At 27.9% G+C, this 140000-nt stretch overlaps 5 protein-coding genes across 6 annotated transcripts in view; 3 read left to right on the forward strand and 2 right to left on the reverse strand.

Moving 5' to 3' along the window:
- Nucleotides 1-13121, reverse strand: part of LOC100202899 (E3 ubiquitin-protein ligase arih1) — a 52034-nt gene extending 38913 nt beyond the window's left edge. Inside the window, exon 1 of the mRNA XM_065816198.1 lies at nucleotides 12580-13121. Coding sequence (XP_065672270.1) covers nucleotides 12580-12804 — 225 coding nt within the window. The 5' untranslated portion in view covers nucleotides 12805-13121. The remainder of the gene's footprint in view (nucleotides 1-12579) is intronic.
- Nucleotides 13122-24560: 11439 nt separating this feature from the next.
- On the forward strand, nucleotides 24561-65218 carry LOC100199313 (cilia- and flagella-associated protein 161). 2 transcript variants are annotated; one of them, XM_065816200.1, is made up of 9 exons: nucleotides 24561-24639; nucleotides 24799-24887; nucleotides 30478-30567; nucleotides 30637-30830; nucleotides 31487-31580; nucleotides 37449-37549; nucleotides 38272-38329; nucleotides 43397-43470; nucleotides 64985-65218. In XM_065816200.1, exons 2-9 carry the CDS (start codon nucleotides 24819-24821, stop codon nucleotides 65097-65099), a joined length of 795 nt encoding a protein of 264 aa, XP_065672272.1. In that variant the 5' UTR covers nucleotides 24561-24639; nucleotides 24799-24818; the 3' UTR covers nucleotides 65100-65218. The 2 variants fall into 2 exon arrangements, with proteins under 2 accessions (XP_065672272.1, XP_065672271.1); XM_065816199.1 differs by having other exon boundaries at nucleotides 24575-24717.
- Nucleotides 65219-66108: 890 nt separating this feature from the next.
- Nucleotides 66109-69569, reverse strand: LOC105847721 (opsin-3). The gene is made up of 2 exons (XM_065815412.1): nucleotides 68345-69569; nucleotides 66109-67564 (listed from the first exon to the last, which is right to left on the reverse strand). The coding sequence occupies exon 2, from the start codon at nucleotides 67553-67555 to the stop codon at nucleotides 66629-66631; it is 927 nt and encodes a 308-aa protein (XP_065671484.1). The 5' UTR covers nucleotides 67556-67564; nucleotides 68345-69569; the 3' UTR covers nucleotides 66109-66628.
- A 7809-nt stretch (nucleotides 69570-77378) lies between these two features.
- On the forward strand, nucleotides 77379-120170 carry LOC100213665 (opsin-3). Its single transcript, XM_065815249.1, has 2 exons — nucleotides 77379-77533; nucleotides 118940-120170. The coding sequence occupies exon 2, from the start codon at nucleotides 118950-118952 to the stop codon at nucleotides 119862-119864; it is 915 nt and encodes a 304-aa protein (XP_065671321.1). The 5' UTR covers nucleotides 77379-77533; nucleotides 118940-118949; the 3' UTR covers nucleotides 119865-120170.
- Nucleotides 120171-136169: 15999 nt separating this feature from the next.
- LOC124815466 (opsin-3) overlaps nucleotides 136170-140000 on the forward strand; it is a 19729-nt gene continuing 15898 nt past the window's right edge. Inside the window, exon 1 of the mRNA XM_065815257.1 lies at nucleotides 136170-136363. The gene's annotated coding sequence lies outside the window, so the exon portion shown is untranslated. The remainder of the gene's footprint in view (nucleotides 136364-140000) is intronic.

The following is a 140000-nucleotide window of genomic DNA, read 5'->3' on the forward strand; positions in this document are numbered from 1 at the left end:
TCAAATTGAACTGTTTTATGTTTTTAACTTTAGATTTGATATTGCAAAAGGTATATCAGGTAATATATTATAAATTGAAATATATCAGGTAATATATTATAAATTGAAATTTTTTAACTTTATTATTCATTTTTTTAACTTAATTGTATTTTGTTTATTAAATATTAATTCTACTTTTTGACCTTAGGCAAATGCTTCCTGTTGTGAAAAGAGGACAACCACCTGTCATTTTGTAGAAGCATGCATAAAATGTTCTTTACATTGACAATGAATTTTTGCATTAAACTGAAAATATGAGAGTAAAATATAAAATATACCAGTAGAGATCAAAACTTACTTAAGTGCTGCTTAAATAAAGTTAACCAATGAAGTTAACGGAAGAAAATTTTTTTCTGTTTTTGAACAGCTTTTTGAACAGCTTTTTGAACAGCCTAATTACTTGTATATCTCCTCATTGTTTAAAACTAAAAATTAGGTATGTAATTATGTTACTTAGAAATTTAGATATCAAAACTGGGTTATGCAATGGTACATGAAAGATTGTGCTTTTCAAAATAATTATGTTGATGCAGATTTTCTTTTATTTATCATTTATACTTTTTATTTATTTGAACATTACTTTATTGTATTATTATTATTGCACCAAATTATTAGGAAACTCATAAATTGCATAATTTTTATAAAAACTAATATTGTTCCGAAAATTCAATATAAAACTTCAAAAGTTGAATTAACAAAATAACATAACTTTGGATTTTATAAAATCATTCAAAATAATAAAATTTGCTCAAAACTCAAATTCATTTTTTCATCTTTAGTGTTGGTTATAATTTTGCTATTTGAATGATATTTATAGTTTTATAATTTATAGTACTTTTTATTAAAGAAATTTCAAAATTGATGCAAAAATGATATTATAGTTATTTTTTTCTTAAAAAACCTATTTTTGTTTTTATTTTTGATGTTTTCATTTTTAATTTTTTATTATTTTGCCATGACTATGTAATCATGTAATTATATTAATACATTTTTAATCATTGTCTCCATCCATAATAAACATTTTAAGTTATTATAATATACATAAGTTTTACATATTATAAGTTATTATAATATGGTTTTATATATTTTTTATATTTTATATATTATAAGTTATTATAGTATGATTTTTTGTAATATAAGCTATGCTTGGTTTCCCTGTCCTGTAGATGCTGGCTGTTATATTAGATTTTAAAAAATACCTTCATAATAGAAGTTGTGTTGTCTTTAACATTAATTGTTTATTAAGAAAATTGAAAAATGTTGTGTTTTATTTTTTACAAAAAACATATATTTTATTTTACTACATATTTAACTTTATATCATTTATATATTTTAAATAAATTTGATTTAAAGATATATAAATTTAGGACTTTCTTTTTTCATGGATTTGTTAAAACGTTTTCTGTAAATACAAGTATAAATATATATTTTTTGAGATATATCTGTTTTTTAATTTTTTTAGTCATATATAAAAATTGAAGAAAGTTTTACATAAAATAAATAGCTCAACGCAAAATTTGGAGGAATGCAAAGCAAAATTTATTCTGGGTATTATTTGCCAAATATTTTCCATATTTTCCAAATATGACACGAATGAATGCTGAAATAAATAGTTAATTGGCAGATGTTAACATAACTCTTAAGTATTATTTCTTACAGTATTTATTCTTTTTGTTATTAAATTTTGCCGCAATATCAAATTAAACAAAGATGGCGTAAGTAATAGAACAGAATGAACTTTTAAAGCTTAAAGTTAAAAAACGCAAAAAATAGACAAGATAGCTAAAGCTTGGATGTTATAGGAGTCAAAATATTTAATTAAGTAATAATTCAATTAATCAAGCAATGCAAAAGGAAACAGTTAATAAAGATATCTAAAAAAATAAATAAAATAAATAAATAAAGAATAAGTGGGAGGTATGTATCAGACCTACTATGAACCATATTACAGTTTCAGACTTTCTAGAGTCTTATAAATAAGATATTATGTTTAAACTTATAGTATTTTATATTATATCATGTAAACAAGCTGACAACATGTCAGGGAACTGCTGCAACGTCAACTAAGGATTTGGGTTATAGCAGTGATAAGTTTTTTTCATTATTCTTAGTTGTTTTTTTTTTTGCACAAAAAAAATTAAAAAAAAAACCATATGGATTAAGGTCAGGAAAATTCGATAAATGTATATACTAGAAATATACACATACACAAATAGTCTTGCAATAAAATTCATTAATATCACACTGAAATAGATATCTGCAGGAGCTTCAATATATACATTGACTGAGGGTTTGGATTGCCTTCATTATATATTTTTCTTCAAAAAAAGAGCTGCCATTTTAAAACTTAAAGTGTGCGAAATATTATTAGGGGAGTGCCAACCTAAATCTGTTAAAGTGTATATGCATACATTTTACATTTTTATTTCAAAGTGTATATGCATACACAGACAAATACCATAAACATATGGTTATTGTTTTAAAAAACAAAAACAAAATTGCAAAAAAAAATGACAGCAAAAAAAACTTTTAGAACTTTTTGGAAGTTTTTGGGAATATATTAAAATTTTGGTAATTTATCTCTAAAACTATATTTAACACATAAGATACTGATTAAATCATTCAAATTATAGTAGCATGTGCACTGTAATATATATATATATATATATATATATATATATATATATATATATATATATATATATATATATATATATATATATATATATATACACTGAGGCATATTCGTTTAGACGCATCAATTTTTATCTCTTTATCTTAATTTTTTTCTATGTATTGTCAACTGATATGCATGCAAGTTATTATCAAAATAATTGTTGTGTTGTGGTCTAATAAAAACCACAAAAAAATTTTTTCTATGTGTCTTTATTAACATGAGAGTATGTTTGATTTACAAAAGCACATTTTTTAACTGGAATATATCTATAGACGCAATTAGGTTAATAACGGTAATTATTGATTTTTAATCACTTTTACACAAATAAATTGATAAACTTTAGTGTAATTTGATCTTTTGCTCTGCCAGTATCATTTTTATTGCATTTTACGAAATGCGTAAAAGAAAGTATTTGACAGATGCTGAAAAAATACAAATTAATTTATATCGTGGCTCAGAAATCTCACCAGCACCTTCTATACGAGAAATAGCAAGAAAAATTGGAAGATCTAACCATGTTTACGAAACTACATTTCAAAAGGTGACAATTACGGTGTAAAAAAAGCAACAAACGGCAACAAAGTATTAACAAATCGGCAAATTAATCGAATTCGCTTCGAAGCAACCAAAAATAAATTGAGTGCAACACAAATAAAGGATAAATTATTATTGCCTGTCACCAATAAACATGTTGCACATATTCTACGAACAACACCAAACTTAAAGTCGAAGAAACCACACCAAAAACCAATGTTAAAAAAACACCATAAAATTGCTAGATTACAGTTTGCTAAAAACCATATGCATTGGACTCATGAGTGGAAAACGTAATATTTTCAGATAAAAAAAAGTTCAATTTAGATGGTCTGGACTCTTACAGTTGTTATTGGCATGATCTAAGAGGAATAAATGACCCACAAATAAAACGAAACTATGGATGAGGAAGTTTAATGGTTTGGGGTGGATTTTCTTATTCAGGAAAATTAACTCTGTGTTGTGGTTTATCTAAAATGAACTCGATAAAGTATACAGAAAAGTTGGATGATGTTCTCATAACTTATATGGATGAAAACATGGACGATAATGCCATATTTCAGCAAGATAATGCTGCAATTCACACATCTAGGCATTCTATGAAATGGTTTAAAGACCACAACATCCCGGTTCTCGAATGGCCAGCTTGTAGCCCAGACTTAAATCCAATTGAGAACGTGTGGGGAATGCTATCTAGAAAAGTTTATGATGCTAAAGCAGCCGGACACCAAAATTAAAACTGTTACTGAGTTAAAGAGTAAAATCCTTGAAGCATGGTCCGAGTTGGATCAAACTACACTTCTACGACTAGTGGAGTCAATGAAAGGCAGAATTTTTGAGGTGATCCAGTGTAATGGAGGACATACGCATTACTAATTTCCATCTTTTAATGTCAAAAATATGACTGCGTCTATAGATATATTCCAATTAAAAAATGTACTTTTGTATATCAAACATACTCTCATGTTAATAAAGACACATAGTAAAATTTTTTTTTGTGATTTTGATTAACCCACAACACACAATTATTTTGATAATAACTTGCATGCATATCAGTTGACAATACATAGAAAAAAATTAAGATAAAGAGAAAAAAATTGATGCGCCTAAACAAATATGCCTCAGTGTATATATATATATATATATATATATATATATATATATATATATATATATATATATATATATATATATATATATATATATATATATATATATATATATATATATATATATATATATATATATATATATATATATATATATACAGTATGCAAAAAAAATAATCGTATACTTAAAAAAAAAATCATGTTTAAGATCGCATCAAAAAAATAAGTTGTCCATTAAAATATTTAAAAGTTTTTTTTAGATATCTTTTCAAGTATTGTTTTAGGAATTTATTTGTGTATTAATGAATTAATTGTTTTTCAAACCTATTGAATTTTATAAAATTGATCAAATGATGCATAAAATTGACTGATAAAAAAAATAATCGTACAGCAAATTTTTCTGTCCAATAAATACCACCAATTTTCTATTGGATTCAAGTCCGGACTTTGAGATGGCCATTCCAAAACACTGATGTTATTTGTGTCAAAGCATAACTTCATTTTCTCAATTTTTAAGAAGCATAATCTGATTGGAACCGTTGCTAGTGTGGCTAGTAGAGGACAAAAACGCAAGACCACTAGTGCAATTGATCAAATGTCATTAATGTCATCATTATTGTAAAGAAAAATAGATTTGTTTCGGCAGCTAAATTAGCTTTAAAAATTCAACAAGATTATAACATCACAGTGACTCCTCAAACAATCAGAAATTGTATAAGAGAACAAGGATATAGAGGTAGAGTGATTCAATATAAACCTTTTTTAACTTTTAAACAAATGAAACGCCGATTGGAATTTGCATTGAAGTACTTAAAAATGCTGATATGATATTGGAAAAAAATTTTGTGGTCAGATGAGTCAAAATTCAATCTTGTCTCATCGGATGGAGTCCAAAAAGAAAAAAAGGAAACTTATAAATTGAGTTGTTTGAGAGGTAGTGTAATGCATGGAGGAGGAAATGTGATGGTTTTGGGTATTTTACATTTATTCATGACAAAATGGATGCTTCAATATATTGTGAAATTCTCAAAGCTAACTTGCATCCATATACTTAAAAACTGAGAATGTGAAGCGATTTCATACTCCAGCAGGATAACAATACAAAACATACCGCTAAGAAAACAAAGGTATACTTTGACATAAACAATATCAATTTTGGAATGGCCATCTCAAAGTCTGGACTTAAATCCAATAGAAAATTTGTGGTATATTTTGGATAGAAAAATTGGCGACCGAGCATTTAGACGCAAAGACAACTTGAAAGAAGCTATAATGAGGGCATGAGATAATATAACAACAGAAGAAACCCAAAATTTGATCAACTCAATGCCAAATCATCTAGATGAAGCCATCAAGGCTAACAGAGAACCAACTTGATACTAATTTCCATGGAATTTGATCAATTTGACATTAGTTTTGAACTGTACAATTATTTTTTTTGCAGTCAATTTAATGAATCATTAGATAATTGTGTAAAATTCAATAGGTTTGAAAAGCAATTAATTCACCAATACACAAATAAATTCATAAAACAATATTTGATACAATATCTAAAAAAAACTTTTAAATATTTTAACGGACAACTCATTTTTTTGATGCAATCTTTAACATAATGATTTTTTTTAAGTATACGATTATTTTTTTTGCATACTGTATATACACACAAGTAAAAATTGTGAAAGACCTCTAGTGCTAATTATCATTTATTTATAAGTATATACATATGTATATATAAGCTAAGGAACAGTAACTAACTCCTCAAGATGAGTTTTAGGATCTTCCTCTTTGTAAAACATTTCTGAAGTGTGGGATCTTTAACTTCATCTTTCCATTTAAGGTATTGTTGTGGTAGTATTTATCCAATGATCTAAGAGTTCTCTTCTTGCAAGGCTCTAGAGTGCAGAATCCCTTACAATATAAACAACTGTACTTTCCAACATGACTACTAATTCTGAACACTGAATTTGTGAATTTAAGATCAAATGGAACATTATACTTTACATCTTGCAATTTTAGAGGCTCGATAAGCTTACCGTTAGCTTTAGTCTATTCATATTATGTAATCTTAAGACACTTAAATGTGCAGTTAAGCATGACATACATCGACTTATATTGTATATGTATATTGTATACTGTATATCTATATTATGCAACTACAATACATGCAAGGCTCGAATTAAGTGATAGCGAATTGCAATGTCTGAAAATTCCGATGTTTAAATTTTTAGCTTCTTAAAAATCGTAAACTCTGTTTATTACTAAACTCAATAGCTAATAACATTCAATAAAAAATATTCATATTAATCGTAAATTATGATACAAAATATCATTATAAAACTATATTATTACTATTATTTTTATTGTTATAAAAAATTATGATTTAAACTTTAACATTTTAATTTATTTTACAAATCATCAGATAAAACTAAAAAGATGAAGCAGACAGTAAAATGTAATAATAAAAAACAATTACAACAATCTAAAGGAATTTGGATCAAATATTTTAAATAAAATATTTTAATTTTTTTTAGTTATTCCCCTGCAATTGAGAAAAACTACAAAAAAAAGATAAACTACCTGACTACTGATAATCATAGCAGACATTGTAAGTAAGACAAACAATATTTTATTCTCCTGAAAGGCAACCAGGAGAGAACCCGAGGTTACACCACTGTATATTTACATCATCCAAGAGGTTATACTCCTGAATACTTATGTCATCTGTTATGATTATCAGTAGTCCGGTATTTTATCTTTTTTTTAATTTTTCTCAACTACAGAAAATAACTAAAAACACTAAAATACTGGCTTCAGTACATATATCAACTGATAAAAGGCAATATGCAAGAAAGCATGCTGCCCTTGAAATGCTCTTAAATGAACTGAGGGTTTGGGCTGGGGCAGCAATAACTTTTTTTTTTAATTCTTTGTTTTTTCTTTTATTTACAAAAAAAAAAACCTTATGGAATTAGGTTGGGGAAAAAGTTGGTAAATGTATACCTATATTTAGTATAAATAATAAAGTTAAGTTTTAAAATGCTGACTTGAATCTAGATAGGTCTTTTAGAAAAATAAAAAAATAAAAACAATGAATAAATCTAAAAAAATTTTTTAGCAATAATTAAATCCTTCATATCTAGATAATACCACCCCAAATCCTGAAAAATTTTGAAACAATATAATCTTTTTTCAGGCACTATTTTCAAAAAAAAAATAATGAAAAATTATTTTTTAATAAATCTCCTTTAAACTCCATGTACTGATCGGAACACTTTGAGCCATAATAGCTTAATATAATTAATAGCTTTAGATTTAGTGTTAGCATAAGATTAATAAAAAAGGATACTGAGTGAAAATTAAATTTTACATTAAAGAAGTGGAAAACAAGATTATTTTGTATAACTTATATGATTATAACTGTTTAAGTATAGATTTTCTAATTTATGCCAACTCCCATGCTGACTAATACATACATCTTATTTATAGATAAAACAGAGAAAATACTGAAGAATATGTTTTGAAAAACAAAAATACGCTAAATACAACAATAAAAAATATATATAAGTTAAAAGATCAAAAAGGTAGCTAACTGTCGAAAATATTTAGCATCATTAGATTCAGTGTCAAGTTTTTGTTCATTTAAAAGAAAAACAAATTTTTTTTCATTATGCTATGTGGTTGTAAAAACCTTTCTAAATTATATAAACTCATGCAAATTTATTTCGAAAATCCAGCTGATCTGGAAAAGGACCCCAGTATGATTAATATGTACAAAAACAATCATATAACATCAAAAAGCAGCGTAAGTTAGAAGTTATCAGGCCTAACAAAAATTCTAAACTATTAAAATTATATTTTTGTTGTTTCACATCTAGTGATCAAGATTATATCCGGTTAGTTCTAATTCATATTAATAAATTGTTTTATTTAATTCTATATAATATATAAGATACCTTGATTGAAACTTTGAACAAAATTGAAATTCTTACTTAATAGAATTATTTTTTTGATGTCATATTGTTATAAAAATAATACTTAAATGCTTTTAATAGATTCTACTCTACCATGATGAGTTGCTTGTTTATCTAAATTATTATTAACCCAATCATATTTATATTATTGCTTTGCTACTATTGCTCCGTTATTATGATGTTGTCTACTCGTATTATACTCAATTTAAACTTATAGTCAACCATTTTTTGATATTCGATATTAAATAGCTCGAAAGTTTTATCATTTTTATTGTTTGTTTTTATTATTTTGTTATTATTTTATTTTTTGTTATTATTTTTATTGTTTGTTTTTATTATTTTGTTATTATTTTATTATTTTGTTATTATTATTTTTTATTATTTTATTATTTTTATTATTTGTTCATTTTTATTGTTTGATTTTATTATTTTGTGTTTATTCATTGTGTTTGTTCAGTATTTTTTTTTTCTTTCTTTATTTTCTATTTTCTTTTATTTATTTTATTTAATTCTTGATTTGTTTCAAATATTAGCTAATATTATTTCTCTTAAGTTAACAACCTTAAAACACAGCAAGAAAATTTAATTGTTTTACCTGACAGTTAATAATTATCACATTTTTATATATACACACATAAATATAACAATATTCATATCTTTTTTCTTATTATTGGTGTGCAATTTACAAGTTTACAGTTTCTGAAAATAATAAAGCTATATCTATAGTTTCAAAAAATCATAAACCTTAGCTCTGTTAATAATTATGGGGTTGACAGCAGTAAAAACAATAATATACAAATTCTTAGCAACTATACTGGTATTGATAATCTTAATTATATTACAAATAACAAATTGTCATTTAAGATCCTTTATCTCAACATTACTTCTCTCACAAAAAACTTTGATCTTTTTTGAAAATTTACTATTATCTACAAAAATTGAATTTGACATATTTGGAATATCCGAATCTAGACTATTTAAAAATCAAACACTTGCTACCAACATCTTTCATAATGGGTTTTGCTATGAACAAACGCCAACTGAATCTTATGCTGGAGGTGCACTATTCTATATCAATAAAAAATTTTTATTGAAATAACCCGAAACCGAAAACCCAAAAAAATCTAATATTATCATTGGCTGTGTCAATGATGATATTGGAAATGTGTTAACGTCATCCAATGACATGGTTGAATACAGGTATTCAACCATGTCATTGGATGACGTTAACACATTCTATATCAATCCTTTATTAATGAAACTGTCTAAAGAAAACAAAACTATTTAATAAGAAAACAAAAATATTTATCATAGGAGACTTTAACATTGACTTACTAAAAAGTGACCTGGATCAACTTTCTGAAAATTTTCTAGACTCACTCACTTCAAACAATTTACTTCCACATATCTTTTATTCTACCCAAATAACCAGTTCATCAAAACACTAACTGATAACATATTCTCTAATCTCAAATCAAATTATTTTAGAGCAGGCAACCTTACTACCTCAATATCTGATCACCTTACCCAATTCTTAATAGCTAATACTATTTTTAAAACATTATCTAATACAAAGCCATTTACTCAGGAAAGAAACTGGAAAATACTTGATGAGGAGTCATTTAGAATAACATTAAGTTTTTTTAATAATATTAAGTTACAAAATACAAGTTCTAATGACTGCACTCTCGTGCTTAAAAATACAATAGATAATATTAAAATACTACTAGATAAACAGGCACCTTTTAGAAAAGTTATTAAAAAAGATACTAAATTTAAGGCTTAACCATGGATATCAGATGATCTCAAAAAATCTATACAACACAGAAATAAACTTTTAAAAAAATATGCCAGGTCTAAAAATGAAGAAAACAAAAGGTATTCTATATTGAATATAAAAATTTCCGTAACATACTCGAATCTAAACTTAAAGAATCTAAAAAATATTATTACAACAGATACTTCAATGATAATATCAAAAATATAAAAGTAACCTGGAAAGGCATCACAAATATAGTCAATATTAAACCTAGCTCAACCACAAGCCCAACCATAGTTACCCACAACAATTTAACAATAACTAAACACAACTAAAGTTGCAATGTTTTTAACAACTATCTTACTAACATTGGTACAGATCTACAAGCAAACACTCCTCAATTTAAGAATCATTATACAGACTATCTAAAAAATCCTTTCTCAAAATCTTTCTTTATTAAGCCCACTAATGAGTTTAAAATCTCTAAAATTATCAACTCACTTGACCCTTGTAAATTGCCAGGACCATACCAGTAAAAAATTTAAAACTACTTAAATTAGAAATCTCTAAAATTCTTACAATTTTAGCTGTTTTTAGATTTTCACACAAAATCTAAAAATGCGTGCAGCATCTTTATTGATCTCCAAAAGCCCTTTGATATTGTTGATGCTGTGATCTTACTCAAAAAATTATTTTACTATGGGAGCAGAGGGGTGTCAAATTCATGGTTTAAATCATTCCTTACCAGTAGGAAATAATTTGTGTCTGTGAATGGGGTTAACTATAACATAAATAATGTACAAGTAGTTCCTCAGGGATCTGTTCATGGCCCACTATTTTTTCTTATTGATATAAATGATCTATCTAAAGATCTATCTGATGACACAAATCCACTTTACCTTAGCAAATCTGTCAAAAAAATTAATAAATTTGTTAACACCAATCTTAAAAAACTCTGTAATTGGTTAAACGCCTACAAAACTTGATACAAAAAAAACTGGCCTGATATTATTTAAAAAAGTTAGACATGCAAATCAATTTTAAGTTAAATGGGAGTTTGTAAACTTTTTTTTTTTGTTTTGTTATTTCACCTCCCCAAGGCCCAGAAGGCCACTACAGATGAGGAGGCTATTTAATTGTGGTTATAACCCTCTCTCAACTCTATAAATCCGAAACACGAACCTTGACGAACAAGGCCGCTGCGCGGAGAAACAAGTTGAGCACGGTACTACCAGGGACATGGTGGGGATCGAACTCGGAACCTCTCGCTTATGAAGCGAGCGCTCTACCACTACACCACTACTGCATATAGATATAGGAGTTATTTTTCATATTTAGGAGTAACACTAGATGAGAATTTAACCTGGATTAATCATTATAATAATATCTCAACTAAATTAAACAACAGTATTGCTATTTTATCTAAAATAAGATATTTTGTAGATACTCTATTTCATTCTCATCTAACATTCAGCCTGCGGCCTGGGGTCAAAAATCCATCAATTGTAAATCGTTGATGGATCCTTCAAAAGAAGGCTATAGAATAATTAACTTTTAGTTATATAATTCTAATACAGATACATACTTTAAACAACTCCAAATCTGTACTATTTATACTAAAAATTGAAAAGTGCCTTTTTATACACAGATGGCTAATAGAAAACTCCCACATATTTAATGATTGGTTTACTCTGCGTAAAGGAGTAAGCAGCCACTTTACGAGATGCTCAAATAGGAGTCACCTAAATATCCAAAGTTACAATAAAATTTCTTATGGAAAATGTTCCTTCATAAATTTGACAATTAAAGATTAGAATGATAACTCTAATCTTTAATTGCCGAATTTATCTGCAAAACCAGTTAAATGATGTCCATTTTTATCATCTACAAACACAAGTATTTAAAACCAAACTAAAAAACTATTTATCGAACCTTAAAAATTGCACATAAATATAAATATAAATATATATATATATATATATATATATATATATATATATATATATATATATATACATATATATATATATATATATATATATATATATATATATATATATATATATATATATATATATATATATATATATATATATATATATATATATATATATATATATATATATATATATATATATATAATTGATGCAAAAAACCTCAAGGTTTTAGCTTTATTATAAAAAAAGATATAAGAGAGTAAAGTTCATGGAAAGTTAAAGTTATGTGTTTGTTGGCAAAAATCAAATGTTTCTCTCTTCTCTCTCTCTCTCTCTCTCTCTCTCTCTCTCTCTCTCTCTCTCTCTCTCTCTCTCTCTCTCTCTCTCTCTCTCTCTCTCTCTCTCTCTCTCTCTCACTCACTCTCTTACACACTGTGTGCGTGTATATGTTTATATTATATAGGCTGTGTGTGTGCATGTGTGTGTGTGTTTACATAATTATGTATTGTATTCTAGTATATTTTTCTATTATAATTTCATTTGTTTTAAGTACCTCAAATACAGAGTTTACTTCATCAATATTTTTTTTCATTGAAACAACAATTGACTCTGGAGTTAAACAATCATAGGAGAAATCATCTTTATCTTTCATATAACGTTTTGCAGATGGCTCACCCGCTGCCTCTACATCACATGAAATATCAAATTCTTCTTGATCATCTTCTGGATCTGATAACTCATCCTCATCATAAATCATAGAATCATCATCAGAATCCATTTTAATTTATAAAAAAATATAAGGACGTTGGGTGCTCAAGGATCGAAGGGAACATCTTTTCGACACTTTAATATAAAGTATTTCTGCATGTTTTGATCTCAAAATAACTTTACTTCTAATACAGACACCGCTTGGGTTCTAATCTGACGTCAAAAAAAAAAGTACATCAAAAAAATTGTTTTAAAAGTTCATTGGTTGTTATTGAAAATACTTGGCTTCACTGACACAACTTAATAAGTAAACAAGTCAAAAATTTTAACTTAATTTTCTTAAGTTATTTAAAACTAAAATATTTTTCAAACTCATCAAATCATTTTAAGCAATAAGTTTAATTATAAACTATTTTTTGCTTATTTAGCCTTTCCTCCGTCAAACGGCACTTATTTCAATGGCATAGTAATAACTTTTTTTGTCGGAATATCCTCTTTTGATTCTTTAGAGCCAGAAAATTATATAAATTCATTTTTTTTCGCTTAATTTGATTTAATTTACTTTAAAGGCTAATAAAATAACTGGTATTTAACTTTTAAATACCAATTATTTTAATTTAACGTTCAAATTATTTCTAATTTATTCATTATCTTATTTGTTTTACAAAATTTATGTTGCCATCATATTTTTCAATTTAATAATTTTTTTTTTCTTTTTTTCTTTTTTTTTTTGTAGATAATTATGTGCTCTCGGAACGGTCTTATCACAGAGCACCGCGGGAGAGCATTAATTAGAAGTTTACACCTTCTTCCGTACCAATGTCGCTTTTTAAAAGTAGTTTATGTTGTTTCGATGAAAAGTAATTTAGTTTTTGAAAATAAATAAAAAAAGAGTAAATATATTTATTTTCGGCGCATTGAGGTTTTTTTAATTTTTGTATCTTTTCCCCTAGAGCATGACGTATTTTATGGAAGACCCCTAAGCAATGAAATACTACGTTACTTACATAAATATTCAATTCCTCAAAGATTTTTTTCTTTACTACCATAGTTAAATCTATTTTTAGATTTGAAAACAAAAATACCTAAAAATACATAACTTACTTGAAAACGCTAATTTCGCAGTTTTATTTTGTATTCCATGAAAACTAAAAGCATTTTGTTTATTATGACGTGATTAAATAGAAAGTTATATCTTTTGATTTATTAAAATGTATTAAAATATGTAATAAAACCGAAATAAGGTTGTTTTTTTTTTTTGAAATTTTAACATATTGAAAAAAAATTAAACATCTAAAAACCCACTGAAAATTATAAATGAAAAAAAAAACTCTTACCTAAGTAAAATATTTTTTAACACTAAACTTGTGAAATATAAAGTTTTTAAAATTTTACTGTTACTTATAAAAATTTGTTTGTTTAAAAAAACTGTATTATATTTTCGTGTTTATATTTGTTACGTTTTCAGTGTTTATTGACACATTTGATTTAATTTAACTCGTAATATCTCTTAATTTTAAATCTACTTCTTTTAATTTTTAAACAATCTATTTTTCAATTTTTAAACAATCTACATTTTTTAATTTCAAAACAATAAATTCCTTTTACTTTGGTCGTTAGAAAAGTTCGTAGAACTTCTTCTGTCAAGTTGTAATAATACCTTAAACTGTATTTAATTATTAACATTATTATTGTTAACAACAATTATTAACAACAAAAAAATATAAATAAATAAAAATAAATGTTGAACGTTTGCATGCCAGTATTGAAAAAAACACTCAAGCAACACATAATATAATTAAAGACTTGACATTGAATAATCGTTTACATTTAATGAAGTCATTCACAATGCTCTTAAAAAGAAAACTAGAATGGCGTTAGATACCCAACAAGTTAACTGGTCAAAATCACAATAATAGAGTTAAGACATGTAAGGAAAATTTAGCCCTATTCAAAAACGGCCCATGGAGACTATGTAGTTGTTGTTTTTTTTTAGTTATTTAGGTGCTCCAAAAAGTCAAAGGTCTTATCACAGAGCACCGTGAAATAGCATTTAACCAGGAGGTTTACGCCTCCTTCTTTATCAATGATGTATATACAGCCAGAACCGGTTCTGGCTCGAAAGCGGTCGTCCGTGAACTGAACAACCGGTTCTGAACCAGAACTGTAACCACTACATCACGGCTGTTCTTTTATTAAAAAGGATGTGTCGTGATTATATTTGAGAAAACTTGGGCACAAGTCGGCTAACACTGGTTGGGTTACTAAAAATGATAATCCAAGAAATATAGTAAGACGCAACAGGTTTAGACCGAAAATATGTTTTACCTCTACTAATACTAAGTAAGAACTTGTTTGAAACCTGTTGTTCGTAAAATAAATCAGCTAAGACCTGTAATAGGCACTTAAAATTTTAAGTTTGTCAATAATAACAATTGACCTTATCCAACTCAAACCGTCACAAATTATCTTAGCCTAGCCGGATTCACGGTAATTTGTCACCAGTTGTTCTCGCCTGACCTAGCTCCATCCGATTATTGGCTGTTCGACATAAAATCTTGATAACTACACTGACGTCAAAAGTCGAAATAAATACATAACCAAGCTATTTCAAAGTACCTAAAGAATAAGATAAAAAAACGTTTCACAAATGGCTTAAAAGGGTGCAACTTTGTATAGATAATGATGGACATTATTTTGAAGATTTGTTAAAATAAAATTTAAAAAATTCTTTTATTTTCATAGGGGATTCTACACTTTTCTGACGACCTACGTAATTTTAAAACATTGTTTTATTTATTTATTTCGGGCTAATTTAATGTTTCATTAATTATGCATATATATTATGGGCAACAGTGACGGTTCCAGAATTTTTTTGTGGGTGGAGGGGGAGGGGATGTTGATACCAAAAGTAAAAAAAAAAAGCTCTTTAAATTTCAGAGAAAAATTCATAGGCTACAAAAACATGCTTCCCGAATCAATTAAACATAAACGAGAACATGCAAACAGTCGGCAAATGTCAGCCAACGAGGAGTTTTTATTTATTTTTTTATTTTAGTCGGCAAAAAAAATTTATCTAGATCTTAGTCAGCAAATAAAGGCAATTCACCCCCCTCCCTCCTTCATCCTTTAAGATTTCTTTGGGACGGCCCTGCATGCAAAACCTCATAATAGATATGAAAATAATGTATTTGAAATAAATATCTATCAGCATCTAATTCTCATGTATAAATGCTTCAAAAAACTCTTGCCAGCCAACTTCAACAATAAGTTTGAAATTAATCTAAATGAAAAGTATAATATAAGATCAAATAGAAACAACTGCTGTAAATTGCCTCGGAAATATAATAAAATCTCAGAATTTTGTATACCTGTTCGAGGACCTAAATTATGGAATGACTGTCAAAAGGAATATAAGTTTACGGTGAAGTCCTTAAATTTATTTAAGTTTCAAACAAAACAAAACAAAAATTTAATTTAATCATAAGAAAAGTTTCTTTTTTCTTTTTTTAATTAATTTATTTGTGCTTTGACTATTTTAACGGTAACTTAGTTATTATTATTCTTTTTTTATACGAGGTTCTAAGGAACAAAGGGGTTCTATGAAAAGATTGCGATAATACAATGTTATCCTTATCTTCTTTGAGCGCCTATCTGCTTTAACTTTATTTTATTGTAAGTCCAGTTAAAAAGAAAAATCAAAAACAAACAAACACAAAAAAAAGTAAAAGAAATTGTCCTAAGAAATGCTTTCTGATTGGAAAAGGCTGACATTGGCAGTAAGGAGACCTTGGAATCAAAAAGAAGCCAGGAATTCAAAGGATTGAATCTACTTAACTAAAGTCAGTTGATGATCCTCTAGACCAAATTCTTGAAGAAGTTGCAACGATTTCATTATTTCTTTTGAATGTTTCAACAATGGCCTCACCATCCCTATGCGTGCACTCCGTCTTGTTTGAGGCGTTTGATAAAGAAACAGCCCAACTGCTCAGTTGTTCAAGAATTCCAGCTAATACAATTGCTCCACATGTCATTATGAACTTATTTTCTCAAAAATGCTCTTGCATTCTATCCTAGTTCCTTAATGGGTCGTTTCCCATTGCATGGTTTCCCAGTTGAATTGCCTCTTGATCCTAAACTTTGAGAATTGTGAGATGGTTTTACAGTGAAAAAAGAAAAGATTTTTTTTCTACTTTCTCGAAGTCACATTCTGTTAAATCAAGCGTTTCTAACTAACAAAAAAATTAAAGACTAAATAAAACTAAAAGAATGAAGTTAAAAAAACGAACGAAAAGAAGTGATTTAAAACATTGATTTTCATTGATATTTTTTTTTAATTTATTGTATTACTAATAAGCATAAAACAGCATGGGCCGACGACACCGTAGGGCCGGGAGAACGTACCTCCCCCCCCCCCCCCCCACACACTTTTTTCTAAAGGACTTTTTTCTTTTTTTTTTAAGAAAATTCTAGATACGGATTGGGTCAAGGTTATCACGTGATTGTAATGTTATCAACCCATTCGAAATAGTAGAAGCTGTGAATTGTTCTAAAATGTTTTAAGCATTGTTGAATGAATAATTTGTGATATCATTGAATGTTAATTCTGTATGTACGTTTATAAGAATGCCGAAATTTTGCAAAAATAAAAAATAAACGACATAATTTTCGTATAATAGTTATCTATACTTTATTATGAACAGTTTAACGGTTAATTTACGCAAAATAAATTGTGGGTAGATTAGGGTAATATGATCACCTTAAGCAGTATTCGGAATATTTTCAAAAATAGTTATTCTGGATCCAAAATTTTTGCAAATAAACAATTTTTAGGGATCCCTACTCGTGATTCACCTAGATATTTGGGCACCCGAAATTTTTTGTTAAAAACTCAGAGGTTTTAAAAAAGTAGCAAAAGTGCTCATTTTACCCAAACCACTTGGTAATATGAGCACTTTAAATAAGCTCGTAAATTAAGTAAAAAGATTAAGTAAAAAAAATAATTAAGTAAAAAAACTAATTAAGTAAAAAAATACCAACCTGACAATTAGAACTAATTTTTAGCATATAGTGATTCGTTATTACTAAAACTTATCATTAAATGATCAAGTCTTGAGCTACTTTTTGTTGAAACAAGACTACTATGTTTATTAACTTTAAAATTTATTAACTTATTAATTTAAATTCAAAAAATTCTAATTTTTTGAATTTAAATTACAGAAAAATATTTAGTATTGATAAATATGAAAAATTTTACTATGCTTTGTTTTTATTCAAAAAGTAATTAAACCCACTGCTATCTTAGGACTTTGAACTAGGTAATTTTAATGAAAAACACTGGGTAGTTGAGCATGCTCATTAGGGTTATGACTTTTTTTTTACGCCATGTTCCTGTACTGTAATTTGATGAACTTTTACCTAAAAAGCACTAAATGAACTTCACCCCGCCAATGAAAAACCGGTTTTGACATAAGTACGACTATGTATTCAAATGTATTTAGAATGTCATAGTCATGTAATATAATAAATTTTCAATCCCACAATGACTCAGACCATTGACCTTGCTCTTGCTCTTGCTTGTTGCATAGAAAGAATAGAAGGTGCAATTTGTCTTTATTTCTGCATGACGAATACATTTCCTTCATTATTTTGATTGCGCGCTCTGCGCATTGATTACTTCTGGGGATCTGCAGTATGGATGGCTCTCGCTTCAGTAATTTTTCAAAGAGCCTAAAGCCTTTTAGTATGGATTCAGCACTTCAGCCAAGTTATTTAAGTCGTTTTTGTTGTACATTTAGTCTGTAAACCGATGGTCTGCCCAACCATACGATACAAATCGACATTCTCTGCAGAACTGTCCTTGTTGAAGAAATTAAAATGAAGGCCAGGATCGCTAGTATAGCTCTGGCCTTCATTTTAATTTCTGATTTCCACCTCGCATTGCTGGTGTTGGGTAATTTCAGAAACCTGATCAATGGAAAATGTCCCTTTTAATCAAAAAATCGAACAATCGAGTGAAACGAAATTAAAATTTCAAATCATCTCTCCAGCCTGATGTTTTCCGTTATCAAACTGTGTTTTCAGTTGTTCGTACTCCAATAGTTGAGGTACAAATGGATATTCAATGTTCGGCGATTGTGTTTTACTTCCTTGTTCTTCATCCATCACAAAACGGAGGGTTCTATCTAATACATGGTATTGACAACTGATAAACTGAGGTTTGTTGATGCGTTTCTCTGCGAACATTTGTTGCAATACTACAGCAACACCATTTTTTTTCTCCCAGTGTTAACGCAAGTGGTATCTTCATAAATCATCTGTATTGAATTCCATAGGTGAAATTTATCGAGGACTTTAGAAATTCCTTGAGCAATAGTTTTTCTCCTGCCATCTATCAACCCAGGACATCCAATTTGACTTCTCTTCTTGCATTTTTAAGGACGACCATTTGATAATCGATTCCGTTGATGTGCTTGCCATCAAAGTGTAAGGACCAACTTTCCTTATGTAACATTTCAATCATTTCTTTTTTTCAGCTTGATTGCCTCTTTGATTGTTAACTTGTAAATAGCTGATTGACATGGAGTTGGGACGTCAATGCCTTCGCGAGCTAGTTGCTTGCATATGTTAGCAGCTTTGTTTGTTGATACTCTTGTGTAGGTCACCAAGTTGACTGCAATTTTGCTTTTATTTCTGCTTGGTGTAGGAGTAGTCTCATCTTCTTTATCGTTTTCATATTCACTGTCGTCAACCTGTCAGAATCACTAAAACCAGGATAGTAAGATGGAGAGTTGGACAACCTATTGAAATGTTTTTGCCTTTTAGAGGGATGGATTGTTTCTTTACAGGCCGCTTGGCCTGTAGAGTATCTCACTGTTCCTTTGCTGTCCACTTGGAGATAGTACAATAGCTTGTCCTCGGAAGATAACCATGTTCCATTCACTTTAGTTATATCAATAATTTTATCAAGGGGTTCGTAGCTTCCCCGCTTGACACATTCATCAAAACATTTCAGTATTTAACAAGCTTTGCTTGTATAACTTGATAGATACATGAGGAAAATTCAGTTTATTCTCCCACAATTTGGTGACTTCTTCGGAAATTTCCGCTATTTGCTCCTTTCTTCCTTTGATTTTTGGTCCAAGGAAATGGTAGCGTCCGATAATTTGTTTTTGGGGAGGCAATCTGCACTTTTCTTCCAGTGAATATTCTTCAAAAAGGACCATTCCTCTTCTTTTATGAGAGTCTTCAAATTTTATCAGATTATTGGTCCAGACAACCTTGTTCTTCTGAATGCTCCTATCGCTAGGCTTGTACGTCGCCATGTGTTGCTTCTGTAATAACTATAAAATTAGATAAGCAGCTATATATATATATATATATATATATATATATATATATATATATATATATATATATATATATATATATATATATATATATATATATATATATATATATATATATATATATATATATACACACAGTCTAAATTGTTCTAGAATACTCTTAATTGTTGCAGAATATTCTAAATTGTTCCAGGATGTTCTAAAGTCGTCTAAAATATTCTGGAATTTTCCAAAATATTCTAAGCACTTCTAATACAAGAAATAAATGATTTTCAGCAAAGCCCCACGTATTAAAAGTAACTGTAACAAAATTAAATAAATGACGATTCGCAATTTTAACTGCGGGTTGACCTTTTTTACAACCTACACCTTTTCAAGATGTAATTGAGAACTTGAAAGTTGTAATTAAGAAAAATAAGATGTAAATGAGAATACATGATTTGTAATTGCGAATTCACAATGTAAGCTTAAAGGTCATAATAAAAGGTCTTCTTTGACATGCATTTTAATAAGTTAATAATATCAAATTTAACATTTGTATGCACTAGCAATACGGTTATACAGTAATGGAATTGAAAGATCGTTGTGTTATTTGTCAATACACTATGAATAGAAAGTCTGTTATTAAATTGAATCCGTCCAAGCATTTATTTCACCAACTTGTAGACATGAAATACATACAACTTAACAAGTTGAAAGAAAGCATTATGTTTTATCTTCATCGAATGATAGAAGAAGAGTAATTGAATGCGCTGAGCGAAACGACAATTGGGTAACTCTGGCGCAAACTTTAGGTATCAAATATAAGACAGCATACAATTGGGTCCGCAGCGGAAATTTAAATTTTATTGGAAGAGGTGGTTTTAAACCAAAAAAATTAACCGATGATCAAATCGAATAAACACTTACATGGATTGAAAGTGAATGTCAGTTGACATTGGTGGCCATTAAAACAAGGGTATTAAGACAATTTAATATTAGCGTCAGCACAACCACAATTGCCAATTACCTCGAAGGCAGACAATTTTCATTTTAAAAAGTGCACAAGGAGCCTACTACAATAAATAGTAATGAAAACTAACAAAAAAGAGCTAAATATGTTAGTAACATTAACGAACACATCAAAAATGCTTATCAGATAGTTTGGTTGGATGAAACAAACTTTAATCTTTTTTGTAGAAAAACGCAAGCACCTGCCAAACAGGGGAAAGAGTAATAATGAAAATACTTTCTTCAAAAGGTGCAAACATACATTTGATTACAGCTATATCAACAACAAATGTCATCATAATGGAAACTCGTAGAGGATCATTTAAAGCAGATTCTTGTAACGAGTGGATATTGGGTTTGTTTAACCAGTGGTTTAGTCTGGGAATCGATTAGAGGATTTGGTTGTCGTAACAGACAATGGTCCATGTCACGCTCGTTTGGAAAGGGTGTTTGAAAATTCACCGGCTTAGTTGTTAAAGTCAAAAAAAGTAAAGAAGTGATTAAGATAAATCTTTACATTACTTTACACTATGTTGTTGTTTGAACAATTTTAAACACAACAGGTTTTTAACATTTTTATCATCAATTCTTAATAACACTCTTGGTTCTCTTATATCCACTTCTTCACGTGATCTCTTAACTATTTTATAACCACTTTTTCATATGGTATAATACTGAGTTTAAGCATATAAGCGTTATCTCGAGGCAGTTGCACGAATACAAAAGAATTTCTCGTAAATAATTAATAAGTCTTAGGGAAACTTCCTTTGTAACGCATCGCGTTTAAAACGTACGCGAGAAATCTGACTTCTTACCACCGCTTAAAAACGTACGCTACATGAACAATTAATGATTTAAAACTCATAATTTTGTTTTGAATGATTTACTTTAATATTTTTAAGGTTAACATCTCTCACTCCCAATGTCATCTTTAAATTTAAGGCAAACTTTGATGGAGAATTTCTAGTAAGTTTGCTTTGATCATTTATAGAGCAGATTTGTTGGAATTGTTCTTGGAATTATTTTTAAAATTGTTAATGGAAATACTTTTAACTTAAAATTAAGTCAAGAAAATTAAAGACTTGAAACACGCGCATGTTGAAAGTTTTTTCATGCTTAAATTTTATAAATTTGCCGTGGTAGCAAACTTGCCAGCGTTCTTACTAACACCGCCTGGAGATAAGGCGTGTATGCTTAAACTCACTTATCTTTCTTAATGCTTTAATAAACACTTCGTCACGTGAAACAATTTTTCTTAATTCTTTTATAAACACTTTTTTACGTGATACAATCTTTCTCTAGCTCTCATACAGCTAACCTTACCACTTTCTCGCATAACCTAACTGAACAACAGTCTATTGCAAATCAATTTTTAATTCCAAAAAAAAGGAAACTATGCTGTAATAATGCATGATGCAAATGTCATTACATATTTCTTCACTGGAATAAAATGTTATCACCTCATTCAACATGACTGCCGATGCGATTGTTTTCGTTTGACGTCAGAGCGACTTAATATATAGAGAACTTTTTTAAAAAATTGACGATGGTGCCCCTCCACCTGATGTTCAATATATACATAATGTACATATTGAACATCGAATTTTATTGAATAATAATGTACAGTACATTATTAATATAAATTTGGTTTATTGTCTGCATGGTCTCTTATAATAATTTTAACAAGTTTAATGATCTATCCAATATTATGTGACGAAAACATTATATGTACAATGTTGGTCATTAAATTAGGACATTGACAAAAAAGTCACATATTACATTTATTTTCATATATAAATGCACAAAAATGAAGTACTGATAATGAGATAGTTAGTGAGTGCATCCTAAATCACATAACAAACCAGTTTAAAAAAAAATTATATATTGTATGTCCTCCTCTGGCATCTATGAGCGCTTTAACACGTCTTGGCATTCCACGAATAAATTGATCTGCAAGTTTCTTGAGACGCTCATCATGATGCCAGACATAAACTAGCTTCTCAACTGTGCCCTATTAGTTGAAACTGTTTTATTTACTTCCCTCTTTAACTCTCTCCACAGTTCCTCAATGGGGTTACAATCTGGGCTGTTTCGTGGCCATTTTAATGCTGGGACATTCCTTTCGTGAAGAAGTTTAACGATGGATTTGGCCATGTAACAAGGTGCACCATCATGCATATATATGCAATTGCCATCTGGATACCATTCATCTAATTGTGTAAATAACTTTCTCTCTAATAAGTTTTTGTATTTTTGTTTGGTTCATTATACCATCTACAATGTGGAGTCGCCTTGTCCCATGAATAGATATCACGCTACAGACCATAATCTTCTGTGGGTGTTTAACAATTTCTTGAATACAGTCTGGATGATATGCTTCTGTTGATCTTCTCCTAACATACTGTGTCCTTTCTCCCAAAACTTCTAGCATCGTCTCATCTGAGAAGCAGACCTAAGCATAAACAATACAAAGTTTCTCTTAAAGGAACACCACAATTTCATAACAATCAATAAATTAATTATTATCAATACTAAACAGAATGTCGAGGTTGCTCACATTAATGCAATTATTACATTTAAAACAAAAAGCAAAATGTATAATATTTACTAAAACAAATATTAATATTCAATAAATACCTTTGTTCAATCATCTTCAGTCTAGTTCTGGTGATCCTTCGCCCAAGCTAGTCGCTTCTTGCACATTGCCGGTGTAAGCTTTGGTTTTTTCTGTGGCCTGTAGGCCTTGTATCTATGTTCCACTAGGCGTCTTCTCACAGTTCTACTACTGACTTCAACTCCAGCTTTCCTCCATTCACTGACTAAATCAGACAACTTTAATATGAACTTAATCACCTCGCGACTTCTTAACTGACATACAACGATAAAACTGACTTAAAATTCTTAGCATTAATTAATATTTTTCAAAACTTTTGTTTATTATTAAATTACCATGGTTCCAGAACACTAACGCGGCATTGGTTGTGTTATTTTTAACTCAAAATCAAGAAAAAGATAAATTTTTATGAATGTCCTAATTTAATGGCCAACACTGTATTTTATTCTAAACGCTTATGCATTATTTGGATCTCAGTGAAACTGAGTAAATGACACGAACTTAACTACAAAAAAGCTAGTAACTTCGCAAAATGAACGGTTGCCAGGTATTTCAAGTGTCATTATCAACCGAATAAAAAATCCATAGTACCACTGCATTTGTAATATAAAAAATATTCAATGTGGTAGTTATGGGAGTAATCAGATAAATATTTTAGAAGTTATTACTTTGGTCTAGTTAATATTTATTACAGTTAATAAAATATGTGATCGGTAACTAATTTAGGTATCCATAGCAACCCAAAATTAAATCATCACCATTAAAACCGTCACCGTTGAAATGGTCCGTAAATCTTTTTTATATGACGAGTTTAATCCAGTAATAGTAAATTCTGGCACTTTGCATAACTCCCCTCCTCATTCGGCTATGTTTGTAACGTAACCAACTATTACGGTTGTATCCAAGGAAATTGTATATAAATTGTCTAAAAACAAAAAAGTTAAAAATGGGTGTAATAAATATTGGAATCTATTAAATAAATAATGCTAATAATATTTTAAATTGATGCTATTTACCTAATAAATATTAAGTATTTTTAATTTTTTTTAACTAATATTGAAAAAATTATTTTTACTAGTATTTTTTGTATTATATATTTTTGATATTTAAGTAAAGTTGTCGGAACCAAGGATGAGTGTGGGAAAATACAATCCTTCTGTGAGAGTTGGAAACTGGAATGAAGATTTGTGTTTGGAAGAGGTGGCTTTTATTTAATCTTTTTTCGCTTTTGAAAACGGTTTTCTTTTAATTTTCTTTTTAATGATTGCATATATGAGTACCGCATGTGTTTACCACATAATTTACTCAAAAGCATCTCCTGTGATTATAATTTTCTTACAGAAAAGAATCTTTTAAAGAAAAAAAACAATAAAAAAAAAAAAAAAACTATAAAAAAAACTTGATCTTAATAAGTATTTTTCCCAGTTTTAGAAAACTAAGTAGTTCATCTGGGACAAGATTTCAAAGGTGATGTACTTTTAAAATCAAAATAAGTTAGCTAGTGTGGAGTTTTTTCTTTTTTTTAAATTATATTTTATAAACATCTATTTATAAAAAAAATGTTTTTTATTTTTTTTATTTAACCTAGAAAACCTGTTTATTTTGTTTTGTTTTTACTTTTTTCTTCTTACGAATTAAATATTGTAAAAATATACAATATTTATTTGTTGAATGTTGACTTTAAAGCAGAGCAAAACTTAATTTGCAGCTAGATCAAATTTTAATACCAAATATAATTTATTCAGGTTAGAAAATACAAGATTCGATTTTGCTATTTAAATTGTATTTTATGTTAAAATATATAGTAACTTGTTTTACATATTCCAAAATGTGTCATAGGTAATTTCATGCTTATTTATTGCATTAGTAAACTAGGAATCTTTATGGTTTGTGTTTAGGAATTAGGCATACATTAGGGTGACCATTGTCCAGGTTTTTATGCTGGAGAGTGCAGCGCCAAACTAGTTAAAATTAGTTTAGCGCTGTGCTCTCCTACGTAAAAATTAGGACAATGGTCACCCTAGCATACATTTGCAAGTTATTAGTGTAAAACCTGTGTTGTGAAATTTTTTTTTAACTAATTGCTACCTATTTTCTTTTGTTATTTCATTTCTTTTATGTTATTAAGTATCATGTGTCAAGTTGTCCAGTATTGATCTCTCAGTTTTTTGGTGCTTTATTTTAGGATCATCTAACAGAAAAACCAAAATAAGTTTTTTAATGAATAAAATGATTTTTTTGTATATCAAACTAGTTATCTATAAATTTACAACTTTTATTTAAAATTACTAATTTTTAAAAAAATTTTTATTTAAAACTTTGATAAGAATTTTAAACTTATCAAATAATAAGTAATCGTCATTTAATAAGTTCAAAATAACTTATCAAGTGATGGTTACCCGTCATTTGATAATCCTACCTGGGCAGTAACCAACAGGCAGGTATCTAGGCACCTGGGAACCCATCAGCAGCCTTAGCTATAGATTAGATACATGGAATGAGATGTCAGTTTGTAAAAGAAATTCCAATAAAGTGGAATTTGCAAATTAGAGGACGTAATAAGTTGACATATAGGAGCATCAATAAGGAAATATCAACATTTGATAATGATTAACAGTAATTAACTGAGTTTCATTTAGGTTAAGATTCACCAGAATTAATTTTTTGATTTTTATTTGAAATAAATTAAGTGCTATACTATCAGCGTTGCGGTGGGGATCAAACCCAAAACTTCTCACTTATGAAGTGAGCGCTCTACCACTACACAACCACCACATTGAAAATTTTGCAAGATTATGAATATATACAAGTTATATAAGAGTTTAAGTGTGAAAGAACTAATGAAAGAGTATAGTTATTTGATTTTCGAGATAAGTTTAAGGGAATTTTTTTTGTTATTAATTGTGTCTTGTTAATTATCCTTGGTGAGGATGTATATGAGTTTACAATTTGATTTGATGGTGAGGATGTATATGAGATACAATTTGAATATTAAACTAATCTTTCTTAATTGAAAAAGTTTTAATATCTGGAAAGTCTAACTTTTCTCTAATGTAAAAATATTTTGGTGAAAAAGATAAAAGAAGTAGTTAAAGTTGGACAGCAGACAAAAAAGCAGGAAAACATTCAGTTAAGTGAAATTTGATTTGAAACTGATGAGAAAGAATAAAATTTCTATACTTATGAGTTCGAATGATTACATAGTTTTTGATTAGAAAAAAGGAGAAACCAAAGGTGATGAAAAACCAAAAACAACAACATTGGCAGATAGATGAATTGATGGATATCAATTCACCTATTTGTCATGGATATCCATCCATCCAACTTCGATTAGTGAAGTTAAATGAACTTTGCCAGTGCTTAATGCTGAGAATATGCTATTTAAACTTTTAAAGTTACATAATCCAGTTACTTTAAGAATATTAATTTCTGTTGTGATGTTTTTTCAATTAAAATGATTTTCTAGAGCTCTTTTGTTTTCTACTTGTTTGATATATAATACAGTGTTTTACAGAAAGAGATGCGATTATATATATATATATATATATATATATATATATATATATATATATATATATATATATATATATATATATATATATATATATATATATATATATATATATGTATATATATATGTATATATATATATATATATATATATATATATATATATATATATATATATATATATATATATATATATATATATATATATATATATATATATATATAACATCTTCAGTTCCAACAAAGCTGTAAACAACCACTTTTAGAGTTGGAAGTTTGGAAGTTACTTGCATTATGTTACTGGAAGAGAAAAGATGAAGATTGTAGAGCAAGATAATGATTGACAGGCAACTTAAAAGATTGCAAATTGTTTAAATCAGGAAAGCAAGATGAAAGCAGCGAATTCCAAAGAACTGATGTTCGAGGAAAAAAACTAGAGAAATGAGTGTTATGGAGCACTTTGGAACAGTCACAGAAAAAGGATGATACTTAATTGAATTAAGACAACACGAGAATGAATTTTAGTAGATGGCACAAGAGATGCTAGCTCTTTAGAGTAGTTTTCATTATAGTATTTATAGAAAAGAGCAAGAGAAGCAACATCACAACGATGTGATAATGGTTGGAGGTTGGTTACAAAAGCAGGTCCAACTATGTTTACAATGCGTTTTTGCACCTTGTCATTAGAAGATCCGCCCCAAATATGGCAACAGTATTCCAATCAAGGCTGGATTTGAGATTTATAGAGATAAACAACCGAATCTGGAGTTAGAAAGTGTTGAGCTTGATAAAGAGATGCAACCTTAGCAGATGCTAATTTTGCAATGAATTTGATATAAGGTTTCCAAGAAAGATCGAAAGTAAGAGTTAATTCTAGAAGAAGAAGGGTAGATGACTCATAGAGTACATTACCATTCATAAATTTAGGAAAATCTGAAAAAAATTGAGTTTTATCTGAATTAAAGATCACTAGCCACTGTGAGCCCCATGCTGTAGCAGAAGTGAGATTCTTTTCAAACTCAAATGCCCCTTCCAAGCAATCAGAGAGTGTTGGCTTCTTATGATGACAAGAATAAATGGCACTATCATCAGCAAACAATGCCACCTTAGATGTGAGAATATCTATAAGATCGTTAATGTAAATTAAAAGGAGTATATGGCCAAGGATTGAACCTTGAGGAACTCCTAAAGTTTCAGGATATGAAGAAAAGTGCTGTCCATCAAGGACAACTTTTATACTACAATTGGAAAGGATTCAATAATCCTAAATATAACCAGATACACTGTAAGAAGAGAGCTTATATATGACCACGCAAAAAATATTTTATTTTGATGATTTGACCATGGCGCTTGACATGTTTTCAAAATTTAAAAATGAAAAAACTTAAACTTATAACCCAACTAAAACAAAACTCAATAAATTAAAATGCTTAGTTTATTTAAGTCATGTTTTTTATTACATTCAGAATAATTTTTTATCTTTATTAATGTTTAGAAGATTAATAAGTAAAGAACAATTTACATTTAATGATTTTTTTAAATATACTCACACTTGATTTAATTTATTGTGTTTTTTTTACTAATTTAAAAATATCAGTTTCTATTTAACTGTAAACAAGTAAATAATTACGCATTGAAAAACTATTTCACTCTTTGTTTTAACATTTGTACTTTGTTTTTTGTTATTCTTTTTAATTTGTTTGAAAAGATTAACATTTGTAATAAAAAATACATAATTATGTAAATAAAAAAAAACAACAGTTTAATAATACTTATTACAAAAATTCATTAGAAGTGTTTTGTTACTTCATGAGAACGTGTTTCGATAATATAAAAGCATTAATGATCAAACATATTTAATTGTAATGCTTTCTAAAATATTTGTCTTTTTTTTTCAACGAAATTTGTTTATCTTTTTAAATGTATTAACTTTAATTATTCTTATATTAAAACTTGTTAAAGAGACTTTCGTTGTTGTAGAAAGTCATCGTTAATAAAGACAAAAAAAATTTTTATTTTTTAATAACGTTTATTATAAAAAATGTATACTTAAACAATTTATATAATATAAATTAAAAAAATTATATGCAACTGTCAGTTATGCTTAAAAAAAAAATCATTTCAGAATGTTTTTTGAATGTTCAAAAGACGTTCAGAAGGTCTTTTGAACATTCAAAAGACGTTCAGAATGTCTTTTGAATGTTCAAAAGACGTCTTTTTTTGACCAAATGCCAGCTGGGGGTTGAGGTTTTAAAAAAACTCTACTTTCGCTATTACGACTCATTGAATATTCTAACATTTGAAGTATTACTAGGACCTTTGATCCATAGTCTGATAAAAGAAATTTTTGCCGCTGCTTTTAATGCTTGAGGATGAGGTAATTTTGAATTGATAATTGATTTGTGATTATAACTTATTTGAAACTCTATTTGATTTGATTTTGATATTCCATATTGACCAATCTTGAGTAAAATGATTTTCTGTTAAATAGTAAAAACTTATAAACTTTTTTCCTTTGTTTGATTTGTTATCTGATAAATCAATTTATAATGAATGTTTAGTTCTGACATGTTTGTCAATGTCTAGTTATATTCTCTACAACCTTTACTATTTACATCTTTCACTCTTATGTCACACCATTTGCTTCTTTCACTATTGTTGCACCATTTACACCTTCCATTCTTATGTTACATCATTTACACCTACTCTATGGATCACCCTTTACATCATACATTTTTGTATTATGTCTTGAACTCCTAGGTTACACTTTTTTCATCTTTTCCACTACTATGTTACACCATTTACATCTTCCTCATGTTACACCATTTGCATTTCTACTTTTATGTTACACCATTTAAATGCAATTATAATAAAAATTTCTAACAAGATGGTAAAGGTTTGTAGTAAGATACTAGCAAGTTGGTTGTTGGTGTTTTTATCAACTAAAAAAAATTCAAAATTCATTACCTAAAAATTATTTGTATTAAAAGGCTGATAATTTTTTTGTTTGAGTTTTTTCTTTTAAAAGATAAGACAATGTTTATTCATGTTTAAAAATTTAGGATTGGTAGTCAATCTTTATAAGAAACTCATTTATTTGCATAATATTGGAAAATATTAAGACCTTACTTTATCAAACCTGGTACTGTCACCGTCCGATGTTTTATAGCTTTATGATTTTATATATATATGTTATATAATTTATAGCTTCGGCCAGTTACTAGTACATAAATATACTATACCTTTTTTAAAATATTATTTTAGCATTTTATTTATTTAGGAAATGTTAAAAGATTTTTTGGGTAAAAGAGAAAATGGTGAACTACTTGCTTTCAAGAGAAAAAATTTGTTTTTAAAACTGTTGCAACATGTAAGTTTCTATTGTTTAAATTAGTTGTTATTTACTGTTAGGTTATAAATATATATTTTTGAACACTAGGTTGAACTTACTGAAAATGATGATGAAAAAGTCAGATTTGGTGATGTTATTTGTTTACACAATGTTTTTATTAAAGAAAATCTTTCAATTAGTATGTCTGAAAGTCAGCTTCAAGAATCTGATATATTTAACTGTAGTGTTTCTGTATCACCAATCTTGCAACCATGCTTTAGAAATGCTTTTGTTATAACAAGGTAATTTTCAATATTTTATCATTATAAATGTAATTTTTATTCAACTTGAATGTATGGTTTCAGTAAATATGATAACTTAGTCATATCAAATTAATAATTTTAGTTTAATAAAATGATAATAGTAAAATAATAAGTCAGAAAAAAAAATAATAATAATAATAATAAACCAAAATAAAAAAAAATAAAAAAAACGATAAAATAATAAGTCAAAATAAAAAAGAAATAAAAAATAAGTCAGAATAAAAAAAAAAAATAATGTCAGAATAGAAAGAAAAAAAAGTCAGAATCAAAAAAAAAATTAAAAATAAAAAAAAAAATAAAAAAAATAAAATAAAATATAAACTAGAATAAAATAAAATAAAATAATAAATCAGAATAAAAAAAAATCCAGAAAGGTAAAAAAGTTACTTAAGCTAAAAACAAAAATAAATCAACATTAACAAGCATAAAACATTTTAAAAATGTTTCATATATTGTATAGTTTGGGTATTTTATATGTGATTACATTGTAAATTGTTGCAGCTAAAAAAAGACTCAAACTACTTAAAAAAATTACTGTACTTATGTACGATCATACCGTACATAAGGTAAGATATTGAAAAGGCAGCTTTTATTTTTGATGGAACTAAATAAAGAATTAAGTTTAATTTTTTTAGCTATGATAGAGTCAATAAAACTGGAGATTTGTTATGTTATGGTCAGAACTTTGTTTTAAGTGCACTTCCAAATCAACTTCCAAATATTGAAAATGTAAGTATTTATCATATTACTTTATCAAACATAAAAAGATAATAGAATATGTCGCTCATATTGTATATATATATATATATATATATATATATATATATATATATATATATATATATATATATATATATATATATATATATATATATATATATATATACATACAGAGCCGGCTCGCGGGTATTTCTTAGTGTGTGCAAAAAAAAAATGCCGCCTTAATTCTTAATTAGCCTTTTAAAAATATCAGAGAACAACGATCGACTTAAATGAATGAAATTTTCATCTTCATAGTGTTGATCGGGCAAAAGTTGCCCTAACAGCAGTTTATAACCTTTATACTTTTATATTTAAAATATTATCTAAAATGGTCTATTTAAGTAAGGTGAGTAGAGTGTTATATTTATACAAACAAATAAAACAAACAAAACAAACAAACAAAAAAAACAACAGCAAAAATTAACAATAAAGTAAAAAAAATACAGTAAACTAAAAAAAAAAGTAAAAAAAACAGAATTCAATAAAATAAGGAGCAATAATAAAAAAGCTAATAGAATAATAGTCTTGCTTTTATAGATATTATTCATTCATTGGAACAATGAATGAATGAGATAATTATCTTATTCATTTATTATTTTTTATGTGTTTACATGAGAGATAATGAATAAATGAGATAACACAAAGTTTAATGAAACATGATCCAAAAGATGATAAAATAGAAAATAAAAAATAAAAATAAAGGATATATTTACATATTAAGATAGACAAAAAATATACACTTAAATAATAGTAACAAATATAAAAAGCAACAAAAATAAATATAATAAACAATAACACTACAAAAAAATAAAATACATGAGGAAACATAAAAATGTATAAACAATACACAGAAATGCAAGACAATATAAACAATATAAATTAAATTAAATACAAATAAATTAATAAAACCTAAAAAATTTTGTTTCAATAACTTTAACTTTTAGTGGTAGAAAATTTTTAAATATATTAGTTTTTAAATATAAGGTTTTTTTTTAATTATTGCTTTCCATTTTTGAATTTATTATGAAATCTTTTTCTTTAACTTTGTATTTATTTGCTTTTTTATGTTTGTTTTTTTCCTTAAAAGTTTTATTTATAATCTTTACCATTTTCGTTGGTTTTGCTTTATTGTTTTTTTTTCTTTTGTTCTAAATAATTTTTTTTATTTTTTCCTTTACTCATATATCTTTTTTTCTATTTTTTGTTGTTAAAAAAAACTTCCTCTATTTATGATATTATTGCAAAGTATGTTTAGAACTTTTTTTGAAATTTAATCAAATGACAGAATTTAATATTTTAAAAATGTTATGCATATAAGTTTAAAACTTAAAAAAAAACTTAAAAATTTAGATTATACCAAAGCTGTGAAGGAAATTTTTTTTGAATATGTACTCATTCAGACTCTTGAAAAAAAATTTTTTACTATGATAACTGTAACTGCTGATATTAACATTACAATAACTTATAATAACATTATGATAACTGTCACTGCGTTTTTATTTGAATTGTGTTTAGTTTTTTAGTTGTGGATTAGTAAATTATTTTTCTTCCAGATTTTACATCTGAATTCAAAACAAACAAAAACTACCAAGTTACCTTTCCCAATGTTTTCTATGAAAAGTGGAAGCTTAACAAAAACAAAAAAACAAAAAAAAGATAAGCGAATTACAAAGAACTGATGTTTGAGGAAAAAAACTAGATGAGTAAGAGCTTTTGGAGCATTTAGGAACAGTCACAGGAAAAGGATGAGACTTAATTGAATGAGGAGTAACGAGAGAATAAGTTTTAATAGATGGTATAAGAGACGCTAGCTCTTTAGAGCAGTGCTCATTACAGTACTTGTAGAAAGGAAAAAGAAAAGTAACATTACGACAATTTGATAATGGTTGGAAGTTGGCTGCAAGAGCAAGTCCAACTATGTTTACAATGCGTTTTTGCACCTTGTCTTAGAGAGAAAAGGCATCTTTAGAAGATCAGCCCCTGATATGTCAACAGTATTCCATACAAGGCTGGATTTCAGATTTATAGAGATAGAGAACAGAATCCCGAGTTAGAAAGTGTTGAGCTTGGTAAAGAGATGCAACCTTAGCAGATGCTAATTTTGCAACGGATTTGATATATGGTTTCCAAGAAAGATCAGAAGTAAGAGTTAATCCTAGAAGATGAAGGGTAGATGACTCATTGAGTACATTACCGTTTATAAATATTGGAAGATCTAAATTATTGCGATAATGATTGACTAAAAAAAATCAAGTTATATCTGAATTAAAGCTCACCAGCCACTGTGAGCCCCATGTTGTAGCAGAAATGAGATTCTTTTCAAGCTCAAATGCCCCCTCCAAGCAATCATTGAGTGTTAGCTTCTTATCATGACAAGAATAAATGGTAGTATCATCAGTGAACAATGCCACTATAGATGTGAAAATATCTCGAAGATTGTTAATATATATTAAAAAGAGTATAAGACTAAGGATTGAACCTTGAGGAACCCCTGAAGTTATAGAGCATGAAGAAGAGTGCTGTCCATTGAGGACAACTTTTATACTATGATTGGAAAGGAAGGATTAATCTTAAAGATGTTTCCATGATACACCGTAAGAAGAAAGCTTATGGAAAAGACCAGCATGCCAAACTTTATCAAAAGCTTTAGAAATGTCAAGAGCAATGGCCTCTCCATCTTTATCTAATGTACAATAAAACCTATTGGTTATTACTGTTAGCAAATCAGCTGTAGAAAGAAAAGATTGAAATCCATATTGATGATCAGAAAGTAAGTTATTAGATTCAAAATGAGAGATTAAGTGTTTGTTAATTAACAATACAAAAACCTTGCTTATGATAGGAAGAAGACTAATGGGATGGTAGTAAGATGAATCAGATCGCTCTCCAGAATTTTTGAAAATAATAGAATAACAGATGCTTTTTCCAACAGGCTGGAAAACAAGACTGGTAAGCACTTGTTTAGTAGTTTTGAAATTATAGACAATAGCTCCGGAGAACACTTCTGCAAGACTATAACAGGTATGTTGTCCGGTCCAGAAGCTGTTGAAGTAAAGCAGGAAATCACTTTTGATACAGAAGCTGGTGTGATACGAATGTCAAGCAATGGGTCAACTTGTTTGACAGCTAAATCAGGTAGAACCCAACTAGTTGAATCAAAAATTGATATTGATGAGAAGTTCTTAGCAAACAATTCAGCTTTGTTTTTAGGTGAAGTGACAAAATTTGAACCATTCAAGAGAGGTGGAATAACAGATTTGCCCTTATTATTGATACTGTTAAAGATTCTCCAGAAGTCTCGAGAGCCTAATTTTTGTGATGAAGTACGAGATATGGAAGTAACGGTTTCAATTGGAAATTGCAGCAGCACAATGTGAGGTAAACCATGGAGAAGAGTGAGGCTTGACTTGGAATCGTCGAGAGGGAATAAAAGGTTCCATGCCAGGCTGAATCTACGAAGATATGTAAGAAGCACATTTGTCAGCAGGAAGATGAAAGATTTCAAGTAGTTATAAGAGGTACGATAATAGAGGGATTCAGATGATGAAGAAGAGTGAGATAATAGTTTCAGAGAGATCAAACCGTGATCAGAAGCAGCTAAGGGTAAAAGTGGAGAAAGAAGACATAAGTCGAGTAGAGAAGGTAAACGATTTCGGTTATCTGGAAAGCAAGTTGGAAAGTTGACTATTTGAGTTAGGGATTGAGAAAGGCAAAAGTAGTGGACTTTAACGCCTGCAGAGTCACTGACTCTAGAGCCAAGCCATTCAGTGTGATGAGCATTAAAGTAACCACCAACAACAATATTGACTGATGGACAAACAGAGCAGGCTTGGTCAATTTGATCAGAAATAACATCAAAAGGAGTGCAGTTTTGAGATGAAGGAGAGTGATATAGAACAAAGAGAAAGGCAATAGAGTAAAGTGGTGCTAAACGAAAGCACATAAAAAAATAATCTGTGGATTTAAACCTAGTTTCCCAATAAATGGGTGAATTCTTATGAATTTAAATCCCCAGGCCAAGCATGTAACCATTGGAGTCTTTACAAATTAAAGGAAGATAACCATCAACACTAAGATCACAAAATGAGACAGCTGAACTCAAATTAGTCTCACAAAGAGCAAGTAGGTCTAGTGAACTTTGCAAGAGATAAGGCTCAACAGAAAAAAAGTTACTTTGAAGACCACGAATATTAGTGAATGATAGGTTTAGAGAACTTGGTGATGACGATTTTCGTGTTTTATAGTTTTTGGTACTTTATTCATTTTTAAATTAAATTGAAGAACTTGACTCAAAGCATAGACAGTACTCAGAACACTGTTTAATAGCTCAAGCAATTACCTCATTACTATTAATAAACTCTAAGCTGTAACAAAGGGCTCCAAATGTGGCTGGTCAACTGATAGAATCTGTTTATCCTTTAAGTCTTTGTCTAGGAGGCTACAAGACAGTTGCCGGATGCATTTAACACCTTCTACAAGAAGGTAGCTGGATGCATTTAACACCTTCCCAAGATGAATATTTTTATTGAGAGACTATCTCTAGTCTTTACTCAACCAAGAGACAGGGGATGTTTTAAGTTAGAGTTGGCTACTCCTAACATTTGCCTAAAAAAGTGTATCCTACAAAGCAGTAAGACATGAAGCAGATTGTACTGGGTTACATGTTACCAGTAGCAGGATAACCTTGATCCTGATCCTGATTTTTCCCTTCAACCTTGAACCTGATCTTTCCCTCCAACAATGGCAATGGAGGCCTGTAAACCTCTAGACTCTACATTGAATAAGGCTTAGAGTTGAAACAGAAATTATTTTTTTCATTATTCTTTGTTTCTTCTTTTTTTGAAAAATTTAAGTTCACATTTTAAGAATTAAAGCCCACAAAATATAGTAAGAAATTGCCTCCTTAGATACATATTCATTATATAGCATTTATCATTCTAAGCAAAGAAATGTGTGTGTATATTTTATGTTCACAGTAACATCACTCTATTTTAAGTAGCAAACAACGAGCTAAAACAAATTTCAATTTGGCTTAATCCCAAAAGTCTATATTTAAATACTTATAAAACTATGTTCTTATTTTTTTATAAAACAAAGATTTAATTTTTTTTTTTACAGTAAATCAAAAATTACAAGATTCCTACCATAGTTCCAAGTTTACTCATAATAAGGTTTTTTCTTCTTCAAGTTCTCCTGTTTTGTAATTATATACTTAAGTATATTTTTTATTTAGTATTTTAATATATTTTAACTTATTACAATTAAAATAAAACTATCCTATAAAAAAGCAGAAATATACAATTCTAAAGAGTTTATTAAGAAATTTTATTATAATGTCAACATTCTACAATTGTGTGAAATATTATAGTAAACACAGTTATTACATTTATTGTGTAGCGTGGACAGGTTTGCCACAATATCATTTTTTCATTTAAATAGGACATTACGGCAAAAAAGTTTAAGCAATTTTTTTTACAAGCTTTCTGGAACTAACCTGTTTTGTTAATCAGGTTTAAATATTTCTATTGTAATACTACCATGTGGTTGATTACCTAGGTCTATGAGCTTCTTTTACCTTTACCCCACAATTAAATGATCTAAAGTACCACAACCTTGTTATAGTTTTTAAGATAAATAATCTATTTACTTAATAAATAGAATATTGAAATTCCTTGTTGAATGATAAAACTTTTCAAGCTTCATAACTTAAATTAAATAATAATACGATTGTTCGTTATTTTGTTTGACAGTTTATTCTTGTTTCTTTTTTTGATAATCTTAATGTGAAATTTAAAACTATATTTATTTATGAGTTAAATCATATTTTACCTTTAGCTCAAGTTAACAAGTAATCCAGTGACATTTATGAAACACTCCAAAAAGTTTCCATATCAAGAGGTTTCCATGACATCAACTTCTACTTATCTTAACAATTGGTTTTTATTTATATTTTATTCAAAAAAGTTTTCAATTTTGTGTACAATTTTTATTGTACTTTTGTAAATATTATTTTAATGATTAAAATCAAAAACAAGAATCAACTTATTTTTGTTTTTATTGTAAATGATATTTATATTATCAACTTGAAATAAAGATACATATTTAATTTTTGGTATATTTATAAAACCAAATAATATATAAATTTTTTTGTAATAGAAAATAAACTAAGAAATATTTTAATATTAAAAATGGCTCCAACAATGATGACATTGTTGGAGCCATTTTTAAAATTGAACTGTAGAGACAACTGTAGTGTTTTTTATTTATTTTTGCGACTATTTAAAGTAGTTTTGCTTTATTTAATATTTGATATTTGCACTATTAGTTAATATTTGCACTATTAGTTAATATTTTTATTACATCCAGTAATTAGTTAATTTTTATAACATATATTATGATTAATTGGTTCACTTAACTTTATACTAAATACTGTACTAATTAGTAAAAAAAGTTTTAAATATCCTTCGAATAACAAAATTTGTGCATTTTACAAATCTTGTTAAAGTCCTTCTAGAAAAGCAACTTTGTTGAAAAACAAATGTAGCTTTTTAATAATCTTTTAGTGATAAATGTTTCTTATAATTATATATTTATATTTCCTAATATTCTTGGTTTTGTATCAAATATAATATGTGAATTGCATATAAATTATTTTTAGGCAAGTTTTGCATCATGATCCTCAAATGAGATTAGAAACAGAGGGGTTTCCCATAAAGGTAACATTTAAATGTTTGCTTAAAAAATATAAAAAATAGTAAATAAAATATCTTCCTTGGAAAATGTCTGAAAGATTGCTTAGACATGAAATGTTGTGTAGAATTACTTTTTCAAAATTTTATATAACATAATTGAGCTCTGTTTATATATATATATATATATATATATATATATATATATATATATATATATATATATATATATATATATATATATATATATATATATATATATATATATATATATATATATATATATATACATATATATATATATTAAGGGGTAAACAGATTCTATCTGTTGACCAGCCTCACACCCCTTCTTCATCTATTAGGCTGGCGCAGAGGTATTTTTAATACATTGTTTCCAGTTTAGGATGTTGAGTGCTGGATCTTCTTGACTCAATGCATGGGTTTTGCTTGTGTCTCTGTTTTTATGACTAGGCAACTCATTCTATTATCTCCTAATGAGGGTACAGCTCTAAAAATCAATTTTATGGTTCTGAGGCCGGCTGGTAGTCAGGTTTCCCGAACTCTGTGGTAGCTCTCAGAGAGGCTGATTCCATCAACAGCTGAAAAATATCAAAGTATTAACAGTGCCATGATGCGCATGGATGGTGTCACCTCGCGACTTCTTAACTGACATACAACGATAAAACTGACTTAAAATTCTTAGCATTAATTAATATTTTTCAAAACTTTTGTTTATTATTAAATTACCATGGTTCCAGAACACAAACGCGGCATTGGTTGTGTTATTTTTAACATGATGCGCATGGATGGTTTGTACTTTTGGTGTGCATTGCGGAGGCCACATTTGGAGCCCTTTGTTACGGCTTAGGGTTTATTAGTAGTAATGAGGCAATTGCTTGGGCTATTAAACAGTGTTCTGAGTACTATCTATGCTTTGAGTCAAGTTCTTCAATCTAATTTAAAAATGAATTAAGTACCAAAAACTATAAAACACAAAAAACCATCATCATCACCAAGTTCTCTAAACCTATCATTCACTAATATTTGTGGTCTTTGAAGTAACTTTTCTTCTGTTGAGTCTTATCTCTTGCAAAGTTCACCAGACCTACTTGCTCTTTTTGAGACTAATTTGAGTTCGGTTGTCTCATCTTGCGATCTTAATGTTGATGGTTATCTTCTTTTAATTCGTAAAGACTCCAATAGTCACATGCTTGGCCTGGGCATTTACATTTGTAAGAATTCACCCATTTGTCGTGAAACTAAGTTTGAATCCACAGACTATTCTTTCATGTGCTTTCGTTTAGCACCACTTTTCTCTATTGCCTTTCTCTTTGTTCTATATCGCTTTCCTTCATCTCAAGACTGCACTCTTTTTGATGTTATTTCTGATCATATTGACCAAGCCCTCTCTCTTTATCCATCAGCTAATATAGTTGTTGTTGGTGACTTTAATGCTCGCCACTCTGAATTGCTTGGCTCTAGTGTCAGTGATTCTGCAGGCATTAAAGCCCACAATTTTTGCCTTTCCCAATCCTTAACTCAAATAGTCAACTTTCCAACTCGCTTTCCTGGTAACCCGAATCATTTACCTTCACTACTCGACTTATGTCTTGTTTCTGATCCTAGTCAGTGCTCAGTTTCTCCACATTCACCCCTAAGTGCTTCTGATCACAGTTTGATCTCTCTAAAACTAATATCTCATTCTTCTTCATCACCTGAATTCCCCTATTATCGAACCTCTTACAACTACAGTAAAGCTGACTGGGATTCTTTCCGGGATTTTCTTTGTGATGGCCTTTGGGTAGAAATCTTTTGTCTTCCTGTCGACAAATGTGCTTCTTACATAACTTCGTGGATTCAGGCTGGCATGGAATCTTTTGTTCCCTCTTGACCATTTCAGTTCAATCCTCACTCTCCTCCATGGTTTTCCTCACACTGTGCTGCTGCAATTGCCAATCGAAACCGTTGCTTCCATATTTATCAGCAAAATAATTCTCCAGAAAACAGACATCTGTTTATAACTGCTAGAAACAATTGTAAAAAGGTTTTATCTAACGCCAAAACCCACTATTGTCAGGTCATGAAATCTCGTATCTTATCTCAAAAATTAGGCTCTCGTGACTTCTGGAGAATCTTTAATAATATCAATAATAAGAGCAAATCTTTAATTCCACCTCTCTTGTATGGTTCAGACTTTTTCACCTCACCTAAAGACAAAGCTGAATTGTTTGCTAAAAACCTTTCATCAATATCATCTCTTGATTCCACTAATTGCGTTCTACCTGATATTGCCAACAACCAGGTTGATCCATTGCTTGACATTCATATCACTCCAGCTTCTGTATCTAAAGTGATTTCTTGCCTAAACTCTTCTACAGCTTGTGGCCCAGACAACATACCTGTTATTGTCTTGCAGAAGTGTTCTCCGGAGCTGTCATCTATACTTTCAAAACTATTGAACAAGTGCTTATCAGAGTCTTGTTTTCCAGCCTGGTGGAAAGCGGCATCTGTTATCCCTATCTTCAAAAATTCTGGAGAGCGATCTGATTCGTCTAACTACCGTCCCATAAGTCTTCTTCCTATCATAAGCAAGGTTTTTGAATCTTTAATTAACAAACACTTAATTTCTCATCTTGAATCTAATAACTTACTTTCTGACCATCAATATGGATTTCGATCTTTTCATTCTACAGCTGATTTGCTAACAGTAATAACTGATAGGTTTTATTGTGCATTAGATAAAGGTGGAGAGGTTAAGGCCATCGCTCTTGACATTTCAAAAGCGTTTGATAAAGTTTGGCATGCTGGTCTTCTCCATAAGCTTTCATCTTATGGTGTATCCGGCAACATTTTTAAGATTATTGAATCCTTCCTTTCCAATCGTAGTATAAAAGTTGTCCTCGATGGACAGCACTCTTCTTCTTATTCTGTAACTTCAGGGATTCCTCAAGGTTCTATCCTTGGCCCTATACTCTTTCTAATTTACATTAACGATCTTCCAGACATTCTCACATCTAAGGTGGCATTGTTTGCTGATGATACTACCATTTATTCTTGTCGTGATAAGAAACCAACACCCTCTGATTGCTTGGAGGGGGCATTTGAGCTTGAAAAGGATCTCACTTCTGCTACAGCATAGGGCTCACAGTGGCTGGCGAACTTTAATTCAGATAAAACTCAATTTTTTTTCAGCCAATCGTTATCGCAATAATTTAGATCTTCCTATATTTATGAACGGTGATGTACTCGATGAGTCATCTACTCTTCATCTTCTAGGATTAACTCTTACTTCCAAGCTTTCTTGGAAACCATATATCAAATCAGTTGCAAAATTAGCATCTGCTAAGGTTGTATCTCTTTATCGAGTTTGTCACTTTCTTACATCGGATTCTATTCTCTATTTCTATAAATCTCAAATCTGGTCTTGTATAGAACACTGTTGCCATATCTGGGGCGGTTCTTCTGATGATGCCCTTTCTCTTTTAGACAAGGTGCAAAAAGGCATTGTAAACATAGTTGGACCTGCTCTTGCAGCCAACCTCCAACCATTATCACATCGTCGTAATGTTGTTTCTCTTTCTCTTTTCTACAAATACTATAATGGGCACTGCTCTAAAGAGCTAGCATCTCTTATGCCATCAACTAATATTCGTTCTTGTGTTACTCGTCATTTAATTAAGTGTCATCATTTTTCTGTGACTGTTCCTAAGTGCTCCAAAAACGCTTATTCGTTTAGTTTTTTTCCTCGAACATCAGCTCTTTTTTTTGAATTTGAGGACTTTGCTTCCTCCATCTTGCTTTCCTGATTCCTATAATTTGCAATCCTTTAAGTCGTCCGTCAATCGTTATCTTGCTCTACAATCTTCATCTTTTCTCTTTCAGTAACTTCCAACTTTAATTAGTGGCAGCCTTGTTAGAAGCGAAGATGTTTAAAATATATATATATATATATATATATATATATATATATATATATATATATATATATATATATATATATATATATATATATACACACATCTGTGTGTGTGACATTTTCATAGTTTCCTCAGTCTCAGTTTCCTTTATAAAAAATAGGTAAACTTTGGTTTGAAAATAAATAAAAAGGCAATGGTTTTATCTACTTTTGTTAAAGGTCACCTTTAATATGCCATGAATACTTTCTGGGTCCCATATATCACTCACTTTCTGGGTCCCATGTATCACTGAAATTTTTTTTCAGACTATGTTTTAGCAGATAGAGCAAGAGTTAGGTTGCAGTAATATTTGTAGAAAAAAGAAAAACATTGCTATGAGACAGAGGCTCAAAATTGGCAGTTAGAGTGGGTCCAATTACATTTACAATGTATTTTTTTTGGTCTTATCTAAAAAAGAAAGAGTATCATGAGAAGAATCACTTTAAATATAATAATAATATTCTATATAAGGACAATAAAAACTTGGTAAAGGTAGGAAATGAAATCAGGAATAAGAAAATGGCAAGCGCAATAAAAAGAGGCAACTTTAACAGATGCTTAGGTTGCCTGTCAATGCTTCGCGATCATTGTATTTAGGGTTTCCATGGGAAACCCATAATTCAATTGATTGAAAATCTATTTAACTAATAAAAAAGTTAGTAATAACTTTTATTAGTTAAGTAGATTTGTAAAAAGCAAATTTGAGAAGTTATAAAGCTCACTCAGTGAGAGTGTTGCATCTCATCAGAATATAGGAACATCAAAATTATTGTAGATCAAAAGAATATCAACATTGATGTGATAATGGTTGTAAACAACTGAGTTTTGTTTGGGTTACTGATAATTCCCTAACCACTACTAGTCACAGAAGAGAGGTTTCATTAATGATTAGCTGGCTTTTAAGTGATTGAAAATTGATTAGTTTTTATCAGCATTAGAGGCAAGCTTACAAACCAAGAATTAGGGAACATCTGCCTAGGAATTGAATTTTAACTTATATAGACTAATTTTTAGCTTCGGTTTTTTACTTTGTCTGTAATAATCAAATTGCTTTATTACATATTTATATATGTATGTATAAATTATGTTCATATAATATAAGATTTTCTTATCTTAACTCAGATATATATTTCTTTAGGTTAATGAAAAGATTGTTGTAAAGCACTGTTACACAAATAGAGCTTTGGCTGCAGTATCTGATTATACAATAAGGTATTGAAAGTATTTTAGAATTAAGTTATTTAACATATTATTTTAATCAACAAGTAATTAAAATCTACCTGATCAATAGAAGTTAGAAAGTTAATTTAAGTTTTATATATATTTAATAAAGATAAAGATGGCTAAAAAAAGATTTCAATAATAAAATGTTTTAAATAAAACATTGGGTTGTCAACTAACTTCCCACCATTTTTCTATTAACATTATTTAATTGTTTAATAAAGTGAAATAATTATTTAATCAATGGTTTAATAACAACTAAAAACTATTTAATCACTTAAACTTTTTCCATAGAGTGAAGATGCTTCTCTATTTAAAAGTATCTGATTTTGTCAGTGTTAGAGTATCTCATTTTCTATGTCAGTTCTCTCATTGCTTGATGTGTTTCTTTGAGTTCAGTTGGGCGGTCTGAATGAGGTTCATCTTTGAGGATGAAATTTTCATTTTTGAACTTAACAGCTTTTGTGGCCTTTGAACCTTGATTAAAAGCAAAAAGGTGAAGGTATCATTAACATTCCATTTCGATGATCTGAAAATGAATGTACAGACATAATTAACTCAAAAATTAAATATAGCTTAAAAACACAATAGATTTAAAAATTAAATATAGTTTAAAAACACAATAGATTTAAAAAATGGTGGGAACTTAGTTGCCAAACTGGTATATTATTTATTTTTAATAAACTGTTAAATAATTTCTATATTCAAATAAAAAAAGGAAGTGGAAACAAACATTAAAAACATTTAATTTGTTACAAAAAAATTTTTTATTTTTTATAATGATGATTAATGTAAACAGTGGAATTTCTGCCATGGGTTATTTGTTGTGATGTATGATAGACAATCAGCATTTTCAACAATAAAAAATGAATTATGATAAGAATAAAATTATAAAAAGGGTATTTTTCTAAAGTTCTTTTGTAAATTAAATAAATAATTTGGTCCAATTGGGAAATGCATTGATGTTTTATCAGAAACTTACAGTGTTTACTAGTTTTTAAAAGGATAACAATAGCTTACCATTTTCTATATTTCTGTTACAATGCTGTTGTATTTTATTTTAAAGAAAAAATTAAAAAAAGAATTTGATAGTTTATTTAGGAGAAAAAACAAATACAAAAATTATCTAATGGATAATTTTGTCATGAAATTCAATGAAAGTTTATTTAGGATTTGGATTTTAAAGATATTTGTTGAAGTCAGTATGCATTGGATAGGTGTTTTTTTTGTAACTTATCTGCAAATGAAATGATAAGTGACTTTCTGATATTTGTTTCGGATTGTTTATCATTTAGCTAATTAGCTTGCTATGAATTCTAGAACATTTGTTTAGAAAATTTTTAATGCTCATGAAGATTTTTTTTAAAACAAATTCTTTCCAATCGAGGCTGCAAGCAAACAATAATTAAGTAGGAAACAGAAAACAAAGAAGAGAGTTAAGTTATTCTTATCGTCATCAGAAAATATTTAAAAATTAATTAAAGTTACAAGTAAGTTTCTATAAAATGTATAGAATTTTTTTAACAGAATTTATTATTTTTAACAGTTTATTGTTTTTAGCAGAGTTTTATCAGTTTTTGTTTTATCAGATTATTGTTTTTATAAGTTGTTTTATCAGTTTATTGTTTTTATCAGAGGATGTTTAAGATTAATAATAAGTAATTGCCTTTCAACTTTTACATTTTACATTTAAAAAAAAAGATAATTATTGAAATAGTAAAATTTCCTAGAATATTGGATACTAACCTGCTCTTAGCAGTTAACTATAGGACTGGGTTTGGATTTAACCAAATAACAGTCCTAATCAGCTAGTTGCTTAATTCAAGTTAATAAACTATTAACTTGAATTAATAAATTGTTAGTGGCATTTAATTTGAATTGAGCAATTAATGGCATTAAATATAAACATTTCTAGCTAATTAAAAATTGATTTAGTATTTTTAAATAGCTAAGATCTAAATTCGAGTTACTAAATAATTAATGGGTGATTCATAAGTCTTTGCAAAACTTTAAATTTAAGATACTTTACAAGCTTTATTATAGTAAATATTACTTATTAAATAAAAATAAACTTCAGCCATTGTAAATTAAAAATATTTATTGTATAATGCTATAAGGGCCATTGTCAGCTATTTACAAAGTTTATATTTTACCTTATCCATATGACTTTGTAACTCATTCAAATCAATTTCTCTCAAAATTTTCTTTATATGTCTGATCAAATGGTGCTTTGTTTTTGCATATACTTTCAAACATACATTTAACCCAAAAGTTTTTAATTGAGGGCTTGAGGAACATTTTGAAGATAATCATGCTTAGGAACAAATTGGACGTTATTAGCTTTCATGAAGTTGATCACCTCATTTGCGTAATGAGCACTAGCTAAGTCTGGTTAAAGTACATGTTCGTGTTTGTTATACATTGATCTAATAAATTTTGTTATACATTGATCTAATATCTTCAGGAACTGAACTTTTAAATTCGGCATATTAACCATCATTACCTGCTATTCCACCGTTGCTTCAGGTAAAAACAGTCCTATTTTAATTACCATTACATGTTTAACAGTCATATTTTAATTACCATTAACAACATTTAAATAGTAACTTACTGTTCTTTTATTGTTTTAACTATGGAATAATTATGCTAGTCAAAAGGTAATTTAAATTAGTATTTTTTTTTATTTTTTAATAATAAAGAGGTTATAAAAACAATGCAACATAAATTTAGTGTTTATTTTATTAACCTAAATATAATTATTATAGTTATTTGATTATAACTTGTTAATTGATAATTTAAACAACAATTAAATGCGGCCGTGGCGCAGTGGTTAGAGCGCTTGCTTTATATGCAAGAGATCCAGGTTCAAAACGAGCCTTGGACATATTTTCGCGTCACGGTAAGGAAGGAGGCGTGAACTTTCTGGTTAAATGCACATCCGCGGTGCTCTGTGACAAGACCGTTAGGTCTTCTTGGGGCACCTAAATAACAATATAAGAAAAAAAATTTAAATTAGTATTTTTACACAACTTCATTTTTTCCTGATCTTAATCTTAACCATTTGGTTTTTCGTTCACAGTCCCATTTCCTTTGTGATTAAGATAAAAAAAAAAATTTTATGTAAGAAATAAGATCTAAAAAAAATTTTAAAAATTTAGTATAAATTGCAATTACTTCAAGATATAGACAAAGAAAATGTCTGCAAAAACTAATGAATCACCTGTTCATGTTTATCAATCAAATGGCATTAAATGTATTTTTGATTTTTTCAAATACTGCAACACTCTTTATTTAAATCCGTTAAACCAGTTTAAAAATTAGACAGAAATTATTGATGCCCTGTTGTAAAAAATAAAACAACCTTCTTGATTGTAATTGTTCCCTTGGCATTGAGGAAGTGAAAATAGTAAAAAAAAAAAAAAAAAGCACCACATTTGATTTGTTTCTTTTGTTTGGCTGTAGTGGCCCATTCAGCCTTATGAAATTAATAAAATTTTATTTCGTGAAAACAAAGTTTTTGCATCTTTCTAAGTGGTACAACAAAAAGCAAAAGATTTTATTTACAAAAAATATTTTGTATTTTTATTTTGAAGTTTTTGAATTAGTTTTAGTCAATTTTGATTAAATGGGTTTTGTAAGACATAACAAGTTTCCTCTTTTTCTTTTTTTTTTTAATAAAATATACTCCCAACAAAGCAAAAAAAACTGAGCTAATCTTTTTTTCATCTTCTATTAATAGGGATGGCAATCGCGGGATCCCAAAATCCCGCGATTGCCATCAATTTGTACAGATCCCGGGATTCTGTACAAATTGTTCGTCCCGAAATCCCAGGATTAGTCTTCGAAATTTCCCGGGATTTTAGGATTGTCTTAAAAAAAGTAAAAGTACAAGTTTCAGCTTAATTTGTAATTAAGAAATTTAGACATCATAAAATGTAAATATAGGCTTTGGAATAGCAGCTGTTTGGTTTTGTAGCTGTTTATCCTCTTTGCAATGTTTTTTTATTCTCCCTCTTTCTGTATTTTATCGAAAATGCAAACTAAAAAGATTATTGCTTATTTACAATATTATACTATATATAGATTTTTTATATGTTTAATTGTACATATTTTGTACCATTAAGCATATAAAAAATGTATATATAGTATAATATTAAAACTAATATATTATTAAAAATAAATAAAATTTTAGCCCTTGCTAATTGGAAGATCAAACATTTTTAATAAAAGAATTTTTTTTTTTGAATTTTCTAATTCATTCTAATTCCAATTCATTCTAATTCCAATCCACTCAATTTAATTACAAATATGTGCGTGATTTACAAAAGTTTAATTAATAAAGTTATTAAAATATGGAAGGTTTATTAAACTACAAAAGTTTACTTAATATCCATTCAACTGATGAAGTTATCAAAATACATAAGGTTTATTAAATAAACTTTAGTTATCGTTATTTTAAGTAGAAATTGTTTTTGAAGAGAAAGATTATATTCGAGATTCAAATGATTCATTTTTAATTAATGAAACATCTGAAGCTAAAATTAGGCACCAAACTATTGGTTATAACAAAAACGTCAGGAAAATAGTAAAAATATTTAAAAGAACAGAAATGAAAATTATTTACAAAAGTATGTAAAAAATGAGTTTAGAAAGATCATCCATTTAATCATCGATTGCAAAATCCAATATAGCAGCTTAAATGAGAACTTAAAAAAGAAAAAAATTATTGTGCTAAAAAGGTACTTCTAGATTTAGAATTGGATTCCAACATCAATTATTCAATTAAGATGAACGAGAAAGAATGTAGAATGATATCTTATTTAGTAGTATTTTTACTCCTGATAAAGCAACTGTGGTAGCACTTTGTCGACAAGACGCAACTTTAATTTCTTCTGACAATGCATAAAAGTTTATGTTGACAAAAATAAATGAACAACAATCTGAAATTGGAAAAAAATTGTATAATGCTTTAAGTCACCGAATTTATAACTGGAGAACACCGTTAAGGAGCTTAGTATATCTTCATGGCCTGGTTATTTTATAAAAAGTATTTACTGTGCATTATTTTTATCGGATCTTAGTTACTGTTGTCAAATTTGGGGTCAAAATTGCAAGTATCACATCAAAAAATTGTCTCAACGTCAATCCATAAGAATCATAAACTTCCAAACTTTTAAGTCAGAATCTTTCAAAAAACTAAAAATTCCAACCAAATTAAAATCTAAAAATTCTAATCTTTCCAGAGCTTGTAAAGTTTGCTAATCTTCTTTTTGTTTTTGATTCTCTTATAAAAATTTACCCTCTTCTATAACAGACTTTTTTACAGAAAGTAGAATAATACACACATACTCTACTAAAAACATATATAACGGAAAATTAGTGTACCATCATTTAAATTTCAGAAGTGTGGTAAACATTCTGTTGTCTATCAGTGCAAATGTGAATGGAACAAGAGTCTTGTATGCATAGTGCATGAGTTCAAAAACTACAACTTCAAACACCTTTATTGTCTTTTCTTAATCTTAAACAAAATCAATATAAAAAAATTCTGAGAACAATTTTATTCTAATTTATTGACACGATTTTCACTTAATATTTAAAATAAAGTCTTATTTTTTTAATTATGATTACTATAACTATTATTATTTACTTTCTTGTTTGTTTATTTTTTACTATTATCATCAAAGTATGATTTTTAAATGTTTACTTAGTTTATGTATATTCTATGTGTGTATGTTTATTATTAATCATATTATATTTAAAAACTGGTGTCACTCCTTTGATCAGAATTCTGTTAGAGTGACACCATCCTTATCAACCATTTAGTTATTATTATTAAATACTTATAATTAATTTACTCATTATTATATTATCTTATATTATTATTACTATTTATATATATATATATTTTTTTATTTTTTTATTAATCAATTATTTTTACTTACTACAATCAATAGAATTATGATTTTTTATTTTTTTTAGTTTTATTATTTTTATATCTATTATTATAATATTATTGTATGATTTAAAAAGAAGAATAAATATCTTGCTGTTGATGTAATAAAGCTGCAAGCAACCACTATTAAGTTAGAAAATACTGGAAAACAAAGAATAGAGTTAAAGAGCAAGGAAATGGTTAAAAGAAGACTTAAAAAGTTGTTGATTTTATAAGTCAGGAAAGTATGAAGATTGAAGAGAGTTTCAAAGAATTAAAGTATAGTGAAAATAACTAGACAAATGTTTTTAGAGCATGCAGGGATATAGTAAAAGAATGAGAGTTAAGATTTTGTCTAGAAAAGAACATCAATAGAAGAACCAGCCCAAATATGACAACGTTATTCCATTCAGGAATGAGTAAGAGATTTTCAGAAATGAAATTAGGTGTAAAAAAATGGCAAACACAATAAAGAAAGCAACCTTAGCAGGTAATAACTTTGCAATTAATTGTGTATATGGTTTACATAAGAGGTCAGTAGTGAATGATAGTTCAAGAAGATGTAAAACTTAGTGAGAGGGTTGCTATTCATTAATATAGGAATGTTGACAGTATTGCGATAGTTGCCATAAATAAATGAGTTTTGTCGGAGTTAAAATCAAGCAAGGCCAAATCTGTTACAGAAGTGAGATCAGATTTCAAGGCAGAAGTATAAAGTTGAGTCATCAGCAAATGTAGCCACTTTAGGTGTAAGGTTGTCAGAAAGATCATTAACGTATATAAGAAATAACATAGGACCAAGAATGAAACCTTGAGGTACTCCAAAAGTTACTGGAAACGAAGGCCTTTGAGGATGTCTTTAATAAAGCGGTTAGAAAAAAATGATTTGATGATCTCAAAAGCTTTCCCAGATACCATACAAAATAAGCTTATGGAGAAGACCAGCATGCCAAACTTTATTGATCGGGCTTTAGCATAGTAGTATTAGTCCAAAGAAGAAGCACGAAATAAAAGATTTATGAAGATCATTGCATGGTCAGAAGTAAAAGTAAAAGTGATTTAGGTAGTCTGGAAAACGAGTCACAAAGTTGACTATCCAAATAAAAGATTGAGAAATAAAGAAGTTAGAGACTTAAGTTTTTATTTTTGAATTTGTAAGTTGCATTTAAATATATACAAACCAAAAAAATTTAGGTTTTTAAGTGTTATTCAATTAAAAAAAGTTGTTCTACCCTTATATTTATGGAGAGTGAAATATGCAAGTCAATGGGTAATTAAAAGAATACTTAATTAAAATTTTTTAAAACAATAAAAAAAACAACCAATAATAAAAATTATAAAACCAACCAATTTGTACAAAAAAAAATTATTTTTGTGATTATGTTATATCATTAAGAGATTCTAGAGTTTGGGAGGCACTTTTTAGTGCAATATATCTCAGTGTTTTTTACATATTACTTTAGTATGCATGTTTGATTAAGCCTAAACTTATCTTTTGAATTTTTGCATTGATACCATTTACTATTTGTTTCAATAGTATTAGCAATTTGTAATTTTGACTGGTCCATTTTATAAACTCTTTTGATGTAACAGTCAACACCAGTTTCAAGTGACTGCAGAATGTGTGATGAATGTTTAGATTATGATGAATGTTTACATTACACTACAAATTTATTTGCATTAAAAACAAAATATTTTCAATGCAAATAAGTAAAACCTGATCGATAATATGTAAAAAGTGTCCGTCTACAACTAAAATATGAATATCTACAGTTTTGATAAATAACATTTATCAAGTGTCCATTTACAATTAAAATATGAATAGAGGATTAATTTTAAAAACTTTATCAAGAAGTGATAAAAAATTATTATGCATCACCGATGTATCAAAAAGTAAGCGTATGGGAAAAACTCATTAACCTATGTTACTTCAAATAGTCATCTTTTCTTCAAATAGACACATTTTGCAATGCCAAATAAGACACTTTAAATGCTTCAATTATTTGTGGACAGTTTGGATCAAGGTTGCATCCAAAACAGCCAGACATTACCTCATTAAATTTTTGAAAAGTATCAATGAATGGAATGGCTGCACAGCATTAGTGTTTGAAGAGCAATTGATTGAAGAGTATCAATATTATGTAGCAGCTTTCTGGACTCATTTTCTGCAAAATGTTCACCATAGTAAAGTTGTTGTTTAATGTGTTATACATCAGTCCAAAGAGTTGCTTGAGAAAAAACTTAAAGCAGCACAATAAAAAGATTATTAAAAACTCCAGTTAGGAGATTCAATTCCATGGAAAGAAGAAACTTTAAAACCAGGTTGTTTAAATATTGGAGAATGAACAAAATTTTTGTAGTCACAAGCTTTTCTGATATTGAAACATGTTGACCTGAATAGTGAGACAAACTTTTTTCCAGTGGTTCAAAAGTTCTCAATTTCGCTTGATTTACAAGTTCCTTTGATCTAGGTTCACACCAGGTGCAGCATTGATATTTAAGTTTGAAGTATAATTTCTATTTCACTTTCTATTCAATTCTTGTGGCGTTGATTTAATTTCTAATTTTAATTTTTATTAATTTCTGTTTTATTTACTTAATTTCTATTTTATCTAATTTTACTTAATTTCTATTTTATAAATTACTTTAATTTCTATTTCAGTTTTAAATCTCTTAAATTTAATTTCAGTTCTTATGATTTCAACAATTCTACTTCTTATTTCCTAATTCAGTTCATATTTCACTTCTATCAAGTTTTTTAGAATTTTTGAACAGGACATTAACTTATTAAGTATTATTATCAAAGTTTCAAGACAACAATAATAAAACAATTTCTCATTATAATATAATACAATACAAATAAGCAAACAATAATTGTAAAACAGTCATTTATCAATTCAACTGAATTGAGATGAGATTTTTTTTGAAACCGTAAGAAAATATATGCTTGAATTTCAATCACATATTCTTGTTAAGTTTCATAAAAACTCTTATCTCTAATGATGTTTTTTTTTCAATTATGGTGCCCAACAGTTAAAATTCCACAAAGTAAAAATATCCTTTCCACAAATGCCTGTGATGCAGGGGTGGACAAAAAATCTTCAGCCAACATTGCAATCTTACTATACTTGCTTTTGTTCTGTTTCCAAAAGAGCAAGCCGTTACCTGGCAGGGCGTCATTACACTTTATGTTGGTCAAGTATCTTAACAATTGACCTGAAACAGTGACATTGTCTTGGTTATTTATAATTCCTTTATTTGAAAGGATTTTATTCACAAAAACTTAAAGCGCTTCATGGCAACATATTCACATTCAGATCCATTTGACTCAGCAGCTGCTTGTAATTCTGGCTCATATCCACAAACACTTGTTATATACATCTTTGCTACATGGAGTAAGGTGCTTTTTTCTCACGCAAGTATGAAGACAGCAACAGTAGGATCTAAAAAACATGCAGCAGATGGAAGTGGATTAAAGTTAGCCTAGTCAGGCTGCAAAATTGATTTAAACCTTTAACATAAATCTCCAAAAAGGTTCGTTGACAAAGTCTTGTTTGTTGGATGTTCTTGCATAGTTTCAAGTTGAGTAAAGTTGGTAGAACCAGTGAAAGGGATTGAGCATCGGTTTGAAGTATATCTGTTTGTACTGCAAAGGGTTCTAAAAGTTGTTTTGAATGTGTTAATTCCTAAATTTAAGAAAATCATCTGAAATTAAAAATCACTAATAACAATTATAATAATTGATAATTATCATCGTTTTTCACATGTCCCTTTTCTCATGCTTTTGTGATATGACCTAAAAGACAGGATATAGCATGTGATAACTAAAAATCTGGACAAAGTTTGTGTAAATATAAAAATACAAAGGAAAAAATTGTATATAATTGCAATCACTTCTATTTAGTTGCAAATTTAATTCTTTAAATGTATTATTAAAAGATAGTTTATTTAGGAATAATTAAAAATGAAAAAAAAGCTTATAACAAAGGCTCCCTTAGAAAAATAGTGTACGCATTTTTGGATTTGCATCCGGAAGACAACAAAAACTTTATTGTAAATCATTTTCGAATGGAGATCATACCAAAATCTACTATTTATATACTTGTAATAAATACTTACTATAAATATACTTAAGAGAAAGGGGAACAATATAGGACCAAAAAGAAAAGTCAGAAGTGGTTGCAAAGCAATGAAGATGCCTGCAAAAGAGATAAAGCACCTTAAAAAAATGTTGATTGATCAAAAGGATGGTGTTTCACAGCGTGGTCTAACAAAACAATTTCATGTATCACAATCATTAGCATTCGTTATTGTAAAAAAACTAAAGCACCAAAAAGAACACCGGTCGCAGGTTGGTTTCAATTTTTCGGAAAAAAATTATTATTTTTTAACACTAATATTTCTGGAAATGCTGGATTTTACTCTTCTAACATAAATGCAGCATCAAATGATGTAAGGTTAAAAAGAAAAGTCAAATTTGAGTCAAAAGTACTTGTTTGGATTGCATTCTCTACAAAGGGAATCTCTCAGCAGTACATTGCTCTGTCAGGCCAAGCAATCAATGAAGATGTGTATATTTCAAAATGTCGTGTTAGATTGGAGAAATTTATTTAAAAACATCATAAAAATGACAATATTGTTTTTTGGCCTGATCTAGCTTCGTCGCATTATTCACGTAAAGTACACAGTTATCTTAAAGCAAAAAATATTAAATTTGTACCAAAAGAGCATAATCCTGCTAATGTGCCAGAATTATGTCCAATTGAAGATTTTTGGTCTGAACTTAAGAGATTAGTGTACAACAAAAACTGGCAAGCTGAAAACCTAGGCAAACTTAAAAAGCGGATAAAGTTTTTAATTAAAAGAATCGACATAGAACGTGTACATCAGCTTGCTGCCGCAACATTTACAAAAGTAGGCACTGTTCGTCGTCATGGCATGAAAAACTTTTAAAATTTGTTTATTTTTATTATTTAGATGTTTTTTGTTATTATACTTTTTAAATTGTTAAAAAAGATGACTCCGTTAAAAAGTTGTACCATTTCTAATTTTGTCCAGATTTTTAGTTATCACATGTTAGCCTTTACTATATATTCTGTTTTGTTTTTCAATGATAACGACTATTATATGTTATATATATGAACTTCTTTCAATTTATTGCTACTTTATGTTCTTAATTTAAATAAGACATTAATTTTATGAATTTTAAAATCCCGAAAATAGTTTGTATGCACTAATAACATATATAATATTATATACCTAGTTCTGTTAGAACTTCATTTACCGGTGACTTTATTTTCAACAGTCGGTTGATCATCTGATATGTACTGTTCTATTTTGTGGTACAGTGAGTGATCACAGATTTCCCACATTTGTTAATGAGTTTCTCAATTACCACACTTGGTTTTCTAATTTTTGATACAACTTGTTTTGTGTCTGAGTTGCACTATAATGTTCATAAATTGGTTTTTAATAGCTAAAGTGTGTGAGCCTTACAGGGCATTTGGCGATCTGAAATATGTTCTGGCAGGAATAAATCAGTTGACTCAAAATGAGAATGAATGTCTTCCTGATTTTGAATGATTTTCTCTAGTACCTCAATGGTTAAGACATTTTTTTGATCATTCTGTAAGCATCTCACCTGTGTGCGGATGTTAGAGCGCCGTCAAATTTAGTAAAACATGTCATGCTTGGTCAATGATGGTGTAATGGAAACACACAGATTCTACAAAACAATGCTGTGAAACCCTTCTTGTCCAACCCTCGAGACATATTGTGCTTTGCGTGCATAAATCAACAAGTTTTTCAGTCGTGCAGATTGTTGATAAAAGCGTTTGTTTATCTGATTGTTTAGTGTTGCAGACCCTGTAATATAAAAATTAAATTTAAAATTATGTCATTTAGTGTTGTAATTACTATAATCATGGGTAAATATGTGAATTAAAGTTAAAATAAACATGTAATTTCTGTAAAATTACAGTTAATGTAATGGTTTTTCTCCATAAACTCTGGTAATTTTACGTAAATTATGGTTAGCCTAAAATAATTTAAAATAACCGTGAAATAATAAATTCATGGTTATTTTGGGTTACAAATATTGGTTATTGGTAATAATGATTATTACATTTAGTTGTAAGTTATTTTGCATTATTTCTTTTATTTTGGGTTTCTAAGGTTGTTTTGACCTTTTGACGCACTAATAATAGTATACTTATTTTAGGCAATCCACTGCACTATATAAAATTTAAATTTGGCTTACCCTAAAATATCACAAGTTTGGCTACTGGAAATTTCTATACATCTTATACTCTAGTTTGTAACATTCAAAAATTGTTAAGCATTTTAGTTGTTAATTACCTGGCAATTTAAATTTTGGGTCAAACATTTTTATCATCTTTCCAAATGATAGCTAATCTAGCAATGCCAGTGGGTAGCTGGTATTGATGATCATTTTAATCACACTATCATGACGCAGTCGATGTTCACTCGATTCCGTTGGCCACTTGGTTATTCAGCATTGGAATCACTCTCCTATTGTCTTGATCTTTGTTTTTCCATCATTTCGGGAAGATGTAGAATTGTTTTTATCAATTTTACACTTTAAAAATTTTTTCCTTGGCATCATGTTTTTTCTTTTCTTTAATGTAAATTTTGTGTCTTTTTATGTATTCTCTGAGTATGCGTTACCAAGTTACTGGAATTTTTTTCTGGGAAGATTTTTCCAACTAGGGTCCTCATTATTCTAGTAATGTGCCATGTATCTGGATACCAGGGGACCTGGTAATTAGCTGTTTTCCGGGTACCCAGAATCGACCATCTCAAAATAAATTTTTAATAAAAATTCACCTTAAATGCTGTAACTATATGTTTAAGTGGTACTTTGAATTGTGTCAAAATATTATTAACAGGATTGCTTTTAGTTTTAACTTCAACCAAACATCTTCATATAAACCTAAGAATGTTATGGAGTCAATAACCACAAACTGTTTACTCAATATAGACATGTCTCACTTAAAATATTTTTTTTTCATTTTATTCACAATACAGTCGAGAAGGTCTAGTTTTTTTTCTTTTCTTTTGCAATTCTCTGTCTCTCTTAATCTTTTATTTTCTGTAACATAACTTTTGATTAATTGCTCATTTAAGTGATTATTTAACAATAAATTACAAAAAAATATAAATTTTATATAATACCACAATTATAAAACAAAAATTAGTCAGTCGGAACGGTATTTTTTGAAATTTATAGAGTTAATTTTAATTTTAAAGCTTTCTTGATGATTTTGGCATTAACGACGTAAGAAGGCAAGTTAGGAATAGCCCATAAAGTATGTACGCTCAGATGCAGGATGGGGGGTCTGCAAATAACATATATTAGATGGGTGGAAGGGGTCAATTAAAAAAGTAAGGATACACTAAATTAAAAAAAATCATAAAATGTTGGGTAGGTAAGTTAAAAGCATAGGTACTTTTAGGGAGGTGGAGGGTACTTGAAAAAGCATATATCAAAATGTGGAAGTCGAATGTTCTTTATGAACGACTCCTTATTCCAAATATAACAATCTATTAATTATTTTTTAATATTAAGAAACTTGATATATTTAGGCAAACTTAATTAGTGCAAATTAATCAGCGTTATTTTGTGAAAAAACAATTCAGCGCAAGAGATTTCTCAAACTTTTATTTCACCTTTTTATATAGTTTTTAATAAACCTTTTAATATGGAATCAGTGCCGGGTACCTAGACTTGGACCTGGTTTTTTCTTCTGGGTACCCGGAATCGAAACTCTGCATAAACTGGTTCCGGCACAGCTCTACATTATTCTTGTCCTGAAATAAGTATGTAGATGTGTCAGTTTTTTGTAAATTTAAAATTTTACATACATACTTTTCACATTTTCTACCAGCCAATTTTTTTGTTAAATTTTACCTTTGAATTCAATAATTTTTGTTCAGTAATAATAAATGTTTTACTTCTATTTTCGTTTCTGATGTTGATATTCAAATCTATTTCAGTTTTCGTTCTTCAAATAATTCCTAATTTTGGTTTTCATTCACATTAATGAAATTGTTATTTTTACTTCTAATTTTACTTAACATTAACTTAAATATCACTGATGTGCAGGAATGTGCACTTGGGTGGCAATCCTCTGCCAATGATCGAAAAACAATCTGAGCATCTTTTTTCTAATGTCAAAGAAGGTGTTTTAGCTACTGAACCTTGTGCAAATTCAATTTTCATTTGACCATTGCTTCTCAGTTTTCCAACTGAACAGATCAGTAGTGTGATGCCTTCTCCATTTTCCTTTCTTCTCAAACAAGAGCGACATTTTTCAAAAATTCCCAGTGGAAATTTGTCATCATCAAAGACAATTTTCTCAGTATAACCTGACATCTTTCTTTTAGATCTGATGTTAGCTCTCTTTGACATTTACTAAAACAAAGAAAATAGTTTTCCTGCATTCTTGTTGGTTTTTAGCAGTATTTAGCATTTTTGGTAAAATTAGATGTGCACAGTTTAGCTCTCATTGGTAAAGTAAAAACGACATGCATTTTCCTAGAATTCAAAAGTAGAAAATAAAAAATAAAAAATAAAATCATAATTTAGGGCTGTAGAAATGCAAAATAAGCTGTCATTTTGCATGTTTAGGCAATCTATAAAATATCCCAGTAAACACAAGACCTGCTTAATACATCTATAATACGTATTAATGCGTTTATCAAACTTTTAAAACACATTTTATGTTTATTGGGATGAAAATTCAAATGTAAATAACTTGCCAGAATGTTGTAATCTGATTTTGATGTTTATTTCTAAGTGATCCCCATAGTGTGGGCTATTATTCCACCTAAGGGTTTTCCCGGGTCCGAAAGTTAAGGTTAGAACCTGTTTTATAACACTATGATGTTGAATGTTGTCGGTGATCACAATTTACTGGAACAAAATAATTGTAGAAAATCTATATAATAAATCCCATAAAAATCATCACAAAATTGATTAGGATTATTTTATGTATATTTATATTTTTTTTTTTTTTTTTGCATGTCTAATAATTTAGATAAACTGAAGTTATTAGCTTATTTAAATAATAAAGATTGTCTGGTCAACATTTGTATAAAAAATAGTAAACAAACATTCTTTAATTTTTAGTTCTAAGAAACTGTCTAATAAACTGTCTAATAAACTGTCTAATAAACTGTCTAAATAGTATATAATCTAGTCTAGTATATAAATAGTATATAATCTAGTCTAGTAAATAGTATATAATCTAGTCTAGTAAACTGTCTAATAAACTGTCTAAATAGTATATAATTTGCATACTTATTCCTGATGCATTATTTGATACAGTCTGATTTGTTGGCGCTGGTCTATCACTTGATCTAAAATTTACAGCAGCCTTTTTTTTAGCACATTGCATCATGTAAAAACATGACTATTGTGAAAAAACAGGTTAGGTCATTTTTAAGTGTAAAAACATGGTCCCCCTTCCTTAGAAAATATCTGTGGGCAAACATATATATATAGACATATATACATGGTTGCCCACATACATATATATATATATGTATGTGGGCAACCATATACTATATGTATATGTATATATATATATATACATATATATATATATATATATATATATATATATATATATATATATATATAAATATGTATATATATATATATATATATATGTATATATATATATATATATATATATATATGTATATATATATATATATAAGTATATATATATATATATATATATATGAAGCACATGAAGCGAAAAGGTACCAAGTCTTTGAAAACTAGCTTAGGAGATAATGTGCAGTAAAGGAAGAACCTTGTTAAAGTTTAAAAAAGCCTTCTTTTAATTTGTATCAACAAATACCTCATAAATAAGAAATTTTTTTCTTCAACTTTGTGTAATAAAGGTTTTTTTTTCTAAAACTACAGAAACGATACCATGCCCTCTAACTGAATAAAAAGTCTTCTTATTTGTGATTTTCTGACCTTCCATTCCACAGTTATTATTTTTCAATTTTTTAGACTTTCTTTTATAAAAATACTTGTTAAGCTTTGAAAAAATATGGATAATTTTTAATAAAATGCATGCATAACACTTTGGGATAGTCCATAAATTATGCAACACTAAAGCTAATAAACAAAACAGGAAATATCAAAAGTTTTCCCTCGCAGGGTATTTAACTAAAACCATATTTAAAAGTGCTTCAAACTCAACAAAATTGACGTGCAAAAAAACAAATTATCTCCTTATAAGCATATTATACTTATAAGCGTTACACTTATTAAAGGAATCCCACTGAAAGCATGTGTCATTTTTATATTATATTAAGTATTTAAAAGCATAATATGCTTATTAGTGTATAAAAATATTACTTAGTGTTTCTTATGGCTCTAACGTCTGATGTTAACATTGCAAAACTAATGAATAAGTACAATAAACTTAATATGGATGTTTATGAAATAGGTCATGCAAACCATGACTATTTTGGTAATCAAGACTTAGAAAACATGATACAGAATTTTATGAGAATTTTATTTTAAGCAGAAAGTGGTGAGGAACCTTTTTGGTCCTCGATTAAAAAATCTTATAAATGTTTATTGGATTAAGGTAATTTGCTCTTTTTGTCTAAACCATTGCAATCTGTGGGTATATAGTCTTCATCGAGTGGTTTACAGTCTATAAGTATACCTTGTGCATTGAGTTCTTCACAGTCAAAATAAACAATTTTGTTGATTTTGATTTTTTACTGTTGTAAAGGAATAAATGGAACCTCTTGCATATCTCTGTTTTTGAAGAATGAAATTTGTCAGTATAGGTTTCGATGTTTTGAGTTGTATATAATGGTTGAACACGTAAACTAATGTTGTTATCATTGCCCAACTAAATGCACTACTTCACAGAGATGGCAAACTGGTGTTCTCAAACTCTACTGAAGATAATCAGTTGAGACATACCAACACTATGATGGGTTATCAGTTCTGGGGATATTTTGTTTGCATAAAAACATTTCTATTCTTGCATAGAATTGGACAAAAATGCTTAAAAATACTTTGAAAACAAATTTCAGAGTTTGTAAAAAGTTTATTCAAGCATGGCAATGCTGGAAAAGCTCCTTCTTTACCATTTCTTTGAAATCACAGAGTAATGTTGTTGCCTTCTTGGGAAATTAAACAATACATTCATAAAAATTATGTGAGTTTGTGCAAAGTTTCAGGAATATGACATGAAAAAATTGATGTATTGAAGTCAGTTTATTCAAAAAAATTACCATTCATAGTAATCAAGAGACCCCATTTTGATCTCTTTTCTATTTGTCAACAAAATGCTATGAAGTTACCAGATCTATTCAATCTTGTTGATGATGCTAAACAATAACGAGTAAATAAAATTGTAGAACATTTAAATCTGTTTCACAAGAGCGCTCTTTATACCTTGATTGCATACATAAAGCAAAAGGTGAGATAAATTCAATTGAACATCTCTCATTTGACTATGCCCAACAAGTTTTTTTTCCTAATCTACCAGATCAATTGGGACTGATATACTTCTTGGTACCATTTAAATTTGGGATATTTTGAATAGCGAATAAACAGATAGGAAAGAAATTTTTGGAGTGGTCAAATGTAAGGAGGATTCTAAAGGCAAAGAAGTAATGTTCTATGTCTAAAGCAGATTTGAATTCATTTATGAATGCTAGGGTATTGTTTAAATACTTTAAATTTTTTTTTAATCTAAATTAAAACTAGAAAACAGCTGAATATATAGTTTTAATATTTTATGAAAAAACGAAGTTTTATTATAATAAAAAATATCTATCTTATGCAAGCACAGAAACAAGGACGCTAAAACGATGATGATGATGATGATAATGATGATGAACTAAATCATGACCTTACCTTGAGTATTGAGGTATATTCAAAATTATTTAAAGTAACTTAACGTAAAAAATAAACATTAATATCATTAAACTTTTTGTTGATTTATAAAAAAACTTGGTTTATAATGTAAATTTTAGTTTTGAATGATATTGCAGACAATATTGTTTAATAAAGAATATTTAATCTGGGAAGAAACTTTTGTTTGTTACTCTATCTTTAATAAAATTTTCCTGAGTCATCTTAATTGATGAGCATCAATTAAGATGATTGTTAAACTATTGTTGAACTACTGTTGAAGCACTTCAACAGTAGTCTGCCATTGTTTGTCCCAATGCCTTTGGTAACAATCTTCAATTATCTAAAGATCTTGATGAATTGCTCTCTTTATTCTTCACTCATATCTCCAAGATTTTCAGCAAACTGGTCAAGATGACTATTTATATAATAAATTTTGAACTCATTTTACATCCAAGATCACAAAATGCTTTTAACATTTTATCAATTATCTGCATAGTTTTTAGCTTTTTTATTTCCAAAAAACTTTTTTACAATGTCCACAAACGACAACCATGCAGTTTTCTAGTTGCTATCCATTGTCTTAACAAGTTCTTTATCATTTATTTAAGATAGCGAATTTGTGGCCATTCAAAAATTTCGGCTTTTTTTTCTCTAATGACAAAATAGGTAATGTGTAAAGGGGGGGGGGGGATCCTTACAAAGTTTTCGAACGTCTTTTTTAAATAAAAAAAAATTCTCAAAACTAAAATTTACCCGACTTAATTGTGTCAAATACCCGACTAGCTGACTAAATTCATAAATGAACAGACAATAACTTCAAAATCACCTTGGGGGAGGGGGGGGGGGGAAGGGGTAGAACACCTTCCCCTCTCCCTCTCCCTCCCCGTAAAACCGTCTCTATATATCTTATTACTTCAAAATGAGAATTTAAAATGACTGGTCAAAGAAGATTTTCTTAAAACATTTATTTTGAGACTTGGGTACTTTTAGCACAAAGCTCTTCAATTTCATTTTAATATAGATATATATTTTTTGATGTACAACTGCTTTTATTGAATTAACTTTTCTTAAAAAATTTATTGTTGATTAGACATCAAATTTATATTGAAGAAATGTTAAGAACATTTTTTAAGCTATTGAGAAAAGTTTAAAAACTTATTGTCTTGGTGCATGGCAAATGTAGCTGACACCTAATTTTTTGTAGCAGAATATGTACCAAAGTTAAAATAAAGTAAATAAAGCAAAGTATTGCGCTTATAACAACTCCATAACTAAACTACCGCTAGCCAAATCTGACATTAAATCATAAAATTGGTCGACGTTTTATTAAGCAGTTCTTGTAATCGAATTTTGTTACTTAAATGAGCATAACTTTTTGTAGAATTGTTATTTCGTCATAAATTATATCTTTCCAATGATATAATTATCAATAATAAAAAAAGTTTAATATTTTTATATATTATATATAATAATAATAATAATAATATATATAATATAATTATAATAATAATATATATATATTATAATAATAATAATAATATATATATATTATAATAATAATAATAATAATATATACATATGTATGTATATGTATACATACATATGTATATATTATTATTATTATTATTAATAATAACAAGAGAGAGATTGAAAGATATATATATATATTTAATATATTTGTTTTTATTTATGTTTACATTTAATTTTGTAAACATTTAATAAAAAACTCACAAACATTTTTTTTATTCCATAAGGTGTTCTCACTGTGTAAAGTATGGCATTTGCTAATAGCGTGTTTACTATCTGAATGTCTTCAGTATTCCAATATTTTGAACTGAACCCGATAGTTAGCAAACATTTCTTTGTAGTATAGTAAAACGTCGGAAACTGGCAAATTATTCAATCATTTATATCAATGTTTTGACTTGATTGCAGTAAAGTTTCTACTAAAATTATAAAGTTCCGCGCAAAACATGTTTAATTTTATTTATTATTTTATTTCGCCGACTTCAATTACTTCTAGGTCGGCATTGCTAATTCCGACCTCAATTTGAGCAGCCGTGGCGCAGTGGTTAGAGTTCGGGCTTAGAACCAAGATGTCCGAGGTTCGACGGCTCTAGCCCATTAAGCAACATTGGTAAGGAGGCGTGAACTTCTTAAATGCTCTTCAGCGGTGCTCTGTGATAAGACCGTAAGGACATCTGAGAGCACCTTAATATCCGCAAAAAAATAATTCCTATATTATTATTATTGATATTATTATTAATATTGTTATTATTGTTATTATTATTTTTATGAAAAGCGTTGAAAGCGTTACGTTACTCAATTTTGACACAAAAATCGTTGTTCAATGTAATCTCGAAAGCGAATACGCGAGTTTTACGTTGTTTCACCTTTAAGTGAGTATATTGTCACAATAATAAATTTTTTTATTTTTCGCATTTACATCGCGGTCATCATTTTATAATGACTTGAACTGTATTTAAGTAAAAATTTTGGTGGATTATATGGCCTTATTTATTTTTCTGAGTGAAGATTGTCTCACCATTGACACCTCAAAAAAACCGCTCGCAAAACAAATTAAATAAATTTTGCTCAAGTTTTGTGAAATCTGCCATTTTATTTGACTTTTTTCATTGTTTCATGTTTTTATATTTTAGTACTTAAAACAGTTATTGAATATGTCTAAAAATATCTTCAATGACTATATTTGAAATGTGTTATGTTATACCAGACTTTTGTTATATTCTATCGAAACCTCCATCTTATACGATATTTTATCAAAGCTCTTTGAATATTAAAAGGTACAACGCAGACTTAAATAAGATAAAATAAATGTTTTTAGAAAGAAAAAAAAATCTGCACGCGTAAAGCTTTTTTTTTTTTTTTTATCACTCCTTTTAATACATTTACTTAAACCAGCAAAGAAAACAAACAGGGCGTGTTACTAGAATCATTTACAGTTATTATAGTAATGGTATTATTACTTTTAGTTAATCTTCTTGCCTTCAATTAATAATGTTACTCTTCCAATGGTTACTTATTTATCTTAATATTATTTTTTATATAACGTTCGTAATATTAACTCTTTTTTTTTAAATTCGTGTTTTTAATCTATGAATATGGTAATACAAATTTAATTTTTAAAAGACGATCTATTTTAAGAACAATATTATCAAAGGAATATAAACAATGCGCCTTTGTTTGTTTCAGACTATTTTTTCTTACTATTATTTAAGTTAGATCTTATCTAAATTAATTTTTGAATCACGATTTTTGTTTTAGCTGTTCCTTCTTTTTTGCGTTTTTATGCCAGCTATTCGTGAGTAAAATTGTGCAATCGATAAATTAAAAACGGGTTTGTGCTACTTGCTTATTAATAGAATAATGGAACAAACTCATTAAAAACAAAGTTTTACTTAATTACAAAAATAGTTTATACAGCAAACAAAAAAATCTAATAAAATATGATTCGATAACTTTCAAATTCGGCTTTAAGTTTGATTTATTAATAAAATGCAATTATAGGCAGATGAAAGTTATCGATTTGTATTCTTTTCTAGAACTTTATTATTAGAATTATATTGGTCCGTTTAAATATTTCATAAGGTTTCCCGTCTTGGTGAAAGCTGATTTTTTGTTTTTAGAACTGCTTTCGGTCGTGAACACGAAGTTGCTGCACATACATTTCTCGATTCTCATAAAGCAGAAAAACCCGATAACCACTGGGTGATTGTTGCTTACCGGGATCAATCTAATTAATGCTTTGAAATACATTTCACAATAACATATTAAATTAGTTATATTATATATTTGTTGCGTAATTCTTTTTTTAAATTTCTTTTTAATTAATCATAATATATATTGGTAATTTCGAAAAATTTTCTTTTTGATTTTGTGCCTATTTTCTCAGAACTCTCTTCAAACAATGAGTATTTTGGTTAATTTTTACGTTTTCTAAATTATTTAACAAACATATTACAATTCTATTTTCAATAAGTGTAGTTAATGCAGTTGAATGACGTTTTTTAGCCTTATTTTTTAAAAAGGCATGCAATCGAACAAACAAAGGTTTCTCAGCTTCATTTTCGATGAGTGTTGTTGAAGTAAAAAAGTGACGTAATGCAAACAAATAAAATACAGTATTTCATTACATAAGCGTGAATATGACTTTTTTAAAACTTATGTTTTATTTATTTTTTTATTTACTTATGTTTTTTTTGTTTTTTTTATTTACTTATGTTTTATTTATTTTTTTATTTAGTTATGTTATTACATAACTTATTTATTACTTAGTTATGTTTAAATTTGTACAATAATTTTACACTATTATGTAAGCATAAAAATCTTCCATTAAAAAAAATTTAAGTTTAAAAGATTTTTTTTAGTTTAATTACGATTACAATACAAATACAAAAAAACAAAGATTATAAACAATAAAAAGCAATAAACTTATGAGACTCAAAATATATACTTCTTAACTATTTATTCAAGTTATGTCTTAATGTTTGAAAGTTTGATGCAAAAATGCTCACAAAAAAAAACTGAGGATGAAGCTGCATTAGCTTAATTATTTTGATTAAATTGGTTTTTAATTTTATAGGAAGCCCTTGCTTCATATTTGAAAAACTAATGTTTATCCTGCTTCTTTTTCTACTTCAATCAGTTTTGAATAGAAAAGCGGCTGATTTTACTTAACAAAACGAAAATAGCAAATTTTCGTTTTGCTGGATAATAAAAGAGAAAGTAAAAATGAGAAAAAATAATAGAATTTTATTGTACAAGGTTTATTTCTTTTTACTTTAAAATAAAATATCTTATGAAAAAATTTTACAATATAAAATAGAATCGTTAAATTTTAAAATTAAAATTATAAAAGATATTGGCAAAACTTAATAATTCATTTCGTTGTTGATTTTTTTCTTTATTATTCTTTTTTAAATTTGTCGAAAATACCTTAAGAAGTTTAGTTTTAAAAAAATCCTATATTTGTTATTCTTTATATTTCTTGCATAAAAAGATTGCTTGTAAACTTGAGTATTACCTAAGCATAATTTAAAAGCATGTAATATTTCGATATTTCTGTGTGCAATTTATACTACAATATTGGCCTTTGTAGCAATAACAGTAGTAACTGTAGGTAACCTGCTAGCAATAAAAAGCACGAACGATAATCATAACAAGCTCAAAACTAAGTATAATCGATGGTTCGACACATTTTTCTTTTTGAGACTAAAATTACTTCAAAGTTTTCATTTTTTCAACATATAAATTGTGTAAATAGTTTTATTTCATACATCTTCAATCCTTGGGGATTCAATTTTTTTATTTAGAAATAATCGAACTATTTTTAAGTTAAGAAGATGTTTCCTAAAAGATGTATTTATAAAACAATTTGTAAGAACATTTGAAATGGTGGATATTTTTGAAAACATAGCGGCTGTTGTAACCAACAATGGAGGAGGAACTATTTTCGACAGTGCTAAAATACCAACAGCTGCGTAGGGTGTCCAAATAGCAAAAAACAGTATACTGGATAGAAAACAAACTCTCAAATAATCTTTTTCCAAAAGATCTATAGACCGATTGTTTTCATTTTTTCTAAGCTTACATGTCCTTCGGCGATAAATTACTTTTTTACTAATATATAAACCTATAGCAATGAGTGTTCCAGGCAAAAAATTACAGAATATTAAAATTGATAAAATAAATGATAAAGAATCTGGTCTTGTCAGTCTCCAATCCAATGAACAGCGTTTCTTATCAAGATCTATTTCATACTTTGACCAGCCAATTACAGGAAATATAGCCCAACTAAATCCATAGCAATAGCAAAATAATATTAACGTTGCTCTGCACCAAAACCTTTTGCTATTTTTAAAATAATAAATTGGATATTTTATAGCGATAGTTCTGACCAAAGAAAATATCGATAAGTGAGTTATACTGGTTACTGCAAACCCAAATACTGCAAAACTGCCTGTGATGCACAATGGAGTTTTTTCCAATTTTGCTTCAGATGATATAATTATTTGAGGTATTAACCCAATTACAGATTCGAGCAAATTTGTAACTGAAAGGCTAATAATAAATATATGTGTCAGTTCTTTCTTCTTTACTTTAAACAGTATAATATAACAGGCTGTCGTGTTTAATATTACTGACGTTACAAGTATTGTGGTGAAAAAAATGTTCGCTGCAATTTCGTAGGACATCATTAATGAAACCTAAAAACAATAAAATAAACAAAACTTCATGACTAAAAAAAAATTAAAAACAACATTTTCAAAATATAAAAAATGTTTTGTTTGAAAATCATAAAGGAGTTATAAACAGGTGGTGAGACTCAAAACAAATCTTTATGGCGTCCTATTTTTTAAAAAAGTTTACGAAGCACCGTAAATTAATTGTCATAGTGCTTCGTAAGGTTGTTTAAAATTAAATACTACTTTAGTTATATTGAAACCATTTTAGATAAGAAAATAAGGAATACGGTTAAAAATATCAGTAAAGAAAATTTTCCAAATATAAATTAAATCATTTTAGTTTCATATGTGATTGCATATATAGAAACCGTTTTTAATTGCAATAAAATAAATGCAAGCTGCTATAGCTTACTTCTAAATGACGTTCTAAATGACGCTGTAGCTTACTTCTAAATGGCGTTCTAAATGACGCTATAGCTTACTTCTAAATGACGTTCTAAATGACGCTATAGCTTACTTCTAAATGACGTTCTACGTTATTTTTAAAAAACGAGGAAAGTAATTTTTTGTAAGTTTGGAGGTTATTATTTTGTAAATTACAAAAGCCTAATTCTAATTTTTTCTTATAAAGAGTTAAACAAGAATATAATACTTAAAAAAATAATACCAAAATACAAAATAATATATATATATATATTTATATATATATATATATATATATATATATATATATATATATATATATATATACATAAAAGAAGAAGAAGAAAGTAATAATTCATATTAAGAGAAGTAATGTACCTTTTCCGACGAGTGGTAAGATGCACTCTTTCGATGCTAGATAACTTGCGTTCTGAACACAAAAGAGTAACTTCTGTAAATACGTGGTAGATTTATTGGCAATAAGTCTAACTATAAAAATAGCTTAAAGGTGTTTATAAAGTTAAATGTGTTTATAAGTCATTATTAAGTTATGCAATAGCTAATATTATATAAGACGGTCCAGTAAAAATTTCAAACAGCATAAATGAGATTATTGTAGAGTTTATTTGTTTTTTTGTTGTTGAATGATTTATTTAATGTTGAAAGAAACCAAAATGACAGCTCCATCTGCTTTATAAATCGAAAAGGAAAGTTTCAAAAAAGTTAAAGTGATTACGAGTTCTGTATTTCAAATGAATTCCTGTGGGAGAATAATAGTGGGTGTAAAACCTGATTGAGATTTTTCATGACGGAGATTTTTTCATTTTTAAAATAGATTACGCTGATAAAAATATGAATACTGATAGTTAAGGATAGTTACGTTTACATTCATTTTGCATAAATTACATAAACATAGCAGTTGGTGATTTAAAGTGAGGCGAAGACAATAAAGAAAAAAAGCTAAATAAGCTAAAGATTTAAGAATACTTAACGTTCCTAACTGATCATGCAGATTCTTTTACACATTTTCTACAAGTTGTATTGACAAAAAAATTGTTTTCCCTCCATTTCTCTTCCTATTAAAGATTTAAAGAACAACGCAACATTCAAACAAATTAAACCATATATTATCTAAAAAACATGTTAAAAAATTTACAGAAATATTTGACAAACCTCAAAATACTTTTTACCAACAAAAAATCATCAAAAAACAAGAATAAAAGTATAAAGTAAAATTTAGAGCAACTTGTAGTAAGATTGCTACTGGTAGCAAGATTGCTACTGGTAGCTTGATTGCTACTGGTAGCAAGATTGCTGCTGGTAGCAAGATTGCTACTGGTAGCAAGATTGATACTGGTAGCAAGATTACTACTGGTAGCAAGATTTTTAAGTACTTGTAGCAAGATTTCTAAGTACTTGTAGCAAGATTTATAAGTACTTGTATATAAGATTTAGAGCTACTGGTAGCTAACTACAAAATTCACATTTCACTATGGTCGCCTTTCCATTGATTATAAATTAATTTCGTAAATTTCTTTTTCTACTATCTATTTTTCGCAACGTTAATGATATTAAAACAAAAATAAAAATTTTATGTTCAGTTATTTCATCTTTTTATAAACGCGCAGTATTTACCAATATAATCAAGTAATACAGATTTTTCGCGATATAATAAAATGTGTGAATAAATATTAGAATAAATAATTAACTTTGTAGCCGTTGGAAACTATAGAATTAAAAAGTCATATAATTGAGAACCTTTTTTTTATGAAATACAAATAAATATCTAGATCCAAGCAACAGTTGCTAGGAAACTCAATACCGTTGAAATGTAACTTTTTAATAGCCAAAATCACACCAGAAGGCTTGGGTCTGAAATTATCAATTTTTAGGTAAAAAAAAATTAAAAAACGGTAACTCAGTTTAAAAACTTTTAAAGTAAAAAAAAAGCGGATCTTTGGGTTTTCGTTCAAAAAAAAGTTTTAATTAATAAATTTACCTATACCTCGATTTTGAACGGGTTATATGTACATGTGCTTCTGCTTTGTGTTTTAATAACTGCAATTCTTAAGACGCAAATCTGAAACCAATTGGATTTTTATTGTTTTCCTTATATTGAAGTTATTAAGAAGGATTCGTCTTAAAGACGAAATAACCAGAAATAACGTACAAACTTTATCCATTCAATTGATTGAAGCTATAACTGTTATTGTTGATTTACTTGATACCCACTGCCCGGCATTGTAAAAGACTTTAACAAGAAAATTTAGAACGATGCAAATGTATAACCATGTTTGGTTGCTAAGTCCGCAGCTAGTTTAGAGTGTTTTTGACACTGTACAAACAATATTAATTCAGCTGTTAATTTCCTGGTCACTTACTGTACAAAATGAAGTAATAAAGATATCTGCAGATATCTTACATGTAACAAATATCTTCAACAAAAGATATCTGTTGCAAATACCTTCAACAAAAGTAACTGTTGCAGATATTTTCAACAGAAGATACCCGTCAGAGATATCTTCGTGCGGCCGTGGCGCAGTGGTTAGAACGCTTGCTTTATAAGCAGGAGATCCAGGTTCGAAACGAGCTCTGGACATATTTTTGCGTCACGGTAAGGAAGGAGGCGTGAACTTCCTGGTTAAATGCACTTCCGCGGTGCTCTGTGACAAGACCGTTAGGACTTCTTGGAGCACCTAAAATAAAAATAAAAAAAAAATTAAAAAAAAAAATAGATATCTTCAACAGAAGATATCTGTTGCAGATATCTTTAACAGAATATACCTGTTGCAGGTATTTTTAACAGAAGATGTCTGTTGCAGATATCTTCAACAAAAGATAAATGTTGCAGGTATCTTCAACAGAAGATATCTGTTGCAGATATTTTCAACAAAAGATATCTGCAACATTGACTCACGTTCAACAATGTAGGCATTTAGCGGCACATTGCTCATTGGTTACTAGCCACTATAAACATATCGGAAGGTTATCGGCTTACCATTATTGGCTCACCGTTAATGGCAGCCGCCATTAATGGTAAGCCGATAATGTTCCAACTTGTTTATAGTGGTAGCCACTTTTGGCGGCTACCACTAATGGATACTAAGTAACCGACGAGCAAAACTACAGTGGTCCGCTAAATATGCTTATATAGTTCCACTGAAATTCCGCTGCAGAATGTTTGCTGGGTAGAGTAATGGAAAAGAAATTGCAACATCGTTACCATTACGTAAATCTAATAAAAGAGCTAGTATAAAAAAGCACAATCCACCAGAGGCTATTGAACAACTACAATCCTCGTTTAACTACATTCCACCAGAGGCTATTGAACAACTACAATCCTCGTTTAACTACAATCCACCAGAGGCTATTGAACAACTACAATCCTCGTTTAACTACATTCCACCAGAGGCTATTGAACAACTACAATCCTCGTTTAACTACAATCCACCAGAGGCTATTGAACAACTACAATCCTCGTTTAACTACAATCCACCAGAGGCTATTGGACAACTACAATTCTCGTTTAGGAGTTACAATTTCAAAAAATACAACAGCAACAGTTGTATTTTTTGAAATTATAACTATTAAACAAGTTCCATACAATTATGAATGTAGTATATGTTCAAGCTATGAATAAAAAATATATACTTTTTTTTAATCATTGCTTGAAGATATACTACCCAACAAACATTCTATAATTATTTGCTTGAAGATATACTACCCAATAAACATTCTATAGCTAGTCATCGGCTGGCCGCCAAAAGTGGCCAGCCGATGACTAGCTACTATTAACATGTCGGAAAGTTAACGGCTTGCAATTTATAGTGGCTGCCACTAATAGTCCACTTAGTAACCACTTAGGTTTGCCATACTACGTGGTCGAATAGTTCACTTAGTAGAAAAAAACTCTAATGAACCACTGAAAATGCCTATATAAGTCCACTGCGTATCCACTAAAACGATGTTTGATGTGTTATATCCTTTAGTAATTTCACTGAAACAATTTTCATGCTATGTAGCATTCTTTTAGCTTTTACCTGTTTAGCCAAATTCCCTGTTTTTATATGAAGAACATTAAAAAAGGATACTAGATTTTGTTTGAGTAAATTTGAATGCAATGAAAACATATGAAATCTTTGACGCAACTCTTCGTATGTTGTGATTGCCCAGTTTCTTTGAGCCACTGCAAAGATTGCACTTTATTTAAAGAATAAATATTTTTAGACAGATATAATTTTAAACGTAAATAGATACTTTTAATAAAATAGATTTAAGACATTTAAGATAAACAAAACCATTAACATTTTAATATAGATTAAAATCGCTATTTATAAAAATTTTTTTATCACTATTTACATTTTTAATTAAAAAAGTCAATAGTAATAAATTTGGATCTTAAATTCAACGTTTAACTGCGCTTCCTATTTTATTTTAATTTTCCTGACTTAAAAAGTGTTTAATAACTTAATCGAACTTGTCATTTCGAAAAGGGCACAAGTCTATTTACTAAAACTTTTCAAAATCAACAAAAATATGATTTTTATTAAAATAATGTCTAGGTTGCTAAAGAAATTAAACATAGAAGTAGATGAATAAAGAACGTATATAAACTATGTATTTTTTATTTTTTATAAAAAAAACATAAATCATACAGAAATTTTTAATTAGAACTTATAAACTAGCTGTTAAAGGTTTTGGACTTATGCTCTTTTCGAAATGACAGGTTCAATTATGAGACAGCGTATGAAAAGTTTTTTATTACTTATGTTTTCTCCGCAAGTTTTTTGATTATAACTTAGGTTTCAATTTGTATAAAAACATTATTTTGATGTACATAACATAAACAGTAACTCAAATTTTTCAAAAAAAGTAGATAAAACAAAACAATTATAACCTCGCGAATTGTCTAAATTGTAACTTTTATGTTATTTTAAGTTTCTTTTGCTGACTACGTCAGAAAAAATTTATTTTTATTTTTTACAAGAATGCTATAAAAATGAGATAAAAATTACAGGGCCATTTTTATTAATTTAAGATTTTTTATTTTTTAACAAAGAAATTTCTAGATATAGAGGACTTTTTTTAGATACTGACGGTTGTGCCCCTTTACTTTGAAACCTATGTGTATGAAAAATATTTAACCTCTTGAAAAAAAAAGACTATAGCATTGCTTTTACAATAAATTATGAAGCAAAACTATATATATATATATATATATATATATATATATATATATATATATATATATATATATATATATATATATATATATATATATATATATATATATATATATATATATATATATATATATATATATATATATATATATATATATATATATATATATATATATATATATATATATAATTTTACATTTCAGTGATTGATTTTTAAATAAGTCTTTAAATTTAACCATATTTATAATATAGAGAAGAGTTACCTTAATTGGAACACTTAAGGAAAAAATATTGATGATTTGATTAATACAAACAATACAATTTGATTAATAAAAACAAACAAACCCTACTATACTTTTAACCATAATTTGATTCTATTGATTGCACTGTTATTAGAAATGAACTTTTTTTTGATTAGATCCCATTTTGTTCCAATCAAGGCAACTGGTTCCCTAAATTGGAACACTTTGATTCAGTAATCAGAACAGGGTTTTTTTTTTTTTTTTAAAAAAAACAAAAAAAAAAACAACAACAGTAAAATCCACAAAAATTGATTAAAAATAAAAATTGAATAAAAATGCTTGATTAAAAATTCATGTGAAAATTTAAGACAACATAAAATAAAAGTGAAAATTTTTACAGTTTAATCAAAACTTATAACAGGATTAATATTACCCTGGCAAACTGAAATTCTACAAACAAAAAATTGTATAATAGCTTTAACTGTTGTCACTAAATAAAGTATTATTTTTAAGGTTAAAGGTTGTTACTAAGTATTTTTAAATTGCGCCTAAATTATTTCTTCTACCCTTTGATTTTATTACTGATTAAGTAAGGAAAACTTAATAGTTCTAATCAAGGAAGCTTTGACTATTTTGTTATATCACTGCAAGATCACGGCAAGATCACGGCAAGATCATGCTTGCAGTAATTAAAAGATAAGTTTATATTGTTATTTTGCATTTTAAATCCCACCGAATTAAACACAAAAAATCTTATTACTTATAGCAGTATTGTTTACCCAGCGCAATCAATATAGTGTATACACAAAATGAGATCACCGAAAAAAAAAATGACGCAAAAAAACTTTAAATCATTGGTGCACATGCATTTTTTGAGAAATAACTTTCAAAATGAGTTAAAACGTGGAAAATAAGACGTTTTACTAGAAAAATGTAAAATAAAGCCATAATTCATTTTTTTTCAAAAATAAATGTTGTGTTCCAATTAAGGCGCTGTTCCAATTAAGGCAACTTTTCCCTATATATAAAAGAAAATACCTGAAACTTTTTGGTAAAACTTGTAGCTTATCCCAAGGTTTTGCAACTGCTTTATTAACACCATCAGACTTATGTAGCATTAGGATTAATTTCATAGTGTGGATAAAATATGATAAGAAAAGAAACCTCCAGTTGTTGTGGTCCACAGTAACCTCCAGTTGTTGTGGACTAACATTGAAACACCAACTTGATATGCAGAATGTATTTTTGATGATTTATAACTAATGTTCTGTTTTTATGTAAAGTATGTTTGTAAGTACTGTCATAAAAAAAATACTAGATTTTAAACTATTTTACGTGAACAGAGTTGAAACATATTTCTACACAAAATAAACTTCCTATTATCAGTGATCTTTACCAGAACTTTTTCTTATATGTATGTATTAATCTAGCCTTAAAAATTAAAACATTATCTCGTATTTAAAATTACCCCAATTGGGCCGTTCAAATAATAATTTTAGGAGTTTAATCCATGTCTAGAAGTAGCTCAAACATCAAAAAACGCTGCATCCCATTCTTAAGTACATATAAGGAGTTCTTAAGTACATAAAAGTGCTCCTTAACGTTTTAAAAACTAAATAAAAAAAGTAATTATTAGTGCATAAGAAATTAAGAAAAAATATGTAACAATTTTTAACCCTCTGCAATTGCACTTTTTACATTGAAACTTGATTAAAATTTTATCTAATAAAATTTAAATCTAAATTGATACAAGTTTTTATCCTTTTAATTAGAAAATGTTTTAAAGAAATACTAGATGAAAAAGACGAACTAAATGAACTATTTAAAGGAGTTCCAGATGAATTATTTAAATTTGTAAAACCTATTTTTAGTTGTAATAGTCACGTGACAAAGTGACCACTTGGCAGTTTTGTTTTGTGGTTAAACTTCAAGTCGTTAGTCAAAAAGTCTTTTGAGGAAGTAACCAAGCATTGCAATTTAAAAATAATATACTCTAATTATTTTTTAGAAAAATTGATTGTTTTTAACATTAGTTGTTTGTGTAGTCACCAATCTGCAAAAAACCTATTTTGGTTTTAAAAAACTAGGAATGATCAGTTTTACAATGCTAGGAATAATCAATTTTAATAAATATCAAATACAATAATGCATTATTTAATTGCTTTGAAGATGGATTGATATAAAAATTTGTTGGATCAAAAAAACTTTAGTAAAGTAAAAAAAACTTTAGTAAAGTAAAGTTTTTTTAATGCAACAAATTTTTATATCTATTCCTCTTCAAAATAATTAAATAACACAATATTGTATTTGATACTGTTAAAAACAGCATCAAAGTTTAGAATATAGGTAGAACTCTCACAACAGCAGCCGTATCGCAGTAGATAGACCCGGGTTCGACGCCGGCTCCAGCCCAATAAGCAACATTGGTAAAGAAGGAAGAATGAACTTTCTGGTTAAATGTTGTTTTGCAGTGCTGTCATAAAACCGTACGGATTTCTGGGAGCACCTTAATAGCAAAACAAACAAAAAAAGTATCAAATTACACAGTTTCAAAGTACAGAGTTTTATATTTTAGGTGTAGGTTTCATTACAAAAAAACTTTTTTAGTAACTTAAGTTTCTGCTTATTAAAGTACGGTAGAACCTTTTTATACTGTGCTGTATAAATTATTCTACATAGTATAAATTATTCTACATAGTATAAATTATTCTACATGGTATAAATTACTCTACATTCGTTCGTAATTTAATAAGCAGAAACTTAAGCCACTTTGACTTTTTTTTTTTGAAAAACTGAAAATATAGAACTCTCGTTGCACTATCGGAAATACTTACAGGCGATTCTACGAATAAAATAAGGAAGGGGGTGAATCCCTAAAAAGTACCGACTGACTTCTTAAAAAAAGAAAAAAAAGGTCCTCAAAATTAAAACTTACCGATTGAATTGTGTCAAATACGGGTATTAGCTGACTAAATTCGTAAAAAAACCGACTATAACTGAAAAATGACCTCCCTCCCCCGTAAACTCGCCTCTGCTTGGGACACCTAAAATAAATAATTTTTTTTTTTTCATTTTTTTGTGGCTTGTGAGTGTTAAAGTAAAAAAATAAAATTCATAGCATAAAGAGAACTGGGAAGTAGTGAAGAAAATGGTAATTTTTACACTCACTCGGTAAATGTAATATTTTGAGTATAATATTATTAGTTGCAATAAACGTAAACTTAAGTTTCATTACGTTTATTTTGAAACATAGTTTTATAAAAAAAGTCAACTTTTCAAAAGTTAATAAAATTTGAAAAATCATGTTTGTGGGTAAAAGATTTTTCCGAAGATAAAATTAAAATAAGTTTTAAAAGAAAAAAGAAAATAATTACACTCTATATCAAGTGAAATATCTTGGTTGCGTCTGTAGATTATAAAAACCGTTAAGAGCTCATTTTAGGCGCCTTGGTTTCCTTTCGTGAACATATGATTATAACAGATATGGAAATGTATGAACTCATTTTAGATTTTATTGATAATTTTTTATTAAAAAGTTAAACTTTGTTCGTAGAAGTATCTTTATTAAAATTATACGTATCTAGTAATTTTCCTTGTTCACGCTCGAGCACCTGGAGCAGATGGGTCCAAATGCTCTACAGTAATAACGCCTCTAAAATTAAATAAAGAAAATCGCAACGATCTTGTCGCCAAAGCTATATAAAAGTTAACAAAAATTATATTAAACAGTAAAAACAAATGAGAAAATAAATAATAAAAAATTCGCAATAAAATACTTTTAATTAAAAAGTTTTCTTATGTGAAGTTTTATAATTCTAGATTGCTTTTAAGAAAAAGATGTGAAAGTAAAAAACTTAATAATTTTATTTCCACGAGAATAATAGATATAAAGGAAAATAACTTAGATTTAATCAATTCAAAAAAAAAAAAAATTAAAGAATTTATTATTTCTTAGAGTATATTTATTTTATTATTATTTTTTAATTAGTATAAAAGATGTTCTTAGAAAACCAAATGGTCTTATCTTGAAGCTCAATCTTGGAAATAACATTAAATGAGGCGAATTCCCCGTTTTCAATCTTACAAATGACATTTTTATGACTTAAAAAGATTTGAAATCCGACCTTTGGATCAGAAGTCTAGTAAGAAACTTTTTTAAAAAATATCTTTACTTTGAAACCTGGTGACCGTTTTTAAAAATATAAAACGTTAAATACATCGAGTTCCTTTATATTTGATATTTTCATTTCAATAAAAAAGATTTTGAGTAAGAAAATCTGCAAAATTAATTGTAAGAATTAGGTGGTTTTTGCGGCGATAAAAACGTAACTTTCTCAGTGTAGAAATGTATTTGCATAATTCACTATGAATAAATAAAAAGAGTTTCAATATTTTTTCTCCATACATAAAACTTTAATAGATATAACAACTGTTGCGTTGTTACCTTGGTACTTGTTACCAAGGTACTTGTAAAGAAAATGTTTTACAAATTTGATATAAACTACTTTTAGAAAGTTTATATTAAAACTAATTTAGTTTATATCCTATTCATAGAATTAAGGCAAAAATTAGGTTTATAATTATGTTTTGTGAACACTCTTTTTTTCACTTGAACCTTATCATATTCCTTACTATCTACCTTATTCCTTATTATCTACCTTAGTCTCTATTATCTACCTTATTCCTTATTCTCTACCTTATTCCTTATCATCTATCTCATTCCTCATTAAACATAAATATAGTAAATGTTGCATTTGCTAAAAACATTAAAAGTTAAACATCTAGAAAAAAAAAGATTGTCAGAAGATTTTATAACACTCTACAATATGAAAAAAGATTTTATAATACTCTGCAATATGAAAAAAGATTTTATAATACTCTGCAATATGAAAAAAGATCACACAGATAAATAAAATAGATTGACTTTCTTTGGATAAGAAATAATCACTGGGGCAGTGATTATTTCTTATCCCTAACTGTGGTTCTTGATCATGATTTAGTATACAAAAATTACTTTCAAATAAAAAAGTAGTTTTTCTTTATATAAAAAATAATTGTTTTTAAAAACTTTAAAAATAAAATCTAGCATAAAAATTGTAAAGATGACGGCTGATTGCTGAGATGATGGCTGATTGCTGAGATGATGGCTGATTGCTGAGATGATGGCTGATTGCTGATTGACTGATGAATGATTGCTGAGACGATGGCAAAATTCGTTTCATTAGGTTTAACGAACTTAAATTAATTCACTTTCAAATTTCACAATTCAAAGTTAATTCACTAACTTGATCGCATGAATGGTTTTGTTATTTTATGAACACAAAAATTTAAGTTTTTTTGAAATAAAAAAATTTATATCATGGGAAAGAATCCATATTATGTTTACACTTTCTTTCTTCTTGATTTCTGGTGCATACCTAAATTTGCGCACATGCCAACTTTATGACAGCACTAATGCATTATTTGGGCTAAAAATTATGTAAATAACAACAAACTATGTTTACATTTAGCTGTTCTGCTAAGTGGTAAAAATGAAATGACTGTAGGACAATGTACAAACCTCTTTTTCATAAACCTCTTCTTCATAAAGACAACTAACAAGTTAAAAAATTGTTTATTAGAGTATCTTTATTTTTTTATGGTTTGCGTAACTTTTGTAATTAAAGACTGGTAAAGAATGAAAATGTCAATCATAAAATGCAGGCTAATCCAATATAATTTAATAAATGGTTTAAAACATCTACACACTTTATCAAGCAGTATTTTGCTAGTTTGTTGGAAAAGGTTTCCAAATAAAGAAATTTTTATCCCAATAAAATGTTTTTTTATAATTTGCAATTACATGATTTGTGTCAATCTTTAATTGTATATTTCTTCGGTTAAGCTCGATATTTTATTTTGGAAATGTTTAGCAGTTGTATTACGACGTTCTATGAGATACTTATTTTTTTGCGCTTTAATCAATTTACTAATTTCATACATACATTTATTGATGCTATCCACTTTATTGATGCTATCCACTTTATTGATGCTATCCACTTTATTGATGCTTAATCCACTTTATGGATATATTACTAGTATTTCCATCCTGTCTAAATGACTAGTTGCGTTTAGGTTTAGATTTTATGCGTAAGTTTAAGTTTTAGTTTTGTAAATTCATTGTATATAGCTTAACGTTTGCGTAAATTTAACTTTATTTCTTTTACCACTAACTGATAGTTAATTATTTCCCATATTTTCGATAGCGTTTGTGCATTTCTTCCTAAACAATTATATATATATATATATATATATATATATATATATATATATATATATATATATATATATATATATATATATATATATATCAGGGGCGGATCCAGCATTTTTTTTCCTTTTAGATGACTAACTTCCAGACATTGAGCAAACTCTAAATATTTATATGTTTATACTTGTGTCAAATAAGGATGCTTTGCGAAAAATTGCTATGAATGGAGCCTGGCAAAAAAAAAAGCTCTAAAACTTTCGCCGCCTTCCCTAAATGTGAGAGCAACAAGTTGATAAAACATTTTTTTGTACTATTCTCAATCACACTTATATTCATCATTAAATTCTAAAATTCATAGTATAATCTTTCAGTGTTAAAAAATATCACCATCTAAAGTTCTCTATTTAAGCGGGTTAGAAATTTTATACCGTCATAATTTTTGAACGCTGAGAGATTATATTATGAAACTTAAAATTTATCGATGAATATTAGTCTTATTGAGAATAGTACAAAATATGTTTTATCAACTTTTTATAATGATTTTATATACTGTGGAGATTTAAACAACAATACACAAGTAAATATTACGTAATATAAGTTCATATTTACAATTAAATAGATTAAATATTAATTTACGAGTTCCATACTATTTTTTGCCGGTATCACTTTGTTGCTTACAAAAACATAGTTTTTTACAAATTGCAATACCTAAAAGTATAAGAAACTGAATTTGCCACTAATATGAGGTCAGGGTAACAACATAAGTTTTTGCCATGTCTAATAACATCTGTCCAACAACATCCATAATTATAATGAGGTATAATAACATCTGTCCAACAACATCAGAAATTTCATTGATGTCTAATAATAACTGTCCAACAACATCTGAAATTTCATTGGTGTCTAATAATATCTGTGCAAAAATTAAATGAACATTACAGATGTAGTTACATCTTTTAAATTATCAAAGTGTAATAACGTTTTTGAAACTACATCTGTGGGTTCTGAAGATGTAGTTACATCTTTTAAATTATCAAAGTGTAATAATATTTTTGAAACTACATCTGTGGGTTCTACAGATGTAGTTACATCTTTTAAATTATCAAAGTGTAACAACATCTGTGCAATTACATCTGTGGAGTCTATAGATGTAGTTATACTTTTTAAATGATCAAAGTGTAATAATGTTTTTGAAACTACATCTGTGGGTTCTACAGATGTAGTTACATCTTTTAAATTATTAAAGTGTAATAATATCTGTGCAACTACATTTGTAAATTTTAAGATGAAGTTATTTTTAAGATGAACTAACTAATAATGCATTATTTTAACTAGATGTTATTACATATAGAAATTTTTAACCAGATTTAGTTACATATAGGATTTTTTTCTATCTGGTAAGATGTAATTACATCTTACCAGATGTAGTTACATCTTTCTAAAGATGTTGTTAGGGAATTAAATTTTCAGATTATATTGGACAGATGTCATTAGAGTAAAAGAAAAATACAGGTGATCTTGAACAAAAATGTACAGATGATCGTGGACTACTTCACAGATGTTGTTGGACATAGATAGTAATCTTTTACCCTAATAAGGAGTCAATGGCTTTTATCTATTTAAAAACTATTACTTTCTGCAATTATATAAAACTTTTTTATATAAAGATCAAAAAATTAGAAAATCTATAAAAAGTAAAACTAAAAATACAAATAAAAACATAATGTTGATACTTTGGAGAAAATTTTGTATTTTTTTAAAACAGCAGTATAATTAAAAACTTCGTTTGAAGCTAATTTGACTTCGCGAAACATAATTAGCTGGGGTAAAAGTAAAATGCCATAAATAAGCAACTTGAAGAACATTTCAAATTTTAGAGGGTTTGTATAACAAAAATTTCGTTTAAAAGAGTATTGTTTTGCAACTTAATTTTAGAATGCAATTTGTTTAACACTTTTTAGTTTTATTTCTAGAAAACACGTATTTGATGCAATTTGAGCACTCGGTAAAGATTGTATAGAAACCTAAGCAGAAGATTTCTATACAATCTTTACCGAGTTTCTATATGTGCCTAATATACAATGGCATTTAAAACAAAAGTAAAAAAATTATAATGTAGAAAATTAAAATATTTTAAAAAAATAGTAAAATAAAATAAAAGGTCATTGACAAAAATGTGGTCAGTTACTTAACCAATTGATACTTAAAATATAGGCAAAAAAGAGTTAAACCTTTTTACGGTTGTATTGTTCAAGTTCAGTGACGGATCCAGGAATGTTTGGTGGTGGTAGTGGTGGTGGCGGTGGTGGTGGTAGTGATGGTGGTGGTTGTAGTGGGGAAAGGGGTGGTGTGGGGGATGTTGAAATACTTTTTGTATTTTGTAGCATTTCCCAAAAAAATAAAGGTCCTCCATTTCTAAGATATTTTAGAATCTAGATGGGGAAGGGGGATGCATTCCCCCTGGATCCGTCACTGTTCAAGTTAGGATTTTATGAATCTATTATGTTAAATGCTTGTTTGTCCATTAAACATATGTTTAGAGGTTGTTAAGCGATTAAAATATAAAAATTAAAAGAATTATAAAATTGATTTACTATACATTAATTTGAAACTTTAATTTATAAATCAGAATCGCTGGCTCTTCAAACATTAGGCTGCTTACAGATAATGATCATTAAAAATGTATACAGTATATTAAATTTATGACATTTTCTAAAAATGTTTTTTTAGAAAATGTCATAAATTTAATATACTGTAACTAGTTTAATTAAAAAAAAAAAACATTAAAAAAAATTTATTTTGTGATCTTTTAAACAATTTTGATAAATTTTGTAATCCTTAAACCTTTTTGATATTATTGTAATATGAACGAGTTTGCTCTTTCAAAAATCAAGTCTTTGTTATAAAAAAATTTGTAATCGTTTAAGGATATTTCTTTGTGTTTTTAATGGTGAGGTTTAATTTATTTTATCGCAAGATAAAAAGACCCAGAAATATTTTTATTTTAGTACCGTAAACCTTTGAATAGAGGGGGAACTTTTTAAAATATAAAATGGTAAATTTTCTTTTAGGACAGTAATACTTTGAATAGCGGGGAAACCTTAAAAACAAATCTATTCTTTTCAACTTGTAATTATGACAAGAACTTATATAAAACTGTTCAAACCTTAAACATCAAAGTATTAAAAATAGTTTATATTTTGATTATTTAAATTTTTACATTGTTTATTGATTGTTGTTGTTCCTTAAAAAATGAATTAAATACTTCGGAGATATTTCTCAAAAAAATTAGTCAGAATACTTTGTACACTGTCTTAGCTAGTGTAGCAGCTTGTTGTCATTAGTTACATGATATTTGTTTATTACTTTTTTAAGCATATCTAAAGAAGGTTGTTAGCCTGCTATAGTTATGTTCCATTGCTATAGCATAATTAGTTGTATACATTTTTTCGCATACGGGGAGTAAAAAACTAAAAACTCTAAAATTGAAACTTTAGTAGAAGGTAAAGAAGAGTGACAATTAACTGAATTTGTTTCTCATACTACTGAATACTGAATACTGAATTTCCGGGTTTGCAACCATTCCTCAATATAATTTTCAAATTTTACATTGATTATGCATATTAGAGCAGGTCAATATTTGCAACTTTTTAACTCTACAATGATCGCTGCTTTTGCTATACTTTGCTGTAATATATTGCGTTGTTACAAAAAGTTTGACTAAACTTGAATTTATTTAATAAATTATTTAAAACCTTTTGATTTCTACGTTGTTGTTTTTTTTTCTGCTACTTTTTTTTGTTATCAACAATAAAAATGGCAGCTGCAAGTTTATGTTTGACTAAAAGCAGTTATTCATTTTTTTTTCATTCTTTCTACTTTGAGACGTGAATATTTATTTCCATGAATTTTCAATGAAATATTTTGTTAAAAGTACTTAATGTTTATTTGTGCAATTTTTGGTTTTGGCTGATTCAAAATAATATGCTAAAAAGTTTATACAGAGAAGTGAAATGGTTTATTGAAAGTTATTCTATTTTATTAATAAGTTAAAGTATTCTTAACTAATAAAATACATTCTACTGAATCACCATTGTACTACTTAATATTATCTTGGGATTCATTTCGTGATTTTCTTTGTGATGGTCCTTGGGCTAATGTGTTTTCTCTCTTCACTGATAAATGGACTTCCTATGTAACCTTCTGGGTTAATATAATAATAATTATAACGTTTAAACGTACTTTATAAAGTACATAAAAGTACCCCACTACATAAATGAAGCTGAAGCAAGAGGAAAACATAATTCTGTCTTATCACCGGGCCCCATTTTTATAAAACCTTAATTTATAAATATTATATTATATTGGAGTAAATATACAAAGAAGTAATTAGTAATTGCTAAAATGCTTACATTATCTGCAGTTGCAAAAAGAGAAAAAAGGCAGCTGCAGTTGCAAAAAAACGATTATATATTTATAATAAAAATATAATAAAAATGAAATAAAAGGAGATATATGCATATATTTATATTGAGAGAGTAATATCATTACAATAATATAATTATATCATATATATATATCATTATATGTATAACGGGTGATGCGGAAGTTATCGGACAAATCCTAATTTCATTATTCGAGCATAATAATTAGTTTTTGTGGTTTTATGCGTAGGCATAAACGTTCTATAAAATATAAACTTTATTATTTGAAACACAATTATTTAAAATGAAAGCGACTAAAAATATTTTTTGTAAATAAACCTAATATAAAAATAAATAAATTGTAAATCATTTTGAAAAGGAAGGATTTGCTCGAAGTACAATATATGATAACCTAAAAAGACTTAAAACTGTTCAATCGATTTCTGATAGAAAGCACCCTGGTCGTCCGACATCCTGGACTAGAGAAAAGAAAGCCGAATTAACGAGACTTGTCAACAATCGAAAAGAGGTCAGTCAGAGAAAAATAGATATTAAATTCGGTGTAAATCAATCGACAATTGGTCGTCAGTTAAAAAAAATGAATATTAAATATAGAAAACGTGAAAAGACTCCAAAATACATTATAGAACAACAAATAAATACAAAGAAAAGAAGCAGGAAACAAGTTAACCAACTCTATAACAAAAAATCGCTTCTAGTCATCGATGACGAAAAATACTTTTGTTTTGCAGGGGACAACATGCCTGGAAATTCTGGATACTACACAAACAACAAAAAGACATGCCCAAAAAGTGTTCGTTTTATAGGAAAAGAAAAATTTCCAAAAAAATTATTAATGTGGATAGCCATATCTGACCGTGGTATGTCCGAGCCATTGTTTCGCACTTCCAAGGCTGTAGCGATGAATTCATCAATTTATATTAATGAATGTTTAGAAAAACAATTCTTCCATTTATTCACAAGTATTATGGAGACTTTAACTATTTATTTTGGCCAGATTTAGCAAGTTTTCATTATTCTAAAGATTCTCTAAATTGGATGGACCAATATGTCTATTACGTTGATTAAGAATCCAATCCCCCAAATGTGCCTCAAGCACGACCAATTGAAAATTTTTGGGGACATTTGGCACAGAAGGTTTACGAGGGAGATTGGCAAGCTTCAACAGAGCAAGTTTTGATTGATCGCATTAAACTAAAACTACAAGAAATTGATTTAAACTTTTTACAGTCGCATATGAAAGGCGTCAGAGCAAAATTGAGATCAATTGCAGATGGTGATGTTTTTTCATATAAAAAATAATATATTTTTATTAAAAGCTAAATGCTTTATTTATAAAAGATATAAAAGTAGTTTTTTTATTTATAAATAAGTTATTGACGTTTTTATTTTGCCCGATAACTTCCGCATCACCAGTTATATATATATATATATATATATATATATATATATATATATATATATATATATATATATATATATATATATATATATATATATATATATATATTATATATATATATATATACACATAGTTGTATATATATTCGTATACATAGAAGCCATTTAACGGGGGAGGGTGTAGTTTTGTAGTTTTGAGGACCTTTTTTTTGAGGAGCCAGTCGGTACAATTTAAGAATTCACCCTCCCCTTTCACTTTTTTTGTAGAATCGCCTTTGCGTATACAAATATATACGTATATATGTATATGTATATATATATATATATATATATATATATATATATATATATATATATATATATATATATATATATATATATATATATATATGTATGCATATATATTTTTTGGTGACAATAGTGGATTACCATATTGTAAAAATAAATTAAATGTTCACTGGAGGCAAGTCGCCACTTTGTATAATAACGTTTAAAGACCTAATCTGAAAACACATGAAAAATTAGTTTTTATAAATATGCAAAAACTAGCTATTGTACAACATGTTATGTTACGTCAATCATCTTTAGTGCCTCTTGTCAAATAGTCTCTGGTTATGTTTATAAAACTGACCATTTATCGGCTGTATTTTATACTCTGAAATAACTAAGGTAACAATCAAAATAGATAATAAAATTTTGCTATACACACCACACATACCACATATACACACAACACACATACTACACAAAATATAACAAATAGTCTTATTTTATTTATATACCTTTTTTAGCATATATGCTAAAGGTATATATATATATATATATATATATATATATATATATATATATATATATATATATATATATATATATATATATATATATATATATTAATGATTATTGAGATTTTAAATTTTTAAAATCTCAATAATCATTAACTTTTTTTAAATTAAAGATAAGTTTTATTACGCAATATTTCGAGGAGAAAGCTCATTGCAGATAACGTGCGCATTGCAGATAATGTGGATGCAGATATTTGCAACTATTATGTAACTATCAAGATTACCAAAATTTGCATTGTATATTGTATTGTCTTTTAAATAATAATTTAAAATAAGAAAGCACGTCAGTTAAGGAGGTCAAGGTGCTTTTAAATTTTACTGTGTCACAAAGTAATCTTACGATCATAGAATGACACTACACTACTGAAAAGGAACCTCAACCATTTAAAGTATTATTTTTAACGTAATTTAATATCATTTAACTTTTAGTCAACTTTTTATTAATTTTTAAACAACTCAATGACCTTCAGTCTTCAATTGAAATCAATGAAGAAATTTTGGTTGTTTCTTAACTTTTAACTTTTCAAGTTTTCAATTTTTAAATTTTACTTTCGATATCTTATTTTACAAATATGAGAATCAAAACAAAACAACAAAACAACAAATTAGAACGCTACACTAAAATACTTCTTATTCAACACAATTAAACAATAATCCGTCGAGAATTTATTGCTAAGCTTCTATTAAATATTTTTGGGTACTCTACAGTAGCAAAAAAAACTCTGGCTACCTCCAGCAGCGAATTATGTTGAGTATTAAGATTTTATTCATATTTTATTTCTCTTAAGCATATGTGAATATTTCCTACTGATAGGCGGAGTTTAGCAATATAGACTTGAGGCTTTAAATAAAATAGCAACAAAAAAAAATAAAAAAAAATAAAAACAACAACAGCAGTAACAACAACAACAACAACAGCAACAACAACAACAGCAACAACAACAACAACAACAACAACAACAACAACAAAAGTGTGTTCTAATTGTTGCTGTTGTTATTATTGTTGTTATTGCTATTGTTGTTGTTGTTGTTGTTGTTGTTGTTGTTGTTGTTGTTGTTGTTGTTGTTGTTGTTTTTGCTGTGTTGTTGTTGTAGATATGCTTTGCAGCTAAAGATTTTTTATTTTTTAATAGCATGTTTGTTTTACACTTTAATAGCATTGATAAAACAAAAAGACTCTAGCTAGCTTGTTGTTAAAAACTATAAAATTCAGAAAAAGAATAAGAAGCGGAGCTAAAAAAATAAACAAATAATAAAAAATACTTAAAAGATATGCTCAAATAAAAAGTCATTTACAACAAAAAATAACTAAAAAAAAGTATATAATATAAAAACTTGCAATGATATAAGATCATACTAAAAGCAATATATTGCAGAAAGAAAATACATTTGAATTTCCAAAGTTAGATTTTAGTACTAATGGGGAGTAAAAGTATTAGATCCCAGTTTCCGTTCAAAATTTGTTCTTTTATTTTAATTCACCTCTCCAAAGCCAAGAAGGCCACTACAGTCAAGGAGGCTCAACGAAGAAGTCCGCTGCGCGGAGAAATAAGTCGTGCGTGGTACTACCAGAAACTTGGGTCTTATAACTTGTGTATTATAAACTTATCAGTATTGTTTTTATCGCAAACAGAATAATGATTTCAGTTCGGATTATAGTCAGGACAAGCAAGCTTACCATTTTTATACCTCATTATAGAAATAACTTTAAAATCTGCTTACAGATGGCATAAATAACTTTAAAATCTGCTTACAGATGGCATAAATAACTTTAAAATCTGCTTACAGATGGCATAAATAACTTTAAAATCTGCTTACAGATGGCATAAATAACTTTAAAATCTGCTTACAGATGGCCTTTTTTTGTTTGTCTGTTTGTTTGTGTAATTTATTTTGCCGTTTAACAATGTTTACATTGCATATACATGTATCGAAATTAATGACTGGAGCAAGAAGAAAGTCACATTTTGTCTTTTCGCCGAGCCCCATATAAAAAAAGATTCTACATACCGTAATATATATATATATATATATATATATATATATATATATATATATATATATATATATATATATATATATATATTGAACATATTATATTTTTGATTTATGTTTATATATATATATACATTATATATATATATATATATATATATATATATATATATATATATATATATATATATATATATATATATATATATATATATATATATATATATATATATATATATATGTATATATATATATATATATATATATATATATATATATATATATATATATATATATAAATATATATATATATATATATATATATATATATATATATATATATATATATATAAACATAAATCAGAAATAAAACTGAAAATAATTAAGAGTGTAAAGAAGTACAGAATAACAAATAATTAAGAAGTGTTAAAATGTTTACAACCGCTTAAATATTTAAGAAAAACATAAACAAAGGTTTTTAAATTAAAAAAATTTTTTTCTTTTATAAAATTTCATAATTAACATAATCACTAGATTAGGGAAAAATGATTTCCGGTTTCCGGAAACCGTAAAATTTTCGGAAATCGAAAACCGAAAATGTTATTTTCAAAACCGGTTTTTTGATATATATCTTTTGTACAAAATTTACTTGGTTATTTGGAAATTTTAAAACACTTTTCTTGATGTGTAGTTGCTCAAAAAAATAAATGAAAACATTCAATTTGCTTCCACTTGAACTTTAACAGTAAGTTACTGCAATTTGTGATGTATAAAAGTGAAATAAATTTTCACAAAAACGAAAATGTTGTTTTCTGAAGTTCACAAGGATAACACACCAGTTTGGAAGCACTTTTTGCACTCAAAAGAACTTGAACTGGCCAAGTGCAAGCTCTGCGACCAAGAAATTAAGTGCAAAGGAGGAACCACAAGCTCCACGAGGAACCACCTGTCGACAAAGCACAACATCACGTGCTGCTATTGTTACTCCTGAGTGGAAACTTAAAGTCATCAAACTCATTGATTCATTTTTTAAGACAAAGGATCCTGTTGATGTTGTTTTGGCTGAGCTTATTTTATGTGATGGGCTGCCCTTTCGTTTTTTCTCAACTAGTCAACTTTTGAAAACAGCTCTAGAGACAAAAAGATATAAATTGCCCAAAGATCCTAAATCGATTAAGGCTCTGCTGATGAAACATTTTGAAGATATCAAGAAAACATATCAGCCGAATAGAAGCTTGTTGGTCACAAATTTAGCTTAACCCTTGATGAGTATACTTCATCCAGAAACAGAAAATATATGAACATAAATATTCATATGGAAGGTGATTATTAGAACCTTGGAATGATCGGGGTACATGGGTCTAATGTAGCAGAGAAATGTTGTGTATCTGTTGACGAGAAACTGAAAGAATTTGGGCTACGTTTTGCCTTTGATATTGTTGCAGTAACCAGAGACGGAGCTGCTGTAAAAAAAAATTTGGTAGCTCAATTTTACCAGACCATCAGCTCTGCCTCGCACATAGAATCCGCTTGGCTGTCTGTGATGTTCTATATAAGCAATGTAGGAAAGACGATAATGACACACCTGAGCAAGTCACTATTCTAGAAGAAGAACAAGAAGATGATAACAGCGATGAGAAAGGAGGATTAGAAGTTTCAGCAGAAGCAGGTGCATCAGCTCTTCCAATGATCAGCGAGGATGTCACTGAACTCATCAACAAGATCAGAAAAAGTGTTAGATTGTTTCGAAAGTCTCCAGTTAAATATAACATGATTCTGCAAAAGCATGTCCAGTCTGAGTCTGGAAAGGAGCGGCAGCTAATCTTAAACTCTAAGACACGTTGGAACAGCTTACTAGATATGATTTCAAGATTTGTTACTCTTAAGAAATGTATTTAAATTTCACTGATTGAGTTATCAAGCAATATTATGACTTCTAAGTCTAAATTTACTACCTTACAAAATCTAGTAAATGCTTTAGAACCAATCAAGGTTGGTGCTGAAGCACTTGCAGAAGAGATTCGAGCTCGCTCTCATCTGATGGCATTCTGAAGTTAATTTTCAAGCAGCTAAAAAGCCAGGAAAACACCGTTAATCAAGAGCTAGTTGACTCGTTTACTGAAAGAGTCACTAAGAGGAGGAATGCTTTATTAGTAAACTTAGTTATATATCTGAATAATCCTGATTTCATTAATGGAGCAGCTCATGAAATTTTCAAAAATTCCATGCAAAGAGAAATGCAATTTCTACTACTGCATCAATTTTGTTGATTTGTTTAACTGATTATTTGAGCAAAAGGGAAGCGAGTCTATAGATGGCCAAGTTCAATCCAAGTAACAAGTGTGGAGGCTGAAGGTCATTTTCTGCAAGTGGTTTATTTGTCACTAAACTAAGGTCAAGGTTAAATGATAAAACACTTAATGCTTTATGTTTTTTAATGCTTATTGTCTTAAGAAACGTAAAATTAACCATTAAAAAGACTTATTTGTTTGCTGCTCAATTGTATTCAATGTACGTAGATGACATTGTTGCTATTTATATTTATGTTTTTGCTGCTGTTGTTTGCCTGAATTATATATAATAAAAAAATACACTAGAAAACCGGTTATTAAAACATTGAAAACCGCAGTTTATTCAAAAAACTGGTTTTAGAAAAAACTTAAACATTTCCTTTTCCTACATTAGATGAATTTTTAACATCATCATTTAAGTTTCATTGATATAAATAAAACTGTTTTTACTTGATTGAGCTTACATTAAAAGAAACATTTAAAGTCCGATATATTAAGATCCTTGAACATTAGTAATCGCTTTGATTCATTCTTAAATTGCTCTAATGTTGTCTTATTTTTGTTGACAATATCTGGGAATTTTAAATATGGAAATTTGGTCTCCGGTATTTAATTAAATAGAAAGTTAATTTTAAATTATATTTGAGAAAAAAAAAGTTGCTATCTGAAAACTTTAGATTTTTGGTTTTTAAAAACTTCATTTGCGTGTAAGGCTTCAGAAACGGATATACAGGCAATCGGAGATAAAGGAAATTACATTATGATTACAATAACACTGTAAAACATCCTTGGTAACATGATTAGGGTTTCTCCAACGGGATCCCGGAGGTGAAAGTGACAGCGGGATATCCCGGGTAATGGCTAATATATGCCGGGATTTCATCAATAAAACGAAGTTTTTTAACAAGTGTTTTCTCAAAACTTTTTAAAAAAGCAGTCTTCTTTTTTCCTGTCATGATAAAAAAAGAGTTTAAAAATGTTTCTTGATTTTAAACGTCGAAAGCCATATGTTTTGTTTGATTGTTATAATTTCAAATAATTGTAAAATTTTTGCTGTATTGTATTATTGAAAAATTAAATATTTTCTGTATTAAAATAACTGTTATCAAGGGTGTATAAACTTATTCTATTTTAGAGTTTTTATTCCTACGTATTTTTTTCTTGGTAATGTGTTGAATCTAATTTAGTAATTATTTAATTATTTTACGACTCATAATAACAATACTATGTTGATACTAAGTGGATCAAAAGCTTGGCAATATTTTTGTAAAGAAAAAACCTGGCGCATCGGCCACTTGCATAAAGTGTGGTTTAAACAATTATATGTCTTTAAAATATCAACGTGATTTAAATATAAATTTACACTTATCAACAATGTTTTTGGAACCTGGGGATGACTCCGTTGACTGAATCACTTCCTGCAGAGAAAATTGTGGGACTAGTAGAAAAGAAACTGTCAGATTTCAATTTATCAATGAAAAGCCACATCATAGCAAGTGTCACTGACGGAGCATTCGTAATAAAAAAACTTGGACGGCTAGGTAGTATTGAACATTAGCTGTGTTATGCCATGAACTTCATTTAGCAGTATGTAATGTTCTTTACAAAAAGTCAAACCTTTTAGACGCAAAAAGTATTGAAGGAAATTCATAATTGCAAGATTTTGACGACAATTTTAGTCATGATTGTAATGATATAATTACATTTGATAAATTTGGACATAATAAAGCTCAACAAGCGTTACATTTACTGATGATTTACAAATTAGTGTAAATGTTTCCTTAATGATTCAAAAGGTTTGAAAAATTGTTTAAATGTTCCGCAAGTCATCTTTTAAAAATAAAGTCTTACACACTTACGTAAAATGTACGTTTCATAAAGAACTTAAGCTAATACTGGTTGTAAAAACAAGGTGAAACAGTCTTGTTGCAATGCTAGAAAGATTTCGTAAAGTAAAAACATGTCTGTTAAAAGCAATGGTTGACTTAAAAGAAATTCTCAATATTTTTGAAAAAGAATATGCGGTAATGATAAAACAATATGGCTATAACCAATGAAAGTTGGAACAGAAAGGCTTGGCAAAAGTAATTCTACGCAGAAGGTGTTTTTATATTCATCATAGACAATTTGGCGGAAATAGTAATTTTATCGCTAATAAAATGCTTCAATCTGTGTAGCAGAGAATTGAAGAACGCAGGAATATCAATTTAATTGGCTTACTAATTCAAATTTAATCCTACCCTCCAAACATGAATTAAAAGAAAGCAAAAGCAGCAAAAAAAAAGTGCATGCAATAATGGAATAGTTGACTAATAAAACTAATGAAAGTGTCTTTAATAAATCAATCAGTTGATGCCACGTTAAAAGACTAAAGTAGTTTGACACTTGAAAAAAAGTTGCTACTATTTGTAACGTCAAACGAGTAGAAACAGGAGGTCTGGTAAACAAGAGGTTTTGAAAACCTTTGCAATTTAAATAACCACATAAAAGAAGTTAATATTTTCGAGAAAACTGAAAAGCGTAAAGAAAGTTTAGACAATCTATACTTAGCTTTAATGGCCATCAAGCAGACATTGGTTGAATCAGTAAGAGCTTTTTCTGCGGTGGAACTATTTATGGGGAAAATTCGTTCACAATTAAGTAATAAATCAATTGATTGTTTATGCTTTTTAAAACAGTTTTTTAATTCAAAAAATGATTTAGATTAGTGTGCTAATATAAATTCGTTCCGGAAACCGCTCGTTTATCATTATTTTAAATTGTGATTTTAAATATGTTAAAATAAAAATAATGCCGGGATTCCGGGATATAAAAAACTACACATCAAGAATCCCGGGGTGCATTTTTTTTCCATAGAAACTGACTAGGAATATTGCCCAAAGTGAGAAAAAATGTTGCTTAAAAGCTGTGTAACTCTGACTCTCAAAGAGATGCTGGCAAGCCAATAGTTATAAAGCAATACAAAGATACAAATACTTGTAATCTGGCATCATTTGTTGCAGGTATGAACTGGTTAGTTTTTGAAAAACTTGGATTTAAGTAGAATGATGTTGAGCTGTGTCAATAAGGCTGTTAGAAATTAGAGTTCTTAATGTAGTCAAATTTAGTTCTTATTGACTTGGTTTATAAACAACATGTAGTTAATGAGCCCTACTTTCACATTCACACTTTACTCACACCTTTAACAACTCGAAAGTTCGAATAAAGTGTTAAAGCAAGACAATCTGTCAATAACGGAGAATAAAGCAATATATTTAGCTAACAAAGTATTTGGAGCATAATATTTAATCTACACTAAAATATTTAATGAATTTTTGAACGCATTACATTTTTACTTATAATGTAGAACAAGTCGTACTTTTGGTGTGCATTGTCGAGGCCACATTTGGAGCCCTTTGTTACGGCTTGAAGTTTAATAAAAGTATTAAAGCAAATGCTTGGACTATGAAAAATTGTTCTGAGTACTATCTGTGCTTTAAATCAAGTTCTCTAACAAATCCAAAATGACAAAAGTATCAAAAACTGTAAACACAAAAAAATATTGTCATGACCAAGTTTTCTAAATCTATCAATCACTAATAATTGTAGTCTTTAAACTTTTCTTCTGTTGAGTCTTATCTCCAGCAAAGTTTACTAGACCTACTTGATCTAGTAAACTTTTTAATCTACATTCGTAAGAAATCGCCCATATGTTGGAAAACTAGGTTCGAATCCACAGACTATTCTTTTATGTGCTTTTGTTTAGCACCACTTCGCCTTTCTCTTTGTTTTATATCGCTCTCCTTAATCTCAAGACTGCACTCTTTTTGATGGTATTTTTGATTAAATTGATCTAGCCCTTTCTCTTTACCCTTCAGTCAATATCTTTATTGCTGATTTTAATGCTAATCACAGTGAACGGCTCGGCTCTACTGTCAGTGACTCTACATACGCTAAGGCCCTCAGCTTTTGCCTTTCTCAATATCTAACACAAATAGTCAACTTTCCGACTCGTTTTCTAGAGAATCTGAATCATTTGCCTTGTCTACTTTACTTATGCATTGTTTCTGATTCTAGTCAGTGCTCAATCTTTCCATATCACCTTTGGGAGCTTTTGATCACGGTTTGATCTCTCTAAAACTATTATCTCATTTTTCGCAATTATCAGAATCCACCTATGATTGTACCTTTTACAACTGCCTTAGAGCTAACTCAGACTCTTTCCATGATTTTCAATGGCCTTGGGTAGAATTCTTTCTGCTGACATATGTGCTTCTTATATAAATTCTTGGATTCAGACTGGCATGGAATCTTTTATTCCCTCTTGACAATTCCAAGTCAAGCCTCACCCTTCTCTATGGTTTTCCTTTTATTGCGCTGCTGTAATTTCCATTCGTAACTATTACTTCCATATCTATCACCAAAATAGTTCTCCAGAAAACAGACGTCTGTTTACTATTGCTAGAAACCATTGTAAAAAAGTTTTTTCTAACGCAAAACCTGCTATTCTCAAGTCACGAAATCTTGTATTTTATCTCAAAAATTAAGCTTCCAAGAATTCTGAAGAATCTTTAGCAATCTTTATAAAAAGAGAAAATTTGTTATTCCACCTCTCTTGAATGGTTCAGACCTTTTTTACCTCACTTAAAGACAAAGCTGAATTGTTTGCTAAGGACTTTTCACCAATCTCATCACTTGCCTCCACTAATCGCATCCTAACCGATATAGCCTATAAACAGGTTTATCACTCCAGCTTTGTATCTTAAGTGATTTCCTGCTTAGGTGCTTCTACAGCTTATGATTCTGACAACACACCTGTTATAGACTTGCAGAATTTTTCTTTAGAGTTGTCGTCTTATCTTTCAAAAGTATTTAAAAAGTGCTTATTAGAGTCTTATTTTCTAGCCTGCTGGAAAGCGGCATTTGTTATCACTATTTTCGAAATTTCTGGAGAGATCTGACTCGTCAAACTACCATATTATTAGTCTTCTTACTTTTTTAGCAAGGTTTTTGAATTTTTAATTAACAAAGACTCTCTCATCTTAAATCTACTTAATTTACTTTCTGATTATCAATTTTCTGATGTCGATTTTTTCGTTCTACTGCTGATTAGTTAACGGTAATAACCAATAGGTTTTATGGTGCATTAAATAGATGTAGAGAGGTTAAGGCTGTCGCTCTCAAAATTTATAAATCCTTTGATAGTGTTTGGCATGCTAGTCTTCTCCAAAAGTTCTCTTCTTGCGGTGTATCAGGTAACATCTTTAAGATTATGAAATCCTTCCTTACCAATCGTAGTATAAAAGTTGTCCTCGATAGACAGCACTATTCTTTATTTCCTGTAACTTTAGGGGTTCCTCAAGGTTCTATCTTTGGCCGTATAATTTTTTAAATTTACATTAATATATCTCCCTCCAATTTCTTGGAGGGGGGATTTGAGCTTGAAAAGAATCTCACTTCTGCTTCAGCATAAGGCTCTCAGAAGCTGGTGAGCTTTTACTCAAATAAAATTCAATTTTTAGCTGATCATTATTGCAATAATCTAGATCTTCTTATATTTATGAACAGTCATGCATTCAATGAGCCATTTAATCTTTGTCTTCAAGGATTAACTCTTACTTTTGATTTTTCTTGGAATCCATATATCAAATACACTGCAAAAAAAGCGTCCGCTAAGTTGGATCTCTTTATCGTGCTTGCCACTTTTTTACTCCGGACTCTATTATTTTTCTTTATAAATTTCTAATCGTCCTTGAATAGAAAACTGTTGCCATATCTGGATCGAATCTTCGAATGATGCTCTTTTTCTTTAAGGTAAGGTACAAAAACGTATGGAAGACATAGTTGTTGCAGCTTACATATAACTATTGTCACATTGTTGTAATATTGCTTCTCTTTCTCTTTTCTATAAATACTATGATGTTCTAAAGAGCGTCTCTTGTGCCATCTACTAAAGTTCTTTCTCGTATTACTCGTTATTCGATTAAGTCTCATTCTTTTACTGCGACTGTTCCTAAGTGCACCGAAAATTATTTTTCGTCTAGTTTTGCTCCTCAAACATTAACCCTTTACAATTCGCTCCCTTCATCTTGTTTTCCTGATGATTTTCAATCGAGTCGAGTGGTAATCCTTATCTTGTTTTATAAACTTTATCTTTTCTCTTGCAGTAACTTCCATCACTAATAGCGGTTGCTGAAAACCTTATTAAAATTGAAGATTTAAAAAAAAAAAAAAAAATTATATATATATATATTTAATCTTATTTTGCTGTTATACATAAACTGTTATATATAAACATTTTCCTTTCACAAAAAAATACAATTTAATTACAAATAAATAAATAATACACAGATGGTGGCCTAAAGAAAGCATAATATCAATCTAATCTTTTCACCCCTACAAATTATAAAAAAATAATAGTAAAATATGGTAAATAAATCAAGTAAAAAGTTATTCAACTAAATACATCAATAAATTCACAAACAGTAAAAACGAAGTTATAATTATTAAAGAAGCAATTAGTGAAAAAGGAAGATATATTATTTAAAAGTACAAATACTCACTATAAGTGAAAAAAAAAGAAGATATAATACTTAAAAATTACAAAAAATTGTGAAAAAAAAGTTATATTATCTAAAAATACAAATAGTCGCCAATAGTCAAAAAAGAAAAAAAAAACATTTAAGAATACAAATTTTCAGCAAAGTTATTTTTGTAAAACTTTAAGTTGAGTTAAAGTTATTTTACTGCTGAAGGTCCAAACTTGACTAGATCCGCCGCTGGTTGTATGTTATGTTTTAATTTAAAAATTTGGGAAAAAATGAGGATCTCAAGGCTCCTCCTCCATCTCTGATTATTTTATTAACCACTGATTATTTTATTAAAAATATTTGCGGTATTTGCGAGGCGAGGGCATTTGGGCACCATTAAAAAATAAAGAAAAACTATAAAACTTTGAGAAAAAGCAGATTTTCAATTGAAAGGCAAACATATTAATAATTATAACCTTAATAATACTTGCAAATGTCTAAATGAGATTTTACAAATCCAGATAATTTATCGTTTTAAATGCCGTTCTTAAGCGTTGATATATAATGGTTTTGTATCAAAATTGGAACTTCGTGTATTATATTACATAACAATCATTAAGTTATTAATAAAAATCAAAGTATTTAGTTATTTGAAAAGTTCATTTTGTTTTCCTGGAAACTGGAAAAAAAAACGTTATTATTTAATGATGTATTTATTTATAAAATTTGAATATTCAAAAATTTTGAAAGTTCAAGAAGAAATTTACTTTCTTTTAGACCACATAAATATTTACCTTGTCGAATTATAGAGGAAATCCTACGTCAAAAAAAAAAAGAATTCTGATAAAAAGTAACGTAATTATAGCCACTGCTATTGCAACGTTGTAATTCCGATAAAAAATTAAGTTAATGAAGCCAATATTGTTACAACATTGTAATTCCGATGAAAAATAGCGTTAGTGTTACCAAATTATTACAACGTTTTAGTAGATTTAGTTGTTAGATTTAGCTGGTCGAAGCTGGCTAACATAATCCAACATAAATCCAACGTCGGAGCCTCAGAGTTAGTTTTGTTATACAAACAGAGCAAACATTATTTTTTGTTATGTTGTAGGTAGAGGTATTTTTTAAGGTGGATCATTTTAACTCGGGTCTTTCTTCAAACTTTTCTTATCTTCTTAAGAAATATTTTGAGAGAGTGGTTGCATTTAAAAGTTTTTTGTTTTGAAAAATTTTATGTACAATAGTTTAATTTAAGTATAAATACAAATGTTTAACATCTTCCCCAAACATACCCAGGAAAGCAACATCGGTTTTTCAAAAATTGATTTGATTGATTTGTGAAAAAACAGATGAGCTAATCATTAACAATTATTTAAAAACAAAAACTTTTAAATGCAAACACGCTCTCAAAAAATATTAAGGGTATATGAAAACGTTTTAAGGTAACACCCGAATTAAAATGGTCCATCCTAAAAGGTTCCCCATCCTATAACAACGCAACAAAAAAGTGTGTGCTACTTTTGTTTCAAAAAAAATCATTTTACTCTATGAAAATTCCAGAGAGATTAATTAAGAAAACCGACCTAATTTTTAAAGCGCCGTCACGAAAATAAATTTCTATTATCCAAGCACAAACCCTAAAGTTAAATTTAATTGAACAATATATGCTGCATAAAAGTACATTTTTAATGCAAAAAAATCTCGTATTTCACACTTTGCATGAATACCTTCTTTCCATTCCCCTCAAAATGAAGGAATTATAAACATTACTTGGTCGTAACTATCGAGCACTAAAATATTATTAGATAAAATTTGAAATCTATCGGTGAATATAAATTTAGTTTTAAATAGTAATAATATAAAACTTGGTTAATTATTGCCTTCACTAATAGTGCGGAAGAAGGTAAGATATGGGGATTGGTTTACAACTTTAAAGTTTTTGTTATTGCAAGGCAACCAATCATAGCAATCACAGCAACTCTTTGCATAAGATTCTCATTTTATATAAGTACAAACATAGCCAAGTGTAAAATTTGGTTAATGTCTGAAATCTATTTAGAAAAGCAATAATTTTTACATTCCAAAAATTACTTCAACACTGAACAAAGGAATCAAACAAGTAAAAATTTTAAATTTTAAATTTGTAATTTTTTTTTACTTTTGGAGAACCAAAGTTATCTTTAAGTTACATTATATTTAAATTGACTCTTTTCTAACATTGGTAGTCTCATTGTCTTTGCCTTAACTAATAGGGTAGTCAAATGGGGTAAATGGTAGTCTCCGCTTTATCGAAGGGAGACTACCTGAGTATTACCCCATTCGTTAAGACGGTACTGGTGTTGGCTCCAAAGCATATGTAGAACTTTTTTAAAAGCCTAATTTTACATTAATTTTATTTCCAGAAGGGATTCTAAAATGAATTTTATTTCCAGAAGGGACTCTAAAAAGTTCATTAAACTACATAAAAAAACAAGAAAATTTAACTTTCTTTTTCGGAAACTGTTCTTTTAGAAAACAGCAGTTACTAAAAACATATCAAATAAAATTCATTCCAACAATTTACTTTTTTAATCAACAAAATAAATAAACTAAGTAAATAAACAAACTAAGTAAATAAATAAACTAAGTAAATAGATAAACTAATTAAATAAATAAACTAAGTAAATAAATAAACTAAGTAAATAAGATTTCTGTAAAAAAATTAAAGTAATAAAATAATGTTTGAAACACAAATGTTATAAATAAGTTAATTTATTGATATAGTTATTTTAACCGACATTATCAAAGAAAATAGTTAAATAATCTAAACAAAGTTTATATATTTAAAATAAGTACCCGACATTTTCAAAGAAAATAATTGAGTAATCTAATCAAAAAATATATATATAAACCTTATTTAAGAAAAATTAGGATGGAAACATTGCAGAGTAGCAAATTCATTTTATCTAAGAAACTTTATTCGAATCCTTCATTGTAATATTGTTCTTCTCTTGAGTTTTGTAAGCCTGATTTTTAAATAATTTTTGTCAATATACTTTTAAAGCTTACTTTTCATTTCCTAACTGTTAAAATTTTACAAATATTTTGAACAGCAAAACGGCAAACTCTTAAAATAATCTATACTATTAGACATTTACTACTGTTTTATACGTCTTTGAAGTTGAACGTCTAAGTACAGTTTTTTTATTAACTACAGTTTTTTTTTTATGTTTTTGAAACCTAAGATTACAAGCTTAGTCCCGAAACATTTCGTTCGGTTAAACATCCAACTTAAATATACTTCTATGCATTGAGTTTTATCAATTTAACCAAAGCTTTGGTTAAATTGATAAAACGATGATGATTTAACTTAAATCGTCGGTAATTCACAAAAAAATTTTTTTTTAAGCGCACGTCTACATTAAAATATCATAGCCAAAATGCCGTTTTGCCGACTATTTTACAGGATATGCCGAAAAATGGTAAACAAATATAATTAAATTAATACAGAAATTTTAAGTGGTGGTGATTTTATTTTAATAATAAAAAATACTAATTTAAAATTTTATAAAATAAAAAAAAAATTAATAAAAACAAGTAGAAAACAAGTAATAAAAATTTAAAATGTAAAAATAAAAATAATTTTAAGTTTGAGCTTTAATAAAGTATTGAGTTTTCTCGTAGCCGGCTTTATAGCTCAGTTAGTTAGAGCGTCAAAAACAAGTTGTTAAAACCCGTACAGTTGTGCAAAACGAGTCCAAATCCGATTACCGCCAATACAGCGATTGAGTAGTATACTTTGGTACGCAAAAATGTTGTTCAATAACTTGTGCTACTTTGGCTTAGCCTTTATGACTATTGGTGGCTGTTTCTATGCCAACAAGTTCTTCGCATAAGAGCATTGTATGGCAAAAATTAGCATGAAATTCAAATAAACTAAAAAAAAAAAAAAAAAATAAGAACTGAAATAATTTGTATATATATATATATATATATATATATATATATATATATATATATATATATATATATATATATATATATATATATATATATATATATATATAAACATATTTTTTCTTAATGTTAATTTAGGGTAAAAAATATAGGATGAAAAAGTAAACAAATAAATTACTCAAGTATTTTATCTAACTTGTTCATAAAATCTGAAATGTTTGAAAGAGAGAGTTGAGGTATTTACCCAGTGAATTATTTTATAAAGACGATATTTACCCTCACATTAGGTGTGAGTTTAATTACCAAAACAGGTGAATTAAATTGTTTGACAATGAGACAAAAAAAATATAGATGAGTGGTTTTTGAAAAAAACCATTTATCTAAATAAATTAAAAAAATTTTTAGATGAAAAGCAAACTCTAAATATTTTTTTTTATTAATTTGTTAAACTTTTCAAACTGCATTCATAGTAAGTGGCGCAAAAAAAAAAAAAAGGTTTTAGTTTCTTTTGTGATTCACCGGCCAAAGGGTACCGTTTGTGTTCTAAAAATAGACATTTTGTTATTAATACGAGGCATTGTGAGGTCGATAATTGGGCAGAAACAGTAGAAGTTCTTAGATATACAAGAGATTTTGGACCGGACCCTCAAATAAAAAAAAAAGTTGCGCCGACTTGTAAAATGATTATTACTTTACTGTATTAGTTGGCGCAAACTATAAAAATGATTATTACTGTATTATTAAGTGAAAATTAGTAGAAATTTTTTTACTAATAATTTTGACAACAATTTTAAGCCAAAAATTTAATATTACTTTTAGCTGGTATCAAATATTAGTACATTTAACAGCCAAATCAGAAGCCCACTTTTTATCTGTGAAAAAAAAACCCAAAAAAAAATTTTATTTATTTTTTTCTAAGAATAAATTCTTTAAATATTTTTAAAAATTTTAAATTAAAAAAAATGAATTTTCGGAAAATATATTTTTTTTCCATAGTAAATGCCATGAGCCAACTTACCCCGTGAAAATTTTGCCAACTTACCCCAAAAGCCTTTATTTCAATAAACAGTCTATAGATCCTGAAAAACGGCAACTTTGAAAAAATGTCTGATTGGAAATAGTAAACCAATTGTGACTGGAACGTTTACAATAAATTTTTTTTTCATATGACTATATATTTTCTTTGTAAAGTAAAAAGGAAGCGATGTTCCAAAATTTACGTTTTTGTCCAAAAAACACATAAATCCTAATATTTCCCATCCGCATGCACAAAACGTAACAATACTACAGTGAATGATGAAATGGTCAATTAGGAAGGTCCTGTGTAATTTTTGTCGCTTTCTGATAAAAGGCTCTGAAGATAAACGCAGTTCGTAAACCTACTCCTGCTGCCAACTAGCCCCGGTCTCCTCTACATATTTACCTTTTTATCATTTACCTTTATTTTTTTTAAATCTTGTTTTTAAGTCTGCGTTTTATACAAAAATGAATATATTAGGCAGAAACTCTGTAAAAACCGATCAATATAAAACATATTCAATAACTTAAAAAATTTAATATTTTTCTAAGCATATTTTTTAATAGCATACAGAAATTATTACATATTTATTTTTTCATTTTTACAACAAAAAAGTGCAATATATATATATATATATATATATATATATATATATATATATATATATATATATATATATATATATATATATATATATATATATACAGTCGTATGAGAATTTATTATGACCACCTACATTTTTTCTAGAAACTCTAAAAAAATTGTGATTTTCCATCAGTTTTTACAATTTTATCTACCAAAGACGTATTCTAATAAAAAATCAGGTTGTGTGTTAATAAAAAATTACTATTTTATAAGAATAAATACACTTTAATAAAAAATATTCATATAATATCTTAGTTACAATCAATATTTTGTAACCCCCCCCCCCCCCTTTTGCATCGATTACTGCCTGTACCCTTTTAGGCATGCTTTTTATGCAGTTTTCTGCCATTTCCTGCAAGCTTGCATTGTGGTTCCAATGTTTTATAATACTTTCTATTAGAACCACCTTGTTTGTAATATTTTCTTTGGCCACCTCCTTTTTTAATAGCTCCCAAACATTCTCTATAGGATTGAGATCCGGCGAATTTCCCGGCCAGTCCAACAAAGGAATATTTTTATCTTTCAAAAAGATTTTGATAGACTTAGCCGTATGGCATGGTGCTCCATCTTGCATTAATGTTTTTTTTCCTCTGGACCAAAGCATTCCGTCAATTGGGGTAACAATCTTTGTTCCAGGACATTTTTATACTGCACCTGGTTCATTATCCCTTGAACAATGTACAGCCTTCCCATTCCTTTCCCACAAATGACCGACCAAATCATCATCGAGGTTGGATGTTTGACGGTTTGAATAATACAGCTACTTAAACATTTCTCTCCAACCTTCCTTTTCACGTATTGTGCTTTTTTTGATAAGACTTGGAACGTGCTCTCATCACTAAAGCAAACCTAAAAATATTATACGATGGTTCATTGATGGTTCAATGCATGGATTATCTAAAAAATTTAAAGTATTATTTAATAAAATAATCTGTTATACCGTTATCCAATCGTCTTCAGTCCAATTTCTATATTTTTTTGCCCATTCTAATCGCTTCTCCATCATTTTTGGCGTTAATTTTGGCTTTTTAGCCGGACGTCTTGAGCTGTAGCCAAGATTGTGTAGACGACGCAGAACCGTTCTCTTGGACATCTTAATACCAGAGCTCTCCAACTTCTCAGTGATATCATCATTTGATGCTAGCCTATCTTCCAATACTATTTTGGTAAGAATTCTTTCACCTCGTGGAGTAAGAATTCTTTTTTTACCACAGTTCCCAGTCCTTTTTGGAGTCAGGTTTATCATGTTGACAATTTTTTTTTGGATATTCTGCACTGACACTCTAGAAACATTACATCTTCTGGCGATTCCTCTTTGGGAAAAACCAGTATTTGTAAGAAGTGCTTGGATTTCAATTTTTTTTTCTAGAGATAAGTCCTTTTTTTTTGCCCATTTCTAAAAAAATAACCAATTTTAGTACGAAAATTTCTATTATTACTTAAAATAATTTTAATCACAAAATACTGAGTGAAATAAAAATATTTTTATGTTAATTTATGTAATGTAATATTCTTAAAGTAATATTAGTCGATTTGAGTACTTACTTTAATGATAACTTTGAAAAATATACCAAAACTAACAGAGAGTATTCAGCGGTCTCAAGATGGCGTCACACAAAATGGCTGTCAAAAATGACAGTGTTTACACCAGCATAAAACTTTAAATAATTTTGTCAACGTATAACTATATTGTATGCATCCAAATAAATTAAATTATATAATTATAATGCCAAGAAAACAAAAGATAAGCAAGGTATGTTAAAATTTATTGGGTGGCCAAAATAAATTGTCATACGACTGTATATATATATACATATACATACAAAAAAAAACACAAACTAGTTAAAAAAGTACCACGAAAAAATATACCACGAATGTTAATGCTAAGTATCCATCAGCATTGCAGTAGTTGTTAAATGTTGTATATTTTTTATTGTTACCAGTGATTTTCAAAACATTTCTTGCACTTTTTTGACACACCACGGTTGTTTTGTCTTGACCACCACAGAAACTAGTTTCATAGCAATTCCAAAAATGGCAACCAGAAGTTACACCAGACAGTCTAAATTACTTAGTAACCATTCAACTATTTATCAATTATTTCTTGCAAACAAGTAACAGCTTTAACAAATGCTAAGTTGTAGGCGTTTCTTGTGAAAATTTCTTTTTACCGTAGATTCTTAAATGCATAAAACCAGTCTTTGCTAGGTCTTTTAATTTTAAATAGGTCTGACTGATTTGTACGAAGAAAGCAGCCACATACGAGGTCCATGACATCATTTTGTAAACTTTGTGTGAACTGTAACTTCAATCACAAAGGAGCTTAAACGCATGGACCACTTTTGACACTGTTTGCTGAGAGAGCTGTTGAGCATAATTTTTTGAAACTCACATGGTTGTTCATGCGACCTATTAAAGTTGAAAATGGGACGCCATATTTAAATGCGGCTTTACTGATCGAAGTATTTTTTTAAATTTATATCAGCGAAGGAAGTATGTCTTCTTTGTACAAATTTTATTTGAAAAGTTAACAATTATTTATTATAATTTAATTAACATTTATTATTTAAATAAAAATTTTTAATTATTTATTGTAATTAAATATTTTTGATTTATAAATGATTGTCAAATATCTTTATTTAGAAAGTGGAACTAACACATAAAAAAATTCATTAATTTAGTTCAGATTAATACCTATTTTAAAAACACACATAAGTTAATTATTTTACATTCAAAGTAAAATAATTTAAAATAATTAATTATATGAATATTAGGTTTTTTCAGAAAATTTTTTTTTTCACATTTTTGTCTAATTTTAAACTATAAAACGAAAATGTTTATATATTCGGTATTAATACTATAAAAATTATAAATTCTAAAAAACTTGGGTTCTATAGCGAACACAAATTGGAAGTAATTGTTAAGAATACTTTGTAACAACACTTTGTCTGTGGTAACATGGCAATTTTCATCTTCTAATGATTTAGTTGTGTAGTTGGCATTTTGTTTATGGTTCACGTGGTTATGTCGCCGTTTAGGATCAGCCTTGAAACCACTGGCTTTATATTTATTGTAAATTGATACTGTTTCTCGTACAGAATTATGCACATTCTTGCACAATACTTTATACTCTTTCTTAATTGCTTCGTGAGTCCAAATCCTAGCGGCTCGGTATTTTGCCAAAAGCTGCGTTAAAATATAACTGTTTCTCTTACTTGTTGAGTAGTCCAAGGTTCTTGTTATCAGCGTACGACAGTTGTGTCGATGTATTAAAACGTTTAATTGTTTTCGATGTACTTGTCTACTAATAATACGTAGTATTATTATTAACAAAACTTCAATTTTGGATGACCAGTCGAATGCTGAGACGTACTGTAGTCAGCTTTGTAACAAAGTAGTTTACGGGGTTTTTAATGATGTTTCTCAGGAATTATAAAACCAAAAAAAGCAGCCTTTAATAAGGCAGTGTGCACGATCTTGTTCTGTGTAGTCGAAGGGTTCATTAGATTTCAGTTCAAGGATTCGGTAGGGTTCATTGGTGATGATTAAGCCTAACGTTTTTGTGGGTGAATAGACTCTCGCCTTTCTATATCTAGAAAATGCGACAACTTGAGTTGTCACATAACGCAATTTATCTGAACAAATGCGAAATTTCCCATCTACTAGATGGTTGTTCTCGAAAACAGTATCTGTTGCAACTTTTCCATCCAAGTCTATTTCTTCGAATTTAGAGTAGCTCAAATTGAAATCTCCATAAATTAACATTAAAACACATTCTAGTGAAGAAATACTTTGTTTTACAGCTGTTATGGATTTAATAATTTTGTTTAACGTTGTGCCCTCGTGGGGTCTGTACATGCAGCTTAGTAGAATTGATTTGAAACGGAAATTTTATGATGCGCCATACTTGTTCAGTTTCTTAAGAATTAAGTAGTTTGATATTAGTTTAATCTGTGGCAATACCTTTTTTTAATATAAGCCTCCACTTTTTTGACCGTGTAGTTAGTAAACAAAGAGTTACGTATCTGAAATGTCGGCTAACCAAGTTTCTGCATAAAACTATTGATCAGGAGCTTCTTTTGTATTGTTTTGTATTTTGAATGCTGCATTGTCTTTTTAATCGCCATTAAATAAACACGTGTTGTTAGCCCAGAATATTTTGGCCCAGAGTTTTTTGAGTTTGGTATTTTTGTTGTCATTGTTTTATAGTGCTGACAGTCTCCAGGAAATGATTTGTTGAGATTGACGCAGGGACTAATGAGGTCAATGATTTTGTATTGAACGTTGTTAAGGAATTGTAAGTTAATGTGGCTGTTGGATTTACGTTTGAGTTAATAGAGGCAGTAGTTTTTATTAACATTGAAATTGGTTGGTGGTTATGTTGATTTGGTCTTTTTGTTGTTTAGTGTATGAAGTTTCTGACTACAGTATGAAGTTTCCGACTTTTTTTTTTTTTTTTCTAAGCTTAAAATTTGTTGAATGCATCCTGTTCGGTTGGGGTACGGTTTTCTCGAATAAAGACCCCAATAAACTTTTCAGTATTGTAAAATTTACCTATCTTGATGACGTCTGATTGTGATGTTTTCGGTTTGAGGTTGACCTGAATGTAACTTACTAATTTTATTTCATTTTGGTTGATTTTTTCCGTATCTGTGAACGAAGGTTTGACGTTTCGGTCAATCCGTACTGCTTCAAAAAATCTCCTACGAGCTTTAAAACAGGCAGACAATTTTTAAAGCCTACAACCACTACATTTTTTTCATTAAATTCAGACGCTGCGGTGTCAAGTAGTATAGCTCCTGTTTGTTTTGTTCTCCGCTACCTTTTACGATTGAGGAGAATGACTTGGATGTGTTTGTTGTTGAGAAGATTGGTGTTGTTACGTCACTATTAACTGTATTTATTAGAGTAGTGATTATTTTACTGAGTCCTTCAATTACGCATACTGTTCTTTTACCTCATTTAGTACAACAGTACGATTTTGATTATTTCTGCCACTGGTTTGCTATACGGCTTCTCAAATGCGTTATTCTGATTATTGCATTGTCACTATGTTTAATTACAAACATGGTTTCTGAGATAATTGAATCAATAGATTTTTCCATCTTTTTATTATTATGAATTATTTTTATTTAGATAATTTTAATAACCTAAATCATTTTAAAATAAATTCAAATAGAATTTAAATACTTGTCTTATGTCCCCTCTTTAAAAGAAACATTTGAAAGTAATGTATAAAATAAAATTCGTTACTACAGAACTTTAATGGAATAAAGTGAATAGCAGGTCCAAAATTTTGTTATGAATGACATACACTTGTTGAGAAATTTTGGAAAAAAGTTTAATAAATCTGTAACTATGAGGAAAAAATATATTACTATAAGGAAACATGTAATTGAAGTAAATCATAAATCACATTATAAATATAAAAAATCTATTTTTGAATCAAAACATGAAAAGTTTAGTTTTGTTGCTTGAAACATGGACGGGTTATTTTAGTGTTGGGAAAGGATATAAGTGAGTATCTGTCAAGCATTACATATAGTGATTGCGCATTTCATTAACAACAAACTTAGCATCAACGGGGGATTTTTCATCCAACAAAATACTAGCAGAACTCAAATTAAAGAAACCACAATTAAAACTATCAATCTGTTTTTCAATGGGAAGATATATTACTTCAAGTTTTTCATCCTTCACAAGAGTTTAAACGAGAGATTTTAAACATGTTTTCGAAATTGATGTTTAGGTTATTAGGCAGGTTAACGCACACTTGAACCCTGGCACTTAAAGTAAATGCTAATAACCGATGACAACTACCAACTGAAACAGGGAAGTATGTCGACTTCTTTTCTGGCAATTTACCCATTTGTACGTTTGAAGACAACCAAGAACCTTAAAAATTGATTTTTGTACTGCGTCCATAAGGTTATTGTTCAACCAACCATCTTTACTTTCCAGGATTTCTCTATTTCCTGCGAGCTCATAGAGCTCATTCATAAGCCATAAAGACGTAACTTGCGAGGATGATTGATTCGACACACTTTCGTTTTCCCGAAGCTTCGACCTATGGTACACTAGGAATGTTTTAAAGGTGTCAATAATAGCCAAGACGATCTCCATTTTTTTAATCACTTACAATATTTTTGTTGTTATTATGATTGGTGGGGTTTTCAAAAATTTTCCACGTATCAATATATATCTTTTGAAGTAAGACAAGACCTTTACCTTTAATTATGCAAGCCCACTTATGAAATGTCGATTTGATACTTGCGTAGGCCTCTTGTGTCCAGGAAACAAATTCCCCGGTTGTTGTACGGGATAAAGCAAAATCATCTCAATAATTTTGTATGTTGCACAATTCCAAAACATTGCAGATTTTTCATTTGAAATTGATTTTAATTTATCATCATTTTTAGAAGTCAATCCCGGTGCATTTTTTAAAGTCGTAATTTCTTTTTCAGAGATGTTCATAACAGTAAAAGGACCAAGCTATTTTTGTGAAAACTTCCCGCCAGCCCGATCAAATCATTTGTTGTTTTTTAATAACTCAATTTTATTTACCTTAATTTCTGTTTTCGACGAATATCTACGATCATAATCTTGTTTTTGTTTTTTTCCTGTGCAGCATTAATATTTTTGGTTGTTTTATAGCAATTTTTGTTCTGACTTTCATCGCTGATGAAATGATGGCATCGAAAATTTTTAGATTGAATGGCTGCCCTCTATCTGTATTTCCTTCTCTGTATTCTTGTTTATTGCTTATATCTTTGTCCAAGTTATAATTCTCATCAATTGGCAAAACTGGCTCCCAGTTATACAACAGCATAAATGGAGAGTAGTTGCTAGAAGAATGTTGACTAACGCGATGAGCGAAAAGAATACCCTCAATAATTTGCAGCCACATTTCGGGATTTACTTCCAAAACCTTTATCAAAGAGTTCTTTATTTTTCGGTTTTGACGTTCTATTTATTCATTCCCCTGCGGGTAATAAGCAGACTTAACTCTCTGTTCTACTCAGTTAATTCATGTAGTTGTTTACATACCTAATTTACGAATTCCAAACCTTGGTCATTGATTTGGATTTGGAAGCACCCATGCCAACACTACCTCGTATAAAAATTGAGCAATAATTTGTGCTGATTTGTTCTTGATCGGTTTGGCTACCAACCATTTTGAAAAATAGTCAATCAAGACAATGACATAACGATACCCATCAACCAATATAAGGTTACAGATATCCACTCCAACTTATTTCATATCACTTAATGGTACTGGTATTGACTTCAGTTCTACTTTCCAATGAACAGTGCCAAAAAAAAAAGGAGACTTTAGGTCACTTTTTTTTTTGGCACTGTTCGCAACTATATATATATATTCACTGATGCAGCAATGCTATGGCAAAAAAATCTTTGTGCAATCTTGTCATACGTAGTGTTTTTTCTTCTATGGGAGGACTTTGCTTCGGGGTGTTCAGAATCTCCAAAGCCTCGATGCACATTTATGATAATTTTCATTTGACGTTCCTAACTTTGATAACCATTCTTTTCTTATAAAATAAATGTCCATCTTTTACTTCAAAGAATTTTGTTGCTCTTCGAAAATTTGATTTGCATCCATAATCACGTATAGGTAAAGTATAAGGGTTTTATTTCTAAGGTACTCTTCTATCTCATAAAAATCAAAATGTTTTCTTTCTTTCGCCATGAAGCAGCACTCGTGTGTTTGTTTGTGAAAATTATTAATTTATTTAAATAAAAAGTTACATAACATTTTATTTTCAAAAGCATTTGCGCTCAAGTTGATTTTGATTGACACTAGAATGACTTCTTGGTACATTTTCATCGCGACTTTTTTTAGAGTTTTAATTTACCGTTCCAATCATAAATTCCCGGAAAATTATGATCTATGATGTCAAAATTTATCGGGAAACAAGACTTTGAAGTCTTAATTTCCTAATATCTTAATTTCCCGCTATACCAGGATTTCTGATGTGTAGTTTTCTAAATCCCGAGTTCTCGGCATTACTTTTATTTTATTTTATCTAAAATCACAGTTTAAATATAGTTTAATTTAGTTTAGCTCATTTCAATGGTCAATACTTTTAAATACTTACAACTATCTGTAACAATTTTTCAAGTTTTGAAAAGTAAAAAACAATGTTTGCTACTTTTTGTTTAAAAATTATCAACGAAGATGTGCTGCATAAGGAACCTCTGTACTGACAGTTTTCGGTACTCGTGCACAACTGTCACACAAGTAGCATATCGCAAGAATATATTTGCTTTTTTTTTGCCGATTTAAAATTCATCCAGACAATTTTTAAGCATTTTAACCAAGGTTGCATTAACTACTGTTTATAGTAGGATATTCCACTGGGACACAACAAGGTTTGTAAAGAATTTCCCTCTTTCCTAGCAGTCCAGTACTCGTTGCTGGATCAAATCACCTCTTTTTCTTCTCTCTGTTCTTTTACCTTCCGAGAGGTAATATTTCTATACTATTTCTTAGACATTAAAACTAATAATAATTTAACTATAATAACAATAATAATTAGGTAATAATCACCATTTCTTAGATAATAATAACATCCTTTATAATAAACAATTTGAATTCAAAAAAGGTCACTCTACTGATCACGAAATTGTTCATCTTGTTCATGATATTTTTAAATCTTTTGATGAAAATAAATATACTTTAGGCGTTTTTATTTATCTCAGCAAGGCTTTTGACCCTGTAAATCATTATATTTTATTAACCAAATTAAAAAACTACGGTATTAAACACTCAAACCTTAAATGGTTTAAAAGCTACCTGTAGACAGCAATATAATTCTCATAATTACGGAAAAACTAACAATATGAATATACCTTGTGGAGTACCACTAGGATCTATATAAAGACTGCTCTTATTTCTAATATGTATCAATGATCCAAGGAAATCTTATAACGTATTAGACACAATCTTGTTTACAGATAATAGTAATCTATTTTATGCTCACAATGATATAAGAATATTATTTAAAACTGTAAACACAAAACTACTATTCTTGCTGAATTGTTTAAAGCAAACAAACTATATCTGAATTTAACTAAAACAAAATATACTTTTTTCCATCGCTATCATGAACAAGACAAAATTCCATGGAAACTTCCAAACCTTTGCATTAACAATTGCGAAATAAAAATCATTAAAATTTCTGGAAGTACTCATTAACGAAAATGTAACATGGAGAAGTCATATAAAATATATTGAAGGTAAAATATCTTGGAGCATTGGCCTACTTTATCGAGCAAAACCTAAATTTGATAACCTAATTTTTTAAATTTGTTTAAAACTCTTATATTACTCCTTTATTTATTTTTAACGCTTGATTAAACACACGCTTGATTAACTTATCTTAACTACGCTAACAATGCTTGGTGTAGTACTATTAAAAATTAATTAAAAAATTCTTTATTATGCAAAAACATGCAATCAAAATTATATTCAATGAAAGCCTCTAAACACCCTAATATAAAATCTAAATATCTACCAAATTATTATTTATCTTTCTTATTTTTATGTTCAAAATTAATAAAAGTGTTATTCCAAAAACTTTAAATCCGTCATTCAAAACAAATCAGAATAAATACTTTTTTCAAATAACACCTATATACAACCCAAAAGTTATTTTGATCTATCATAAATGAAGAGAATATTAATTTTAGAAAAGATTGAAGTAAAGCATTTCGTAACTTTCTAAATTTATTTCTTTGTTTGATATGTGTTGTTGTTCTTTTTATTTCATCCCTTTTGTTTTGTGTTCTGACGTTAAAAAAATATATTAAGTCTCAAAAAAAAAATTTAATGTAAAATTTATATTTCTGCTTTTGCTTGGTATTAATACATGTTTGGAGGGTAAGATTAGTTTTGAATTGATATTTGATTTGTATTTATAAGTGAAGGGGTTATGTAAAAATATTAGTAAGCCAATTAAATTGATATTTCTGCGCTCTTCAATTCTCTGCTGCACAGATTGAAGCAGTTATTAGGAATAAAATTATTTTTCTCCGCCAAATCGTCTATGATGAATATAAAAACACCTTCTGCGTAGAATTACTTTTGCCAAGCCTTTCTGTTCCAACTTTCATTGGTTATTCTTTTTCAAAAATATTGAGAATTTCTTTTAAGTCAACCATTGCTTTTAACATGTTTTTACTTTACGAAATCTTTCTAGCATTGCAACAAGACTGTTTCACCTTGTTTTTACAACCAGTATTAGCTTAAGTTCTTTATGAAACGTACATTTTACGTAAGTGTGTAAGACTTTATTTTTAAAAGATGACTTGCGGAACATTTAAACAATTTTTCAAACCTTTTGAATCATTAAGGAAACATTTACACTAATTTGTAAATCATCAGTAAATGTAACGCTTGTTGAGCTTTATTATGTCCAAATTTATCAAATGTAATTATATCATTACAATCATGACTAAAATTGTCGTCAAAATCTTGCAATTATGAATTTCCTTCAATACTTTTTGCGTCTAAAAGGTTTGACTTTTTGTAAAGAACATTACATACTGCTAAATGAAGTTCATGGCATAACACAGCTAATGTTCAATACTACCTAGCCGTCCAAGTTTTTTTATTACGAATGCTCCGTCAGTGACTCTTGGTATGATGTGCCTTTCCATTGATAAATTGAAATCTGACAGTTTCTTTTCTACTAGTCCCACAATTTTCTCTGCAGGAATTGATCCTTTTCTTTAAGTGATACCCAAGCTCCAAACACATTGTTGATAAGTGTAAATTTATATTTAAATCACGTTGATGTTTTAAAGACATGTACTCGTCTAACGATAAAGAAAATCGTTACCCGCTTGATACTTCTTTTGTCATTTTCCAAAATCACACTTTGTTTCGCTAAATCATATTTTTTTTATATCATATTCATAACATGGGATGGATTTTTGGGTTATACCATGTTTTTTTCTGACAATGATTTTCTGATGAATTCATTTTTTATTATTCTTTTATAAAGTTCAATATAAATTTCGCTGTTCATAAAATTAAAAAATAAAAATACAAAGAAACGTTTTCAAATTTATATAAACGTTTACATAAAATAAAAAAAACGATTTATATTAACAGACAATGACTCAAAGAATATATGAATGACCGAAGTCGTCGCAATCTTTTCAAAGAACCCCTATTTGGGCTTTTAACATGTTTTTCAAGTAAAATAAAATTGTTATAAAAGTTATATAAAACTCCGTTAAAATATAATAAAATAAATTAAAAAAACTTTTTAAAAATAGCTTTCTATTCAATTGATTAAAAAGTAGAAAATAACTTTTTTCTGTTTCTGGTACTCGTGGAAATCATGTACTTAGTAATAATCACTTTTGTAAAGCCAAAACTGGAATAAATTGAAGGCAATTCATGTACGTATGTAAACAAACAAACTCATCGAAGTAAAGGAATAGAAAGTTTGGCGCCTTTTAAGTCAGATGCTTTCAAAATCAAATTCGTTTTAAATGTACATAAAGCTAAAGGCGCCAAACTTTCTATTCCTTTACTTCGATGAGTTTGTTTGTTTACATACGTACATGAATTGCCTTCAATGTCTTCCAGTATTGGCTTTACAAAAGTGATTATTACTAAGTACATGATTTCCACGAGTACCAGAAACAGAAAAAAGTTATTTTCTACTTTTTAGTCGATTGAATAGAAAGCTATTTTTAAAAAGTTTTATTTATTTATTTTATTTTCTACTTTTTCGTCTTGATAAAATTGAATTATTACACTTATTGATTATGATTAATATTCAATAAAAATTTATTTTGAATTCTGTATATAATAATTAACAAAAATATTTGGAGCATATTTTTTTTTATTAATTTAAATGTTGGTTGGGTCTTCTTCTCGGTTGATGTATTTGTTCTTTTTTGGACGCATTTTTATTTGTCTGAAATTAACAAGTGGAATATTTGTAAAATTTTTAATTAAATTTATATTGATACTTAACACTTTTTGATGCCCTCTCGGTTTCCGATATTTTTTCCGCATGAGTCTTTTTTGTTCGAATATTTTGCTCTTTAAGGCGACGATTCCTTTGAGCTTTGGTTTCAGCCTCACGAGAATCACGCTGCGACTTGGCTTTTCGACTAAGTCGAGAAGATTCTTCACCCTCATTTTCGTTTAAAACTCTTCGCTTTGCACGCCTTGCTTCTTTATCTCCCTCAGTTTCATTTTTGCGCTTCAAATGATATTTTTCACGAGCCTTTACAAGACGTCGCTCTCTATGAAGCGCCGTTTCTTTCATTTTAATAAAAATTTAATTAAATCAAAATTAAACTCACCAAATCGTTGATGTTTGTTCTTACGTTTTTCTGTTTAATTCAACTTCTTCTGTTCCTACCTTTTATTCACTATTTATCACTATTTATTAACTGTTTTCTAATTTATATTTTTTCTTTCTTTGATTTTTTTCTTAATATTCCACTTAATTCACTTAATTCCACTTCATTCACATTTTTTTAAGTTTAACAAAAAGGTTTAACAAAAAAAATCAGTGTATTAAATTTCATAGCTTTTATTTGATTTCAAAATTTCTCTTTTTATATGGAACTTAAATGAGTTTACTGATTTTACCATATTGAAATGGTTATTTTTAAAGCTGTTTCATATCTTAGGACATTGATATGTTATACTGTACTCTTTATTTTTAGTTAACTTACGAGGCAGTGTTTATGTGAGCCTCTCATTAGATCTTAGAGAACAGTTTTTGTTTTGATTTATTTAAAATGTTGTTTCAAAGTTGTTAGGTGAAAGATTTTTAAAATGATAATACATGAAGATCGTGTGTTAAAATCTGTTTTTCTCATTCAACATTTTCTGTTCCCTCATTAATGGCTTTGCATGCTCAAATCTATTTTTTTTAGTATATAATTCTGCTAGCGTGTTTTTGAACTCTAAATATTTTTTTAAGTTTAGCAAGTTGTGTACCCATACAATGCTATCATAACTAATGTGTAACTGAAATTAGTCGATTAACTTTTAAGTGTAACTAAAATTGCTCGACTAACTTTTTAGTTTGTTAATATTAGTGGACTAATATTTCAGTGTAACTAAAGTTAGTCGGCTAAAACAAGATGAAGTGATTAAAAGATAAAAAATATATATATAAATCACACTCGAGGCCGATTAATCAAGGCGTTTGAATAATACTTTTGTACTGTCCTAATAATGATTCTTATGACCCGGTCAAATTATCATAATAACACATTAAACTAAATTTGATTATTTTATTTGTCGCTATCTCAAAGACAGTTGCTTTTGCGTTTGTTGCCACTCTTTATAAGCAGTGTGCAATTAAAATCGCATCTAAAATGTTAACAAAAGCGCATAACTTTATTTAGTTATTGTGAGAATAACTATTTGTTGCTTTTTAAAAAGTTTGATTGCTTATCGGATTAGAAGACTTGAAAAAACTTCGCATCTTTTTTAACTAGATTTCAAAGTTGTCTTCCGGATATATTAGACTTGCAAAAATTTACCTAAAAATTTATATACATAAAAATTTACGTTAAGCATTGTTTGAAAATAAAAGTTAGTTTACAAGAGTGACAAAAATAATCCTCTGAATCAATTCAAAGGATTATTTTTGCAACAGTTTCTTAAAATTTTTTTTGCAACAGTTCCTTAAAAAATACGCGTTTTAAAAAGCAGGAATAACTTATAACTTGCCCGTTCTCCCTTCAAATTTTTGAAGCTAACATAAAATAAAGAAGCTAAACAATTGAGCTTTTATTTGTGCCATCTTTCATAATTATTTTCCGATAGAGTTTTTATTTTACATTACAAGATGTAATTGGGAACTTGAAAGTTGTAATTAAGAAACGTAAGATATAATTTAGAAGATGAAAGATTAATTGAAAAATGTAAAATGTAGTTTAGAACATGAGAGTTGTAAATAAGAAATCGTATAATGTAATTGAAAAGATAAAAGTTGTAATTGAGAAAAGTTTATAATATAGACCTTTGTATTTTTTACCTTTCCTTTGTATTTTTTACCTTACCTTTGTATTTTTAATTGTGTTACCTGGCCATATGGGTTGGTTTTCAATAAATAGTAATATATTATTAATAAAATAAAAAAGTGATGAAGAAGGCATTTGTGGTTTTGGTGGTAACTACACATCTTCCAAGGAAATTTAAATTTCCGCTGCGGACCCAATTGTATGCTGTCTTATATTTGACACCTAAAGTTTGCGCCAAAGTCACCCAATCATCATTTCGCTCAGCTCATTCATTAACTCTTCTTCAATCATTCAATGAAAATAAAATATAATATTTTCTTTCAACTTGTTCAGTTGTATGTACTTCATGTCTACAAATTGGACGAGATGGTTCTGGTTGTTCCAGAAGTGGTTGTAAACAAATTTGGTGAAATAAATGCTTGCACAGATTCAATTTAATAACAGACTTTCTGTTCATAGTGTATTGACAAATAACACAACGATCTTTCAATTCCATTACTGTATTACTGTATTGCTGGTGCATACAAATGCTAAATTTGATATTATTATTATGTCCAAGAACATCTTTCATAATGACCTTTAAGCTTACATTGTAAATTCGCAATTACAAATAATGTATTGTCATTTACATATTCAATTTCTTAATTACAACTTTTGTTTTTTTAATTACATATTGCGATTTCTTAGTTATATTTTAGATTTCTCAATTACAATTTAAAATTTCCTAATTACATGATGCGATTCTTAATTACATATTGCAACTTCTAACTTACATGTTTTATTTCTCTATTACATCTTACTTTTCTTAATTACAACTTTTAAGTTCTCAATTACATCTTATAAAGGTGTAAAGTTAATGCTATAATGCTATATTTTTTCAATTTCGGGTGAAATTTCACTCCTGGATAGTGCTACTTTCACCTTTTTATGTTGCATTAAATGATTAAAATTTATCGTCTGACGACGGCATAGGGTCGGATATCGGAAATAAAAGAGATATAAAGTATTGCTCTGACAAGTATATTTTTGGCTAAAAATATGTCCTTTAATAATTTTTAGTAAGATTATTATTTAACTATATCGAGTTTGATTAAACGAACTTGTTTAAACAGCCATGGGAGTGTACATACAACGAACTTGTTTAAACAGCCATGGGAGTGTACTTTCATCGACTGAGAGTTTTGGTTTGGGCAGGCAGTCAATTATTAGAAAAATTAAAAAATTAACAAATAAAAAAATTAAATTTAGTTAAATAAAAATTTGTAATACATTTCAGACGAAAAATATCATATAAAGTTTATAAGACCTATAAGAACTTACTTCCTTCCTGATGTTATTTATTACAAAAAAATATACATTAAAAATAATAAATATACATTAAAAAATAGTCAGCACTATAATCTTTGTAAATATTGGCTGCAAAAAATTTTTTTTGTGAGCTAATGTATCACTGTCACTAAGACACTCTTTTTAAATAAATTTACATTTGAAAACTTTCTGATAAATAGAAATTATTAGAAAAAAAATTATCTTAAAGTCATCTTAAATTTATTTAAAGTTATCATTGTATGTATTTTATGTGAAAAGTAAATATTTTCTGAAAGAATAAATTTTTCATTTAAACGATATAAAAAATAATCAAATTTTAATAAAAATTGAAAATTTTTTCTATATAAAAAAATTTAATTTTCCATTTAAGGAGCATTTATATCGAAGTAAGTAAAAATTAATACTTTTATCATAACTCTTTCAAAGATATAATAAAAAAATAATTCAAAATTATGAACCTTTTAATGTTGTATAAAAGCCCTAAAAGAAAACTGAGAAAATAATAAATATCAAACATCAACATATAAAATAAGCTAGGTGAATAAAAAAAGAGCAATCGCTTTTACTCAGTGTTTTTGGAGTAATTGTTCAGCTTTATGCGAATAAAAATTTTAGCAAACTCGCTCAAATTTTTATTGACGTAAACCGTCAATTTACTCCAAAAACGCTGAGTAATTGTTCAGCTTTACGTGAATAAAAAATTTAAGCAAAACTGCTTAAATTTTTGTCAACGTTATTTTTATTCACCCGACCTAATGTTTGAGTATGTTTGAATAATAAAATAACTCGATATTATTTTTTTGTTATGCAGTTCCAATTTACCAATTTTTTAAAAATTATCTTCATTACTTTTTAGGTTGTTCAAGATGATTAATGCAAGAGTTTCGAGTGTTTTTCTTTCCTTAATACTTGTGACATCAATAGTATTAAACACGACAGCGTGTTATGTTATATTGATTAAAGTAAAGAAAAAAGAACTGACTCATTTATTTATTATCAGTATATCAGTTGCGAATTTGCTGGAATCTATAATTGGATTAATACCTGAATTAGCAGCTTTAGATGAAGTTTTACTGAGAAAAACTCCATTGTGCATTACAAGCAGTTTTACGGTTTTTGGTCTAGCAATAACAAGTATTACTCATTTATCTGTGCTTTCTTTAATTAGAACAGCTGCCATAAAATGTCCAGTATTATGGAGAAATTTTTACCTAAAAATATGTAACAAGACATGGTCTAAAGCAACTTTGATATCAGTTTGCTATGGCTACGGCTTTATATGGGCAATGTTTCCTGTGATCGGTTGGTCAAAATATGACCTAGATCTCAATAATAAAAATTGTTCATTGGATTGGAAATTGTCACAATTAGACTCTTTATCTTATATTCTAACTGTACTTATCTTCTGTTACATTTTTCCTGGATTGGTCATAGCTCTGTCGTCGTACATTTGCAAAAAAGCAGTTTTTCGACAAAAAAAGAGTAAATTTTTTCATAATAAAAAAAACCAACCTATTGATACTTTAAAAAAGGTATATTTGAGAGTATGTATACTATCAGCGATAACCTATTTTGTCATTTGGACACCCTACGCGATTGTTTGCGCCTTGACTATGTTGAAAATAGTTATATCGGAGGAGTTATTCACAGTTGTTTCTATATTTTCAAAACTTTCTACGATTTCTAATGCCCTTATTAACTGCTTCATTAATAAATCCTTCAGAAAACATCTTTTTAATTTGAGATTTATTCAACTCGTTATAAAAAAAGTATTTTATTGAGCGAATTGTAAACAATAATCTCAATAAACAAAAATCTCAATAAAACGGTTAATTACGGGAAAAAAACAACAACTTTTTTTCCTTCTATTTTCTTTCTTCTTTTTGAATATCCGAGTTTTTCTTTTTCCCTCTTTTTACATTAGCATCATTAATTTATATTGAAAAACAACACATATTCATAAGCATACGCACAAAAACAACACTAGCTGCTTCCAGTATTTTCATTTTTGGTACTTTTTGTTTAAATTTAATTTCTATCAAACAATATTAATTCTTACTCAAATTTTTTCGCATATTATTTATCAGAATTAAATTTTGTACAAAAGAGTGTTAATAGTATTTGAATTTTGCAAATCTATTTTTGGTCTATTTTACGTTAATTTTATAATAATAGATTTCAAATTAAACTTTAACTCGATTGCAATAATATGATTTTTTTTACAATGTTTTATTTGGTTTGTGCTTAATTTTATTGATCAAAAAAAAAAAAAAAAAATTATAATAAAATTTCCGTAATTATGATTCATCCGTAATTAACCTTTCTCGATACAAAAAGGTAGGGAACAACTAATTTCTAAAAAAAGATGGATTCTTATTTCATTTTTATTTTTATAAAAATCATTGAGGTAAACTCACAGTAAAACGTATTGAAGCAGATTATTAGCATTGAGAGAAAATTATTTGCGAACTTATTGGTTTCATTATTAACTTTCTGCACATAAAATTACAAAGAGCTTTTGTTAAAATTTTTATTGAAATTAAAAAGTAGCAATTAAAATTATTGTTTTTTTTTTTAATTCTAAACGTTGAATGTCTTATCACGTAATTTAGCAAGGTTTTAGACAAGAATTAACTATTTTAAAATAGCAGTAGATACATGTTTTGTTAGGTAATGGTAGTACTGTATGTTTAAACCTACCATTTTTCGTTACAAATATTTTACGTTAATATTAAATAAAAAATAATTACAAAAAAAGTTATTATTCTGATTTCAAAGCTATAAAACTAATAGCTATCTATTTTTGAGATTTTTTGAACTTCAGTGTTATTAAAGTAGTAACCACGACCAGCAGTGAACCGTAAAATCTATTTTTGAGATTTTTTGAACTTCAGTCTTATTAAAGTAGTAACCACGACTAGCAGTGAACCGTAAAATCTATTTTTGAGATTTTTTGAACTTCAGTTTTATTAAAGTAGTAACCACTACCAGCAGTGAACCGTAAAATCTATTTTTGAGGTTTCTTAAACTTTAATCTATTCTTGAGATTTTAAAATTTTTAAAGTAGTAACCCAATTTCAGACTGATTAAATAAATATATATTTTAAAACTGGAAAGTGATGTGTTCTCATCATTTAAGTAGTTTGGTTTTATCCAGCCCAATTTTTTTCAAATTCAAAATTTAGTTAAATCAAGTTAGACCTGGCATTAAAGTGACTGTGAAAGATAATAATAATAATAAAAAATTGGTTTGGAAGAGATTTAATAAAACAGCAATAAAAATCCATAGAAAAAAAGGAATTCCCTTACGTTTACAATTTATATTACCTAGCAGAAAGCAACCCGTAATACGGCTTACGGTCGGTCTGTTACTTAATTTATAGTGGCTTCCACAATTTAAAGTTGCGAAACCTTAACTAATACCCTGTAAGAAAAACGCATTCAAATTAAAAAATTAAACTATCTGTAAAATTAAAATAAATTAATTTACTAATTATTTAACGTTATTTGAGTAATTTACAACTGACATAGGTCATATCAGTGTATGGCAGGACCATTTTCCTAGACATTACTAAGTTCAACACAATACGTTTTTAGTTGCTGACACAAAATAATAACACTTCATCATGCCTTAAATTGACGAAAGATTAGAGTTATTAATTTTTTGGTATCCCTTTGATACATGTTTCTTTAAAAAAGGAAATTGTCTTTAAAACGATAAATGCACTCAACTAAATAAATTTATTATAAATAACTAAGCAATTGAGTACAAATACGTTTCAAACAAAAAAAAGTCGATTTACAATCAAACATGTGTATAACAAATTGTAAAAAAATATGTAATTTTTGATCTTTTATATTGCAATAATGCGTCATATGACAAACCTAAAATAAAAATTGTAACAGATAAGTAGACATAAAAGAAAAACAAAACAAAACAAAAAAAACAACTGGAATTCAATTTACCTGCTTTTCGGTAGCCTGTTGTCATACTTAAACTGCTGTCATGATGCAACTTGTCGGTGTTGTTTTATGACGTTATTTCACGTTGGCTTTTGGTAAACTTTAGTTATATTTAAAAGACATTATAATAGATTTAAAATATTTTAATTAAAAAGAAAAAAAAAATGCTTCAAGGAGCCAAACTAAAAACATTAAAGATAAAAAATCAAATAGATATAAATAAATTGCATTTATATAGCTAAATAGTCTTGGCTTATAGTAAATTTTAAAAGCAGTGTTTTCAATAAATTAAACTACCAATTAATTATTTTTAACAAATAGAATGTAGCATCCTATAATATATATATAACTAAAAAAGTTATAAATATATAACTATATATAACTAAAAAAGTTATAAATATCTTCACTGATAGAAGACATTTACAACCTTTTAGTTGCTGTTTTTTCTTCGGTGTCTCCCAACACCTCGGTATGGATGAGCTTCAAATAGAGGGCTCATCCATACCGAGGTGTTGGGAGACACCGAAGAAAAAACAGCAACTAAAAGGTTGTAAATGTCTTCTATCAGTGAAGATATTTATAACTTTTTTAGTTATATATAGCCATTACTTTGCCACTTATTAAAGGACCTCTCCGAGAGAGGCCCTGAGTGTTGGGAGCGATATCTTTTGTATTCCTCAAATGTTAACGACTCTAAAATTACAAATAGAAGGATATAATAAAATTTAAAAATATTTACAATTTTTTTTAATCAAAATATAAAGCATAACCTCACCATTTTCACAGGATGAAGAGGATGCTAAAAATAAATTTAAAAAAGTAAATTAAAAAAAGTTAAACTTGTGAGAAATTTAATTTTAATAAAAATACGAGTAAAACGCAAACAGTTTTAAAATGTCATATTTATATTAAATAATTCTTTCCCCTATTGCACATATTTCTCCGAAAAAAATATATAAAATTTAAAACACAGCCCTACCAGTTATGCTTCTACCAGACATTAAAGACAAAAAATATACCTCAGAATAATTGATAGAATTATATTTACATATAAATAAATATTTAACAATAATTTTTTTTACCTATGGGTAAATAACGAAGTTTAATAACGAAAAAAATTAATTAACGAAGTTTAATAACAAAAAAAATATTTGAAAAGTAATTTAAATAATAAGAAATACTTAAAAGCAAAACTAAATAATAATCTTAAGTCATTATTTAGTTTTGTATTTCACAACAAAATGCATCTTCTTTACCAGACTTGGCAATGAATGCTATTAACTCACTAAAAAAAAAAAGGCTGCAAAACTGTAGATTAATCTGTGTCTAATTAATTTGTAGATGAATTAATTTTTAGAGTGCATGATACATTAATTTTGAGAGCGCACAATATATAACTTTATATTGTTTCAGTTTAGATTTGAATAATGGTTCAATTAACTGGCCTGTTGAGCGTAAAGTATGTTTAAAGTTTTAATCCATAGAGATCATGAAAAACGGAATTGTGGAAATTTACTTCTGTAACCGATCTATAAAATATTATACATATTTAGCTCGTTAGCTCGTAAAAGTATTTGTTATTTCGAAAAGTGGTTTTACGTTTTTGTTTTTTAAAATCTATTATTGTTTATGCATGTTTCTGTTTTTGATAGTGTGTTTTTAGTTCGCCTTTAGAAGTACTTAAGGCAACATTAAAGTAATTTAAGTACAAAACTGAAAAAAAATTTCAATGCTGATAGTTTTTCAATGCTGATAGTTTTTAATATTTTGCTGCCAATAAAGCCAATGTGCTTGTTCCAGGTTTTCGTCAATGAGAACACCTAGGAATTTTGTCAAGAATCTGATTTAGAAAAGAAATAGGAATTTTTTATTTTTTATTTAAAGTATGGGATATTGAAATTTTGTTTCATCTAATTTAATAGAGAGTTTATTTGCTTTGAACCATATTGAAATGTTTTCCAACTCATCGTTTACTTGTTCGAACATTTGAGGTATATATTTTCCTGAAATAAAAATGTTACTGTAGTCAGAAAACATTATTGTTGATATATTTGACGCTCTTCAGAGATGGTTCACAAATATTAGAAAAAGCAGAAGCTTTCTTGAGACACTCCGCTAGAAATCATTGAGTGATTAGTAAGTATTATTTCCACTGTATATGAATTGCGTATGTTTACTTATAAAGGTTATCCGCAAACCACCTATTTATACCTTTTTTTGTCTTATATTCTATTCTTTTTTACCGCTATTTTGTTGTAATCAGAAAAAGAAGAATGACGCTGTGCAATTCGTACCAGCGTCATTGTTCTTTTTCTGATTCGTTGAAATTGGCGGAAACACGATAAAATCAAGCCAGCAGATGAAATATGTATACTGACTAAAAAACGGCGGAATCGAACGTTAAAGAAAGGAGGTAAGTCTGTTTCCCTTTTTTTACACTATTTGATGTAATAATTACACTGTCCTACTAGTCGTTCCTTGCAAGCGTGGATATACGTAACTTATTTATATTTTTTTATGGTGTTAGCCGATCCATTCTTCTTCATTAATAAATACATTTTTTTCCGATTCACTTTGCCCATTAAAACACTGAAGTAGAAAACTATGTTTAGTCATAGTCGGGTAAATCGTACCTGTGATGGTAGGGTAAATCGTACCTGTGGTATTAATTACCCCAACCTCTAAAGATAACAAAAGGCAGCGTTGGTACTGCTTCATGTGTGATGAAGAGGATATGATCCAGTGTTTAATTTGTGGAGCATGGGTACATGTTGCATGCTCATCATGTGAGTCTCAAAATGGGTCACATGATAGTTATATATGTGAATTATGTCAATAAATATATTTTACAAGTGTAGAATGAACCAGTTATTGTTTTATTTATTACTTATTATTAGTGCTGAGCTTTATTTTTCTTCATACCCTTTGGTACTTATTAGCCTCACTAGTGGTACTACTTGAACCTTCTTGTGGGTAATTAGTACCACCTTGTTTATTTTTAGTTTTTATTAGTGTGCTCTTTATTTTAATATTTACATCTTGAAATCATGATTGTTTGTTTTAATTTCATCAATGCTTGTTTCTATCTAAAAATAAACTTTTTCCTACATTTAGTTTTATTTTTATTAATTTTTTTCTTTAGGGGATACTATATAGCCCCCTTTCCCCTATACATATATATATATACATATATATATATATATATATATATATATATATATATATATATATATATATATATATATATATATATATATATATATATATATATATGCAAAATTATAACCTGACCGAAAATTCAAGATCTCACCAATAAATGATCATTACTAAATCATTCAACAAATTAGCATCTAACAAAATCTAATAGTCTAATGTTTTCTAAAATTAGCAAGGGATATGTTTTTCCAAATATGTACAATTGGCATTTTTTTCAATTCATCGACATTAGATTAACGTTTAGAACAAACGTTCATAAAATGTCTATATTTCAAAGTATTTTAGACGTCTATTATAGGATTATTATACGTATATAAAGCGTTTAGATTTTGCCTAATTTACGTTTAAATCTAGTCTAATTAACGTATATATAGCGTTAAGATTTTGATCTTATCTAATAGTTTCTTTGATTTAGTTAACGTAATTTCAATTTATGTAAGTTTTAAAACTAATATAAATTAAAATTACGTTATAACTTTTTACCTTTATATAAGTAATAAGAGCTATAAAGGTCTTGAAATTTATAAATAAGATATAGCTATAAAATTAATGAAATTTATAAATAAGATATAGTTTAAAAGATCTGGTCTTATTTTTTATATTTTTTATAACTATTATAATATGTTTATAAACTTTTATACCATACTACTTATACTATACTTTTATTTTATAAAATTATGTATAAAGTTATAAACTTATATAAAACATTTTCATATGATGATTCTATAGCTTCTAACTACAGGCCTATTTCTATTTTATCATGCATTTCAAAAATATTAGAGCGCATAATGCACAATAGGCTTTACAACTACCTGTTAAACCACCACCTGCTTAATAATAACCAATATGGTTTTCAAAAACACCATTCAACAGAACACGCTATAGCCAAACTTGTCAACGAAATTTTAAATGGGTTTGACAACAATAAATACACTCTTGGGGTTTTTCTCGATCTTTCAAAAGCGTTTGACACAGTTGACCATGAGATTCTTCTTTATAAACTGTATAATTATGGAATAAGAAATAACAATTTAAAATGGTTTCGCTCTTACCTTAATAATCGGAAACAAGCTTTATCATATGACAACACTGTAACACGACTTAAAAACATTACTTGTGGGGTCCCACAAGGATCAATTCTTGGTCCATTGTTATTCCTCGTTTACATTAACGATATCTACTTATCTTCTAACATACTTAACTTTGTCCTTTTTGCTGATGATACGCAAGTATTCTTTAGCCACACAAACATTAGCCTATTATTTAACACTGTTAATCAAGAACTTGAGAACCTGAACGAATGGTTTAAGGCTAACAAACTCTCTTTAAATGTCGAAAAAAGTAAATATATTCTTTTTACAAAATTATCAAAATCTGAAACCCTCCCCTTAAAACTACCTGATTTACTAATTGATAAAACAAAACTTAAACGAGAATACTCAATCAAGTTTTTAGGCGTAATTCTTAATGAACATATTAGCTGGAGTAATCATATCAAAGTAATAGAAAATAAAATATCTAAAATTATTGGTATTATGTATAAAACAAAACATCTCCTGAACGCAAATTGTTTAAAAAATATTTATTTTGCATTTATTCATAGCTACATCAGCTACTGCAACGTTATCTGGGCAAGTACTTATCCTTCAAAGTTAAATACAATCTACAAAATACAAAAACGAGCAAGTCGCTTGATATTAAATGCAAATAAATACGCTAGTGCCAGACCACTACTAAGAGAAATTGGAGTGCCTAATGTCTATGAAATAAATATTCTTAATATACTTATTTTTATGTTCAAGTTTAAAAATGGTATGCTACCAAGCATTTTCCAAACTTACTTTTTTTCTTTAAACCACAAATACGAAACTAAATACTCAATAAATAACTTTTTTATACCTAAAACATTATTAAAACAAGCTGATTTTTCGATATCTTGCCGAGGGCCGCGGTTATGGAACTTGGTTTTAACGAGTAATATAAAAACTTTAACCTCAACTCAACAATTTAAACGTGCAACAAAACAACACTTATTTGATTTTGATACAAAGCAATTACTATCTTTTTATTAAAAATTTTGATAATGTTATTTAATTAATATCTAATAAATTGACGCAACATGTTAATTATATTGTATGGTACTTAAAACATGTTTGATATTATTCTATATTATAATAATAACGCAATTTGTAAATGCAATATTTATTATAACTTACGCCATTTGTAGATGGAATATAAAACAGAATTTATTTGGTTTTGTATGTATATATGAACGGACTTATATTTGCATGTATGTGTGTGTGTGTGTGTGCGTGTATAATAAAAATAAAAGTAGAATAAAATAGAGAATTAAAAATAATAATAATTTTAAAAAATAATTAAAAATTTTTTTTTTTTCTTCTTCTTTTTTTTCTGCAAATAGTAAATTGATTGTTAAATCAGTTTTCTCTTTAGTTTCTACTTTCCTTTTTCATTTTTATCGGCTGAATTTTTTAGTTATATTAACGGGGCTGGATGATAAGACCATGTCTTCTGCCGGCTCCGGTCGAAACTTTAATGTTATATTTTTATGTTGTAAAAACATTGTAAAAGCTTATTTCTTTTTAATGACGAAATAAATAAATAAATAAATATAGTGGGGAGTTAGAGGGGGATTTAGAGAAAAATGTTTGTGCAATATACTTGTTTATGTTTCGATAATTAAAAAAAATTAAATGATCAAGCTTTTTGCAGTGGAGATTTTATAGTAACAATTTCTATCAAATATTTTTTAAATTTAATCTCATTAGCAGAAAATAAAAGTTTACATGAGGATTAAGTCAAAGATTGCAAATAAAAGTAATAAACTCATAAACAAATATTTTGGATCACTGTTTTCTCTGGTTTATGCATTATCAAAAATCTTTCTAGAATGCCGTTTACCACTTGTTCATCATGCACCTGTTTGCGCAACACCATCTTCTACATTCGTATTTTGATCGTCTGATTTCTTAACCTGATTTGTAACCGCAAAAAACTAGTCTTAAATAGTTAGCATTTTAAATGTACATTCACAAATCAAGATTGAAATTACACAGAACAACCATATATATATATATATATATATATATATATATATATATATATATATATATATATATATATATATATATATATATATATATATATATATATATATATATATATATATATATATATATATATATATATATATATATATATATATATATCAAGATCAAATCAAGATTGCAATTACACAGAACAACCATATATATATATAGGATTTTCTGAATGGAAGTTTCCGAAATTATCTGTACCAAACATGTTTTTTTTTTGACATTAAAAAATTATTAACGTCGCGACATAACATATGCAGTGGTTTTAACCAGCTCTGTTCCACAAATTTTCTTTAGCAAATGTAAATAAATTAAGCTAAAATGCATCTAAAATAAAAAAATAAATATTTAGTTATTAAACCTCTAGATTATTGCTAGGATGAATACCTACTGTTACACAATTATACTAGAGTTTACAACATGAATTTAAACTGTTTATAAAACTTACAAAAAAAGTTCTTGCAGCATGACTTTCATAAAGAGAGATCAGCAACTCATTTTTTAACTGTTTCAATGTCGCCATCAATAATTTCTAAAACATCAGAGTCCATTGGTTTTTTGGCATTTAGGAAGGTATATTAGTAAGATAGATTAGTAACTTCCATGAATTAAAATGGCGCACCCGACACTTGTTTATTTTTATTTATAAGTCGTTTTGCTTTCAGTTGTAGTTAGGAAGTGACTTTTGAAAACGCATTTAAGTCTAATTTCATTATTTAGTCAATAAATAATAATTTTTTAATAAGTATTTTATTTTGTTTTAATTATGCCTGTTTAAACCGCGTGACTTAAGCTGTTATGTGAGTCTTCTGAACAATGGTTACTATATTGTAATATAATATAAGTTTATTAAACGTCGATCAAACGTTGACAATAAACGTCGATTTAACGTTTAGAATACACTTTTAGAATAACTTTATTTAATGAAATAATATTAGAATAAACGTTAAGAATCGACTTACATTAGTCAATATTGTAAACCTTTAATCGACCTTAATTGTTTAATTAAGGTCGATTAAAGGTTTACGATATTGACTAATGTAAGTCGATATTCTAGACGTTAAATCGACGTTTAGTTAACGTATATATAAAAAAGTTTGAAACATACATTTCAAATCAACCCAGCAGACAAGAATAAGTTTTTAAAACGTTTTAAACACGCATATTGAAATCGCTCCTAATACGTTTTTTTATAGTATAGAACGCAAATCTGAGAACACGTATCGAAAAGTCGTTAATAATGCGTCTTAAAAATACGTGTGTTATCCCAAGTAAAAAAACGTATTTTAAACGTTTTTCAGAACTTTCATAAGATGTCTAAAATGCGTTATTTTTTAGTATAGAACCCAAATCTAAAAATTGATGTATTTTAAACCGCTAAATTTAGAGGTTTAGCAATGTTTATAAACATTGTGTCTTTTTAACAAATTCAAACCATAAAAAACGACAAATAAATTTTTAGTTTGAATTGAAAATTTCTGATAAAACAATATATACAGTAAATTATATATACATATATATATATATATATATATATATATATATATATATATATATATATATATATATATATGTATATATATATATATATATATATATATATATATACATATATATATATATATATATATATATATATATATATATATATATATATATATATATATATATATATATATATATATACATATGTATATATATATATTTTTTTTATAATAAATTATATATATGTATTACATAATGAATATAAAATGAAATTAATTAGTTCTATTTTGGCGAAAGTTTTAACTCAGCGGGTGCATTTTTCAACTACAATTTTTCGTATAGATCTTTGATCAGCATTTGACCATTTGGCCATAACTGCGCCTATAATTTTATTAATATTATTATATGTATATATTATATAAAACTGTTAGTACAGCTAATTATAACTGATCTCACCGTAAATTGCACTATTGTACTCTAATTTGTCAAAGAAAATCTTGAAGTACCTTTATGGTCCTTTCCCTTCAAATTCATTTTTGATCGTAGCTCAACAACGAATAATCTGAAAAATGAAATGATATGAATAAATTATATATATAACCAGATAATTAACTATTAAAAAAGTATATTTTTAAATCATATTCACAACTTAAATCGAAATGTTTTTAAATTGTTACCAGAATAAAATATAATCATTTAAAAAGTGTATTAGTTATAAATTTACTTTGTTATTATATTGCGTGTAAGTTGTTCAAAATTGTCGCCACCAATACCTTTTAGCTTTTCCAACTGCAAGTAAATTAAAAAAAAAAAAATTAAATATAAATTTCATAACCCAGAGAAAAACTAAATAAATCTTCATTTTAGTTCTAGAAAAATCTGCAACATGATTTAAAAGCATATATAGAAAAATACCATGTTGGCTGAATGCTCCTCATTTTTGTGTGTGCAAAATTAAATCAGAGCGCCATTGATTTAAAATTTAAAAGTATATTTATGGATAATAAAATCATATAAAATACCAAAATCTTCTTTTCATCCATGTCCTTTAGTGCATTTTTTCTTTTTCCAATGTTTCAACATCCATGATCATATTTATTTCATTTGGAGTCCCAATTTTGTTATTAACTTTTAATAATGTATTTATTCAATCTCAAATCTCAATTAATAATGAAAGGTTTTTTTTGATATTCTAAAATAAATTTTATAGCCAAATATAATTGAAAACAATATATTTGGATGTAAAATAAACTCAATAAAATATAAAACATACTAGCTGTTGACATGAGACACTCTTCTAAGTGAGTACTCCCATCTGATTCAGCATCTGATTGTAGACATTGCTTAGATGAAGTATTTTCCAGATTTTTAAATTTCTGTGATTAAATACTTTTATTTATAATTCCTTGATTTGGAATTTGCAATGATATAATTATATAATCAATTATTCATTTTTTAAGTTCATTAACTCATTAATTTATATTATTTCTCATTCAATTTCAATAAAAGTAGAACTTCAGTATATCTGATTCAGGAGAAAACATTCTAAACAAGTCTAGTATGGGTTTTGATTGACAAGAAGAATTTGATTGAAGAAGTTGAGTTAGCGGAGCTACGTGACATGATGATGAGCTTGGCAAATAAATGCCTACAAATACAAAATGCCAATAAAATAAGATTTTAAATCTACCATAGCATTTAAAATTAAAAATTTCAATTAATATTTATTGTTTTTCAAGATAAATCTCTTACAATCATCTTATATTTCTTAAATATAATTTAAACAATTTCTTATTTTAAACATAACTTCTACATCTGCATCTTTTGGGAGTATACGCCCTTGTTTTCTAAGCATGGTTAGTAACTTATTTGTTCAAAGTCTTGGAAGATTATACTTGCTTACAATGACAGCTAAATCTTAGCTTAAAGTTGGATTATCTTTTCTATCAACATTATCTTCATTGTTATAACAAAAATCAAAATCTGAAGGTGTGTTTTATTCACTAATGTTAGAATAATATTTGATCTCTTCTTCTTCAAGACATACAGATTCCCTTAATAAATTATCAGCATTGTTAATTAAGCAATTATTTTCTGGGTGAGTTTACTGCTTAGTATAGGTGTGACTGGGAATTGAAATTCATCTTTTAAAAAAGCAGCTAGTTTACCTTGTACCCTTCCGAAAATAAACCATTTATTTTTATTTAATTTACTTATAACTATAAAAACATATGTTAAATTACAATCAACATTGACCTTAAATTCAAAGCTAAAACAAATTTTGAAATAAGAGCTTTTTTCTTTATTCTAAAATCTATATATAAACATGTGGGTGTATATATATATATATATATATATATATATATATATATATATATATATATATATATATATATATATATATATATATATATATATATATATATATTTATATATATATATATATACATATATATATATATATTTATATATATATATATATATATATATATATATATATATATATATATATATATATATATATATATATATATATATATATATATATATATATATATATATATATACATACATACACACTTGCAAGTCTCTTAAGGAACAGTATATGTTCTTTACCTATTATGTTGCTTTAAAGAGACTGCTAAAAGGCAAGACAAGAATAAATTAAAAATTAAAGAAGTTGAGTTACGTGACTTGATGATGTTACATGATGTTAAAAATGTTATTCATTTGTAATAAAAAAAGAATTTTTTTTATTACTGCTGAATAACATTCTGTTTAAATTTTTTTAAGAGTCTTTAGCATTTTTTCACATAAATTTTTTGTTAATAAATTTTAAAGAAAAATATTTATGTTTTCTAAAATCTCTATGAAAATACGCTTCTTTTGAGACCCAGGTTGACATACTTTTGTATAATTTTTTTTTCGACAATATAATAATATATATAATTCGACTTTACCCTAAATACTTAAGATTTGAACCTATATATCTTTACAACTTGACGTGATGGCAAAAAAAGAGTTGCGTAAATGAAATCAAAATGAGAAATGCTATACAAAAAACAAATTGTTTGCTCGGCACTAGAAAATTTTTTTCTTTTGTTGACCTGTGTAATAGGTCGCTAAACGTTTTATCGATTTTTCGACCAATTTCGACTAAATATTGACCAATTCTGAACAAATCTGTGTTTACTGTGAAGATGCCGCATATGTTTGTAATGAGATTTAAATCGGATGAGAGCGCTGGCTAATCCAATAATTGAATTTTCTTGCTAGTGAACCATGCGATGTTTGACTTTCCTCTATGAACTCATTATCTTGCTTGAAAATAAAAATACGTTTCCAAATTTTGTTAAATATCCTTTAAATGATCATTCAAAAATTTCTATATCCTTCAGCATTTAATTTTTTAAGCAAATTTCAAAAAAAAAAATTTTTAAGTAATTTTGACCAGATTTGAAAAACTCGAATTAGACAGAAAAGCCTGAGGGTTTGATATTTTTGATAACCCAGGTTGGAGTAAGAAGGTTCATCCTTTTGCTGAAATTCTTTTTCTCTTGTAAGAGAGAATAAGAAGTTCAGTAAAAGGGTGAAACTTTACAGTTAACAATTTTATAAGATATTTTTTATATTGATATTTTCACCTAAAATTAAAACTTTTTTATGCTTGCAGGCAGCAGAGAGTAACATAAGGAAAAATAGAACAAAGGAAGAGCAATCAATGAAATTGAAAATTTAATCTTGTTATAAAATTGAAGCCAGTTCTAATACAATTTTTTATTTGCTTTATATTTATGATTTTTAACATAGTATTGTGCAAATTAATTGCATTATAATTAAAAACAACAAAAATCCAGAAATTTCTCCAATATTGTAAAAACTTATACACTAATATTTTGTGTGTCCTTTTAGTGCTTGGCATAGAATCTACCAAATTTTTACCAATGTTTTAGATTTTTAGTAGGGTAGTGGTAGTGGTAGTGGTGGTAAGCTTAGTTTTAGTAGTACAGTACAAATTTTTTCACAATTGCTCAGAAATTCTCAACTATATTGAGATCCGGGGAGTCACCAGACCATATAAGTGTTTTAATATTATTTTTTACCATAAATTTCTTGACTTTTTTGGACGTATGACATGAGGCTAAATCCTGCTGCAATATTCTGTTTCCATTCGAAAACTTTTAACATCTCTGGAATAAATGTGTTTGTCGAACGTCAATGCAAGTATCAGAGTTCATTATGCCAGTAACTAGGTAGAATGCTCCTGATCCAACAGCAGAAAATGGCATATGGTCCAATGTGTCCAGATCTTGTTGGCTCATCATCAGAGCGACGAAAAAAATTTTATTGCTGGTCTTGCTCTTCGAAATGTGATTCATCCAAAAAAAACCTGTAGTCAATAAATAAATAAGTTAACAATTATCAAGTGTTATTAAATAATTAAATAACAAGTCTCTTCAAGTAAATATAATAAATAAAATAGCTATAAATTTAACAACTACATTTTGTCGTACCCTTCTCAATTGTTCTGTAGTCCGCTTTTTGCATTCCTTTACCGATAATAGACGCTTCTTCTTTGCATCTGTGTGTAATGGTTTTTTAGAAGATTTTCTGGCAAACCTCCTAACAACTATCAACCTGTACAGTACTCAAGCAGACATGGATGTCATGCATAACTAAATCATTCATTAGTTCATCACTTGTTTTCTTTGGATTTTTGATACTCTCCAGCATCAGATATCGGTCATCTCTCACTGAGTTCTTTCGTTTTCGACCACATTTTACTTGTCTTAATAGTTGCAAAGCAATACTTCTTGACCAGGCTAACTGTATATAGATAAACTGGACATAATGTGGCTATTTCCCATTGAGATTTATTAGAATACTAAAGTAAAAATAATATTTCAGATCTTTTTCTTGGTGTAGAGTCGATCTCTGTTTACTTACTTTTTTTTAATTTACTTATCCTTCTAATCACAGTTAAATAGAGAAAACGTAGAATAAAATAAAAAAAATATTTGATGCAACTACTTTGCTTAATACTGTAACTATAACCAAAAAAAAAAATTCTAACAGTACAGTAACAAGAGAAATTCTAATAGATGTGTTTGCTCGGAGCGTTGCTCTTATGTTTACGTTAAGTAATGTTTTAGCAAATTTATGCAGAAAGTGAAAAGTGCCATTTTAACTGATGTTGCTGTTGATCATAGAGATATACGTTGCAGTAAACTGGGTAAATATTTTAAAAATCAAAATAATGTGAAGCAAGTCATCAGCAAAGAGTTAGAAAAAAATGTCAATATTGAAGATGACCAAGCTTAGCCCCTTTGGTAAATGAACTTTCTTACCTTATACTTAGCTTTAGCAATTTAACAGAAGAATGGAGAGAAAAGCCTTTTATTTTTACCGCAGTATTAGCATGTTCAATCTTTGTTTAAAGTTTTAGAAAATAATGCTGAAAAACTTTTAGGTATCAATGACTATTCAGAGTGAGCTGTCAATACAATGCAGCAATATGTTGGTTGTTACAAGCAATCGATGAAAAAACTGAACAGACTGCTTCCTGTGGACAAAGTTCGTTCTGCTTTCAGGATCTTCGGAAGAGCTTCGCTAGTCTAAGCAAAAAAAACTCAGATTAGATAAATTATAGAAAATATTTGATAAATTATACTAAAAAAAACATCAGATAAACTATTGAAAAAAGTTTAACTTGCAGAAAATCTTGTTAAATATTTAATTGTTTTTGTTAAGTAAAATTGCAGTAATGATTAAAAGCATATTATTTTAAAATATTTTTGAGACTTTAAACAAATTTTAAAATATGTTTTGGTGCTGAAGTTAAAATTGTTTGGCAAAGCAGACATTAGCTGAAAAAACTCTTTCCCTCAAAATACTCTTATAAGTATATAGTAAGTACCCTCTTTTAAGTATAAGACGGACTGCATCTTCAAAAAATATTATTTTTTAAACAACATTAAAAATGTATTCATTTTGTTAAAAACAACTATTGTTTTCATCAAAACTGTTGTGATGAAAACAATAATTTAACACAATATACTCCCGCTTATGGTTAAATATGGCATACGTTTTTAAAAGAAGAACTCAAATCAAAACAAAAAACTCGAAAAAAAAATACCGCTTTTAGTTCTTCTCTTTGTAATATAATAGACATATATAAAATTTATTTTCATTATTTATTACCATTATAGTTCTTTAAAAATAGTCCGTCTTTTTTAAAATAGACTTAATCAGGCACCCGTTGCAACAAGAACTTTTCTGATATCATTTAAATGTGTTTTTGTTTCGTATTTTTATTTTCAAAATATATTTCGTTTATAATGATAATACACTTTAAACGTGAGGATGTTAAATTGCATAACATAATAAATGTTTATAAGCACTATTGCAAAATAGTGAAAAGCATTTTTTTCAGACATTTAAATCAACTTATTTTTTGATTGACTCGGTATTCTGAGATTCAGTGAACAAATTGGATACAGGTAATTCATTAAAATAGATCATTTAAATTACCCTTTTTTTTATCGGGTAATGAAAAATGTATTAACTTTACATTAGTCTTGTTTTAATTGATATTTGTAACCGATATATTAGAGATAGTATGAGAAAATATTAGAAGAGATGAATGTTGGTATGCAATAAATATATGCGCAAGAAAGTGCTTGAACATGTAACTTAAAATTTAAAATTATTATTTGTAAATATGAATTGCAAGTAGATAAGCTTGATAATCTTAAGATTATGCATAAGAGTCCATAATCTTAAGATGATGCAAAATCATTACTTTGATAGAAAAAAATTAATTTCTGAATAGATAGAAAAAAAGTAATTTTTATTTTTTTTTTAAAAAAAGACATATATGGTATTTCGAAAAAACTGAGAACTTCCTTTAAAAAATTAAAATAAAAGTATTAACTAATATATATTACATACAAATATAGTATTAAGTATAAAAGTATAACCCATGTGTAAAATAGATCTATATATCAATATCTCTTGATGGCATTTCAATCAATATTAATTTTTACTTTGAATGTTAGGTTGGGAACTTGTTATATATTTTGAAAGCCCATTTCATTATATTAAATATCTCTATTGTCTTATACCAGAAATCTCAATTGTTCCCTTTCTAGACTATTTACACCCACTCACTAAACATCTTCATTTAAATCAAATTATTTATTTAACAATTTTATTTTAATAACTTTTAAGATTTGAAGTACATATTACCCTTAATGTTTACTCACCTCCCCAACCCATGAGGGCCATTACAGTCGAGGCGGCTACTTTTAATTGTGGTTACAACCCTCTCTTAGCTCTATAACTTCAACACTTACTCGGAGCTTCTCGCTTATGAAGCAAGCGTTCTACCACTACACCACTACCGCACATTACTGAATTAAGCTATTAATTATAAAATTTAAAAACTATCTGTTGAATTTGTAAGTTTGAATTACAACCTGGTTTTGAACTTGATTTGAATTTTCAAAAAAAGTGAATATTTTATCACAAACTTAAAATTTCCTAAATAAGCTTTTTCCCCCTAAATCTTAAACGTAATATAGCAAAATATAAAAAAAGTTTTTTCCAAAGATTCTTTGTAGTATCTTTAGTTAATGATCGACCAGTTTGTGAATAAAGACAAAACTACAAATAAATTTTATAAAAATTGGAAAACTTACAAGTTATCTACCCAACATTTATTAAAATTGTTTATCCAAATCATATGCTTTCAGATGCTATATTTATCTTTCTGTTTTCATGCTACTTTTTAGCAAATATGAAGTTCTATTTATAACTAAAACAATGTTCTGAAGTAAAATGAAGTAAAATGCCCAATAAAAGACAGTCCAGTAAAAGCAATAAATAAAAAATATCTATTAGATGTGGGAGGTTACGAGAAATAAAAATTTAAAAATTATAGTCAATTTTTAACTGACAGGGCTTTGGAATTCAAACTAAAAAATTTTAGCTATACAATTATTAAAGTTGTTCTACTTGAATTTTACATTGCCTTATTAAAGTCTGAATAGATCCAACAATAATTTTCAAATGATCTTCAGCATTTTCAACGGGCTTTGAACACGGTATAATCATTATTTCAATTCCTTTTCTTAAACCTCTTATTTCATTAGCCATATTTGACTAACTGATTAGAAATTTTCTCTGAAACTTTGTAAAATACATCATTCAGATAATTAAAAACATTAAAAAATTATTAAAAATTAAGAACACTAATTTCAATAAAGTTGCAATTATTGTAAAACCTGTTTTATAATATATTACAAAACGATGTGCTGAAAATAGCCATGTTTAAAAAAAGAAGTATATATATATATAAATATATATATATATATATATATATATATATATATATATATATATATATATATATATATATATATATATATATACATATATATACATATATATATATAAATATATACATATATATACATGTATGTATACATATATGTATACATATATATATACATATATATATATATATATGCATATATATAATTATACATATATATATATATATATATATATATATATATATATATATATATATATATATATATGTATATATATATATATGTATAATTATATATATGCATATATATATACATATATATATATATATGCATATATATAATTATACATATATATATATATATATATATATATATATATATATATATATATATATATAAATATATATATATATATATATGTATATATATATACATATATGTATATATATATATATATATATATATATATAAATATATATATTTATATATATATATATATATATATATATATATATATATTTATATATATATATTTATATATATATATTTATAGACAGAGGCGGCGTTAGGGTAGGGCCTGGTTGGGCGATGGCCCAGGGCGCCGAAAATAAAGGGGTGAAACTAATTGGTTATTTTACCCTTTGCCTTTTTTTTTGAATGGGGTTAAATTGAGCTAGGGGCGCCGTAGAAATCTCACCCAGGGCGCTGGTAGTGCTAAAACCGGCACTGTTTATATATATATATATATATATATATATATATATATATATATATATATATATATATATATATATATATATATATATATATATATATATATATATTCGTATATATATATATATATATATATATATATACTAGCATAAGTTACCCGGCGTTGCCCGGGCCAATATTTAAACTGGCTTACCTGATATCTGTACACAAAAATCGGCCCAAAAAATGGTCCCCTCTGATCCCGGGGTCAGGGGGGCCCATTTTTAGGCCCCCTTGACCCGGGGGTTGGGGTACGGGGTCAAAACCCAGCTAAGAACCTTCTCCTCCTCGAGGACTACCCCCATGCCAAATTTCATCGAGATCGGTCCGGCGGTTTGGATTTCTATAGAGAACAAACAAACAAACAAACACACACACACACATTGCCCTTTATATATATAGAAGATATATATATACTTATATTACAATAAAATACCATAAGCCAAACTTAGTTACTTCAAAAAGTGAGCAAGGTCACGTTAATAAAATTAAATTTGACAAAATAAATAATATTATTTGAAAAAAATTAAATTTGCAGCAGTGGAAAAATATCATTGTTGTTTAATAAAATTACTCACTAAATGAATGCACATTTATACAACTTGATATTAACAATTTTTACCACAAATTAAATAATATTAGATAAGTTTAGACAATAATAAAACATTAGACTATATACATTATAATAAAATATAGCATATTTTATTATAATGTATATAGTCTAATTGTATATAGTCGAATTTAATATAGCATAAAAACATTATTCAATCTTATCAATTAGGCCTGTATTGCGAATATGGTTAAATAATAATGCAAAATCAGCCTTAACTTGAAAAAATCAGAAAAAATTTATTTAAATTTTCAAACACATTGGCTACCAAATTGAAATAAACACTAATTTAAAAATTGTGAGATTTCTTTGATTTTCTTGATATATATATATATATATATATATATATATATATATATATATATATATATATATATATATATATATATATATATATATATATATATATATATATATATATATAAAGTACTGGTCAAA

The sequence above is a fragment of the Hydra vulgaris genome, chromosome 13 (genome assembly GCF_038396675.1).
Source record: "Hydra vulgaris chromosome 13, alternate assembly HydraT2T_AEP".
Taxonomy (NCBI): Eukaryota; Metazoa; Cnidaria; class Hydrozoa; order Anthoathecata; family Hydridae; genus Hydra; species Hydra vulgaris.

Bases quoted from the DNA above. Each gene is read 5' to 3' on its own strand.
- LOC100199313 (XM_065816200.1), top strand. From the start codon at position 24,819: ATGAGTGTGGGAAAATACAATCCTTCTGTGAGAGTTGGAAACTGGAAT. The intron at 31,581-37,448 runs GTAAGTATTTAT...TTTTACCTTTAG, and splicing joins AACTTCCAAATATTGAAAAT to CTCAAGTTAACAAGTAATCC. The intron at 38,330-43,396 runs GTAACATTTAAA...ATATTTCTTTAG, and splicing joins CAGAGGGGTTTCCCATAAAG to GTTAATGAAAAGATTGTTGT.
- LOC105847721 (XM_065815412.1), bottom strand. From the start codon at position 67,555: ATGATGTCCTACGAAATTGCAGCGAACATTTTTTTCACCACAATACTT.
- LOC100213665 (XM_065815249.1), top strand. From the start codon at position 118,950: ATGATTAATGCAAGAGTTTCGAGTGTTTTTCTTTCCTTAATACTTGTG.